Raw genomic sequence first — 144,179 nt, 5'->3', positions numbered from 1 at the left:
AAAAAGAAAAAGCCTAGAAAACCAATAAAATCAATTATTTTAGGAAATTGAAATAATGGGTTAGCACTTAGTTGGATACAAAAAGGATTTAACTTTAATAAGATTTAGAAAATCCTATAAATTCAGATTTAGTAAATGCTACTAAAGTTGAATCCTAAAAATTATTTGGTAAGATAGCTATTAAATCTTGTTAAATCCTGTAAAACTATTTGACAATGTAATCTAAGATTTAAGGTGGTTAGTTCATTAAAAACTCAAGTTTAATTTGTATTTTAAATACAAGTTACATATTAATTCTAATTTTAATTACCTTCAACATAATACAATTACAAATAATATAATTAGAAGTTAGTTTAATTATCAAATAACTAAACACATAATTTAATTACTAATTATAATACTAATTATCTAATTACTTATCTAGATATTATTTTAATAAGTATTTGATTATCAACTATATTGATAATTATCTAATTAATTATTTAATTATTACCTACAATTATTAATTATTTAATTCTTACTTATATTACTAATTAATTATATTAATATTATTTTAATATAAAATTTTTAATTAGTAGTTATACTATTAATTATCTAATTAATCATTTAAGTATTCTATTACTAACACGCTATTCTCTGTTGGATCAAAAGTAACAACGGGAGCTCGCATGTCACTATTCGATTAGGGTTTGCTTTTCCTCTTCTAAATTCTTTGTTGTTGTTCAACTTCACCTGCTTTGCGTCCCTTAGAGTTTAGAATGAATTACAAAAAAGCTTCTTCGCCTCCTTCGAGGACACCCTTCATGTCAGATAGGCAGTCACAACAGTTTGACGACAATCTTCATGTTGGATCAAAAGTGGCGACGGAAGCTCATTCGCTACAAAGGCAACCATCTTTCTCCCTTCCGCTTTCTTCTTTGGACAAATCCCGTAAATCCACTGAACTTCCAGATTTAATAAATTTGGGATTTATGGAAAAAAGATGGAAACGGTGGATTTATCTTGCCATGAGATTTACCTTCTTCTCAAATTCTGTTTGGTAGAATTTACCATAAATCATACTCAACTCTTGCATAAATCCTGTATCCAAATAACCCCTTAATCTGAGGGCGTTTTGGCAGGTGTGGCTACTTAGGATGCCACATGGTACCAGCTTTTCAAACAACATCCACTTGCTTCTCACAAAAGGAAAACCAAAAAGAAAAGCCAAACCCGTGATGCGCCAAACAGTTTTTGTTATGCAGAAAGCCCAGCCATATGAAGCCTAAGGCATTAATAGAAAGCTATGGACTGAAACCAAATATTACCAAGCTAAGAGGTCAATAGAACCTGGCAAGTTATAAATTAAGAACTACTTACTCTAAGACAATTGTTGAAAGTTCCATCCTTCAGCATTTCTGGAATGCAATTCTGCAAAGCTTCACATGCTCTGTAATTTTTAGAAGCAAGAAAATTCCTCGAGTCAGATATTCCATGAAAATATTGTAAAGCATGGTAATAGAAAAATATTGGCATATGCAAACCTTGGATTTTCTGAAAGCCTTAGGTAACAACGAATTATATGCTTGAGCAGCCTAGTAGATGGTTGTTCAGCAAGTAATACAACCATGTTTGCCAGCACTGTTCCAACGGCAAAAAACCTCTCAGCTGTAGCACAGATATACCGCAGCCCAACATCATCCAGAAGAATTTTTTGAACAATAAAAGTTGCAACCTACAATGAAATTAAGCTAACATATAACCATAGGAACTAATTTGATAGTATTAACCCAAAGAAATATGTAATTAAGGAGAGTTTCATGTAATTAACGAAAGTTTCTTGAATATGTGTGGTTAAGCTATACTAAATCTATAAATTATTAAAAGAAGAGAACTATAACTCATCAAAAACCCGAGTAGCACAAAAAGGAAAGGGAAAATAAGACTCGAGATTGCATAGAAATTGGCATTGGATGATCATTCAGATAAAATCTTGCCTTTTTAATGGAAGTTTGTATTTGAAGTTTTTCATCTCAAAGTCTCAAGATAACCAATCATAGTGGCAAATCAGTAAATCTTGCCCCAAAAAATGTTATTAGGCAAATGGTTTGAAATAAGCTCAAGTGATTGGTACAAATTGTTATCCTCCTCATTTGTGGTGATACCATGCATATTGGATAAGTCAAGTCACTTAAATTAATTCATAAAAGGAGCATGGTGGAATTGGCTTCATGAGGAGTCTTCGATATTGCCACTCAAGTGGATTTACCAAAGTTTTCCACCTAATAGACAGATACTCATTACTTCAATGGAAAAAATGAAAAATCATTTCACTTTTTTAGCTGGAACTTCAGGTGGTTCTCGAAAAAAGATAGTGAAAAAATTTATCCCTAAAGTCGAAACTAAGAGGAATGTATAAACCAATGCTTACATAGATTCGATTGTGATTTACAAATATGTAAACCTCAAGCATGGGAAAGATGTGCAAGACTTTTAGGTTCAAAGTTTATGATAAAGAATATCCATAAACATTTAAAATTAAAAAAAAAAAAAAAACGGTTGATGGAATCAATGACATCTAAAACATAAAATGTTGTTCGGGTCAAAAAAAACTTTTTTATCTTCTTTCTACAAGGCATAAATAGAAAGCATTTTCACAATGAAAACCCAAGTACTTCAATGTCAAGGATGAAAACCAAAAAATTATACCATTTAAGAGCATGGTAAAGAGAAAGTGGCTATGCGGGTGCAATGAAGACTCACACTCCATAGCTTAAAATGGCTATTGCTTTGATGACCATTCAAATCTAACTGAGGACATAACTAGAATGTCCACACAAAAACTAATTTTCACAAGTTAACAAGTATTGAAATTTCATCTATAACTTTCTTATAAGCGTTAATTATTTTGCCATCATTTAAGAACATAAATATAAGAGATTCACCTTTAAAACCAATTAAAACATGATTCAAACAATATATATATATATATATTCAACCAATAATATATATATATATTCCAAGACGTCTAGAATGCCGAGCATGAAAACATTCAACCATGGTGTTAGGTTTAATTTTGTCTTAATTGATAAGTTAACTGCTGCAATCGTTCATAAATAATTGTAGTTACCTAGAACGATCTAGAACTACAAAGTGACTAATTTTCAAAATAGTTTTTTACTAGTTTATATCAATGAAATTGGAGCACAACAAACCATGAATTATTTAATGAAGATCTGCAAGTCTACACTTAGTTGAAAATGTCAAGTAAATTAGTAATTTGATGATTCAATGAGTGCTTAATTATTTTATTTGTAGTTCTGTCAATTTTAGTTTTTAGAAAATATGGCACTGAGGATAATGCCACAACACGATGTGCTCTCTATTATTATTTCTTTTCTGATTTGGTTTGCTTCTAATCTGGATTAACCCTATTGTTGGTTCGATGCTGGAATGGTTAATCTGTTGTTGGGTTATTCAAACCCAACCTGTAGCAAAATTTGATCTTCATATGCTAATGGCGGATCTTTCACAAAGCTTTTTCGTTACCATTCCATGCTAACATCATTTTGACTGTTATTTCTACGATAAAAATATATATTACTAACCATTCAACTTGTTATCTATACTAACAATTATTGATTTGATGTTCTACCCATGGATGTTGCACATGTTATTTTGGATAGACCATGGTTGTATGATTTGGACTTGACTAAGGTTGGAAATAAGATAATTATGTGTTTAAGAGTAATTTGAGAAGGGTAATTAAAAAAAATTATCAATTGCATGATCCGAATAAACTAAAACTCTATTGAATTAAATGCATGTGAAAGAGTTAAAAGTAGAGTTTAATTTATGCTTTAGTGGCTATTGAACTTAATGACATCTTCTTAAAAATGTGACGAAGTCTAAGCATTCTAGTCAAGTGTTATTTAATTTTAAACATATATGTTCTAATGAAATTTCTAATAAATTACAACCATTTTAGGGCATATAGCATGCAGTTGATTTAATTTATTGATCATCATTGCATAACTTGCCATATTACATGATGAATCCAACAAAATATGCTAACCATAAATGATAGGTTGATGGACTGCTAAAGGATTTATTAAAAAAAAGAATGAGTCCATATGTTGTTCCTACTTTACAAGCAATTACAATGGCAGTTGGCATACATGTGGATAGTGTTGGCTCAAGAAAAGCGGCACGAATGCATGAATCCCGCTTTGCAGCCGTAGGATTCCATTTCTCTTAAGTCAGATTGAAATTAACCAGATTTTCCATGAGGGTAGTATCAGGATTTAATTAGATCTGGGGTTCTTACTTCCCATGAGCGCAAGCACTCATAGCTAATTACCCCTCTTAACATATAAGAGAGAACTCTCGATTAAGGATGAATAAATTTTAGGTAGTTTAGTCTCAATTGTGGGGAAAATGAAGATAAACCCGATCAAGATCCCATGGTTCCGTCATCCCGGGTATACCGTAGTTCCAATCTACCAATACTAACAATCATTGATTGTAGTGTCCAGTGAATCTGATTAGCAGTCATGGGTTGTCTCCTCTTAGGGATCCCGAGTTGACAAAAGTGGTTGAATGTGTGTTTTAATTTTATTGGGTGTTTTGGGGTTTACATCTATTAGAATACCCAAAAATTAATTTAGTTTAGGATTTATAATTTTGTTTAGAAATAATCCCAGAGTTTGGATTGGAGCGGGTCTTATGACTTCTTTAGGAAGTAGCCCAACTATTTAGATTTAGATTGAGATTTACGGCTTTCGTAGAAAGTAACCGAAGTAGTTAATTTAGGATGGGGCTTATTACTCTATTTATGAGTTGCTCAATAATGGGTCTTACAACCTAACTCTATAGTGAGGCTACCTGAGAATTTTAATTATTTGGGTAGGACTTATGGCTTCTCTTAGAACGTGGCCTGAAAAGCGGGTCTTACAAACTTAATCTTTTAGACAAAGATGCCCATAGGTTAAAATTAAATTGTTTGGGGCTTAGGATCATTATTATTTATTTAACAATTTTCCTAAAACGTGAGACTTACGACTTCACTTAGAAGTAGCTCGCTAGTGGGTCTTACAACCTAACCCTAGAGGCTAGGATGCCCAAAGGCTTTAATTACTTGGGTAGAAAATCCTATGATATAAATTCCACATGCTTTCAACATAGGAATCATAATTATTGTATTTCAAAACATTATTTAAAGATGAAATTCTCTCTTGAGGTTCTTGCCTTGATTTTTCAAGAGTTGTTCATATGATTAGATTTGGGTAGGGACCTACGACCTCTACTAAAGGTAGCCTAAAGATTTCAGTTGGATAGGTCTTATTGCTTCCTTGGAAGTTGCCTAATGATGGGTCTTACAACCTAGCCTTGTAAGCTAAGTGGCCCGAGTGATGGGTCTTACAACCTAGCCCTATAGACTAAGATGCCCAAGTGAGGGGTCTAGGGTTGTATTATCACATAAACATTTCCCTCATATGTCAGACTTACAACTTCTATTAGAAGTGACTGGCGTTTTAATTGGGGGTTAAGGGTTAGGTAAATTTTACCTAAAACTTTATCCTAAGGTCGGACTTATGACTTTTCCCTCGAAAGTTGTCGGATAATAGGTCTTACAACCAAGTTCTTATAAACAAGGTTGCCAATGGGTTTAAATTTGATTGTTTAAATAGAAAGTAGTTGCTTATACAATTTTTGGAGATTTGTTATGTACTTGTTTGAGTTGATTTAAGTTTATGATCGGAGTTTTGACACTGGCGTTAGTATTTTAGTTGTTCTATGCTCGTAGTCTTTTTTCTACTACAGTAGTCCACTACTCTACTCATTTTTTTAGCACTGTTGCTCTACTAACTTTTTCGTACTAAGCTTTTCTTGATTTCCAGTACTCTGTTCTACCCGCAGTAGCTTAAATTTATTCGCATTCATTCAATTTATTTATGATGTAATGACTCTTCATTTGTTTATTTGTAGGTGTTCCTAACCAGTAGTTGCAGTAGCCGGAACTTGAAGTTGCAAAGGAAAGAGCCCACCAGAAACTGTAGGAGCTCGTACATGGGAGCTTTGGAGAGCATGCAGAGGAGTTCAAATTGAGTGTGTTGAGTTGTTTGTATTGTTATTGAAGAGTTTAAGAGTTTGAGAGCAACTTGTATAAAGGATTTGGGGAGTTTGAGAGTTTTGGAGAGTTGGCAATCAATGTTGCATATGCTATTTAATGGAAACTTCTCTTCCCCCCCCCCCTTCTCTTATTTATTGCAATTTTTTATTTTAAGATCTCATTTGATTAATTAAAAAATTAAGCAATAAACAAATTCTAAATTCCACTGCTATCAATTTTTTTTAATAACTCTCGGATTTTAAAAACTTTTTAATTTAAAATTCTCTCAAATTTAAAATGCTCTTATATTTTAAATAGCTCCTGAATTTTATGTAATTAAATTAGTTTTGAAATGATTTAACACAATCTTTGCTACCTCAATAACTAGAGGGAGAGAGGTGATGTTTTCATAGTTAGAGATTTCTAACATTTCAAGAGGAATAGCATTTGAAATATCACAACAATTCAAAATCTTTCACTTAATGTTACTTGCATTAGAATTTCTTAAAAAGATATCTCATTTAGAGACGGTCGAAACAATCTCATTTAAAGATATTCGAGGCTTTTCAAAATAGTCTTCGTAATGAAATGATAACATTCATGTAGCTCTCATTCATGCAGGATGACATTTGAGAGAATAATAAGTAGGGTAAAAGTAATGGAAGAATATGTTTGCCTCCTTATTCTTATAAAAAATTTTAGTAATAGGCTCTTAATGACTATTCAAATAAGCTTAATCCTAATGATGATTGCAAAGATATTTAAAAGAAGGAAATATTTAGATTTAGAGGGACTAGAGAAAAATGAGTGTTTATAGGTTCTCCGCTCCCACATTTGACGATATAAGAGACTTTGAATATCTCAATTAATCAATTATTTTGATTAATCTTAATCAAATTAATTTTTATTAAATCTTAATTAACTAAATTAGTTAATTAATATTTAAAAGTCAATTTTAACATTTTAGTTGAATCAATATTCTAATTGAATTTCCCTCTGGATTTTGAGGAAATTTCGACAACCTCCCGGAGTCACCTCCCCATTGAAGAAGAAACCGGGGTAGCATTTGCCGAAATTTCTTTCTACCCTGACCTATGGTCAACTGCGCAGAGTCTTCGAGTTAAAACCATCCCACCAGGATCTAAAATCGACTGTGTGGGGTCTTCGAATTCTGTTTCATCCCGCCTAGATCTAAGATCAATAGCGTGGAAGCTTCAAATTTAAAACAATCCGTCCGGATCTAATATCACGGCGAGGGTCTTCGAATTTTAAACCATCCCGGCCGGACCTAAGATACAACAGCCCGGGGTCTTCAAATTTTAAAATCATCCGCCTACCCAGATCTAAAATCGATGGTGCGGGTCTTCGACATCTGTATACAAGAATCTTTCTTTTCTCTTTTTTTAGATATGCAACAATATAGTATTATTTTAATATTATATAATATAATATATAACATTATATTATAATATATAATATATGATGTAACAAAGAGAAGGAGAGAAGGGGGCCGTCGGGTCGGAATCGGGCACTTGGGCTCAACGGAGAAGAATCACTCATGTAATTTCTATACCTCCTGTGACGAAACCAGACAGCAACTAAGCGAGCCGAAGGGGCGAAAGCGAACGACAACAGAGGAGCCGACGTCGAACAACCCGAAGGAAGTGACGCATGCAATCTTTTACACCTCCTGCGAAGCAACGATGCCGAACAACTACGACGGGGCAGAAGAAGCGACTCGTGCAATCTCTATTCCTCCCGTGAAGTGACGGGATAGAACGACAATAACGAGTAGGAGGAGCAACTCGTATGATTTCCACTCCCCTGTGAAGGAACGAAGTCAGACGACAATGGAGGGGTTGGAGGGGGTGAAGTCGAACGGCAACAGAGGATTCGAAGAAGCGATCGTGCAATCTCTCCGCCTCCTCTGAAGTAATGAAGCCAAACAACAATGACAAAATGAGAAGATGAAAGGCGAACCCGAGACTCTTGCAAAGCAACGAAGTCGAATAGAAACGACAGAGTAAGAAAAGAGCATAAGTTTTTTCTTCCGCTTCCTTACTCTTTTTATCTGCTTAGATTGTTTCTAAGGAGTTATGGGGAGTGAAGCATCGCATTGTTTGGTGACCAACTGCCAATAGTGGGACCTGATCGAATCCACGAAGAGATATATCTCTCTGATGTATTTTTTATTTCATTTTACTACTCTCTTTTTTATCAGTCAACAGATAGTCAAACAAATAACAAATTATCATCAAATATCAATTTCTTATACCACTCTTAGATTGTATAATAGAAATGATGATTGTTGTGATTAGATTTGAGTGTTTCACTAGTTTTGATTTCCTTTAATCTAGATTGATATTGTTAAATTTCAACCGTCTCTTGACCCTTGATCCCGCGGCCAAATGAGGATTCGTGGGAGCGGGAGTGTTAAATCCCAGTCGTCCCTTGACCTTTGATCCCACAACTAATAATGGGGATCTGTGGGAGGCTAACCTGGATCACGCCAATTTCCTTCCTTATTTGGGTGGCTTATTTAGGAAGAATTATATTAGGGCAATTATGTATTATTCTATGGTTATTTATTTCTTTATCAAAATATCTTGTATAGATCTATAAATAGGGATAGTTTTTATACAATAAAATTAAGTCTTTTTCCTCTCTAATTCTCTGAATTTAACATGATATCAGAGCCTAATGATACATAATCAACTTTCTCTATAGTCCCACCACCGACCTTCATTTCCACTTGAGGGCTTTGCGTCTTCTGCTCCCAGCATGGAATGAAGCGGACTCTATCATCATGTCATGGTTGTGGAAATTCATGACTCCAGAAATTAGTGAAACTTTTATGTTCCTATCTACTGCAAAGAACATATGGGATGCCGCTAGGAAAACATTTTTAAAAGCTCGGGATGCTTCTCAAATCTTCGAAATTAGAGTCAATATATGAAGCATAAAACAGGGAAGCAAGACTGTAACTGAATATGTCACTCTCCTTCAAGGCTTGTGGCAAAAATTTAATTACTACAGATGCATAGAAACCAAAAGTCTAGAAGATGCCGCTATCCTAAAAAGCTTGATTGAGAAGATAGAGTACCACTTTCTTGCATGATTAAATACAAAGTTTAACTAGGTTAGAGTCTAGATCCTTGACAAAGAGGAGACACTTTCACTGAATGAGATAATCTATCTCATTCGTGCTGAGGCCTGTCAATGAGGGGTAATACTGGAACCAAAGGTTATTGATGGTTTAGCAATTGTGACAACCAAAGAGGCGATATGGAAGGAAAGAGGTAAGGATTCCTCAAAACTTAAATACAAATATTCCCTTTGGTGCAGCTATTGCAAGAAATCAAGACACAAAAAAGACCTACTAGAAGTTACATGAAAAACCCTCAAGGAGTGAAATAAAAAAAAGTGGCCAAATAGTGATATCACAAGCTAACACATACTTGTTAACGGCGAATGACACACCATGGCGCAAAGGTCATATTTGAGACATGGTGCATAGCGCACAGCGCGGCACGTGCCATTTTAAACATGGCGCAAATTATAAAAGAATTGTAAAATAATAAGCATGAATATGAAATATCATTAAATTGAAAAACAAACTATCATAACAACAAGCAAACAATGACAATACAAATAAATAACAATCCAACATAATTTCAAGTCCAATAAGTAGTCAATCTTCATACAACTAAAATATATTTAAAAGAAAGCAAATAGCATTAAGAAGATAATAATATGTAATCTAACATTTATCTTAATACCTTTAATATATTTAAAAAATTAGAAAATATATCATCTTAAAAATTAAAAAAAATATATAAAAAATATTTATAAATACATTAAGAAAATTTTAAAACAAATGGCACGCGTTATTTTGCGCCGTGCGCCATGCGCCATGGCGCATATGTGGCGCAAATAGCGCGCACCATTTTAAAAGTTTGTGCCGCGCCGTGCGCCATGGCGCGCGCTATTTTGCACCATTGACATCTATGAGCTAACACTATAGCAAGTCTGCCCAACCTAAAAAAGTAATTCAGCTATAGAGAGCTCAACAAAGAAATATTAATAAGATAAAAACAACTCTTGGTATAAAATTAAAAACCACTTGCACCTTCTCTTGAACTTTCAGGTAAGTTTTACATATCCATCAGATTAAGTATCTCTATAAATCATTGCAAAGGTTTATGTATCATTGACTGATGAGCTACATACCACATGACACGCTCCATTATCCACTTTATCAACAACAATCCTTGCCCAAGTGATAAAAAAATCATCATTGTTAATGATTCTCTAACCATAGTAGCATGCCAAGGAGACATATCCTTATCTCCCTCTCTCACTCTAAAAAATATGGTCAACATACCTTAATTATCCACAAACCTAATATTCATACAAAAACTTACCAGTGACCAAAATTGCTAAGTCCTGTTTAATCTTATATATTGTTTATTTCAAAAATAGGGATCAGGGAAAAAGATTGGTCTAGCTAGGGAGAAAAATGGATTATACTATCTGGAAGAGCTAAGCAAATTCACTATTATCAATAATGACTATTCTGTGTTATCCCTATCTAATAAAAAATCTACTATTCGGCTTCATCATATTAGATTAAAACACCAATCTTTTGATGTCTTAAAAAATATACATCCAACAACTTTTTTATGAGCTGAAAAATGAATCTTTTCATTATGAAACCTAAGAGTTAGCCAAAAATAAATGAATTTCTTTTTCAAATACAAATGAGAGATGTCATACTCCCTTCTACCTTATTCATAATGATATATAAGTACCCTAAAAAATTCCTAATATTTCACGGGTCCGATGGTTTGTATTCTTCATTAAGTCTCTTTGATCTTTCTCATAAAAAATAAATCAGCTAACACTATCCTACATAGTTGTCACACCATGATCAAGAACCAATTCAGGGTGAAAATAAGGAAAATCTTGTTTCGACATTGCCAAAGTCTAGTTTAATCAAACCCTATCCTCTTATTTTCAAAAAGAAAGTATCATTCATGAGTCTTCTTGCATTCACACCCCACAACAAAATTGAGTAGTAGAAAGAAGAAATTATCACCTTCTTGCCTCCACCCAAACACTTATGTTTCACCATAATGTACCCAAATCCTTTCTAACTGCCACATATCTCATAAATTGACTACCTTAAAAAATCTTAAGACTAAAAACACAATAGATATTCTATCATCTTTTTACCCTAATTTCCAAACTCATAACAACCTCACACCGAAAATTTTTGGGAGTGCTGCCAATGTTCACATTTATAACTGTTGCGGGCTAGAATATACGCGGCGATAGAGTTGTAATTTTGCATCTTAGCGTTGCACAGATATCCAGCTCACATACAGAGAACACAAGATTTTTTATGTGGAAAACCTAGAAAGGGGAAAAACCACGGGGCCTAGCCCAGTTGAAAAGATTTCACTAGAATTTGAGTTGAGTACAGTGGGTTGACTCGTCCCAGATGGCAATCAGATTATAAATGTCAACCGTATGGTTGAATTCTAGTATTAAATCTGGCGTCACTTGGAAGTTAGGGCGTCAGTTAGTAGTCCGACAGTGACTTGGAAGAATTCTAGCACCAGTTGATGGTTTGTCAGAGTTTAGGGCCTCAAGTGGTGTTCCAGCGAAGGTGAGGGCCTCACGTGGTGGTCTGACGAAGGCAATGGCCTCAAGTGGTGGCCCGGCTAAGGTGAGGGCTTCAAGTAGTGATTCGACAAAGGCGAGGGCCTCAGGTGGTGGTCCAGCGAGGGACTTAGGTGGTGGTCCAGCGAAGGCGAGGGCTTCAAGTAGTGGTTCGGCAAAGACGAGGGCCTCAGGTGGTGGTCCGGCGAACTCAGGCGATGGTCGAGGAGCTTCTTCCTTCTCTTCTTTCTTCTTCTCTTCTTGCTTCGGTCCCCTTTCAAGAGAAATGAGGGGTCTATTTATAGATTTCTAGAGTGTCATGGCCCATAAATAGGTGAGAGATCAAGGGTAAATGGGGAGTGGTTGGATGGATGGCCGATGTTGAATCCCTTGATCATGGACCGTTTGATGGACATTTGAATGTCTTAGTGATGTCAGAATTCGTTGATCTTGGGCTCATTGGATTCATCTCGTCGAGACGCTCGATTCGACTATAATCGCGTTATGTTTGGAAAACGTTTGGTAATCTAAATTGTGGTTCGAACCTTCTAACAGTGTTTCTAACCCTTGATCTGGATCCATTTGGGCTCGATTTGGGTTGGATTTGGTGTCGTTGGGTTTATATTTTCAAGACGATCAGTTCGACTATAAGTTTGCTGAAATTGGAGTTCGGATGGTCCCAATTTTAATTTCGGGAGCTTCCAACTTGATTTTGCATCGAGATTCGAGCTCAATCAAGATAATTTTTTGATGATGTATCAATAACCAAAATAGAGAAAAATTATATCCAAGAGCACTCAATGTATCTTTGTTAGATATTCATCCACCCACTGAGATTATAAGTATTATCATCCCACCACCAAGAAAACACTTGTATACATTGATGTCACTTTTAACGAATATAAATCCTATTTCTCCAACCTTAGCTTCAAGGGAGACTGAAATTGAGGAAGATGAGGAAAGTGAGCTTGCCTTCCCTTGACCTTCCAGCTCCACCTCAAACAGATCCACTTAAACCTGAAACCAAAGCCAACGAAATTGCGGACAAAGCTATTATGGATAACATGAGATTTGGAAATGTATATTCCAGACGTACAAATCCTAATTATAATCCAGAGCAGATCCAAGATTTTGAACTGTCTCCTGAAATTGAGGTAAATATAAGTTCACCTAAAAACCTCATGTGTGCCCCGTATAAAACTTTGTATCCATTCATAATTTCTCACCTTTACACAAGAATTTCCTAGTTATATTAAATGATATTCATATCCCTAATAATATTTCTGAGGCCTCATCTGATAAGAATTGAAAAAATGTCATGAATGATGAAATGCAGGTCCTATAGAAAAATAATATCTAGGAGATCATCGACCTATCAATAGGCAAAAGACCAATCGATTGCAAATTGGTGTTATCTGTAAAATACAAAGCCCACGGCCCCGCATTGAAATGTACAAGGAAAAACTGGTAGCGAAAGGGTACAATCAGACGTACAATACTGCTACTAGAAAACTTTTGCACATGTGACCAAGATGAACATTGTGATGATCCTGCTCTCAATAGCAGCTAATTATAACTGGCAGCTGGAACAGTTTGATGTCAAAAATGCATTCTTACACGTAGACTTAGAGTAAGAAAAATATTTATGAAGATTCCACCAGGATTCAAGGAAAAGTCTGGGGGTGATAAATTGTGAAAGTTAAAAAAGGCTCTAAATGGGCTTAAGCAGTTACCAATAGCTTGGTTTGGAAGATTGTCAAAAGTTATACTACTCAATGGATATCGATAGAGCCAAGGGGACCATACACTATTCTTCAAAACAACCATTAAAAAAGCGGACGAGGCGTCCGCATTGAGTCGCGCCTCAAGTCGAGGCGGAAGTCATGCGTATCAGGGCTTACGCCTCGAACCATCCAGCGAAACCTACGATTTTTTCGCACAAGGCGTACGCATTAGAGCGTAACGCCTCGAGGCAGTATGAGGCACCGCCTCGAAATTTTTTCTTCGGTATATATGTAAATAGAACGCAGCTGATTCGTGTGTGTATTCGCGTATAGGATTAGGGCTTCCTGTGAGAATTGAAAGGCGAACTAGAGGCGAAGCCGTGAGGGAAAGAGACGACGCCGTGAGTGCAGGAGATGAAGTCAGAAGGAGGCGACGCAGAAAACGAATCCAAAAGCAATAACGATTTTGAAAGTAGGAAACGAAGCCGAAGTTGTGAGTGCAGGAAACGTTCAGGCCTCAATTAGGTCAGAAGAGCAGGTGAGCGGTGTTGTGGCCTTGACTTTGAGGTGCATTAACGAAAGCTTGAATAACTCCTTCGGCTTTCTTTCATTCGTCCGCTTAGTACATGCTCGGTACCGAGCAGGTACAAGCTCGGTACCGCTCAGTACATGCTCGGTACTGCTAGGTACATACTCGGTACCGAGCCAGCACCGCTCGGTACCGAGCAAGTATATGCTCGGTATTGAGTGGTACATGCTCAGTACCACTAGGTACGTGCTCGGTACCACTAGGTCGAACCCCGCCAGAGGGCAGCGCCCCCTTGGACCCCCGGCAGACTAGTACATTTCTGTGAGAAACACATAACTGGTGGCGTTAAGAGGTTGAAGGATCATCTAGCATGTACTCATGTCAATGTGGGATCATGTGCAAAAGTACCTGATGAGGTGAAAAAGGAATGTACATATTATTTAAAGAAGTTTGCCACCACAAAAGAGATTACACAAAGAAATATGGAAGAGATTATAGGAAACTCTTCTTATTATGGATCACAGCATGAAGGTTCTAGTAGTGGAAGCCATCTAGTTTCTTTTAACCCAGGCACTCGAGGTCCTATGGATAGATTTATGATAAATATTGATGACGAGGATAACATAAACACTCAGGATCTTCAGCCTCCTACTGCTACAAAAGAACTCAGGAATAGGGTTTGTTTGGATATCGCCAGATTCATCTATAAAAATGGGATTCCATTTAATGTTGTTAGGAGTCCTTCATGGATTAATATGTTACGATTAATTTGGAAGCTATGGAAGAGGACTACAACTTCCCAGCATGTATGAACTGAGGACTGGGATGCTGAATGAGGAGGTCAAGACAATTTCAAAAATGGTGGATGATGTTAAGAAGACTTGGATTGAAACAGGAATCACAATAATGTCAGATGGTTGGTCAGATATTCGACATAGAAGTATTATTAATTTCTTGGTCAACAATCCATATGGAACAGTTTTTCTAAAATCAATGGATGCTTCAAGTTTTGTAAATGATGCACAATTATTGTTTGAAATGTTAGATGAAGTTGTTGAGGAAGTGGGTGATGCTTTAGTAGTACAAGTTGTTACTGATAATGCAAGTGCATATAAAGCTGCAGAGAGAATGTTAATGGAGAAGAGACCTCACCTTTATTGGACTTCTTGTGCTGCACATTGCATTAATTTAATGCTTGAGAGGTTAGAACAGTTGCCTCAGCATAAATCAGCCTTATTGAAGGCCAAATTCGTTAGTAAGTTCATATACAATCATTCTTGGGTACTCAATTTGATGAGAAAATTCACTGACAAGGAAATTATTAGATCTGCTGTTACGAGATTTGCTACTGCATATTTAACATTGTAGAGATTCAAGTAGTTAAGGCAACCTTTGGAAGCTATGTTTGCTTCTGAAGAATGGGATAAAAGTTCATGGGCAAAAAAACAAAAAGAAAAACAGGTAAAAAAATTGTTATTAAAGATTTCATTTTTGCGCAGTACAAATTATGCTTTGAAGACAACAACACCATTAGTTAAGGTGCTTAGAATGGTTGATGGTGAGAGGGCCCCGGCTATGGGATTTATTTATGACGCAATGAATAAGGCTAAAGAAGATATTGCAAAAGATTTGGGAGGTCAAGAAAGTGCCTAAAAAGAAATATGGGATATTATAGATGAAAAGTGGGATCGTCAATTACACCAACATTTACATGCTGCTGCATACTATTTAAACACTCAATTTCATTATGATAAAAACTTTCATGTTGATAAAGAGGTGAAAACTGGTTTGTATGCATGTATGGACACTCATTTTTGAAGAAGAATACCTCAAAGTGAATGATCAACTTGAGGAATTTCATTTGAAGAAGGGAATGTTTAGATTTAGAGCAGCACAAGCATGCTACAAAACAAGATCTCCTGGTATGTTTATAATTTGTATATTTATAATTTTAATTTTAATATTTATGTTCAAGTCTTATACTTCAATCAATATTCTTAAAATATTTTTCATTTTCATGTAGAACGTTGGTGGAGTTAGTTTGGAGATGATGTTCCTGAATTGAAAGCTTTTGCAGTTAAAGTTCTTAGCCCAACATGTTCGGCTTCTGCATGTGAGCGTAATTGGAGCATCTTCAATCAAATTCACACTAAGAGAATAAATCGATGAAAGTGATGATGAGCCTGCATTGGGTCTTGATCCTAAAGAGATGTTTTATTTTTAAGTGAGTTTATTTTAAATCTTCTTTTTCAGTAATATACTAAAGTTATCTTAGAACAAATCATCAAATTTACAATTGACGTAATATTTTGTTATTTTTTGACATTTTTGTCATTATCATGGTTTAAAATTGCGCAATATGAGGCTCGCCTTGAGGCCCGCCTTTGCATAATTCCAGTAAAAAACGCCTCGATGCTTACGCCTTGAGTTTTTTTTATGAGGCTTGCGCCTCAACTTGGTTGAGGCCCGCCTCGCCTCACGCTATATATATTAAAACTTACATAAATCTTGAAGTAAATGCCCGACATTGGACTCTATAGGAGAGGAGGAAGGGGAGAGAGCAGTTCATCAAAATGATGATTCAAATGAAAAACCCCTTAGTGATGATAGTGTTGATGACTTATGAATTCTTATGTGATATGTCATTGTTATTTGTTTTTTAAAATTGGAATTCTATGTTAATGAAAAGAATACTGGGATTTGGGAAAGATAGAATTTTGAGTTGAACTATATTTCATGTTGTCTTATTATTGGGATATTTTTATTTCACTTCATATTTTATGTTTTTTTATGTTTTATATTATTCACTCATTAGTATATAAAAAATTAATCATTTTATGTTTACGCAATCTTTTGATTTTAAGGCTTACGCCACAAAACGCCTTGAGGCTTACGCCTCGCCTCACGAATGAAAAATGCCTCAATACCCGAATACGCAATTTTAAACATTGGTCATTATTCATAATTTTAAATTGCTTTATTTTTATAATTTTTTGAGGCTTACGCCTCGATCTGCCTCGAGGCTTACGCCTCGCCTCGCTTAGCCACAATGCCTCGATTCCTGATTTCGCCTTTTAAAACGTTGCTTCAAACACTCAAACTCAAGGGGAGTCATAATTTTGTTAGTTTATGTAGATGATATCATATTAACTGGGAATGATGAAAATGAGAAAGTGATTCTAAGGAAATATCTTGCTAAGAAATTTGAAATCAAAGAACTTGGTAGGTTGAAATATTTCCTTGGAATTGAAATGACACACTATAGCGGAGGAATATTCATTTCACAATAAAAATACATTACTAATGTTCTTTAATAAACAATTAAACTAGCTTGTAAACCAACACCAATACCAAAGGAACCAAATTCAAATTGGGAGAAGCTAAAGAGGATACAAATGTAAATAAAGGGGAGCTTACCAGAGACTTGTGGGAAAATTGATCTACCTTTCCCACATCAGACCAAAAATAACCTTTGTTGTAAGCATGGTCAGCAAGCTCATGAAAAATCCAAAGCAATAGACAGAATACTGCACTCCTTAAAAGGAATCCAGAAAAAGAGATTCTCTTTAAAAAAGAATGTGGAATAACCCCAAAAGTATATACTGATGTAGATTACGCAGGACCACCAGTAGATAGATGATCTACCTCAAGATACTGCGCATTCCTTAGAGGAAACCTTATTATATGGAGGAGCAAGAAACATAATGTGGTGGCAATCTATAGTGTAAAAGCAGAGTTCAAAGCTATAGCCTTAGGAATATGCGAATAATTATGGATCAAGATGATTCTAGAAGACCTAAAAATCAAATGGGAAGGACCCATAAAGCTACACTGTGACAACAAATCAATAATTAGCATAACTCACAATCCAATTTAACAATACAGAACCAATTATATAGTGGATAGACATTTCATAAAGGAGAAATTGGATAGTAGTCTTATATGTATCTATCGTGTCTCATCAAAAGACCAGCTTGTAAACATTCTTACCAAGGGACTTGATAATTCTACATTTCCATGATTGATTACTAAGTTGAAAATGACTGATCAGTATTCTCCAGCTTGAGTGAACATGAGGATAGTTGACCCCAACATGAGGATATGTGGTAGGGGGAGTGTCATATCTCAGTCGTCCCTGTTTGTTGGTTAGTTGACCCTTAATCTCACAGCCGGCATGGGGATCTATGGGAAGATCACCTGGTTCACACCGATCTCTTTCCATATTTGGGTGGCTAATTTAGGAAGGATTATATTAAGTCAATTATGCATGATTATGTAGTTGTTTATTTTTTTATTAAGATATCTTATATAAATCTATACATAGGTATAGTTTTGTGCAATAAAATTAAGTATTTTCCCTCTCTAATTCTCTGAATTTAATATAGATCATTGTTAGTTTGGTTTAATTGATGGGATCAGGTTAGTTGTTGTGTCTATGTTTCTATGGATAAAAATCAATTCAATTTAATTAGGTTTATATTATTCAATTCATGTAATGTAGCAAAGTTTTATTTTTGGCAGTCAACAATGGCATTTTTAACATTGTTTATCCTTTATCATCCACGTAGGCATCATTCCTTCTATTATTTATTTTGATGTTGGGGTATCATGCCACACATTAGTCGCTGCATACGATTGATTCCCTGAGATTTTTAGTCATTTCAAGTGTGCATATCCGTGAGGAATCCTTATCATTGATATTGCTTTTATTTGGTTATGCTTATCCGTTGATTTTGAATCATGCTAAGTGTTCATTCTTTTTATATTTTTATTTATTTCAAAAGAAGACGAGTTCTTATAATGGCCTTTAAAACTATGAATTCTAAATTAGCAAATTTCATCCATTACATTATTTAATTGTATTGAAAACCCCAGTTCCTAAGATGTCTTACATTATAATATCTTAAATATAAAATTTCAAAAGACAATAACTAAACAATTGAAAATCAACTGAAATGTTGGAATTCATTAATTTGGACATTTAGAGATCTTTGTTGGTAATGCAAGTTCAAGTGATTCTAAAACTTGGATTTATGCACAAGCATAAAATGATGCCAATGCAATTAGGCTATAAATTAGCATAAGAAAATGCATGATGCCTTGGCAATAATGGTAGATGATGGCCAGTTGGCCACAATTTTGGAACATAGAAATCATATTAGTTAATACACACTGTTTTTGAAAGTTCGCTACCCATCTCCATAGTCCGCAAGCACAGAGGGATTATTTCTGTTTGAAGAAGAAAGCTGATAACCTCAGGATCATCAACCTGAAAAAAGCATAAAAAAAGCTTAAATTATTTATTTTAAAAAAACAACTACTAAAAGCTGCCCCCACAATGGAATGAGATGGAATGAGATAATAATCAAGTTAACCATATAATACTGATCTTATAATTAATGTTTTTTGCAGTTTTGCCACAAACTTGCAATAACAAGATTACAAACTGATAATTCAACAGATAATAATCTGATCATAGGGATGTGAAGGACACTGGTTACACAAAAAGGTAGATGTCCTAATATTGTTCATGCTAAGCCAATGTGATCATAAAACAACAATTAAAAAATGGTTCTTAACCTCAATGAGGAAAAGTCTAGGCAGACAATGAAACCCAAAACAAATATAATAACCAAGATTTGTATTCAAGAAAACCGGAGATCATAGCTACAAATATCAATTGGTCAACACATTTCTTCAACAAAGTAAATGAATTTGATGCATGAAATTAATTACCTTTACAAGGGCACCGATTACTCCCAAGCTAGTAAGCCTTAGATACTCAAATGGCCTGGTTTTGCTGGTTGTATTTAAGAAAGGATACAAATACAAAGGTATATGAGCTGCAAAAGAATTTAAATTTTTAGTCTTATGTTGTTAATTCTACATACTATCATTACATCAATAACAAAAAGTACTTTATAGACATTCTATCAATGAAAATGATTATTTAAAAAAATATTCGTCTTTTCAAAGCATAGAAATCAATTATCAATTCTAAAGTCTGTCCAAAATGACAAAAAAAGAGATGCTAACCTAACTCCAAATGTTTAAACTAGAATAACTCCAGTGCAGTTAACCAATACCTTTTTCCCTTAAATTCACAATTTTGTTCAAACGGATTGCTCAATTCTGATTTCGACTCCTATTGTGCTTGTTTGCATGTAATCATACAAGCTTTTATGGACTGTTGAAGGCTTCTACCATTCCGGATTGAAAACTTCCTCTACATTTCTAAGATGTGGATTTTTTTGCTAGTGCTTTGGAGGATTACAATGATATATCTTGGGCAAAAGATTACCTCCTTTTGTAATTTCTTGTCTGATGTCTCTTTACTTTTTCCATCTAACTTGTAAGCAGAATCTATAGTTGACTAAATTAGCTCGAGTTTAATCCACTCAAAGGCAGAATATGCACGCAGCATATTATAGTTTAAAAGATTGTATTTTTTTTTATATATTATAGATATAAGGTGCTCAAGTCTTTTTATATCTTAAAAAAAAAACTTTAAGAACTTTCTTCATACTAACATCAGAAACATTAGAAAACTATAGCACGGAAATGAAGTTCTTGCATAACAAATTTAGCTCCGTGAATATCAAACTTAACAAACAGTTCATCAATACAAATAATTGTCTCCAAGGAGTTCTCAATAAAGGCCTGAAAAATCTATGTTACTCGACAAAAAAAAAGAAGAAGACAGAAATAGTTACATGCATGGAAAAGTTGGTGACAATTTAAGCAACCACCTCTTTTTGCACATATAGACATAAGGTGCAAATTTTAATCTGGTCTAGTATGTAGATAAAATCCAGCTATTGAAAACCTGTAATTCTATTCAAGATCTTATTGGAATTTTTTTTTTTTGTTCTCTGATAGCATACAGCCTCAAGCATAAATTTATGGTGATTAAAATATATTTAAATTATGATTTACTGACGTTATAGTTTATTTAAAAGTTAGCAATTTTGTTTGGCCTGGAAATTTGCAAACGCATTTTTGTTACTACAATTATAAACCTGTAATAAGCTTGTAATTTTATCATAGTGCCATTTCTCTTTTATCAAGTTAGAAGTTCTAAAGCTTATGCAAAATAATAAGAGAAACAAAGACTATTAATTTAAACAAGTATAATAATAAAAAAAAAATATAAACCTAATTAATAGTTCAGTGATTTCATCTAAGTCATTCAAAAATTGACAAGCTAAAAACCCCACATGCAAGGAATTAGAAGAAAAAATCTGAATAGATAACAAATTTTGGGGTTGGATTGGCAGAGTTAAAATAACCAGGTTTGTGTTCTCTGGAAATCATTTAGCAAAACTTCAACTGGCACCAAATGCAGCCTTTGACTATAAGATGAGAAGCTAATTAAAATTAGCTAAACCAACATCAAATAGATGAAGTGAGCCTCATAATGATCATCAGCTAAACTCTACTAATTATGACTTCCTTAGATATTATGTGCTTGTCCTCAGAAAATTTGGTTGGCATTTGATAATGGAAACCCAGAATCACAATCAACAACCTTAGTTGTAACAGCCACTGACAAGTTAAGAAAAAAAAAACCTGAAAAATCAATTGAATACTTTATATACAAAGAAATTGTTTAAACACAGGACCAAGAGGAATACCATTAAGGAAAAGAATCCTTGTTTCTGAATGTGAAGCCACACACTGTATTAAAAGATCAAAGCAGAATAAGTACCATTAGATGCTTGATGATCTTATTCCTATAAAAGAAATACATTCACTCATCAAGGGCCGCAGTTATATATGAGAAATTCCAGAGAGTTCATGCATCATATATAGTAGACTAATCGGTTATACTGCAATTATAGCACAATAGTTGTTAAGGAAAAAATTTGTGATACAAGTAAAACAATGCATTAGTCCACCAAGGCCAACGATACTGACCAAAAGTATGATAAAACTAATAAACAAGTAAAACATATTATTAGAAAGCCTAGGTGGGCAACCCAACAAAAATTTAGTGCAATTTTTAAAACTATTATGTATTCTCATGTTATTAAACTATTATGTATTTTCATGTTAAAAATATACAACCCCACATAGCATGATAAAGGCTTGTTGTTGTTGTTGTAAACTATGTTAAAATATAACCATTAACCCAGTTTTCCAAATTTATGATTTGGAGAGAGAAATTTCTGTATGGAGAATGTATTAGCTATCAGACACACCACAGCACTGTAAAGAAGCAAAACAAATGAAATAATTAATATGGCGTCTACACTACTAAAAAAAAAAAGCATAGGCATCACGTCCATATCATTAGAATGCACTTCACTGGTAAAAGCATATCACATCCACAAAAAGTTCAAAGCAATTCACTGCAACCACATGCAAATAAAAAAAATCGGCATTGCATTTGTTCAAACATTTAAAGTTAGAAATCAAAATACACAAAAATATGCAAGTGAGAATAAGGCACATTCAGAAAAAAATAGTTCTTAATTACCGCTTAGAATTGACAAAAGGAAATCACTATTTCATGACTTTGCGACAACTATCTTATAGAAAGAAACATAAACAGGTCCAGGCAATATGCTTAATCAAACAGCTAACCTGAAGAAGAGCAAGTGCGTTACAAACCCTATTTGATGCTCCAGGAGTCAATGTTGGTGGTGAAAGCGCTGGATATATTGATACAATTTCCTGAAGATAAAAATGATGTTATTAATTGGATTAACAAATTTGGAGATGAATCTATGTAGTCAACTAATTGAAGTACTTTATTAGAGGCAACATGAAAGATGCCTGTTCAGGCATTCTATCACTCAACATGCCCAATAACTGTTGAAACATTCTCCAATAGCATTTGACTTAATTAAGTTACAATGTAATTATGCATAGAGCTGTAATGTTTAGCTAAGCAAAAAAGAATGTGGTACCAAAAAAAAAAAAAAAAAAACCAAAACGGAAGACAGCTTTGCCACTTGATGTCCCTGCAAAGCACAGCGACGTCGGAGCTACTTAACCCTGTTCACTTCATGACAAATTAAATTTGTATGGTAGTTAGTATGGCTATATAAGTGTAATATTTTCTTGTGTTGGGTTCATCCTAGCAAGTTGCTACATTTGTCTATAAATATATAGCTAATACTTGTAATAAGGGGGAGCATAATGATAAGTATTTCTTTTGCCCCGTTTCTTTCGAGTTATGTATCCTGAAATGTTTCAGGTGGTGGTCTCATACCCAAGAAATGTGTTACCCAAGAAATTTGTTCTTGGGTTTATTCGGCTAGTTATGTTCAACACCTTGCATCTCCTATGCCTCTCCATCCATGTCGTGATCCCTATTTCCCTTCCTTGTCTAATGTCCCACAGTGAACTTCCTATGGGAAAACTGTGGTGGAGTCGCCACATATCGAACTCGCAATGTGAAACTGCGAAGCACGCTTCATTTTCATCCATCCTAGCACTCTCCAACATGATTCAATTAAATGTTGTGTGGGCTCTGAAAAATTCCATTTTTGTAATGTTTGATCCCGGCCTCTCTACATCATCTGTCTATTTTTCTTTTAAGTGTTTGTGTGACGACGACGATAGAGAGTTTTAACGAGATTAGGTTCCGGGGGAATTTTCAGAAGGCAGATTGGGTTTTAGATAAGACACTACCCAGAGATTTCGCCCTAATTTAGTGAGAACTTTTTTATCTGAGTTCTGGTTTCCTATAGACGCAAGCCCCTATAGTTAATTACCCCTCCCGATAATAGGAGAGAACTTTCGATTAAGGCTAGTCATTAAAGTAGTTATATAGGTTAAAAAACCTATCATATAATAGCAACAATTTTAGGGTTTAAATTTTGAATTTGGATAATGAGGAGACCTCGCACGGAGGGGCTCGGATCGGTCGGAGCAGGCGGAGGCCGGGGTCGGCTTCGTTGGCGGCGACGGTTCAGGCGGGAGGTTGGTGACGTCGGCTCAGGCGGTTGACGGCAGGAGCAGGTATTGGCCGGCGGTGAGAATATTAGAGGCTGGTTAGGGCACGAGCAAAGAAACAGTCGCGGCAGTTGGAGTCGGCCGGAGCAGGAGGTCGGCGGAGGCAGAGGCGGCGTCGGCTTGGCCGGAGCAGGCTTTGTCGGCGGTTATGTGCGAGCGAGAGAGAGATCGGAGGTCGTATACGAGATCGACGTCGAAGGAAGAGGTAAGTCGCAAATCCTTTCTCTCTTGCGATTTCTTTCTGTTCTGAGAGCGTTTCTGTGAGCGTGAGAGTGAATGAGAGGAGGCCAATGTTTTGTGTCGTGAAGAGCGGTTTCTGCCGAGAGAAGTGCGATCGTGGGCGACGTGGGTTGTTCGTGGCTGAGGTGGAATGAGCGGTTGAGTGTCGTGGGTAGTTTTAGTCTAAGCCGTTGAATGGGCGACAGTTTTAGGTTAACATGTTGCTTTGCACTTTATAAGAAGTATTGCATTGAGAATTTTTCATGATCCTCGACATCCTTTTTTCGCTTTCAACATCCCTAGCCTCTCTCAATGGTTAGCTCCCTTGCTCTCCCAGGTATTCTATCAGATGCTTCCCTTCCTTAATGCTAGTAATCGCTTGGGATTAAGAGCTCGTGCATTTAAAAATATTTCCAAAAATTATATCCCTGCGTTGATTTATCTTTCTCAAATGATTTTCCCTCTCTATGCACAAATTCACAATTTCCTTCACCCGCATTTGGAGAAATGAGATCCAATGTTGGCCTTATTTTAAAATCATTCCTCGAGCTGCTATTGGTGTGGTTTCTCCTTCTTTCTTTATTTTATATTTGTAAGGATACCTTTCACTCAGCTGCAAATAATTTACTTGATAGATTCGGAGTTGCTGTCATGTCACATGGGTTGCTTCTTATGTTGTGACATAGCAATGTTAGCTCTATGTGGCATGTAGTGTTTTTTTTTTTTTTTTGTTCTTCAACTAAAAAAATTTGCTTGCCCCCTATTCCCAAGTGTGTAAGCTCTGAAAATCCTAATAATTATTCACACTAGTTATTATTCAAAAGGCATATTAGATATTAAATAAAACAATATCCAGAAATTTCAGCCTCTAACGTGGATGTTATAATATAGTTAGAGATTTCACATAGAAACAAACCGTTATGCAAAATTATCCCTATCAATTGCGAGGGAAAGCAATCGATTAAGGATAGTAAAAAGGCTCTATGATGCTTTATTATAGTAGCAACAATTTGAATTGAAGGAAAGAAAGATATCTTGTTACTGGCTGTTGATAGAGAGAATGATGATAAATCCGATCAAAACCCTAAATCCTAAATCAAGTATTAAGCATAATTGAAAAATTCATAATTTATTATACTGTACAATCATTGATTGTATTGTATCATTATGTGATTATGTTCTTTTTCAAATTTAATAAATCAAGTATAATTATTAATATTAAGAGATACAACAATTAATAAAAAAAATGATCCCAATATCTTACTGTATGATCTTTCTTACATAAATATATTAACAAGATCAATTTAAATTAACTAAGATTAATCAAATTTTGAATTAATTGCATTGTACAATGATCATCTTACCCTATGGTATACTTTATCATTTTAATCAAATCTACAAAATCAATTTAAATTAATTGAGATTATTCAAATTTTAAACTAAGCATACTGAATGATTTATGTAGTTTAAAACTAATTAATCACATTATTATATCAATGATAAGTATGATCAAAATTGACTAATTATATTGTATAATTTTGATCATATTGTAGGATCTCCAATAACGAATTATGTCTTTTTTAGCAATATATGGGATTGATAAATATGACAAAGGCCATTCTTATAAAACATATTTGAAACCCTAAACGTTAAATATCACTTGTAAAACCTTAGAAAATTTCTAGTGAGAAAAATAAATCTCACACAAAAAGGTAATCTTCTTCCTTCAAAATCTTATGAACCTCACATTTATACACTTGGTTTTGAAAGGCTTATTTGATTGTTCTTAAAATAAAGACCATGGATCTCCAAAGCAACCATGCAAAAGCTAGATTATCTAGCGAGTTGTGCTAGGAGTAGATTTCTCATTTTTTAGCATAAATGGTGTAGGGTTTCTTCATTACCTATGAAAGAAAGAGGCTAGGCTTTTCCACCTTGTTGTAGTGAAGGAGAGGATATTTGAAAAATCCTAAAAGCACTCGAAGCACTATAATTCAATATGCGCTCTCTTTTCTTTTCCAAACTTATACTTTTCAATTTTTTACTTGCTATATTCTCCTACAAGAGTGACTTCCTATACTCTGAATGATTGATTGCACGTGATGAATGCTTTGAGAAATTCTTGAAATAGAATGAGGTATTTTTCATAAAATTTCTATTATTAGGTAGCACTTGAGTATTTAATCCACTATTATTTGCGTGTCACTTTATATTTAAAATATCATTCTTTAATGCAGTTTTGAGAAGAAATTTTTTCATAAGTTATTTTTTTTAAGAAAACCAATTCACCGCCTCTAATGAAATGAAGCAACCTCGTATTATATTACTTGTTCATGATTATGAATAATTTTGCCAAAGACCATGTGAAATGATTTATGACATCTACAGTATATTCACCAAAATAGTCACCGTCATACATTCACTAGAAAAAAATATTCAATACTGAAAAATATTAATAAATTTCTTAGATGCTTGCCGGAGTTCTGAATGTCAAAGTTATAATTATATTTGAATCTAAATATTTATCTAATTATTCAATTGATCTATGACTTAGATCATTGATCTCATTAACAAAAGATAGAGCAAAGACTTGAGAATAGCATGGAAAAGAAGAAATAAAAGCAGCCTGAAAACACAAGCATCTGACAACAGTAAAAGTGACACATCAACTGTAAAAGATGTGTTAATCATCCAAAAATTTAATTGCATTTCACTAAAGCAAAAAAGAAATTTACTGACAAAATGAAAGGTAAAGATAAAAGTAAAATGGTAAACAAAGCTAACACTAATGATATCTATTTTGAATGTAAAAAAGTAGGTTATATCAGATTGGATCACCCCCACAAAAAAAGGACAGCCAAAAGGTATAAAATCAGGGCTAAGAGGAAGACAAAGAAAATTTAAAAAGCCTTCTTGTTAAATTCTAACATTGATTTCTAGTCCAATGAACCAGTAGAGGACAAAAGATGAGAGGTAGGGAGTACTAAGATTCTGAGAAATTTAGAAAAGACTCTGGTCTATCCTATATTGGGCTTTAATGTTTTAGAATAAATATTTATTTATTTGATATCTTGATTAGACATATGGTAAAAGAAACGCAAGATGGCCTCTATTTACTTAAAATTAATAAGCTCATTTAAAAAAGAATCATGCTAGTTTAGAAAAAGATCATATTGCTCTGTTACTTGATCTAGATCACATTAAGATACAGTTGGAAGACAAAAGTTATGTATAGAACTTGAACAAGAATATAACTTATTGCAATAAGAAATATTTTATTTTAAATGCAAAAAGCATGAATTACTCTGTTGAGATTGGCATAAAAAGAGGTAAAAATATTGATTTGAAAAATGACGTAAAGAAACTTGCACGTGTTAACCTTTTATGCATATGCCACATAATTAAAGTCATATGCTACATCTTATTTCAAAAGAAAAACACTTTTAAAACTAGTTCTTTTAAACATGTTTTTCCTACTATCACTTGTCAATTTTGTGGTTCGCATAAACATCTCTCACATGTGTACACATAGACAAAAATCATATTTGAATGCCAAAAACTAGATTTCTGCATCACAACATTACTATACATACATCAATTAGTAGACCCAATATGATTTGACTTTTAAAAATCAAACATGATCTGCTTAAGTAGATACCACCTTCACAGTAGGACCAATGAAAACATGTGAAGACTAAATTGTTGGAGTTCAAAACATCTGAATAGTGATAAAACTAAATTTGCAACACTAGAGAATCCATGAATGGTGGCAAAGTCTTAAAATTATAAGTTATGCTTCAATTATTTCATTATGAAAAATGTCCTTTTAATAGATGGTTTAATATATAATTTACTTAGTATTAGCCAAGTCCATGACAAAATATTTGTTATAGAAATTTTATCTTCATCTTATATGTTAAAACAAAATGAAAAAAAAATAAAAAAATTAGAAGGCAAGCTTCAACAATGTTTACATACTTCATATTGGTAATATTTGTAAGTTTACTCACTTCTTAAAAATCGCATTAGATGAGCTCTGATTATGGCCAAGGAGACTCTAAATTCTATAATGCCAATATGCACACACTTAGAAAGATCACTCATATAAACTTGGTTATGAGGATATTTAAACTTGACTTCATTAATGATCAACTATGTGATGCGTGTTCATTAAGAAAAAACACGCCAAATAAACATTTCATTTTACTAAGTCAATTGCTACACATAAAAACCCAGTGATCATGCATGTGGATTATTTGGGTAACTTTAAGAGGTGAGTCATACGGATTTATTATTGTTGATGATTTCATCATATTTATTTGAGTTAGATTTCTAACACAAAGCGATTCCGTCAATGAATTCAAAACTTTTGCTACACAGATTCAAAGGAATATAAATTTGTATTATATCTACATAACATAGTGACTATTGTGACAAAATTTGAAAATGAGAGATTTGAAAGATTTTGTGAAGAGTCTAGAATTACAAAATTTTTCCTGCATCAATAACACTCAACAAGTTGGAGGAATTGAAAGAAAAAATAGAACATCGGTTGAAGTTGTCCGACCTATGCTTCATGAGTAGAAATTTCCAAAATATTTTTGGGTATAAGTTGTGAATATGACAAGCTATGTATTGAATAGAGTAAATATTCGCCCTAAATTGAACAAGAAATCTTGAGCTGATCAAGAGTAAGACACCAATTTTATCACATTTACATATGTTTGGATGAGAATGTTTTGTTTTGTACAAGAAAAAATCAAATTTAAGAAAGTTTGATGCCAAATTTTAGGATAGTCATCAACTAAAAAATCATTCAAATTTTTTTAATAAGAACAAATTAGCAGTTGAAGAGTCTACTCATGATATAATTGATGAATCTAATATTCAACAACAAACTAGGAAAGATGACACAGATGAAGAGATCACTGGAGCTACTAAAAAATCTTAAGTTAAAAGAAAATGAAATTAAAGACCCTCTTAAGGAATGGTGGTATGTGGTTTAAAATTTTTGGAGAAAATGTATTGGCTCTTTGGCTCTTTGTAAAATTTTGAAAGATATTTTATTGAATTGTTTTAGTTGTTGATTGAAATAAAATTTAACTACCGTTCAACTAGTTAATATCGTGATATTTGTTGTGATATAAGATTCCAATGCAACAATGAATATTGTAGGATTGTGGTAATATAGCAATGAAGAATGTGTAATATGAACACAAGAAAAAGAAAAATCCTCAAGCTCTAATACCATAATAGGAATTGGTTAAGCATTTTATTACAATATTTGCATAGAATTTATACAGTCGTAGAAGAGCTTCTAATACAAAACATAGAAAATAAGAATATAATTACAAAATAACTATAATAGTTTGTGAATTGATGAGTTGATAATAGGAATCCCATAGATAAAAAAAGTGGCAGTGAAAGAGGAAGGAAAGAGGGTCGAAGTCTTCATGATTATGGATCAAAACTAGCGGAAATTTTGCAGGCATTTCATAGATAGATACTCTTGTTGTGAAGGACTTTTATGCAAACACCTTCCTTATCTTTGAGTTTAAAATAAAAATTACCAATTGATAAGATAAAACCAATGCAATCCTCAGCTCCCTTCCAAAAAAAAAGTCAAAGACAAATAGTATAAAGGGATAACACCAAATTTTTGAAAATAATTCTAGCATCTTTAGATAAGAAGTTTCCTAACCATGAAAAAAGCATCATCTGAATCTTTTCAATAAGAAGATTCCAAACAACAGAATGAAAAGATTTAAAGCCTAAAGAAATACCTAAACATTTGACTGAAAGAGTTTCAAGAGAGCCCGTGATATTAGCCAGAAGAGTGCCCAAACCAGATTGTCTGCCGAGATAGGTGATTTGGACTAGACCAAACCAAAATAATGAGAATAGCATAATCTGTATATGAATATAAACCTAATAAAAAATGATAGGGCTTTTCCTTTTCCAAATTTGTTCACCATACAAGTTTAAATCCAAGTGCAGGGCATGTGAGGCATGTTATGCATTGGAATTAGAGATGTATAAAATAGTTTTCTGATCTACCCTTCAAAGGTGGAATTCCGGAAATAACAACCACTTGAATAACGCCCCTCATGTATCAATAAATATGCAGCTTATAGTTAATTAATTTACTCTCTAAATGGAAATTACATAAAGCGCCCAACATTTTTATTATAGGCAGCATGCAAGATAACAATAACATAAAGGAACTTACACATAAAACCTCTAAAATTTAAGTTTTTATAGCCTACAAAATTTGATGTATGAAATTATATGTAAATATGTAATAAGTTTTTTCCATGGCAGTTTGATTAAAACACAATTTGAAGTTTTTAACTTAAATTCTATAGTTTTCACCTAGACCGAAGCACAGACGCACACTAAATAAAATAGCACGAGAAAGATTAACCAACAAGAAATTCAGAAATAAGATCAAAAGTATGAGCAAGAAATAGAAGATTGATAAAAGAAGGAAAGAGAACAGGGAAGATACAGGCAAAAAAGCCATCATATAATTTTTTTTTTTTTCCTTTCTTTCATTTATCTCCTCAGTCAAGGTGTTTCTTCCTAAACAAAATTGCTGCTTTTCATAACAATGTAGCAGTAAATGGCCAAAGAAGAAATCAAACAAATAAGTAGAATAAAAAGTGAACACTTTGAAATAGCTGAACATGGCTGTAACTAAAATGGGGGTTACAGAATGTGGATGGTAAACTTCAATGTAAATGCCCCAGCAACCAATAGACTTGCCCGATAAAACTTATTAGCATAAACAATACAACAATAGAGAAGACGTACCTGGAGGAGGGCTGCAATAGTACCAAAAGAGTTCCATAATAAAGGAGCTAAATCCTGAAATATCTCCCTTTTCTGCGAAGAAAATCAGTAAAGTTTGATCAATGAAAACTATCAATATCGCCAACTATAAACCAACTAAATTGACTGCTATATGGTGATTTTAACTACAACTTGCACAAATCATTTTGCACAACTATTCATGTTACCATTAACCTGCTAATTTTCTCTCCTAATCATTCCACATTAATTAAATATACCTGCATTATTGATAGATCTTCCAACATTTTTTTACGTTCTCAAACAATAAATATACTTTAAAGTACCTTATCATTAAAGGTGGTACCTCTAACACCTCTCTGATATAATCGTTATGCTATCTTTGGTTTTATTTCACTTTCATCTTAACATTTTCATTTCAGCCCACCCATCTTAGTTGTCATTGACTTTTTTTGCGCAACCCTAAAGTTATAAAATATATCTAGTTTAATTGCAATTAGGAAAGATTCAACTTTGAAATCTCAAAGATATTTTGCATCACATATTACTTCTAATACATATCTCAATTTTAAACACTCAACCTTAATTTAGAAGTGCTATCGTCATCCATTATATCAATCTAAGTGCCAGAAATTTTAATATTTACAATGCATGACTTTGATTTTTTTAATTTCAAACTTGATTGAATGCTAAAGTTTTGCAAGATTTGAGATTTCAATGATTTTTCATAAAACCTAGTTTCTACTGATCAACTATAAGAAAAAGTATATTTTGTAAGGTTTTATGAAGCTTAGCATCAATTTCTTCTGATCTTTTGAAATTTAACTGTGTTAATCCTAGTATTGTGGCATTATTGGGGAGTTTTTGGATTTAATTTTATTTTTAAAGACTTAGGCTTCTTTTAGGACAGCTTTCTTATTGCTTCTCAAAGCAACTTTTTGGTACAAAATTTTTCTTTTTGCACTAAAAAGCTGCTTTAAGAAGCAACAAAAAAGCTGTCCCAAACAAAGCCTTAAAAAAAGGCTTTTTGGGGATGAACATTTCGATCCTAGATATATCAAGGAGATGATAGTGGGTTACAGCAAATCACAATAATCAAGTTGCCGGAAGTGGTCTCCCAGAACATCATGAGTGCTGATTCCAAGCAGGCTCAAACGCCAATGAGATCACTTCCCTCCACCTCTTGTTTTCCTTTTATCTCTCTTTTCATTTTCAACCTCTTGTTCCTCGTTGTTGTCCTCCAACATCCAACCTTCTCATTCCTCTCCTATTTACTTATTTCCCATTTCCTTCTCCTGCCCCTCGGGTTTATGAGTGCAAGGGAAAGAGATCTCCAGGTTATTTTGCCAAGATTTTCAGGAAGAAGATGGATGAAGCACTTACAGTAAAAACAGAAGAGATGACTGTAAAGGACGAGAAAGGCCAACAATGCATATCTAGATATTCTCAATGAGCGGAATGAATACACTAGTTGAGCAGGAAAAGAATTAAGCAACAAAAGGGATCAGGGGTTTCAATGGATGGAAGAAAGGTCCAAATTTGCTGATTTAGCAGTTTGCAATGCATATAAAAATGCAGTACATAGACAAATTTCGCAGCACACGATAGCATAAAACCCGTCAATTGCTTAACCAGCAGTTTCGGAACATACAGTTTTCCCAAACCATATTCACTCTGAGAACCCCCAAGTCTGAACATTTGTAACCGCTCTCCTCCCAAAATAGCAACTCTCACATTACAAACCACTTAAAATAGATAAAGAGAACTTCTGCAAAACCCTCCAAATCCACTGCTTCTAGCGATAAAAAAGAGTAAATCATACTGAAACAAGAAAAAAGTGAACTGCTTAGTTCATCGAATCAAACCCATCAATATCGTAAAAAAAAAAACAAGGGCTGAGAAGATGACCTTGGAGAGATCCAGGAGGGCGCTCTCCCTGAGCTCCGGGTCGCAAAGATCGAGCACGAGTTGCTCCGCCGAGGCCATCTTCTGATCCTTGGTGGACTGCGCGGCTACTGCCGCAGCCGGAGACGTAGGGGATGGTCCGACGAACGGCGGCGCGTTGATGGAAAGAGTGGGCAGCAGATTCGACATCTCGCCGCAAGAGCAGAGAGGTCAAAACCAATAAAGGTCGAGCTCCGTGATTTCCGACCACTCGTTACAGTTAAAGTAAGGCGTCTTCAAAAATTACATGACTACTTTTAAAATTAGAAATTTTTAAGTACATAACACTTAAAATATATCTATTTATTTATATAACATTAAAATTTTAGTATTTATCCTTCTATCACCTAAAAGTCCTCTACCTCATCAAATATACCACTCCGTTTCTCTCCCGTCAAAACTAAACCCCAAAAATTATTTTTCGCGCGAGAATAGTCTTCTCCAACTTGTGCGAATACATCCGAATAGAGCATCTCCCTTTCTTGCGTTTAAATCCCCTCATCTTTTCCATTTTGTGCAAAGCTCCAGCTCAATCGACATTTCGTTGATTCCAGCCATCAAATTGAAATAGTGGCAGAATCTTCCAAAATCCATCCCAGCAGAAGGCCAAACGTATGAAGCAACCACAAGCAGACAAGAGGGTAATTGACTGAGTGATCAAACAAATTGCAAAAGAACTTGCTTGTGCCAGATTTGTTTTCCTTTATACCTTTTTTCATTTCAAAACTTGAAGAGAAAATGCTTAGAGATAGAAATAGAGATTTGTTTCAGATGAAGCGTAATTTAATTCAGAATCTAGTACACTAATTTCAGGAAAAGTAACTTTTGAGCGGTGTGGAGAAGAAGATCGGAGATGGGAGTTGCTTGATCGGTCGTCGGATGGAGAAACAATTGTCTTGGGCGGCGTGGAGAAGACGGTCAGCGTCGACAGCGTGGTGCACATGGAGAAGAACATCAAAGATTGAAGAAGAGCCGGCTAAGCGAGGATGAGGCGTTAGCGAAGCAAACGTGCGTGAAATACAACTTTCGGGGTTTGGTTTTGACGGGAGAGAAATAGAGTGGTATATTTGATGAGGGATAAGGCTTTTAGGTAGTAGAAGAGTAAATACTAAAGTTTAGATGTTAGATAAGTAAATAGAGATGTTTTAAGTGTTAGATATATAAAAACCCCTTAAAATTAACCTATATATGTGCATTTAACGCTTAAATTTTATATTTATGCATATAATACATTATTTTTAAATAAATTAAAACATTCTTACTTTTCTACTATCTTTGGGTCACTCACATGATTTATTATTTTATGCGGAGTGCGGAGGTCGTTCGTAGACTAATAAAAATGCATCACGTCACCTTATTGATGGGTACCCAGCTAGGTATCTGCACTCAATACCACTGGGTACCGCGAGGTACCGCTGGGTATCCAGTGCTTATTCAGGCGGTTCTCGCGTCAGATATCCGTACATAATAAAAGCCCCACTCACACAAAGCTCTTCCCCTTCACATTAATAGGTTCATCTATGTTTTTTAGCAAGTTCTTATCAAAATTTCATCACATTTGTAATGATCATTTAAAAAATAATTTTTAAGGTGTTATTAACTTTGATATGTGTGACACCAAACAACCAAGCTTAGACTCTTTATTAAAGAGAGCAAGAGCCAATAAGAGGTTTATGAAATCAAAGAAAGTGAACCACACAGAGAGGGTGGAGGCGAGAGTTAACGAGAAGAAAGTGATGTAGGATTCACGATAACATTTGAATTGCTACGACAAAGGGAGAACAATTATGTGAGTGATAAATCAAATTATATTGTACGATCCTAAGAGGTTGGACGAGCAATCACTCCTCTCAAGGGAAATAGAGAAATTGGTAATGAGAATTATTTGAACCGCACCTTCCTACTACTCCACTAATGACCCATAACTCCCACATACCCAATACTTCACTAATAGGCCATGAATCCCACCTGCCAACTACTCCACTAATGGGCTAAAACTCAACCCAACCCACTACTCCACTATTGACCCACATTCATAAACATGGGCGGACCAAAGAGCATGGCATGGGCGGGCCACAGGCATGGCCAAGACAGGTGTAATAATCGGACCATGCATACGATGGGTAAGCTAGCAGACCATGTGGGCCAATTTTGCGTTAGGGTCCGATTTTTGGCTTGGAAGGTCCAATTCAAACATTTTTGGAGTATATGGGACCGTTTTTCGACATTTTAGACTCAATTTTGACACTTTTAAGTCCAATTAGGACATCTACACCCAAGAACATATTATTTTGAACATTTAAGTTGCATAAAAAATTCTTCAAAAGCTGTAATATATATTTTCATACTCTATAGACATCGACGTACGAAAATATGGGGCAACTAATACATCATAAAAAAATCATCTTGATCAGGCACGAAGCTTGAGGTAGAATCAAATAAGAAACTGTTGAAATTAAAATTGGGACCATCTGAACTCTAATTTCAACAAACTTACAAGCAAACTGAGCGTCTTGGAATTACGAACCCAACGACACCAAAATCGACTCAATTCGAGCCCAAATGAGTTCAAATCAAGGAATCAAAGCATTATTGGAAGGTTCAACCCACAATTTGGATTACTTAAAGGTTTCCAAACTGGACATGCTTATAGTCGAATCGAGTGATTCGACGAGACGAATGCAACGAACCTAAGATCACTGAATTCTGAAATCACCAAGACATTCAAATGTCCAGTAAACGATTTATGATCATCGGCTGTCTATCCAAACCACTCCAACTTACCCCTGATCTTCCAACTATTTACAGGTCATATCACTCTAAAAAATCTATAAATATAGCCCACTTTTCTCAGAAAAAAGGAGACCCCCAAGCAAGGAATCAAGAGAGGGATCGGAGATCACTCTTACCTCCTCGCTCCTCCTTGACCACTGCCTGGACTTCTGCCAGACCACCATGTAACGCCAGATTTCTGTCGAACCAACACCCGACGCCGGAGTTTTACCGGGACACTGCTCGACGCTGAAGTTCTGCCATACCACCACCTGGTGCAGGAGTTCTTCCATATCACCGCTTGACACTGGATTTTCGTTAAGACCACCGCCTCACGCCAGAATTTTGTCAGGACCACCACCTCACGCTGTACTTCCACTGAACCACCACTTGATATCAGACTTCCGTCAGGACTACTGCATGAAGCCGAATTTCTACCGGACCACCGCCCAACGCCGGAGTTCCACCAAACCACTGCCGGACCACCGATTGAGGCTCAAACTTTTGCCGGACCATTTACAGAAGTTGGAGTTCCCCCAAACCACCGAATAATGTTTGGACTTCGTCCGGACCACCGCTTTACAACTACAATCTTTTTTGACTCATATCTCATATCGACTTTAGTCCTTCTGACCTCCGTTGCCAACTACGATCCTTCTGACCTCCATCATCATACAATAGTCTTTATGACCCCTGTCTCATACCAACTATGGTCCTTCCAAACTCCATATCCAGATCTGCTCAGTAGTGGTTGGAAGTGAGAAATTTTGAGCCATTTTGGGGAGATGGGAAGGCCCAAGTAAATGAAAGAATCATTAACTTGGTGAATCCCTAACACCTCACAGATTTGAGCAACCTCAGTTACAGCATTGGAGAAGATGATGGAGCTTTTAGAGGCATTAATGAAGAGTCCAGATTTGGATCCAAACAGATGCAGCCGAGAGGAAAGACTCTCAGCATTGTCAGAAGTAGCATCTCCAAAAACAAGAAGATCGTCGGCGTACATGAGGTGATTGATGTTTAAATTATTGCATTGGACCCCCTTAAAACAAGAGTTGTTGATAGGGATGCTAAGCATTTGGGATAAGCTATCCATCACGATACAAAAGAGCAGAGGGGAGAGGGGGCATCCTTGTCTAAGCCCAACTGCAGAGTTGAAATACCCCTCGAGGGATCCATTAAGGCAAACAGAGAAAGGAACATCCATAATACAACCTTTGATCCAAGTAACAAAATGATTAGGGAAACCCTTTTGAATAAGTCTATCAATCAAGAACTCCCGAGAAACACAATCAAAGGCCTTTCTTATGTCAAGCTTAGCACAAAATTTTTTGTTTGAACCTTTGAATTCCCTTAGGATTTCAGAAGCAAGAATGATGTAATCCGTAGAACACCTCTTAGCAATAAAACCGGATTGACTATCATGAATAATCAAAGGGAGATCCCACTTCAATCTGTTAGCTAAAACCTCTGCAACAATTTTATAAAAAACATTACAAAGGGAAATAGGACGATAATCATTAATGTGAGAAGCATGTGAATTTTTGGGAATCAAAGTGATGGCGGTAGCCTTCATCCCCTTAGGAAAGGAACCAGAAGAGAAGAAATTGTTTACAGCTCTAAAAATTTGGTAACCAATCAAGTGCCAACTTTTCCTGTAAAAAGCAAATGAGAAACCATCTGGGCCTGGGGTGGAAGATTCATTGCCTTCAAAAACAGCTTTTTGCACCTCTTTATAGGAAACCAAAGCAACCAACTGATCATGTAAATGGGGTGGAACGGTCTTCCCAGAGGGGATAGAAGAGGATATTGCAGGAGTAAAAGTGGGATTGTATAGATTCTTGAAGTGATTAACAATTGCCATGGATATCTCAACATGGGTAGAAAAATGGCCCTCAATTGTGATAATTTCTTTGATATAGTTCTTATTCCTTCTTTGCCTAAGCTTAGCATAAAGGAAGCCTAAGTCATCTTCACCTTGAGATAGCCAAGAAGCTTTGGCTCTTTGAGATATCCAATCAGACCAGTTAGCTTGCAAAGAGGCAAGGTTTTCATTGATACTTTTTAAATTGCCATTCAAAAGGGGATCCAAAGGTTGCTGTTGAAGATCTGACAAACAAGAGTGTTGCTTTGCTTTAAGTTCCAAAATGGAAGTGGACAAGAAATTAGAGGAAGCCCAGTTCCTATTTTTAAGGGATCTTTTAAGGCGTTGCAAGCTATGAGAGAAGGAAGCAAGGGGACTTCTAGCGGATTCAACAGAGAATGCATCATGAACATCATCCCAAAAACCAATCATACCCGTCCAATAATTTATATATGTGTATTTAACGCTTAAATTTTATATTTATCCATATAATAAATTATTTTTAAATAAATTAAAACATTCTTACTTTTCTACTATCTTTGGGTCACTCACATTATTCTGTGCGGAGTGCGGAGGGCATCCAGAGACCAATAAAAATGTGTCACGTCACGTCATTGGCGTGTACCCAACTCGATACCTGCACTCGGTACCGTTGGATACAACGGGATACTACTGGGTACCCAGTGCTTAACCGGACGGTTCTCTCGTCCGATGTCCGTACAAAATAAAAGCCCCACTCACTCAAACCTCTTCCCTTCACATTAATAGGTCAATCTATGCTTTTTTTAGCAAGTTCTTATCAAAATTTCATCACATTTGTGATGATCATTTAAAAAATAATTTAATGTGTTATTAACTTTGATATGTGTGACACCAAACAACCAAGCTTATACTCTCAATTAAATATAGCAATAGACAATAAGAGGTTTATGAAAACAAAGAAAGTGAACCACACAGAGAGGGTGGAGGCGAGAGTTAACGAGAAGAAAGTGATGTAGGATTCACAAGAACATTTGAATTGCTACGGAAAAGGGAGACAATTATGTGAGTGATAAATCAAATTATATTGTACGATCCAAAGAGGTTGGACGAGCAATCACTCCTATCAAGGGAAATAGAGAAATTGATCATGAGAATTATTTGAACCGCACCTTCCTACTACACTAATGACCCATAACTCCCACATACCCAATACTTCACTAATAGGCCATGAATCCCACCTGCCCACTACTCCACTAATGGGCCAAGACTCAACCCAACCCACTACTCCACTATTGACCCACATTCATAAACTTGGGCGGGCAGCAGGCATGGCCAAGACAGGTGTCATAATCGGACCATGGATACGATGGGTAAGCTAGCATACCATGTGGGCCAATTTTGCGTTAGGGTCCGATTTTTGGCTTGAAAAGTCCAATTCAAATATTTTTGGAGTTCATGTGACCGTTTTTCGACAATTTAGACTCAATTTTGACATTTTTAAGGCCAATTAGGACATCTACACCCAATAACATATTAATTTGAAAAATTAAGTTGCATAAAAAATTCTCCAAAGGCTGCAATATAAATTTTCAGACTCTGCAGACCTCGACGTCCGAAAATAAGGGGCAACTGATACATCATAAAAAAAATAATCTTGATCGGGCATGAAGCTCAAGGCAGAATCAAATAAGAAACTATCAAAATTAAAATTGGGACCATATGAACTCTGATTTCAGCAAACTGAGCATCTCGGAATTACGAACCCAACGACACCAAAATCGACTCAATTCGAGCCCAAATGAGTTCAAATCAAGGACTCAAAGCATTATTGGAAGGTTCAAACCACAATTTTGATTACCGAAAGGTTTCCAAACTTTACATGCTTATAGCCGAATCGAGTGATTCGACGAGACGAATGCAACGAGCCCAAGATCACTGAATTCTGAAATCACTAAGACATTCAAATGTCCAGTAAACAGTTTATGGTCATCGACTGTATATCCAAACCACTCCAACTTACCCCTGATCTTTCATATATTTACAAGTCATATCACTCTAAAAAATATATAAATATAGCCCCCTTTTTCTCATGAAAGGAGACTCCCAAGCAAGGAATCAAGAGAGAGATCGGAGATTGCTCTTGCCTCCTCGCTCCTCCTTGACCACTGCCTGGACTTCCGCCAGACCACCACCTAACGCCAGATTTCTTCCGAACCACCACCCGACGCCGGAGTTTTACCGGGCCACTGCTCGACGCTGAAGTTCTGCCATACCACCACCTGACGCAGGAGTTATGCCAGATCACCGCATGACACTGGATTTTCGTCAAGACCACCGCCTCATGACGGAATTTCGTTAGGACCACCGCCTCACACGGACTTCCACCGAACCACCACCTGACATCAGACTTCCGTCAGGACCACCGCATGAAGCCGGATTTTTACCGGACCACCGCCCAACGCCGGAGTTCCACCAAACCACTATCAGACCACCGATTGAGGATCAAACTTTTGTCGGACCACTTACAGAAGTCAGAGTTCCGCCAGACCACCGAATAATGTTTGGACTTCCTCCAGACCACCGCTTTATAAGTACAGTCTTTTTTGACCCATATCTCCTATTGACTTTGGTCCTTCTAACCTCGTCGCCAACTACGATCCTTCTGACCTTCATCGTCATACAATAGTCTTTCTGACCCCTGTCTCATACCAACTATGGTACTTCCAAACTCCATCTCCAGATAACGGTCTTTCTGACCCATATCTCGTGTCGACTATGGGTGTCAATATTGAACCCGACCTGAAAATTCGACACAAAAGTTTTTTGTTTGGGTTAAACCGAACCTGAAGAGGTCAGTTCACCAGACAATGATCTTTCTAACTTCTGTCTCTTATCAACTATGACCCTTCCGACCTCCATCACATAATACTATCCTTCCGACCTCCATCGCCAGACAATGATCTTTCTGACCACTATCTCCCACTGACTAAAGTCCTTCAGACCTCCCTCACAAGACAATAGTTTTTTTGACCACTGTCTCCCGCCGATTACGGTCCTTCCGACCTCCCTCACCAGACAATGGTCATTCCAACCACCGTCACTAGACTATGATCTTTTCGACATCCATTACCTGCTGACTATGGTTATGCCGACTAAACGAACATTTCAATATTAATTATTCCAATTCCCATCATGTAATATGATGTATATTTACTACATCAACCCAAAGTCTTCCCCCTGAAGAATGACATCATTTGTAATCGACAACAAATAATAGTGGATTCATTCAAACTGGGTCAGGCATCGTGGGTTTTCCCCATTTTCAGGGGTTTTCAAGTAAAAAATATGGTGTCATTTATGAATGTTACACCATCTCTTTTATCTGTTTGTGTGGTGAATCTTCGTACAAAGCTAAGACATTAAATTTTATATTTCTCTACCACCGTGAGTATTCCAGGATACAACAAGAATAAGAGAGATCAATTGAGCAGGTAGGCCAAGAAGGTAATAGCGAGGTTATTGCATGAAAATTGAGTCGAGCATAAATAGGTGTACTAGACCTCATGAAATTAGTTTGGGCTTAAATAAATCTAGAATTTTCTTCTTATAATGAAATCTAATTAATTGAGATTTCTTTAGTGGTTTTTAATAAGAAAACCCTAAAAATATTCTCAAATAGATTTTGGTCTGGATAACTAAGACCAGCAAAACTAGTTCTGTTTTCTCAAGAAACTGACAATATTTTATTTGAGAAAATCAGTCATTTTAAATTAATTTTAACTAAGGAATATTGATTTTTAATGAGACATGATTAATATTAAGAGAGAGAGAGAGAGAGAGAGAGAGAGAGAGAGAGAGAGAGAGAGAGAGAGAGAAATTTGATATATGAATCTAAAAAAATAATGTCTAGCATAAATTGTTAATTTTATGATTAAATTTAATTTGAGGAGGAAAAAAAAAAGAAAACTTTGTTTTAATTAACTAAATTTTAATTGAATTAGAGAAGAACTATTTATTAGTTAATTAATAAGAGAAAAAAAGAATAATTACCACTAATCTGGATAAGAGAAAAAAAGAAATATTAATGCTATTATTAATTTGGAAGTAACTTAATAAGAGAAAAAAAGAAATATTAATGCTATTATTAATTTGGATAATTAAGTTAAGATTAACTAGTGAAATTATTATAGACAATAAATAATAAAGTTGTGACTTAAGTAATTAGATTTAGATTAAGAGGAAATAATACTAAGTTAGTTAATTTAAAAAGATAGGGAATACTGAAGTAATTTAATGTAATTAAATTGGAAGTAACTTAATTATTTAAATGTATAATGTATTGAGATTAGATTAATTTTTTAAAAAATAAATTTAAAAAAGTCATGAAACATTAAAGCAAGCAAATTACTTAAATTTTTTATTATTATTAGATTCCATTAAAAAAAGTAGTAATAATAATAATAAATAAAGTTATAGATATTAATAATTTTCATTATATATGATTATATTATAGGCATTATGTGTAGTGAAGTAACACCCATAGAAAAAGCAGCAAGTGAAATCTTCTAAGAAGAGCTGGTAATTGTATTTATTTACTATGGTAATTATTTTCAAAACACTGATTTTAATTGTACATTTTTTTACACAAGGATGTGCAAGGCATATAATAAGTTAATTCATGAAAAATAAAATACTTTTTTTATTCATGCATAAAGATCTTCACATTGCCTTGATTATAAATTAGAGATCATATCATCATTTATGAATATTTTTATTGTCTTATAAAATATAAAGAGCATAATAATTTAAAATGTTAAATGATAGAGTTTAGGGGTACAACTGAATCAAGCTGACTCGCGAGCCAGCTCGAACTCCACTCCTTAACGAACTTGTGCGTCGAGCTCAAGCAGAATTTCAAGCTCGTTGTATAATCGAGCTCGAGTTCGATCCAACCAAAGCTCAGCTCGATTGCTCACGAGCTGGCTCAGATGCCTAGCGAGAACCTAAAATATCGGGCAGTATTCGAGAGGGAGGAAGGCGGGAACATGAATGTTGGGCGGGAACACAAATGCATGGCAGGAACTCAAGTTTGGATGCGAGACGGAGTTCGAATGCGGGCATGCGTGGAGAGAGTTCGGACTTCAGACGCGGGAGTTGGCTGGATAAAGGTTGGACGTGGTCACGCGGCATAGCGGTTGGACAGGAAATGTGTGACACGGGACCAAACTCGTATATGGCCGTGTTGGGATGCAGAAGCATACGCGATGGAGCTTGAACGAGTTGCTCGACGAGCTCATTTCAATGGCAGGAGCCGAGCTCGAGCTCAGATTGCTCACGAGCTGGCTTAGATACCTAGCGAGAACCTAAGAGCTTGAATATCGGGAAGTATTCGAGAGGGCGGAAGGCGAGAACGTGAAATGTTGGGCGGGAACACAAATGCCTGACAGGAACTCGAGTTTGGATGAGAGACAGAGTTCGAATGCGGGCATGCGTGGAGAGAGTTCGGACTTCAGACGCGGGAGTCGACGGGATCGAGGTTGGATGTGGTCACGCAGCATAGAGGTTGGACGGGAGATGCGTGACACGGGACCAAGCTTGGATATGAGCGTGTTGGGATGCAGAAGCAGACACGATGAAGCTTGAACGAGTTGCTCGACGAGCTCATTTCAATGGCAGGAGCCGAGCTCGAGCTCATCTTCTAACATTGACTTGAGTTCGAGCTTTATATTTGGCTTGAGAGTTCGAGCTTAAGATTTGGCTCGCAAGTTAAGCTCAAGTGAGGCCTGACTCGAACTCGACTCGACTCATTTGCACCTTCTTATGACACTGACTGTTGATGCATACTATCCACACAAAAAATAATTAACTACTCTCAAGATTTAATTTTAGAAAAAGTTATTAAAATGAATGTGCGTTTAATGATACAAAATTAGATGGTGCGTCTGTAAATTTCATTAAACTAGAACGTAAGATATTAAAACTAAATGAAAAGAGAGCTAATATATGATAGTACCACAATTGAGACAATTATAAAAACAATTGAGACAATTATAAAAACATTTTTTTCACTGCTCATTATAGAATATAGAGTAATATGTTATGATTTATATACAATAGTCGGCATGCATATTATCTTCTAAATGTTAAATTAATATAATTAAAAAAATAATTAGCCACTAAGTTATTTTAATCACTCCTATAATTGATAATTATTTTCAAGAAAATCTCTCATAACTTCAATGGCTGAGAATAACAATTGGACTATTGAAGATAGCCATTGTACTACAATTATATATCAGTTTGCATTTTTAAAATATACATTTTGGAAAATATTTAAATTTTTTCAGAAAGATGAACGATGTAAATTTAAGGCTTAGGCTTCATTTGTGACGGTTTTTTCATTGTTTTCTAAAACGTAATTTTAGTACAAAATTTTTTATTTTTGTACTAAAACTCTATTTTAAAAAGCAATAAAAAAACTGTTGTAAATTTAAGGCTTAGTTTGGAACAGCTTTTTTAAAGCTGGTAAAATAACTTTTTAGTATAAAAATTTTTAGTTCACAAGATTTTTGTACTAAAAAACTGTTTTATAAAGCAGCAAAAACCAGTTCCAAACGAAGCCTAAATTTCACTTCGACAATCAATTCCCGCCTTGATATTTCATTGTTATGAACCTGAATTTACTGTACTTTTGAGATATGCATCACATTTGAATCCCAATGCGAAAGAAGTGCTAAGAGATTGATCCATCATATATTACAAAGCTGAATTTACTACACTTTCAAGGTGCATCATAGTTGATTACCAATGCATAAGAAAATTGCCATTGATTGTTATTATGATTAATGGATGTGATCCTATGAACTAATGATCATTCAATTTTATTGAAAAGAGCTAGGAGATTAGATATAGATTTTCAAGTTGCCCAGAGACATTGAGATTTCCAGAAATAAAAGAGTACTAAAAGGGTCTTTTTATTTGGTCCGGTGAACGTACATAGAGCTACGTTCAGCTGGCACTAAGATTGCAGGCACAAAACGAGAAATACCGAGCAATACCAACAATAACGAGAAATACCATTATGTGAAGACAAAATACCGAGTAATACCGAGTAATCCCAAAAAATACCGAGTTTTTTCTAGAAAAACTCGGTATTGCTCGGTATTAGTCGGTATTGGTCTTCACAGAGCGATATTCCTCGTTATTACCAAACAATACCTAGCAATACCGATCAAATACCGAGCAAAAATTGAGTAACAATCCTCTGACCGAACGTAGAGCTACGTCCAGTCAGAGGACGTAATAAAAGTTCCACAGACAGTGCAAGCTTCTTAGGTTTCGTTTGTGACAGTTTTCTTACAACTTCAATTTTTTATACTAAAAAACTGTTTTAAGTAAGAAAGCCGTCTCAAATGAAGCCTACTTAAAGCAGTTTTCTAGTATAAAAATTTTTGAACTAAAAAAACTGTTTTAAAAAGCAATAGAAAAGCACTGTCAATAAATCTGAACTCCAATAGTAATGAGAGCAACATCACTGTCAAGAAACTGAAAACTATGGAGCACACAACGGCCTGCACTCAGATATATAACACAAAGCATTATCTCACACTAAAAAAAAGGCCTTCCAGAAGTGTTGCACCACCTTAAATAAGTTTTGGCAAATAGAGAGTAGCTGAGTGAACATCATCATCTCTGAACTATAATCAGACTCATTAGAATATTCAGCTTTAGATGTATGATTTATCACAATAAGAGACCAATGAATCCCTTGACGTTATTATAGGAATAATGTTCATTCAAAAAGAACCTATCAAAAGTTTATTTGACACTGGAGTGTTATATATTTTTGTCATCAATAGTACAATTTCCATTTAAGATAAGTCTGCTATAATTTTATTTGAAAATGGAGCATTGCATTCTTTCATTTCTCAAGAGTTTTATTAAAATAAAAATCTTGGCTTAGATGTTTTAATCACCCATCCAATATTATCAATTATGATGCAAAAACAATATCATTTATCTAGAATTGATGACATGTTTAATCAATTGAAAAGAGCTTCATTGTTCTCTAAAATGAATTTACGATCGAGATATCACCAACTATAAATTGAAGAAAAAGATGTAATACAGACAATATTATGTTAAATTCAGATAATTGGAGAGAGAAAATGTTTATTTTATTATACAAAACTATCCCTATTTATAGATCTATATAAGATGTCTTAATAAAGAAACAAGTAATTACAGAATCATGCATAATTGCCTTAATATAATCATTTCTAAATTAGCCACCCAAATATAGAAGGAGATTGACGTGATCTAGGTGAGTCTCCCACGGATTCCCATCCTAGCCACGAGATCAAGTGTCAGGGGGCGGCTGGGATTTAACAGAGATCGACACGATCTAGGTGAGCGTCTCACGGATTCTCATCCACGCAATGGGATCAAGGGACGACTGGGATTTTAACACTCCCCCTCAAACTGAGAAATATAAATATGTCATTCCCAGCTTGGCAATTAGTCGCAAAAAAGTAGAGTTATCAAGTCCCTTTGTACACCATAGAGTCATCCATTTGATTAAGACTTAGGGAGGAATTAGCTTTAGACATTGCAACATTGACAAATGATAGTGATGAAAGCTATATCAATCAAGCCTGCAAGGTGCGGGGCAGCGATGAAGGCTATGGTGTACAATAACACTCAAGATACCAGAAATGGCAATAAAGGCTGGTGGTGCGACAACAAGGAAAGTGGATTAATTTCCGTTGAATCCATCTCCCTCTTGGTTCTTAATGGAAGGCCAACAATGAAGGCACAACAGTACAACAACAACAACAACAACATCAAGCCTTTATCCCACTACGTGGGGTCGGCTACGTGAATCATTTTTCTCTATTATGTCCCATTAAAAGTCAAAATTTTCATTTAAATCTAATAAAGAAAGATCATTTCTAATATTTTATAACCAAGTCTTTTTAAGTCTGCCTCTACCTTTCTTAACATAAGTCAAATCTAATACCTCTACTTGCCTAACCAGGTCATCGGAAGGCTGTCATTTTATGTGACCAAACTAATATTTAACACTGCACCTGGACAAACAGTGAAAAAGGAAAAAAAAAAACTAATGTTGAGAGTTGTGGCAAGCTTCAAGGACAGAAGCAAACACACACATCTCAAGCGACTCAGCACTCAACACGCGGATCTCCTCCTTCCTAGGCCATCCAACTCCACCTAAATAGATTCCTGCACGATAGGCCAATAGAGGTGCACGTAAAGCCACTGATCCCTTTGGTCTGATCATAAAAGGGAGTGTAGGTTTTGCACTCTTGCTTGTTTAGCCCCCGCATGAGAGGGAACTCTCAGCACTTTCCAAACACACACAGGAGCCAGGAGGTCTTGCACTCGCTTATGCTAGGTTGACTCTAGACATCGCATGCAAGAGGAGCCTCCCGCTCGATCTTTTCTCGGTCTTGGATGCACAAAGGTCCTCAAAATTTCGACAATGAAGGTCGGTGATGGGAAACTATCCTCAAAATTCTGGCAAAGAAGACCGATAGTGGGAACTTGTATTCCTCAAAATTCAGGCAATGAAGGTTAGTGGAAAGAACAATATTCCTCAAAATTCCAACAATAAAGGTCGGTGGTGGAAATCTGGATTCCTCAAAATTTCAGCAATAAAGGCCACTGGTGAGAACCAGTATTTCTCATATTTCCAGTAATGAAGGCCGGTGGTGGGAACTTGGAGAACCAGCAAGCGCTAGCTCCTTCAGGGTAGGATAAAATATTTCTAATCTCTTTATAGCTTGACCCTGATATCCATGATCGACTCCCTACTCAGGGAAGTAGCATACTTCACCATCTGCGTGCTCACCAACTCTTTGGTCACTGTAAGCATGCAGTGGACTATAGCAGTGAACTGCCTTACCACCAAGAAAGCCATCTTCTTCCCCACTGTGTGCATCGCCTGGGCAACTCCACATATCATGATCATTCCATCAGCAAGCTTCAAATCTAGCAAATAGACTTTAGTCCAAATCCGACCGGCAAGGTTCTCAATAACAATTGCGTCAAACAATGAAGAAGGCGAGAATGTGGGTTACAAAGTGGTGTTCGTCCAATTTGAGGGATTGATCCCAGTGGTGGAGAACTTGAGAGAGGTTATGATGTAGGACTACATGCTAAATTGGAAACTTGCACAATATAGTTTAAGAGCAATTTCAGATTTTAGTTATTCGTGATTAAAACAACAAGGTAAAACTCTTAATGGTTCAACTCAGTTAGGCTAAGCCACACAAGAGACTAAGCTAAATCAAAACACATAGGAAAACTAAAACATTGCATGCGACGTAGTTTCCAACTTAACCAAGACTTAACAATGAAATCTAATAGCAAAGAAGTAACAAACCTACGATTACTAATGGATGGCGATTAGTAGGCACAATTTCTTGTTTGGACAAATCTCAATAAGGTAAGTAGAATTTGAAAAGTAAATGAATCAAGGAAGAAGATCACCTTCTCGGAGAAATGACGTGAATCACTACAAACCTTCCGTTAGTTTTTCTTCCCTAACCTTTAGTGGTAATTGGTAGGTGGCCTTCTCTTTGAATTCAACAATGTTTGGAGTCAACTTGAGGAAGGCAAGTTGAGGGGATCCACGCAATCTTAGCCTTCGCACACCCAAAACCGGATTCAAACTCCGAATCGATCTTCCATCTCAAATCAATGAAGGAGATACACCTTGAGAGGAAGCAAAGAAAGAGAGAGAGAGGGTGGACGGGTGAGAGGGAGTAAGGGGCTAGGGTTATGAGAGAATTAATTGGGATGAAGAAAATATGTTATAATCTTCATATCAAAATTATTCTCAGATTTTAAGTAAAAGTGGAGGGAAATTTTCTGAAATTTGAATTTCAAATACATGTAATTAAGAGCCTTAATGTAGCATTCAAATGAGGGGGGGACCACCAAGGGGCCGGCGGCATAGTAAGGAGGAAGGGGGTTTGGGGGAAGTGTGATGAGTTTCCTAATTCGCTCCAACGATTTAATGACAAAAATTTCAAATCCGTTTCAATTCAATTTTGAAATTGAAACCTCATTGAAACTTTCCTAATTTGTCACCGAGCAAATTTGGAAATTTTCACTCATCAAAATTTTCAAATTTCGAAATTTGAAAATACATGAGGTGGCGGTAAGGGAGTCGGCAATTACCGGGAGTGGGGTGGTGGATGAAGAGGAAGCCGGCGGTTGAGGAGATGGCCGACAGGATGAATGGGAGGGGGTGGGTTCTGGGGAAGAAGGAATTTCGGTGGTGAGGTGAGGAGGTGTTGATTGGAGGTGTGGAAAGACCGACGGCGGACGTCGGGTAGGAGAAAACAAGGGAGGAGGATAAACCAAGAGCCACCGGTGGTGACTGTTGGGTACGACGGGTGGCCTCTCCTAGGCTCCACCAAACTCTCAACTCTTAAGCTCCACACGAAAGCTTCAAGAAGACAAAATGCAGGAATTTCTTTTCAATATCATTCATTAACCATAAAAAAATACAAGATGAAGGCTATAAATAGCCTAATACAAAGACATAAAATAAAGACTAAAATACCCTCGAGGGGCTACAAAACTCAAACCCTCAAGCAAGGGTAAAAAAAGGAAAAATGCAGAAATAAAATACATCAAAATAAAATGACCATACTAAAATCAGAAATACATCGGGCCGATCGTGGCCGTAGATCTACGGCCACGTCGACGGTAGACTTTCCAACTGATGTCCCCATCAGGTTAACTTCTTTAGCTATTCAAAATGAAGCTTCAGGATTCTTGTACATCTCCCAGATATGAGGGTAGCAAATCGGGAACATGCAAAAGTGGTCGGGATTTGGGGCAAGGAGGGGCTCTTCGAGTGAAGGATTTAATGGAATGTATAACTGCTCTTTAACCGCTTGTTCCTTGCTTGATTCGACTCAAGCATACGCACGAGGGTCGGTCATCCCTGCTTAGGCATACATGTATGAAGTTCCTGCTCGCTCCCTCACTTGATCCTCTTTTTTACTCAGTTTGGCCCCTAGGTAGGCACACACGAGAGGAGTCTCATGTGCTTTCTCTAGCTGCTCACTTGCTCGGCTGCTCTAGACGTACGCGAGTAGGAAGAAGAACACAAGAACCGACTTGCCCTTGATCACACGCAGCATTGTGTAATCCCGCTCAATCAGCTCCCAGCACATGTGCAGAATCTTCTGGCTTCACGCCTCTCTCGTCACGTTCAATCACACGCATTCGAGAGGAGTTTACAAGACGTTTGTCTCTCTCGACCGAAAACAGAGACTGTGGGGTTCTCACTCGACTCCTCCAGACGAGACGCACTAGGCATTTGTCTCTCTCAATCAAACGAAGAGACCGCAGGATGAGACACTCTCCCCCTCTCGGTTGGATGTATGCAGGAACAAACAAGTAGGAATACACTCCCTTTTGTTTCTAAAGGAAAGAAAGTCTGGTAGTTAAAAAACACGGAATTCTGGCCAAGGCAAGGAAGGCTATGATACCATGTTAAATTCAGAGAATTGGAGAAGGAAAAGCCTTATTTTATTATACAAAACTATCCCTATTTATAGATCTATACAAGCTGTCTTAATAAGGAAATAAATAACTACATAATCATTCATAATTGCTTTAATATAATCCTTCCTAAATCAGCCACTCAAATATAGAATGAGATTGGCATGATCCAAGTGAGCCTTTCACGAATTCCATCCTAGCCGTGGGATCAAGTGTCAGGGTACGACTGAACAGAGATCGGCATGATCTGGATGAGTCTCTCACAAATTCCCATCCTGGCTGTGGGATCAAGTGTCAAGGGACAGTTGGGAGACTGTAGAATCTATGTGATATAACATTTTATCTACTTGAGTTCAAAGAGAGATCTTCTAGAAATTACAGCTGTTAAGATACCATTCTACAAAGACTATATATATTCATAAATTCATAAGTAGATTGTAGTTTGAAAGAATGTATAATAAAATTAGTTTTTTAAGAAATGAAAATGATATATAATTATGCTTGTCAATACATTTAGTTTTATAAATGATACACGTGGAGTTCTATTCATGAATATATGATGATTTAGGGTATAAGATCCTGTAAATATTTGCAAATAGATTTCACCCTGCTTTAGCCTGCACTTGAAAATCAACTATTTATGTTATAGCTATTTGTAATTATATTTAAATTTTGTTTGGGACAGCTTTCTTTATGTTTTCTAAAGCAGTTTTTTAATACAAAAATTTCTTAAACTAAAAATTAGCACTAGAAAATTGATTTAGAAAACAATAAAAAAGATACACCAAATAAAGTATTAGGCTTCGTTTGGGACAACTTTCTTATGGCTTCTTAAAACAGTTTTTTAGTTAAAAAATTAAAATTTTTGTACTAAAAAGTTGTTTTAAGAAATAGGGAGAAAGCTGACCCAAACTAAGTCTTATGTTTCGTTTGGGACAGTTTTCTTACTGCTTCTTAAAACAACTTTTTAGCATAAAAATTAGAATTTTTGTATTAAAAATTTGCTTTAAGAAGAAGTAAGAAAGTCATCCCAAATAAAACCTTGGTCTATTTAAGTCCTACTTATGAATACATGTAGTCATATTATAACCTATTATATGTGATATTCTAACCGTAGCAGACAATTGTAGATGTGTGATAGATGTAGATGCTAGCAGCAGATTATACCTATTGTGATTGCAAGTCATTGTGAATGCATTCTAAAGAGATCTGTTATACTTAGCCGCATGTCAAAATAAAACATTCACACAATCTATCCACAATTTAACTTTATTATATAACATATAGATATAATTACTTCGATGAGTGAGATTGTTGGTGCTAATAGCATCAAAGGGTTCGAGTAGGAACGACTCTAAGATCTTGAGGTTAACCATTATTTATTTTTTATAACTTATTTATATTACTTTTTAGTCCTACTAAATTTTAATTTTTAAATTTATAAAATAACTAATTTCAATACCTCATTGTAATCATCCACCTAACATGTTTCATGAGTTAAATAGCTATCCAACCACTATCTTCCTCTTTAAAGGTCATTTGTGACATCCTTCTCTTTGTTTTGCTTTTCAGACAACAACGATAATTTTATTTGACCGCTAATTTCTTATTGCTTTATCACAGCTTTTCAAAAATTTATGTAATGAAAAGCACTTTTTTTAATCAGAATAGTTAAATTATATTTCCCACAACAATTTCACAATTATATTTATAAAATGTTACAATCCTCTCAAACATATTCTAAATTTGAATGCCCTTATGTTTGATAAATTCAAGCAATTCTTAGAATGTCTTCATGAGAATTGGCTAGGTGGCATTAATAATAATGTTTCAATAAAATTTTAAACCCACCCTGTTATGCAAAAATGAACATGAAACTTGATGTAATCAAATGGTTATGGCAATACATTGTTCTCTCTCCAACTATGTTAATGGTCTCTCCAAATCAGGTCTCTGGTCCAATATTTTAATTGTTGAAGCATCTGGAAATGCATCAGGATAAATTGCCTTCAGCCTCGACTTCATGCTTCTGTTATTAAAAAAGTATGGAGGCATGAATAGCTACATTTACAGATAGAGTGAGATTACATAGATTATAACCTTCTTGATTAGATTAGACACTTCTCAACAAGTTACAATTTCTTCTAATTAAGCGTTTTAGCTTTAAAATGAGAGAATTACTAACTTTACTCCCAAGAAAAACCAACAATTATGCCAAGGTTATATCAGCTTTTGATTAGGTGAATCAAATGGAGTTAGCAGCACTACCGAGGTTTCATTTGGGATGAATTTTTTGTTGCTTCTTAAAGCAACTTTTTAATATAAAAATTTTAATTTTTATATTGAAAAGCTGCTTTAAGAAGCAACAAAAAAGCCATCTCAAACGAAGCCTGAAATAGATGGCATTCCTAGTAATAAACTATCATCTAATATGAGCGGCTTTAGAGCAAATAAACCATGGTTGATTGATGCAACATACCTAAGTTTCATGAATATGTAGTCAAGGTCCGACTTTATGGACTTCAAGAGACGTGTATTCCTTGAGAAATCACCAGAAAGTTCAGTGAAACATCGCTCAGAGTACTCGTTGAAATGAGATAGAACTGCATTACTGTCTTGCAGCCTTCCTAATCTGCATTTAGAACCCAGATATAAGGAAATAAACTAAAGTATATACATTTAATCGGTAGATGACATATATTATATAGCTCGGATGGGCTAATTGTTGACAGATAGAAGCATTTATGAATCTGAAATTAATTGGACGTAAAATAAAAGGTTGCACTTTTCTGAAATTAACTGCAAAATAAATGTAAGGAAACTAACATGACAAATGAAGAACAAAATTCTATTTAGGACTATTATTTTTTTCACAAAAATTAACTTTGCTGTGTTTTGAAATAGTCCCTAAATGCAAATTATGAAAAAAAAAATGTCACGCCTAGAGACTAAACAGCATAGCAATTTTTAGAAAAGAAAGATGATAGGAAATACTTGAGTTTCGCAAGCAACCCTAATGATAAACTGGTAAAAACAGCGAGAAAGAACACAAGAATGCCAACAAAATGAACCCAAGACAGTATATTGTATTAGGAAAATCAAAGCAAAGAAAACATAAAGCAAAGATACAATTGATCCTCAATTCGAGAGGAGGATCGTTCTCTCCCAATCTATAGACAAAATGTCTAGAGCCCAAACCACCAACGAGAATTCCAAGAGAAACAATAATCAACATAAACCCTAACCCTAACCTCTCATGCCTATTTAAAGCTTAATTTACTTGAATTCAAATTTTATTTCCCTCCTAACCTAGCCGCCTCCCTTAATTAGCCTTGTGGGGCCCACGGTTTGGGCGGCAATCATATAGGAGGGGGTTTGACCCGCCTCCTGTAGATTAGGGCCGGCCATGTGGAGCCAGCTGGGAGAGCATCCTGCTTTTTTCACTAAGGAACACCCTGTGAGGCAGCCTGACAACGTTGCTAAATTAGCAGAGTTAAAAAAAAATACTAGAGAAGGTACTTACAATCAACAGTTAAATAATTCTCAGTCAAGGATCTCCTCAACTAACGAGTAAAGCTTTACTCCCGATCCCCGAAATAAATTCACACCTTTTACTTTGGGTGTTCCATGCTGAGGTTAATATAAAGCTCACTTTTTTTAATTGGTCGGCTTAAGTTATGGACAAGAGAAACCAAAAAAAAAAGTGTGAATTTATTCGGGAAGTGCAGGATCACTGATTAATGAACATCTTTACAAGCACTAAAACAATGGAAAGATAAAAGATCAGGCAAGCTTAATAACAACTTATGGCTCAAGGAAAGGAATCCAAAGGCTTCATTGAATATCATAAGTGCATAGGGATTTAGGATGGACAATCTATAGAATGGCATTAAAGCTCCACTATACCATTGTATAAAAACCGCTAATTTACATAAGGTCACAACCTTGTTTCAATCTAATTCTGATATCACTATGAAATACAAATACATGCCAATAAACATTCCTTTTGTGGAACATGAATAAGAAAACTAAACTGAATATAACAAATGCTCAATGATTATTGATTCCCACTTTTGGAATACAATAGATTGAACCATTCAATGTAAGTGAGATTAACCTATATTGATGTTGAATTGCATAGTAGTTGGGAATGTGTTTCCCTTATTATGAGAAAATTACAGATGGAATAAGTGAATCAGAATGTTTGTGTGTACATACTAATGGCACATTACGCAGGTAATTATATTAGAGAACTTATGTATTAATATTAGAAGTTACATTTTAGTAGGGATATTATTCTCCTTTATACTAAGCCTATTTATATGCACAAATTTCTTCAAAAAAGATGCATAAAATTTTTCTCGAATGTGAGGTTTTCATGCTCTCTATCCTATCCCCCGTCTACATCCAAGACACCCTACCGACATCTTCCTCACCGATAGTCCGATTTCCTTGCTCATGGCTTGCTTCTCCTTTGCCGCAATCCAGTCCGCAACTTGCTCCCATCCTTTGTCACCGTCCTACTTGCAACCTACACCCGCCCTTTGCCATTATCCCACCCAAAACCTAAAACCATACTTTGTTGCTATCCCACCCACGACATGCATCTATATCCCTAGCTATATCATCTTGCAAGTCTACCATTCCCAACACATCTCGATCGATTAGCCCCTTTTCCCTTATTCATAACATGGCTTTGATTCGTTGACAGTTATGCTCCTGCTCAGACCACCAAAGTTGCACGTTGGCTTTCACGCTTCACTTGCTCACATGCAGCTCCAAACCTTGACCCCTCATTTCAGTGCATGTGTTGGCTCACCTCCATTGTATGCCCTTCCATGTCATATCCTATGCCACCTCTTCCAAACAACACAGAGTGCAACAGAGAAAATCATATAATTCCTAAACATTTTTAACTAAATCATTTCAACTCTCTTCATGTTACTTAAAATAGAAACATTTAATTTTCTTCATGCACTTCATATGCATATAATTACAGAGCAACTACTCACTTAAAAATATTTTAATAAAAACAGTTCATATACCGCTGCTCAGGACACATCTCATATAATTCCTCCAATTACTATTGCCCGACCATGATCCTCCGACTACAATCTCCTAAACATTGTCACCCCATTATACTCTCCTAATCACAATCCCCTACAGCGTCTATGTCTTTCATCGGCAATGGCGTCAACGTATGCCATCGCCTACAAGGATGACGTGCAAAGTCACTACAAAGGCCAATGTCCGTCAACTTCATCGTCATCAACATTAATACATGGTATTGCTTATAAAACTAATGCATGTTTTTGACCAAATTTATGATTGAGTCTTTGGTCTCCCCTCCTCAAAGAAGAATGAACGAACATATAACAAATGACCTCTTGAACAAATTTTCTCTCGATGTCAACACTTAGATTTATGCTGCAGTATTTGGTCTCTCCTCCACAAAAGAGATTGACCAACATTGACCAACATATAATAAATGATCCCTTGAACACAACTCTTAGGCTGCAAGGTTCTTCCAGCTTTCATCATGGAATCCATTTTATATATTTTATGTCACTATTTTGTAGCAACAACTTTCCTAATAATAGAGAAGTGCATCATTTATAATCAATTACATAAACTAATGTAATCATTTTAATTAGGCTAAGCTCCATAATTTTGTACTTATTGGATGTTCCAAATAAAACTTTGGTGTCCTTGCAATCATCTTTTATATGTATATGTATTGGATCTTTCTAAAAAATAAGATGTAAAAAATTATTTTCTACCACCACGAAATTCTAACAACCGCCACGAAAATTCTAACACACAACAAAGACATTCTCAACAACTTATAATATAGAGTTACCACACAAACTTATGAGTTTCTGATCTCACTTCAAACCACCGCAACACAGCAACACCGCAACACCACACAATCCGGGAACCAAAATGGGCTTAAATCAGTATTTCTGCTAAGCTTCACCATGCAACTAGGACATTCCAATGAGGACCAGAATTTACAAAACAAAGATTATGGAATACAATAAGAAGAATTACACGATCCTTAACTCCAGACTAACTTTTCAATCTACCAAAACGCCGGTATGTTTAAGTACAAAAGTTGCTTTTTGCTCTGAACAATTAGATGCTACATTCGAACAAGAGTTTTGGAGGTTAAACCCTATTTCTTTGTTTCCTTCTCCACAGACTATTGAAGATATACCAATCCACACATATCCTCGAACACAGCAGAAAAGTCAAATGATTCATGAAACGCTGCGCAGGTTACTGTAGACAGAGAGAGACCGAACGCATCTCTCTGTCAGGTGACCTGATGCAATAATTTGCCCCAAATCCTAACCCTAACAATCGAACAAGTACCAACACCAAAAATTGAATGATTGAGAAAAGGCACGAATTAAATATACGAAACACTAAATTGAAACGAACAAATCTAGGAGCTGGCGAGAAGAAAAGAGCGATTTACATTAGATGCTGAATGTGTCTGATGGATTCAACCTCCTGGGTGTTGATTAGGGTTTGGAATTGACAGGCCAGCTCCTCCGAAGCAGCTCTGATCGCCTCCTCCTCCGCCATCGTCCAGCCACCGACCGCAACTGTAGCAAGACACCAAGCCGTTCTTGATGGAACTGGCCCAATCCCCCCTTAATGGGCCCAAGTGTTAGACTCTCGGCAACAACTTAAAAACGTGAAATCATCATTCGTAGACCTTACTAAAGCTTTATTTGGAATGTTTTCTTATGCTTTTTAAAATAAATTTTTAGTTAAAAATTTTAATTTTTATACTAAAAATATATTTTAAAAACGTCTCGAATGAGAGAAATTATTTTGTGCAGACACTGAATCATCCAGAGATAAATCAGAATGTGTCACACCACCCGGTGCATAATGATAAACAGTCATGAAACAGGGCAAACGAGTGTGTGACACATTCTGATTCACATCTAGACGGCGTCCGTATCCACACAGAATAAATTTACCTCAAATGAAGTGTAAGATCACCAAACTCTAATAATTAGACGAAAGAATATGATAAATGTGCCAATTTCATCATCATGATTAGTTTTATCCATAATTTATAGTTAGTTTTATAAATATAAATTTCTCATTTATTTAGACTGAGAATTTCTAGAAATGTGTCTAAATATTTTATTGTTATTATCATTTTATTTTTGTTAGCCTTGTTTTTGTTTATATTAGATAATATCATAATAATATTATTTATTTGTTTCGAATAAGCTCAAATATAAATATGATCTTGTGTAAGTTTATATTATAAATAGAGATCTAAGGTTTCGTTTGAGATGATTTTATTAATATTTTCTAACACAGCTTTTTAGTATAAAATTTTTTTGAGTTAGAAACTTTTGTACTATAAAGCTATTTTAGAAAGCAGTAGTAAGTTGTCTCAAATGAAGCCTACGTTATATAATCATAGCTAAGATTATTAAAATGAAACAATATTTGTATGTTTCTAACCCTATTGTATGATTCTTTTTTTTCCTCTTCCTCTTATTGCTCTACTACTTTTTGCTTCACTATTCCTTGGCTTTTTTAAAGCTTTCATAAATCTCTTATGACATTTCCCTATAAATTGATATCATAGTTCAACATTGTGATGAGAATCAATGTTTGCAGCATAGCAAAATGATGGCTGTTTTTTTTTTTTTGTGATGAAGATCCCTTCCTCTCTTAAAGTTGTCAATAATAAATCTTATTCAAAAAGTTTGAAAAGATTTAATGCCAAAAATTCCATGAAGAATAGCCCTTTTATGGAAATGTGTGATAGAGATTTAGGGGAAATAATAAGATAAAAGTGATGAAGTAAAATAACTATATGTTTTGATCAAAATAAACTTTTAGTTGAGGCAATTTTTTTAGAACTTTTCTTTCCAAAAAGCTACCATAATCCTCCTTGGTTATAAAAGTTTTTTGTTTTCCCCATTTTTTTAGGGTAGGAAGCATTTTTAATAACTAGACTTACAAGAATGAGATAGCTATAAAAAAATTGTTGTCTAACTTTTCAAAAGTCTCTAATACTCAAAACAATTTTTTTAATATTTACTTTCTCCATAATAGTTATATAATAACTTTTAGGCCTGAATTAAGTTGCTGAGCAGTTTTAAATTAAGAAGAAGAGAAAGCAATGAATAAGCTTAATTGGATAATTTCTAACTTAAATGCTAAGCTTTTTTGGGAACCAAACTAGACTTAAGTAAATCAAAGCAAGGAGCCTTTTGGATTGGTTAAGATCACATAACATGGGTTTAGTTGGGGTCTTTAGCATGTGAAAAGGATGGTCAATTGGGTCAAGCTAATTTAGATTGAATTAGGTTTAAGCTTGCTTAGGTTTATACTAGATCAAATATAAGATATGTTAAGTCCATATGATCCCTAGTACATATATGTGCACTTTGGGTCAAAATGGGGACTAAGTTCAAGAGGGCCTAACATCCCTAACGAACTTTCACCTAGTACATATATGTGCACTTTGGGTCAAAATGGTGGTTATCGTAAGTATTAACCAATGTTGATAGGTCAACTTAGCTCTAATCGAATCATTGGATTATATCAAGTTAAATATGAACCAAGTAAGATAAATATATAACTAATCAAGGCTAAGATGAATCTAATTAAGTCTTATGCTAGTTAAGGGCTCAAGGGGACTAAGGCCATGTCCAATTGAGTATGCACATAGGTCAATCAAAAGCTAATTAGGCCAAGTTACACTTAAATAAGTTCATGTTTGATGCCACATAATCTAGGCAATCACTGAATATCATCTATGTTAAAATCAAATGAAGTTAAAGAAATCCAAATCTAAGTTTTTTAGATGTGGGTAAACCAGGTTGGGATTAGGTTAAGTTAAGTTAGCTTAAACGTCTAGGTATGGGTTTCAATAGGGCTCAATTTTGTTAACTTGGTCCAATGGACGTTTTATATGTATTTATGTTTAACCATATTAGATTAATTTGACTTGGGTCAATTGTTTCTAGTTAGGGGTCTATGTTAATTAGATGATTTTAACCATTAAAACTAGATGTCTTGAGGTCACCAAGGTTTTGTTTAAGTGAATGGGGCTTAGTGTTAGCTAAAGGTCACAAGTTGATAAGATTTGGTCCTAGTGCCAATTAAGAGCCATATGACATAAAGGAGGCCATATAATATTTTGTTTGTCCTATGAGGTTTAATGGTAGTTTAGAAGCTATCTTACTCCCAAAAGAGGTCTATACCCTTTAACATTTTTTATTCTAAAATAGAATGTTAGCGTTATTAAATCATTTGAACATTTGCTTACTATTATAAAATTTTCTTACAAGATTTTAACTTTTTAAGTGTTCATGAAAAATATAGGCTTTCATTTCATGAAATCATTATGAAAATCGTTTACATTTGATATATCATCAAAGAATTTTCTTGATCATGCACAAATCTTGAAGCAAAATCAAGTTGGAAACTTTTAAAATTAAATTGGAAATCATCTAAACTTCGATTTTAGCAAACTTACAGTCAAACTGAAGGTCTTAAAAAAATACAAATCCAACGACACCAAATTCAAACCAATCTAAGCTCAAATAGGTCCAAATCAAAGACCTGAAGTGCATTTGGAAGGTTCAATAAATAATTTGGATTACTAAATAGTTTCTAAACATGGTATGCTTATAGTCAAATTGACTAACTAGACAAGATGAATCCAACGAGCCCAAGATCGCCAAATTTTGATATCATTAAGATATTCAAATGCTTAGAACGGTCCACAATCAAGGAATTCAACATCGGCCATCCATCCAAATCACTCGCAATTTACCCTTTATTTTCCTCCTATTTACTTGCAAAGTCACTCTTAGAAAACTATGAATAAGCCCCTCATTTCTCATTAGAAGGAGACCCCATAAAGAAGAGAAGAAAAGGAAGTAAGGAAGTAAGAAGAGAATGAAGAAAAGGAAGAGAACACTCTTACCACCAGACTCCTCCTCAACCACCGCTGGACTTCCACCCGGTAGCCAACCGATATCGGAGTTCTACCCGACCGCCAAATGACGTCGGAGTTCTGCCCGACCGCTGGCTGACGCTGAAGTTCTTCCCGACAATCGATAGATGCTGGAGTTCTGCCCGATTGCCAATTGACATCAGAGTTCTGCCCAGCTGCCGATTGATGTATGAGTTCTGCCCGACACCCGATTGACACTGGATTTCTGGCTGACCATCAATTGAAGCTGAATTTCCACCCGAGCACCAAATGTTGTCGGATTTTTTATCTCCATTTATAATTGGATTTCAACCCAATAATTGATTATTGTAATTTGTTCGTCCTCAATTTTATGGTACGACGGAGTTCAGGCCCTCAGGTGGTGGTCCGATGGAGCAACGATGTTTGGTGGTGGTCCGGCGGAACTCAAGCGGTGGTCAAGGAGGCAAGAGTGATCTCCGATCTCTCTCTTGAATTCTTTAGCTTGGGGTCCATTTTCAAGAGAAAGGATGAGTCTATTTATAGATTTCTTGAGTGGCATGACCCATAAATAGGTGAGAGATCAAGGGTAAATGGGGAGTGGTTGGATGGATGACAGATGTTGAATCCCTTGATCATGGACTATTTGATGGACATTTGAATGTTTTAGTGATGTCAGAACTCGATGATCTTTGGCTCGTTGGATTCGTCTCATCGAGCCGCTTGATTCGACTATAAGCAAGTTATGTTTGGAAACTGTTTGGTAATCCAAATTGTGGTTCGAACCTTCCAACGGTGCTTCTAACCCTTTATTTGGACCCATTTTGGCTCGGATTGGGTTGGATTTGGTGTCGTTTGGATTATACTCTCGAGATGCTCAGTTCGACTATAAGTTTGCTAAAATCGGAGTTCGTATGGTCTCAATTTTAATTTTGAAAGTTTCCATCTTTATTTTGCATCAAGATTCGTGCCCGATCAAGATAAATTTTTGATGATGTATCAATACTAAAATACTCTATAAAAATAAAGAGTCAAAATTATTTAAAAATAAAACCATTTTTTAAAATCCTTAGCATCTGTTCATTACATAACCTGACCATTCAGAAAAATAGTAGGATCCGACTATTTTTCAGCCAACCCGGTAAGCTCCATCTGGACTTCTGGACCCGACAATCAATACATAGCTCATCTTGACTTGTTGGTTGAGAGCTTAGGCTTCCAGCTAAGAGGCCTTGAGTTCGAGTCTTTGTGTATGCGTTGTGTGTATGAGTTTGCCTGGCCTAAATGTCCCAAAAAAAAAAGTATTCCAAAGCTTTCGAACAACTGTTTTCATTTCTATATTTTTTTCACTATCCACTATATGGGATTTGCTATATAATTTTTTTTCTCTATTATGTTGTATTAAGAGTAAACTTTTCATGTAAATCAAATACTATCATTTATAATACTTTATAATAAAACTTTTTAAAATCTACCATTACCTTTCTTAATATAGAATAAATTTAATACATCTACTATGCTAATCAGATCATTTGAAGGCTTATATTTATGCAACCAAGTTATTTAAGACATTTTTATGGCATGATTTATATATATATATTGAATATATATTGGAAGTAAAATCCCATAACAGCCTACTCAAATCCTCTAAGAGCATCTCCCACCGAAAAATCCATTTTTCACTACAAAATACAGTAAAACTCCAAAATGCAGTAATTTATCTCCAATCGAACTCCAATTTTTTCTCCTCTTTCGCGCTCCTCTTCATCTAGCTGTGAAGGTAACTATCTTTCTCCTCTTTCGCGCGCTTCTTCGGCAAATCCCATAATGCAAAAATTGGCGTAGGTGAATGGCGTCGAACTGTTCACCTACCAAATTTTGGGGTGCGAATTAGCATTCGAATAAAGCGAATGACAAACATCATAACACAAAAATATTTTCCAAGGAGCTTTTATTCATAATGCAAATAATAAATCTGATTTGTTTTATTTTGATATATGTAATTGTGTTTTAAATCTCCAATGATTTATATATTTTAAAGTTTAACTTACAATCTATTTATCATTATAAGGTGATCATTATAAGCTTTTCCCTCTAGACTCTCTCTCTCTCTCTAGCTTATGTCATGTGACTATTGTCACATAATTAATAACATATGACTCTATTTTTGTGTTAGTTTTGAGCAGAATATGATTGTGTTGATCAATCGAGTTGTACTATTTAATCAATCCTCAATTGTGTTAATTTATAGCACTCCCCCTGCTTGGCGTTTAGAGGCCTTAGTCTGAAATTTTTTTTCCCTGTATAGCCATATAGCGCTACCGTGTTATAGACTCTGGTTGGAGACAGATAACAAAGTGATGTGGCGTTGCAAGGCAAATTTAAAGATAGAGAGGGGAGTGTTATGGAGCTGTGAGTTGGAGTATTAGACAGTTTTCTTATTTGTTTTTCATGTTTAACGTGAAAGTGTGTGTCCCTTGGTAATGTAGAAGTGTATATATTTGTTTGTTTTTAGTGTAGAACTTTGTGAAGAATGAAGTGGGATAAGGAGAGAGTGAGAGAGTGAGAGAGTAAGAGATTTATACAATTTCTCTCAATTCTTATAGTGAATTTATTAGTGTGGTGTGACGCCATAATTTTTTTCCTGATTTCAGGCTTTTCCACGTTAAATTAATCTTAGTGTTCATTTCCTCTGTTTTCTTTTCTTATTAGTTTCGCCACAGTACTTAACCAACTTATTGGATTTCAACCATCCGCATATGTACATTTGACTTATATAATATCTATAATGAGAATTGGGTAAACTTTTTCAATTGCATAACACTGCTGATACAACTATAAAAAAATCCACATGACGAGCACCAATCTCGAAGTAATATTTGAATATGAAACTCTTGAAACTAAATTTAGGATCATCTGAATTCTGATTTCAGCAAAATTATAGTTGAATTGAACGTATCAACGAGGTTAACTTTTAGACGCTACAATTAATATGATCTAACTCGAAAGGAGCTCAAATCAAGCATTTGAATTATGTTAAATAACTTTATAATATAAATTGATGGATCAAACGATACCCAATTATAGAATGCTTATAAGAGTAGATTCTTATATCTATGATTATATAGTGAACTATTGCGACAGAGCCACCCCCCATGATTATTTCTCTTTTTGAGTTTTACAAGAAAAAAAAAATATAATTTCTCTCAAAACTACTAAATATTTATGTTGAATCTTTATAAAAATTTAAATTATTAAACATCTATTCTATCATCATAATTTTTCTACCGTGTAATAAAAAATATCTAAGTTTAATAAATTTCTACAATGCATCTTCCAAGCAAATACAATAAATAATGTTTTATAAAAAAAACATTTGAATATACAAATTTCTGTTATTGTCACGTGTTGATTGATGAATAAATACATTAGAGTGCCCTGACATAAAACTATTTCCACTATTCAAATTAGGAAACTACAGATAGGGCATCAGAAGTCCTGTTGATGGAATATAAAAAGAAAATTCAATAATACAAATATTTAACATGAAATAAAATTTAATAATTTGAAATAACAGATCGTAATTTATTATGACAAAATTTTGCAAAATGACTCATAAAAATCAATATTCATCTTAGACTTTGTTTGAGACCACATTCTTACTGTTTTCTAAAGCATTTTTTTTAGTATAAAAATTTTTAGTTCAAAAAAATTTGATACTAAAAAACTGCTTTATAAAGTAATAAGAAAGTTACCATAAATGAACTTTTAATCTTGTGATTGAAAGTTGTGGCTCACATTGATTGTTTATATGTTCAAGCTTTCAATATATATATATATATATATATATAGGCAGGGGGCGGGCAGCCTAGGGTCGGTCCACGGGAAACTAGGCAGCATTTTAAACAGGTTTCCGGGTTGACCCGGCAACCCTTCGAGTCAACCCGGACCCGACCCGTTTTCAAACTGGTCGGGTCCAATCCGAATTTTTCGGGTCTTGTTTTCATGTCGTGTCAAATATCGATAGCCCTATATGAATATATGCATATATTTATAATTAATTTATTTCAAAGTATCTTTTTGTTTTTCAAGAAATTTAAGAATGACCTTTGCGTGTTATTTTTATGCCCAAATATATAGAAAATATATTAGGATAGGATATCCTAATCCAAATTTTACTATAACATATTTTAAAATTTGATATATGATAATTTTATTATATTTAAATGATATGATGTTACGTGATTTCAATTTGTAGATAAAATTAAAAACACTTTTGTGATGAATTATATGCTCGAATAATAAAATATTAATATATTCATATTTCATTAATAAAATAAATATCATAAAACAAATAGTAGGTATCAATTTTTTAAATTTGTTTTGATAAAAATTATATTCAAATATATTTATTCAATATCTATTTTTCTACATATGGTTCTAAAATTTTCATAATTTATAAGGAAATAAGCAATCATCATTGACTGTTGAATCAAATATTTGAAGCTGGTTAATAGATTTTCTCTCTTAAAAAACTTTGAGGATTAGATTTGGATCACAAAAACTCATCAATATCAATCAGTTTACTTATGTAGTGCCTCTTATGGTGAGAAACCTTACCCGCCGCCCTTAAGCTGCACATTAACATCATTTCTTCGGGGTCTATATATAACAAGATATGTTCCGTAGATTGCTGTTTTTTAGTACAAAAGTTTTAATGTTTGTACTTAAAAACTGCTTTAAGTAATAAGAAAACTGTCCCAAATTAAGCCTAAGAAGATTAATAACCTTTTGATGATCTTTTGATCAATTTCATCTAAATTTAACTTTAACTCAATTTTAAAGATCCCGTTATAGAATTTCCTTTGTAAAAGTTTGTCGCTTACTTAGATATGATAATTCACTCTCTAACTTGTAATTTGACTAAACTGGACGCATTGTTTATTTCACTTAGATAATGAATTTAGCTTTAATTTTAGCCTATTAAGGTTTCAAATTTAGTTTATTTTTTGGTAATCACTATAATTAAACTACTCTCCTCCTCTTAATTTCAACAGATGTTAAGTTGATCAGTTAAACTGTTAAACCATTAGGAATCATCTGTAAGTTGATAACTGCAACCTTTTGTAAAAATGATCATAAAGTTGTTGGAACTTTTTTTAGCTCGATTTTGACGAACACCGCAACGGATCGAGCATTGTGCTTTTTGGTGGTTTTAAGCAAAGAATCACTGATGCTGGAGCTAGATTTGAAGGCCCTGGATACCACGCAGATGAGGTTCTTGGTTGGAAGCTCGTTTCGTCACAGCCAATCCGCTAGGGCTTTGCCCTAGTTGTTCTCCGGCGTGTTTTTCTCTGTTGTTGCTGGGATTTCGCCGGCGCTGTTCGTTCTCCTCTACTTTGTTGTATATGTCATTTTTTCTCTGGGTCGTAGGCCCTTCTGGCCGATATGGCGGTTAAACCTTGGGTTGATCCTAGTTTTTTGGGGGAATCGACTAAATCTAGCTTGTTTGCTGATGCTTTGTGCGATATTTCTTCTGAGGCTTGTTTTCTTGATCTCAGGCCATCGGTTTTTCATGGTTTGCCGTCTCTTTGGATTTCGGATGATGAGGTGCTCACCTTTGAGGCTCCTTTGAAGTTTGCTTTGGTTGGTTTCTTTCCCTCGAGGTATCCGAGTCTCGACACTATTCGAAAGTTTTTCTTTGCTCATAAGCTCAATGGTGAATATTCTGTAACATTGTTGGCCCAAAGTCATGTGTTGATTAAGTTGGTGAATGACCTCGATTATAATAGAGTTTTCTCTCATAGATCCTATTTTGTTAGCAATTGTTACATGAAGGTGACCAAATTGTCTCATCTTCTTGATATTGGTGTGTCTTGTCATACCGATCTGGATGTCATTCCCCAACTTGTGGCCACATTTTTTTTCGACCCGTATTCTTCATGGATTGGGTTCTTTATTTGGCCGTCCCCTTAAGGTGGATCATGCTGCCTCTTATGGCTCCCATCTCTCTGTGGCGCATGTGTTAGTTGAGGTTGACATTACTAACAAATATTTTGATAAAATTTGGATTGGTCCTAAAAATCTTGGTTTGGTTCAGCATGTTGTCATGGAGGAATTTCCCCATTTTTGTGTGCAATGTAAATAATTTGGTCACTTACCCGATGATTGTTGTTCTTCAAATCTGGTGATTGATTTGGTTGTTAATTGTAATTCTGGTGAGAAGGTTAATACAGTGGTTGAAAATGTGGTTGTTGGTGGTTATGTGGAAAATTTTAGTCCCATAGCAGCTATTATTAGTCATATTGAGGTTGTGGTTAATGGGGTGATTGGTATGGATGCTACTTTAGCTATGGAAATGAGCAATGTCAACACTGAGGATGTTGCTCTTAGTAAAGGAATACCGATTACTCTTCTTATGGTATTAACGAGGGTGTGGATGAGGTTTCTGAGCCTAACAATTGCTTAGTAATTTGGTAGCATGTCATATTGTCAATCCTGTTTCTGATGTTGATGCCTATGATGGTGTAGCTGGGGTGGTTTTTGATGAGATTGTCCCTCTTGGTGCTCTGGCTATTGACCCTTCTTCAAATGACTTTAATGTGGCTCAAGGTGCTTTTGGTAATAAGTTGATGAATGTGGGTGGTAATGAACTTTGTGATGTTAATATGGGGGGTGGTGAGCATTGATTCAAGTGAGTTGGATCCTTTTGTTGTTTCTCCTGTAACGCCTGTTAGTCTAGTTGGGTTGGTCTCCTCTGTAGGATTGGGAGTGACTGAACAACTTGTTGATGTTCCCGTTGCTTTGCTTTCTACTAACGCCTTGAATGCCCATGTGGGCGTCAGATCGGAGAAATTATTAGGGCGCAAATTGATTAGCTTGAAGGCTATTCATCTTCTCCTTTTGAGGTTGATGAAGAGGAAGTATTTGGACAGGAAGGTGGTATGCGAGGTACTATCGTTCGAGTGTGTAAAAGAAGAAAGAGGAAATCAAAATATAGCTATTTTTTGTTGCTTTGGTGCCTTGGGGTGTTGGGTTGTGTGAGTCTTTTGTTTTGTGCAGGTTACAGTTGTGTTGCCTATTTTTTGATTCTATGGACTTTGGATTTGGATGATAATTTTGCTCTGGATGTGACGATTGACCAATATGCAGTTTTCCTCTGTCTCCTTCACGATGTGGAGTCTTTTAGGTCGTGTGATCTCTATCTTTTTAAAACTGTAGGCCCCTCCGTGGGGTTTTATCCAAAAAAAAAATCATAAAGTTGTTGGGATAAAATTAACTTTTTTGAAAGATGCCACAAAAAATAACTTTATAACACAATTTAAAAAAAAAAACAGTAGCTAAATAGAATTGCAATTCAGATGTGAAAAACAAAGAAATGAGAAAGTTGATCCAAACTGACCTTAAGAGTCTGTTTGGGATGACATCAATGTTTTATAAAGTTGGTTGTAAAGTTTTGTGAAGAAATGAATTTCATTACTCTGATTGTAGAAAGCAACATTCCACTAAAAACAGCAACATTTCACTACTTAAATATTTTAAAAGCAGTGAGAAAGCAATACAAAAGCAGTAGTTAAAAAAAACTTTTGGTCGCTATCTGAAAAGCAAATATGCTAAAAAATTATAAAAAAAAAAAACCAATGTAATTTTTTTTTTTGTTGATGCAAAGAGAGTGTAAATTATTTCAAACGTAGGGGTTTTAAAAATATTGACATTAGGTTTGAAGTAAAACAAATGTTGTGTAAATTTTTGGTGCATTTGGAATACACCTTTAGATCATTTTTGTGTATTTGAATTCATCCAGTTTGGGTAAGTTTCAAATAAATTGAAAATTCATTTCAATTGCCACCATCCGTCACAGCCACGTACCGGTTGCCAACCCTCACCGACAGCCACCGCCACCACCCACCCACAGCTGCTAACCACCACTGCCACTGATCCGTGGCTACCCATTGTCTCACGCCCACCAATGGCCACTACTGCTAATATCGAGCACCTACCACTATCTTTTTTCATTTTACATTGCCTTCTTTTTATTTAAAATCAAATAAAAAATAATCTTAATTTTTTTATAATTATCCAAATAACTCAAAAGCATTTTTTTATAATGCACTCTTTTTTCACACAACAAAGGAGCCCTTTTTTTTAACGCAACTAAGGAGCCCCTAAATCTCCATAAATCTACTAACTTTTCACAATAAATTTATTATTTTAATATTTTTAAAATTTCCCAATAAAAAAATATTTTACATTCAAATCATATTTCATAAAATAATAAAAAATACTTTAATTATAAATTTATTTGAGGGGAAATATTTAAATTATGTTTTATTAAAATTTTAATAACATAATTAAAGTCGCCCAGTTGATCGTTTGGTGGATGACTTTGATTATTTTTAAATTTAATTTTTTTATACTTAATTACATGATAAATTTTTTAATAATAACTAATTAAAAATTTTGTCCTTTATTTGAGGAGCCAGCATTGCTATTTATGTCTGGTCCTGCTTTTCAACCAAAGTGAAAAATAGAAAAGTTTCAACGGGGTGTAATCGTAAACTGTAAACATAAAAGAGATGAGCAAATGCGACAGAAGCGACAGAAGCGACAGAAGCGACAGAATGGAGATTTATGAAGATAACATAAATGTGGGATCTTTACACGCCATCCAATACTGTCGTCTCGGACAGCGAGAAGGGACCAGAAAATATAACCAAGCCGATATGGTGGGACCGCAAGTCTCCCGTGGGTATTACAGGTATGATGCGACTTTTGAAGCTTCGTAGTCTGATCAAAGGGCTGAGAATAGACCGTACTAATTGATTCCCGCCCTCCGGGCCAGGGGAGAGAGAGGATGCGAGCACAGATACCAACTGCCGGTTATCCAAGCCCTCCATCAACTGAGGCACTAATCTTAATACTCCTGTAGCGCCGGTATCGAAGAGATTGACTGATGGATAAAGTGACAAGCAAAAACCAACGGCTATCACGTCAAGCTCTGTAGGTAGTAGGCCTCCACCTGTAATCAGAACCATCAATCCATGTCAGGCGACCTGATGCGATTCACCCATTTGTTTAGCTTTCTTGTGCGCTTGTGAAGCTCTGTATCGAATTAATTATTCTATGAGCATAGTCAAAAGCGTTCGGAGGTGAATCAGAGTGCATCATATTATTACTATATACTGGGTGATATGATGCATTCTTGTTCATCTCTGAAAAATTCGATGTCCACAGAATAATTTCTCCTGTCTTTGATAATAATTAAAATAATAATAATTTTTTTATTCGAAAAATATAACGAACATAATTCGATAATAGGGCAACATTCATTATTAGAATAAGTCGTAAATATTATTTATAACTTCTATTTTATTTTATAAAGCTATTTTTTAATAAAAAATATATATTGAAAACAGGAAAAATTTTGTGATCGAAATCTGTCCTAAACGAAACCTTAAACCTACAAAAACAATCTAATTAATAAGCTAATGAGTGTGCTTGAACTATAAATATAACTATGTAAGACTTTTATAATGTACTAGTTTATTTGATTGATCTTGTTAACACTAAAACACAAGTGTTCTCAAAATAGTTATGTTGATACAAGTGAATGTATGCAAGAGTATAAGTGTATAAATATTGAGCATAGTAAAATTAATTAATTTTGATATATCATAAAAACATTATCTTGATCGGGCACGAATCTTGAAGCAAAATCAAGTTGGAAAGTTCAAAAATTAAATTTGGGGCCATCTGAACTCCGATTTTAGCAAACTTAAGTTGAACTGGACGTCTCGAAAATACGAACCCAACGACACCAAATCCAACTCAATCCGAGCATAAATGGGTTTGAATCGAAGACCCAAAGAGTTGTAGGAAGGTTCAAGACACAATTTGGATTACCAAATGGTTTGCAAATGTGACATGCTTATAGTCGAATCGAGCGGCTCGACGAGACGAATCCAACGAGTTTAAGATCGCTGAATTCTGATAACACTAGAACTTTCAAACGCTTGATAAACGGTCCATAATCAAGGGATTCAACATCGGCCGTCCATTCAAATCACTCCCAATTTACCCCTGATCTTTCTCCTATTTACTGGTCATGCCATCCTAAAAAAACTTATAAATAGCCCCTCATTTCTCTTAAGAGGGGACCCGAGAAAGAAGGAAGAAGAGGAGAAGAGAAGAAGAGAATGAGAGAAGAAACTCCTCCCCGACCACTGCCGGAGTTCTACCCGACTTTCAAGTGACGTCGGAGTTCCGCCCAGCTTTTAAGTTACGCCGAAACTCCTCTCGATCTGTAAGTGACGTTGAAACTCCACCAGATCTCCAAGTGACGCCGAAATTCTGCCTGATCTCCAAGTAACTCTAGAGTTTTGTCTTAATATCATCTAACGCCGGAGTTCTCCCCGGCTGTCGACTGACGTCGGACTTCTACCCGACGTTGGAACGCTCATAGCTTGATTTCTACCCGACGCTGGAATGCTCATAGCTAGATTTCTACCCGGCGCTAGACTTCTGCTTGTTGTCGGACTTTCATCGGACATCTATCTGATGTTGTATTTATGTCCATTGATGGACTTCTACCTGACGTCGTTCTTCTGACCTCTGTCGTCAGACAACGGTCCTTCGGATCTCCATCGCCTTCCGACTACGGTCCTTCCAACTTACGTCGCCCATCGACTGCGGTCCTTCTGACCAAACGAATACATCAATAGTGACTTTGTATTCTGATCATGTACTTCATATAATGTACATCAAGTCAAGACTTTCCCCCTAAGGAAGGGCCTCATTTGTAAGCGACTGCAAATAATAATGGATTCATTCAAATTGGGATAGGCTCTGTAATTTTTCCCACTTTTCAGGGGTTTTTCACATAAAAATCTTGGTGCCTCATAAATGTTATACCCTCTCTCTTACCCTATTGCATGCCGGATCTTCATACAACATTAAGACGCTAAATTTTATATTTCTCAGCTGCCACAAACACTCCAGGACACAACAAATTTAGATAAAAAATATATGTTGTTTTTACCACTTTATACTCAACATACAATATTTCATAAATGTGTAATGAATATAAATCTAATCTATAGAGCAAAACTGAAACAATTGACATTTACATGATTCAGCCTACCCAACTGCCTATGTCTAAATCTAAGTCTTCTCATACTTTGGATTACATTCTACTCCAATAATGACTCATTTACTCTTTGCAGATAATACATAATAAAATAGAAGTTTATTTAGACATCCAAAAGCAAGAGGGAAGTTTCAAATTGATTTCAAAAGCTTTGGAATGTGACTAATATTTAGTATCGCTAACATTCATCTCCCATCTATCACACATACAGATAGAAGGTAAGCCTTCTTATAACTCCACATTCATCATGGAGGGGAATAATTTCACGTGGCCATATTATCGTATATACCTTGCCTTTGATTCTAAGGGTGTCAATTTTTGACACTACCCGAAACACGACCCGAACCTGACCCAAAAAAATCCGGCCGAAACGGGTCGGGTTCAACAAATCAAATCGTTTTAAAAATCGGGTCAGATTCAGGTTGACCCAGCAACCCGAAATTGACATGAAAACTCCTATTTGACCCAGAAAGTCGAGATTGATCTAGTTTTTACCCGATTTTGACTTGAAAATTGAATATTGGCCCGATTTTTTACCCGAAAACTAGCAATTTTAGGTCAACTTCAGGTCGTTCGTGTCGGATCAGGTTCAGGTTAACCCGAATTCTACCTAGTCAATTCCGAATTCAACCCGAACCCGACCTGTTGATCCGAATTGACACCACTATTTGATTCCCCTCCAACCTCCATTTCACCATGTTATTGACAAGCAATAATATGAACATGCATGAATGATTTAAATGTATAGCAAGAAGTAGCAATACTTTGCAACTTTACATGTTAAGCACTTAACAATATTTGCTATGTTATTAAGACACTAGCCATTTCCACATTATTATAATGAAAATAACTTGCATAAACTTTCATGTTCCAAATCTACGAACTTATTTAACGTTATAATTGGCATAAACAATCAAAATTTATAAAATCACAAAAAATTATAACTTCCAATAGCATTGTAAAGCATGATTTTTATGCAAGCATTCACCAAATTATCAAGCATGCACAAATTTTTCTTCTTAAATTTCAAGTGCTCGATAAAATTATACAAAAACATTCTCAATAGAATCAAATTCAAATACTTTATGAAATACTAAAATTTATATAGTGAAAAGTTACTCAAAACCCCTCAAAAAAATCACTTTTCCTAAATTCTACGGCCAACAAAAATCTAAAATTAAAAACTAACATAGATTTTTAGTAATATGCCTCAAGACGAACAATTTATATAATAGACATGCGATGTTTTGCCATTGTACCGTGTCTGTATTGCTCTGGCAAGAGAGGAATCAACAAAGTTGCAGGTCCTGCTCAGTTTTTAAAGGCCATGAACTTAAATGCACGTCTCTTAACATTTCAATTTCACAGAATTCTCCAACTAAATAGAGAACTTAGTTCCTTCATGTTAATCAAGTTGAAGAAAACCAAAATACAAAACAAGTGCCAATCTTAGTTTATATTCAGCTCATTACTACAATCACCACACAACGCCAAAAGAGCTGAAAAAGGCACCCACCTAAGTCCATGAGGATCGAAATAGATAGAAGCAACAAACGCTCTGAGGTTCTATGTTCTTACAGCAACTACATATAACTTATAAAATAGATAGGTGGCAGTGAAATGACCTTCAAACAAATGACCAGTTAACAAACATGAAAGCCAGACAATGGGGAGAGTCCTCTTCGTTTAGGACCTTCCAAGCGATGGCCTGCTCGTAGGACACCGGCCGCCCCATGCTTGACATGCAAATGCCAGCAGGCAGATAGGCAAAGCCCTGCAACAAGAATAAGGAAAGGATGCAGTTTAAAATACGAATCAAATCATAATGACTTTGTTTGAGACGGATTTCTTTCTGCTTCTTAAAATTTTAATTTTTTAACTAAAAAGCTATTTTAAAAAGTAGAAAGAAAGCCGTCCCAAACAAAACCTAAGTTGCTAGAAGATGACCTGCTGCATTATCTTAGGGAACTCGGAACAAAGAACTTTACGGCCGGTGTCATCGAGTATCTTCTCGAGCGAAATGTCTTGGAGGGCAACCAGAGTGGTTTCAAGCAGGTCAAGTCCAGCTTGGTTGGCGAAGGTGAACAATGGAGAAGCCTGCTTGCAGTTAATATGGTTACCTTGGTTAGAAAGATGAGCTCAAGAACAGGAAAAAAAAAATATCAAACAAGAAAGCTTACCTTGAGAGAACAGCACATGATTGCATCAGAATAGTGCCACAGGAGCTTCAGAGTTTCACTAGCTTGAGAGTCGGTTCTAATGAGTTCAACTCCAGTATGGAACCTGTACGAAAATATCATTCATGGAATAAAAATAATTAAGAAATCAATAAGAGAAGTAGACAGTAGAATGCTATTTTGAGTAAATCTATTTCACTATGAGGAGCTCATGATAGATACCTGTAACTTCGAGAAATCCACAGCGACAGGGTGTGAGCCTCAGGTGAACCAGCAGTATGCTTCATTCCTAATTGGTTGCAAAGTCGAGAGGGAGAAATTGCCATGGCGACCCGTTGCACCGAGGCCACAACACTTCGAACATATTGCCGAGCCATTGCGGTGACATTTTCACGGAGATGGTTCTCAAATGTAAATTGGAATGCAATGGTCAGAACTGATCTTGAATTGCTTGGATATGATACTGGATCATTAGGAGCTCTTCCAGTGCCACCTCCTCCAACTTCTAAAGCAGAAGCAAGGTCAAGTGTTCTTGTAGCAGATGGCGGGTCCTGCAGAACATCCATTATTACAGTCTGGAATTATAGGGAAAAAAAAACCAAGTTACTTACTGTTTTCACGTCGAGGGGTATCACTCGAAACCCCGAAGGAAGCAGGAAAGCATCATCTGCAAAAGATTCATCTATGGGAGCAAATACAAGCTGTGCGCAGGCACCAACTGCGTTCTCATCAATACCACTACATAGCTGCAAACATAGAGAAAATAGTTTACATAACAATAGGTTTAGTAGAAGAAAGAAAGCAATTAGAAGCCTACAAGTTGTTTGGGACGACTTTCTTGTTACTTTCTAAAACAGCTTTTTAGTACAAAAATTTATTGAATTTGAAATTTTTGTACTAGAAAAGTCATTTTAAAAATCAGTATGAAAGCTATCTCAAACGAAGCCTTGCATTTAAGAATATCCAACCTGCAACAGATACATGTCCCTGGATAGAACATCCTCCTGGTTGAATCCAGGACATTCCAACCTAACAACTTCCAGGACCTACAGATAGACATGATTACAAAAGTTATGGATGGGTACTATAGGCTAAAGAAAATTCTTGGCAAAAGGAATTAAGCATTGGAAAAACAAACTTTACCTCTTCATTTTCCACAGTATGAGCAAGGGGAATAATAACATGGCTGCCCAAAAAACCATTACTGACCCTCAAACCAGGAACAGCATAAGGACTGGCTCTCAGTGAAGAAGCTGAATAAGCATCAACACCTGAATCAGCCCACTCTGACCGATGCTCCCTCAGAAACTGAACTAGTAAAGCAGGTGGCACATTCTGTAGCACAAAAGCAAAAAGCTCAGAGACCCAGGCTTTGTTTGGGACGGCTTTCTTTCTGATTCTTAAAGCAGTTTCATAACACAAAATTTTTAATTTTTGTACTAAAAAGTTGCTTTAAGAAGCAATAAAAAAGCGGTCCCAAACAAAGCCTCAAAGCCTCAACTTACAAAAAGAAAAAAAACCAACAATCATTTTCTGGAAGATGAAAAACCTGAAGAAGCATGGATGCTTTAGCACATAAGATGCCACCTCCCAGTGAAGAAAACAAAGAAGAGCTTGAATGACCACCAAGAAGCTTGTTAGGGAAAGTGTTGATAGCAATTGTCACATCCTCCACACCATCACTTCCCATTAAAGACCAGCCATCATCAGGAAACCCATTTACAGCATCATTGAAGCCCCTGCAATTCATTACATTTGAGCTAAACACACAAAAGCAAAAACGAGTATTGATAAAATGGCTGGAATGCAAACCTGCTCATCCTCTGGCTGAAAGTCCTTAGTACAGTGGGTTGACGACCCCCAGCATAGGATATTTCACTATTACTTTCTTGGGAAATCTGTCTAATATGACGCAGAGCCTGAAACAAAAGAAAGGGATAAAATGCTGGTGCAAACAATGAATTGAAGAGAAACTGATGGGCATAAAACTTACAGAAATGGTCAATTTTTGAGCTAAAATTTTTGGGGACTCATACAAGGGCCTCAGAACCTCTGGCACACTCCAAGCCTAAGCCAAAAACAGTTTTCAGATGAAAATTTCTTAATAAGCACAAACATATAAAATGTTCATGAAGAACCTTACATCCAAATCAACATGATCAACAATGTAAATCATTGAACCACCACCCTCACAGGGTCGTATCAGATAACCACTTGGAAGGATCTCAGCTCTGACAAAATTAGCAGCCGGGGGCCCAGCTGGACCGCCAGTTGAAGGAGTTAAGGACCTCTCACAGATCTACAAAAATAATCTTACCTTAGAGCAAAATAATGTCCTGTTCAGAATGAAGTGTAACATCGTTTGTATGTTTTAACAGGAAGAAGAGATATCAAGAGGTGATTGTACTGTATTAACCATTTAGAATAGATTTTTAGAGAATTGGGTGATAAAACAGTCAAATGTGAGAAACAACTTTCTCCACCAACTAGGCCACAGATTCCTCTACCATTTAAAACCAAATGTTAATAAGTAAAATTGCTTTAAATGACCATCATTACACATTCACCCGGTACGATCGCATATATACTTTAGTATTAGAAGGTTGAAACAATTTGCGCAATTCACTAAACGAAAGTAATTACAAGGGGAAAAGAAAAAAGAACTAAAAAGGAAAGTTGCTACAGCAAGACAACCTGCAGCAAAACAATACTAGCAACACAACCAAATCTCTATACCACATAAATTACCAAACATTCAAATAAAAAGCATCACTTCATAAAGAAATAGAACTTGTATTCGAATGATTAAAAACTTACCACCAGGCTGCCATCTTCTAAACCTGCAGTATACCTAAGAGTCCAAAAATCTCGTGCAGATGCCAGAGTAGTAGGAGAATATGTCTGTAAATAAAAAATAGAGGAATTTAGAATTAAGGAAAAATATGTGAAGAGTGCTCGTTCGAGAACCCAAATCATCTAAACGAGTTCATACCTGCATATAAATAAGTTCAATATTACCACCATTTCCAGCAGGGATAACCGTTAACACATCATGGGATCGACAATCGCGATACCAATTTAGACGATCTTTGAGTAACTCCGCGACCTAAGGAAGCATAGCAGAATGTGACTTCCGGAACTAAGAAGATAGAGGAAGCACAAATAATTCTAGAAACGAAATCATACCTTCGTGGGTTCTAAACTCACAAGGCCACAAGCTCGGGCTGCTACACCACTGCAATTGTGGGAAACAGCAATGATTCCAATAGAATCCGGACCAGGCTATTTACATGAGAAGAGGTAAACAATTACAAATAAACACAATGCATTCAAAAAGTGAAATAAATATGATTGTAAATCCACAAGATCATACCTTCATACCAACCATCTGAACCCATTCAACAGCAGTTCCTGTGGCTTTAGACAGGAACTCTGCTAAGGTCTCCTCAGCAATTGCGAGTAGACTGAAAGAGTAAAGGGATGAAATAAAATCCTCAGTTCACAAGTCCAAAATGTTATAATTATACTTAGACAAAGTAATATAGCTAATTTCCATTACCTAGCTGGGTTGTTAGCATCCCTTGGTGGATGCTGAGGCGTTGGGTTTTGCTGCTGATGGTGCTGACCACTTGTCACCACAGACTCACAGCTTGTGTCTGTGGTAGCCACAGATGTCTATCAAAAAAGCACATATATTCAGAAATTGAAACAAAACAGCATACCACAGATGAAAAAGATGTTAATTTTGTTTAGAAATTTAGGCCAATTATGGCTTCATATGAGACGGCTTTCTTAATGCTTCTTAAAGCAGCTTTCTAGCACAAAAATTAAAATTTAAGCTGCTTTAAGAAGCAGTAAGAAAGCCGTCCCAAACGAAGCCTAAGACAAAATTACACACATCATATATACAAGACTCGAACTCAAAATCTCTTAGTTAGTAGTCAAAACTCTCAACCAACAGACCAAGTTGAATTGAGTAGATGTTAACTAAAATGTTTATCTTGCTAGAACTATGCCAGCAAAAATGTTTCACAAACTAATACCATACACAGACGGCCAAATACTAATTCATACCCTGTACCAATTAATGTAAGAAGTAAATTCCTAAGAACGTTGGAAGAAAATTTTAAATAAGAATGATAATGAAAGAAGGCATTGTGTAACATAAACTGAAGAATCAACAAAACGATCCACTTACAGTATTAACCTGCTGACGCATATAGCCATTCTCATAAACAAGCTGAGAAACCTGCTTCTGCAACCGGTCATTTTCCTCCATTAGCAGCTTGTTCATGGCGGTCAATTTTCTATTAACAGTCTGAAGACGAGAGGATTCTTTTCTCTGCTTCTCTCGACATCTTAAAACCAGTAAACCAACATTAATCTTACAAGAAAAAGAGCAACAAAACAGTTCTATTTTTAAACAAATGATTTGAACGAATGCAAACTGCCCATTTAAAACCCTCAATAAGGAATTAGTCAACTTTTAAGACCGATCTACAACACCAATCTTCATCTAAGCACCAAAAGGAAACCTTCAATATAAATACTGATCATAAGCCATTTGTTTGTTCCAAAAACAGAACTTCTAACAAATTAGAAACTGGAGAGATGTGTGAAAATAAAGATCAAAAAAGCCTTAAACGAAGAAGAAGGTAGAGTTCGCAAATTTTATAAAAAAATCAGATGCAAACCTATGCAGTAAAATACAAATTACGCTAACCAGATACAGAAAACAAACAATACGTGCGGTAGAAAGGGAACATAAAAGACCCTCCTTGTGCGACGTGGACAAGACGATCGTAATCGTCCGACAAGTAAAAATGTATAAAGATCGAAAGAACCCATCCTCCAAAAGTAACAGGAATTAAAGCAGCGGTTCCAAAGCCTAAACCATCATCGACCACTCTAGCGCAAGAACTGAACGAATAAAGTTGTACCAAAAGTAACTTAACCAATAAATGCAACAAAAGCCAAATACCAGCAGATATCTATTTCTCAGTATTCAGTCAAAAAAAGGCCGATTCTCCAGTGGAAAACTGAGGGCGATTTAGAAACCATTGAAAAGAACAAAAGCAAGAAAACATTTGAACTCCGGAGCGATCATAAAGCGCGACAAACAAGAATAAGAAAATACAGACAACGAGAAGAAATTCCATTTAACTTTGACCGTAAATGCAACAAAGATTCCCTCTTTAACTCTTTATCCACGAAGATTAAAGGAAATAATTGATTCGGAGAAAGCATGAACGAAGAACTCGCTCCATAGGAACTAAGAAACAGAATCCAAAGAATCAACCCATGAAAAAGGAAATAAAACAAAAACAAGATCTGATCTCCTTCAAGACATTGCCTCTCACCTGCGGTTTTGAAACCAGACCTTGATCTGCTTGGGCTCGATGTTAGCGAGTATTGGGCACTCCCTTATAAGCTGCTGCCTCCTCATCGAGCTAGGTTTTGGACACTCGCTGTAAACCCGTTCCAACGCCTCCACCTGCTCCGGCGTGTACCTAACGTACTTCCCAGCGTCCATCTGCTGCTTCCCCGCCTCCTTCGCGCTAACCACCATAGCCATCTCAAAAAACCCTAATAAAAAAGCAAACCACCAAAAAATATGTAGCTTTAGCAGAACCGACGCCTCTCTCTCCTTTCCTCCGACTCCTCGGCCTCCTCAGCAGAGTCTTCTACACTCCTCCCTCCGGCATTACCAGCTTCCACAAGCCACCAACTCAGGTGCCGGAGAGAACAAGGCGAGGTACTCTAATCCTCCATTAATCCCACTTCGCATTCCACGAAAGTCGAAATCTTTCTCAATGACAGGTAAAGATCGAAGGGAGTTGAACTGGAGACTGAAGAAAATTAAGAAGAGAAGAGTGATTCTGAAATGGTTACGTTGTTTATTTATATAGCTGCATTCATTTTAAACCGCTTTGGTTAAATTCAGCCTTTTTTTTTTCTTTGAAATTTTTAAATGCTTGGTGGCATTTCTTTTGATCTGTCTGATTTTGGGCGCTTTAAAGATGTCGCGCGGCGTTGCACGGGGACAGAGATGCACACTCCGTCCTTCACAGTTTAATAAACATAAAATTATGATTAAAAAAGGAAATTGAAATTTATTTATATTTCGGATGATTATGATGTGATGTAGCCATGTGGGTTATGTTATGCATGTATGGTATGGTATGATGGTATGGCGATATGGTACTCGTCACCGCTGCGGTATCTCATACCGGAGGTTCTGGGAAGATATAGGGAAGGACGGTCTACTATTCTAGGAAGTGCTAGATCGGATTAATGGGTGGGCGGCCAGGGCGCAGGCGCGCAGCTGGTCTGAGGAGAATTTGAACGGTTTTTTATTTTTGAAACATCTTTCTGTGTAAAATGCAACATGCATTAACTGAACATCGGTACGTCCCTTAGAGTTATAGGGTTTTTTTTTTAAAAGTATATTATATTTTCAACTTTTAGTTATTTTATATATTTTTTATTAAAAATATAAAAATTAGTTAGAAAGTCTTTTTTTAGTTTTTTATATAATGTTTTTTAGATTTGTTTTTAAAAAACAATATATCTATCCGCTACTCTCAAAAGAATTAATCTTCGGCTGATCTAGAAGAAGCAGCCACTTCAAAATCTCTTGGTTCGTACTTGATTGAGCCCTATGACTGAAGAGGCGCTGCCGCTTGAGAGGAATCAAACACAGGTTGGAAGTTCTCAATCATACTCGCCCACCAATCAAACTAAGCAACAATGGGAGTTGTTTAAAATTTTCATTATAATTTATACATATCTCACCCCCGACACCCATTGGGTTCCGCCTCTGCTCCGTTGCATACGACTTCTCCATGGATATATTGTTTCACCATGGTCGCAAGCTTAAATTTTGCGCTTACAAACTCAGACACTGTGGATGCACTGCCTCTCCTTATCTTCTCTTCCTACTTCCTTCTAAATGGTAATAGTAGATTTCACTAGGATTAAGTTGTATGGCAATATATGTGTTAGCAACCAGGGACGGAACCACCTAGCCCCCAGGGGACTCAATTGCCCCCCCTAAAAAAATTAAAAAATTATTTATTACATGGATATTTAGGTAATTTATTCCCCTCCATTCTTTTTTACTCTTTATTATAGGAGTTTTTAGGCAATTGTCCCTCTTAAAAAAATTAAAATACTATTATCTTTAGGTGGTTGCCCCTAGTAGAATTAAACACATTGTGTAGATGTATTATTTATAAATTTGACACCCCCCTAAGAATCAAGGCTGATTCTGCCCCTGTTAGCAACTGTATGGCCTCCCTAGTTTCACCCACATTGGCTAATTGCATGTCGCACCCCTAAGCAACCTTTCCAATCTCCAGGCTCTCTCCTTTTGCTTCAATGTTCTCTCAAAAACTAAAGATTGGTTCAAAATTAGATTCAAAATTATCTTCAAACCAAGGTTCAAACCTTGATTAAAATTAGATTCGAAGTTTGGTTTGATTTTGATTCAAACTAGTTTAATTGGCTTGAATCTAAATCAATTTTGAAAAGCTCTGACTTCCATACACAATCAATGACTACAAGTGACTATCCTTAATGAGGATAATTTGGTCTAAAATAAACTTTTGGACATATTTCTCCAATAAGTCATATAACATAGATAATTGGCCAATTGCGTATATTACGAACATATAAAGTTAAATTTCCCATTTTACTGACAAAAAACTTTAAAAATATAAAATTTCTATAAAACTAAAGTTATATCAAATGAATAATATTAGATGAGGCTTAAAATATATTAAATTATTGATTTTTTTTTAAGGAATATTATTGTTTATATTTAATTAAACTTTTTTTTTATCTAGCAACTTTTTTTTCATTATTGTACTCAACTATTATATTAAGATCATTTAAGATGAACTATGATGGAATCACTCATACATGATTAATATCATTAATGTTAATCTATGATGGGATCACAACTTTTTCATGTGGTTAACATGAATTTTGATTAAATATCTTATTTCGCAACTTTAAAATTCAATTGAAAACTTTTTGAAAATTATTTTACATGATGATCTTGACATGGGAATTCAAATGATAAATCTAAGAAATTCATACCCATTTGAATCCTAAATTGATCAAATTTCACAATTAAAATTTCTTGGAGTAGATATATACTTCCCATAATTATTAAAACCTTTCTAAGAATTTGATTCAAAAGTTGCTTGATGCAATAGATTGGTCTCTTAGAGAAAAATATTTCAACATAAAAATTATTATTTATCTCCATCATTCTCTTGTAGCCCTACATTTAATTATAACATCTTCAAAAAAATATTCTAGATTCTACAAGTGATATTTACAAGTGTTGAAATTTGTGAATCGGACTGATTGTTTTGATAATTTTAAATATTAATAGTTAGATCACTTATTATTATTTGCTATATATATATGTATTTTTGTACGCTACTAATATTTTAGATAAAACATATAAGGAGTCAAGTCAAAGAAGAAAGCTTAAAAATTACAACATTGAGTGCAATCAAAACTTGTAATAAAAGTCTGTATTTTCTTTTTCTTTCATTCATTATGTATTTAGGAGTATGTTGGAAAGACAAATGAGGACAAACACATGAATGGGGATGAAAATTAAGCACTTGAATACTTTGTTAAATTGAATTGTGCAATCTCAATCGTATTATACGATCATTTATTCTACAAATTAAATCAAGTATTAAAAAAATTAATAAACTAAATTCTAGCATAACTAATCACAATGTATGATATTGATCGTACAAGATGATCAGATATTTTGATAATCACCTACTCTTGAATCTAAGTTTCCAAATTTAAATATTAAATTTTAACCTAATCATATTATATAAACCAAGTAATATTGTACGATTATTAATGAATGTTCCCCAATTTAGACTGTTGATCAAAGAATCAAATCAAGATCAAATCTTAATTAGCATTCGTATTGTACAATTCAAATCAGCCATTACGATCTTAAAAAACATTTTGTAATAGCCAAAATCTTATTTATAAAATTTTCTTTAGGGTGCTGGGGCATCGGGGTTTGGTGACGCCTCGATGCTGAGCTCTCGAGTTTTTGGGTCAAAATGGGTTTTGACTGCGCGTTGCACTGTCAGGTCTAAGGTGGAGAGTGTAAAAATCCAAAATATGAAAAAGTATTTCAAAAATAAAAACTTTTATTTATGTTTGAACTGGAGTACTTAGGCATTGTGCTTGGTAGCGCTGTGCCCCAAGGTCTATAATGAAAATTTTTATTTTTATTTTTCTTTTACTTTTAAATCTTTCTTATCTTGTTAATTCATTCTATTTACTAATCAACCCTTAAACCAAGTCAATATCAACATCTAGAGCTGATTAATTATATTATAGAGAACAAAAAAACAATAAAAAATATAATTCACATTTCTATAATCAAGAATTACAACATAATGGTAATGTCCAAAATAATATATATACAATAGCCACAATGACTACTAAAGAATACATAAACCAAAGATCTGAAATAAAAGTTAAACTAGCATCACTGCATGCATGTATAAACTCAAGCTACAAGCTTCTTATTTGTTATGCAGCGTTATGGCATTGATCAGAGCACTATGGTGCTAGGCACTAACAATATTTCTATATATTTTTTAATCAAATCTAAAGCACTAAAAGCCTCCAAAGTCACCACCTCTCCCCCATTTCTGTTCACTTGTGATGGAAGAAGAGAGTGCAAGGGAGAAGAAGAGGAGAGGGAAGAGAGAGATTTTAGTCATTTTCATCATTTGCTTCAATTTGAAAAAGTCTTATGATCGTTGTAAGTAACTCGAATCATACTTTAATTTTCAATTATTTTGAATTTAAAGAAATTAATCTCTCCTAAATTGATACATGATATGTCATAAAATTACTTTGATAGTGCACGAATCTCGAGGCATATTCAACTTGAAAACTTTCAAAATTAAATTTGAGATTATCTGAATTTCAATTTTAGCAAACATATAGTCAAACTAATTATCTCAAAAATACAAACCCAACAACACCAAATTTGACTCAATCCGAGCCCAAATGGTTCCAAATCAAGGGCCTGAAGCACTGTTGGAAGATTTAAACCATAATTTAGATTATCAAACGGTTTCCAAACATAACATGCTTATAGTCAAATCAAGTGGCTCAATGATACAAATTCAACAAGCCCAAGATCACTAAATTTTGATATCACTAAGACATTCAAATCTCCAACAAATGGTCCACGATCAAGAGATTCAACATCGGTCGTCCATCCAAACCACTCATTTAACCTTGATATTCCTCCTATTTACTAGCCATGCCACTCTAAAAAATCTATAAATAAATTCATCCTTCCTCTTAAAAAATGGACCCAAGGAAGAGAGCAAGAGAGATCGGATATCGCTCTTTCCTCCTCGGTCCTCGACCACCGCCCGGAGTTCTGCCAAATCACCACCAGACCCCAAAGTTCCACTAGACCACCACGTGATGCTGGTGTTCCGTCGACCACCACATAATGCCTGGAGTTCCACTAGGCCACCACCTAACACCCAAAGTTCCACTGGACCACCACCTGATGCCGGAGTTCTATCGGACCACCACATGACGCCCAGAGTTCCACCGGGCCACCACCTGATGCTAGGAGTTCCACTTGACGCCCGAAGTTCTACCAAACCACCACCTTATGACAGAGTTTCACCAGACCACCACCTAAAGCCCGGAGTTCCATCGGATCACCACCTGATGCTCGAAGTTATACTGGACCACCACTACCTGACACCCAGAGTTCCATCAGACCACCACTTGATGTCCAGGCTCTTAATGGACCACCGCCATAAGACAATGATCTTTCTGACCTTTATTTCCTGACGACTATGATCCTTCCAACCTCCTTCACCTACTACGGTATGTTGATTCTAGATAGGTTGTTAAAACTAAGCTATTATCCCAAGACTAATCAAGATAGGGGTGAATTGGTAATTTAAAAAATTTCTTGGATTTTTAAATAGAAGACTGATTTCAAAAATATGTAGCAAGTTAATTAAGTTTCAATATAAAATTTTTCAACCACAGTAAATAACTTGTAGTAAATAAAATACTGAAATTAAAAGACACAAGAGTTTATAGTGGTTCGGTCAAACATGACCTACATCCACTCCCTGAAGACTCTCTCTTCAGGTATTGCACTATTATCAAAGTGTCTCTCCTTTTGCCCCCACAGCAAAGCAGAGAATCCTTTACAAAACCTCTCTTCCACCAATCTCCGGTGCGACAGAGAACAGTCATCCTTTCATATTCTCCAAGTGTCGACAGAGAACCGTCGTATATTTACACCTTCCAAGTGTCAATAGAGAACCGTCATCTATTCATACTCTCCAAGTGTCGGCAGAGAACTGCATCTTCTTCAAAGATTTTTTCACGTGTAATCTAGAAAGACAAGAGGAAGAGTGATAGCCAAAATTACAAAGATATTCTTACCTTTCATGAGTCACCTTATGAACCCTTCACACTGCACTTGCAAGAAATCTCTCTCAAACACTCTCTCACACTCTTTCTTTCAAATGCCTTTAAAAAATCACGAAGACAATACTTCTTCACGTCAGTTTTAGTGGAACTTTTATACTAAAGACACGAAAAACCATAAAAAAAAAACTAAAATTTTCAATTTTGAACGTACACGATCATACAGTACGATCGGAGTTCGTACGTACGAATAATTTAAAAACTATTACGTACAAACCTATTATGAATTGGTATAAATCAATTCATATATGATCATCATCCGGTACGAACAGTTAGAAAATTTTCACATTCGTCGAGACGAGAAGGGACCTCGTAATTTTGTACTCTTGAAGGCATGTACGAATGGTGATCGTATAGGACAATTCATACTTAGAAAAACTATTTTTAAGAGAAAGGGGACCCGTCCATTTTGTACTCTAGAAGGCATGTATGAATTGGGTTCGTACAGTACGATCCGTACTTAGAAAAAAATATTTTTTGTGCGAACAGGGACCTGTCCATTTCGTACTTTGGAAGGCATGTACGAACCGGGTTTGTACAGTACATTTCATATTTAGAAAAAATATTTTTGAGCGAAAGAGGACACATCTATTTCTTACTTCTAGAAGGCATGTACGAACTAAGTTCATACAGTACGATTCATACTTAGAAAAAAAATCATTTCTGTTCGTTTGACTGCTCGTCGGGAAAATAACTAAACAAATCGTCTCGTACGAAGTGAATTTGTGCAATATGATTAGTTTAAAAATTGTGAATTTTAAACTCTACCTGGGTGTGTGTGTGTGCTGAGGAACTCAACTACAATCACACTCTCTCAGACTCAAGAAAATGAAAAATACAGACTTCAATTACAATAAACTCTAAACTGATCTTGATTTAAAGTCTTCAACAATCCGGATGATGGTTTTCCTAAAATGTTAGTACACATAAGAGCAATACAATTCTACTAAAATATATTAGGAGAAATAATAATCAAAGTAATAATATTTGGAATCGTAAAAAACAAGATTATGAAAATCGAACCGTACAACTAATCGGAAGAAGAAGAGGTTCATGATTTGACCAGTTCGACTGGATGAACCGGGGTAGAACCGGATGATTAATAAATAATAATATTATTAAAAGTAATAAAATTAACATAATAATAATGACAATTTATTCTTAAAAATTTTATAATTCTAAGAATTTTGAGACTAAAAAATAAATAAAATTCATACATATATAATATATTACATAATTTTAAAATTAAATATAAATAATTATTGAACCATCCCAATTATGTATGATACCAATAGTGCAATTTACATATCCAAAAATCCAATTCAACACTCATGCACAAAGCATATAGACATTAGGAATCACTTTATAAGAGATTATGTGGCCAGGGGAGATATAGAGTTTCATCATATAGCTATAGAAGATCAATTGGAAGACATATCAACAAAACCATTAGCCTATGACACATTTAGCACCTTGAGGACAAAACTGGGTGTTATAAATAAACAAAAAATATTTAAGAAAAATAAAAATAAAATATAATTTTAAATTTAATTTAATTTAATATTTAATTAAACATTTTATATAAAATGAAAATATTTAAATATATTATTAGTTGAACATGTCGGTTCTTAAGAAACGGATCTGTTCAACGGTCGGCCGGTTGAACCGACAGTTCAAACTGATTTTAATCGGTTCTTTGCTACACCGGTTCTTCAGGAGGACCAAATTGGTCGTAAGACCGGTTCACGGTTGAATCTATCAAACTGGCCGGCCCAGTCTGGTTTTCAAAACACTTGTTAAAAACATACAAGTTACATTAATATGAACAAACAAGAATTAAATAGCAACTATCTCAACACAGTCATTCCGACCTCCGCCACCAGACAACGATCTTTTTGACCCATATTTCTTACCGACTATGGTTCTTCTGACCTCTATCGCCTACTATGATCCTTCCAACATCCACTACCAGACAACGGTCTTTTTGACCCCTATCTCCATCGCCTACTACAGTCATTATGACCTCTACCACTAAACAATGGTCTTTCAAATTCTTGTCTCCTGTCGACTACGGTCGTTCTGAACTTCGTCTCTTACTATGGTCCTTCCGACCTATATCGCCAGATAATGGTATTTCTGACCCTTGTCTCCTAACGACTATGGTCCTTTTGACCCTGTCGCCTACTATGGTCCTTATGACCTCCACCGCTAGACAACGATCTTTTTGACCCCTCTCATGTTGACTACGATGGTTCTGACCTCCGTCGCCTACTATAATGCTTCTGACCTCCATCGCCATACAATGGTCTTTCCAACCCTTGTTTCATGCCGACTACAATCCTTCTAACCATGTCGCCTACTACAGTCCTTCCGACCTCCACTGCTAGACAACAGTCTTTTTGACCCTTGTCTCCTACAGACTGCGGTCCTTCAAATCTCTATTGCCTTCCAACTATGGTCCTGCCGACTAAATGAACATATCAATACTAATTCTTCTAATTTCTACCATGTAACGCATTCTATGTGACGTATATATGTTATATCAAGCCAGGGCCTTCCCTCCAATGAAGGGCCTCACTTGTAATCGAATGCAAATAATAATTGATTCATTCAAACTGTGGTTGTTCCCCCTTTTTAAGGGTTTCCACATAAAATCTATGATGTCTCTTATGAATGCTACATCCTCTCTTTGATCTGCTTGTGTGCTTCATACAAAGCTAAGATATTAAACTATATATTTCTCCATTGTTATGAATATTCCAAGATGTAACAATACAAATGTATTTTTATCATGATTTATTGTAGTTTTATTGTGTAACTTTTTGTATAAGATTGATACGTACTTTATGGATATTTTGACAGTATTATAATTAGATTTTAATGTTTAAAATGACAATTATAATTTTTTGAAGCTATTGATTATCATAAAAAAATTTAGATTTATAGATTTTAATTCTTTATATTGTATTTTATACATGAAAGAGAGATTGATACAACTGATATAAAATAAATGTAGTACATGCATGTAAGCGTAGAAGGGTGGGTGTTAACATATAATTAATTTAGATTGGCTATTAAAATATAATACTCTATGTATGAGGGTGGGTTGACAGACTTTTCTTTCAAGATAATTTATGATGTTATCCTAATTATAGCCTTTAATTGATGACTAATTATGCTGACGAGTATAGGGTGATGACTCTTAATAATTAATTGAAAGTCACCTGTAATGATAAGATAATAGGATGATAATGAAAATAATGAAGACATATGAAGAAATGAAAATATTATATTAAAGTTGAATATTCTGCATTGACGAATTATATACTGATGAAATTTGTACATTAATAATAATGATAGAATTGATAGTATTATAGCATTAAATATATATAATATTGATAGTATTGATAGATAAATCAAGAAGTGTGTGTATTATATGTACTGATTTAATATAATAGATAATTATAAGATGGGAAAGACTAATAATATTGACACTTGTATATTCATGCTCCAATAGTGATTTATTGACTGCACATTTTTACATATGTTATCGATTTATGAATTTAAGTGTGTTAATTCTTATTTTAGTTATTGATCATATTGAATCATACAAATGATGATTGAGTATTGAGGACATTGAATACTATTAATTATATTGATTGAGATGAGCATGCTATTGATTTCTTAGATCTAGTATTGAAAATTTTAGCTACTTTTAATTTTTTACTAGATTGTATAAGTTCATTATGTGATTTTATTGATTTCAGGTCAGGGAATAGGTCAGAACTGTGTGGTGTGAGAAGGATTGATTTCTTCAAATTCTCCTTTTGATTTTGTTTCATCTCTTTTATTATTTTTGTAGTTAGAAGCTATTGATAGTTAATCTCCTGGCTATTATAAATGTAATTTTAATACAAACGATGATTAAGCATTGAGAATATTAAATACTACTAATTCTATTGATTGAGATGAGCATGTATATTGATTTCTTATATCTTGTATTGAAAACTTTAGCGACTTTTAGATTTTTTTCTGGATTGTATAAGACCATTTTGTGATTTTATTGATTTTATGTCAGGAAATGAGTCAGAACTGTGTGGAGTGAGACTGATTGAGATCTTCAAATTCACCTTTTGATTTTGTTTCATCTATTTTATTCTTTTGTAGTTATGAGTTATTGATAGTTCATTTATTGTTAGTGATCTCCTAGCTATTATAAATATAATTTCAGTAAATGAATATAGTGAAAGATTTTAACATGCGCGATATTTAATTACTTTCACTAGATACTGATTTTCAGAAGCTCCAGTTGATTGCTAAAAAGATAAAATAGATAATTCTTTCAATTTTGATTCTAGGGCATGATAGATAGATCTTGGAAGAATCTAGAAGATTTCTTGGAGTATAATGACATTTGGAAAGTGATCACGATGGTGATGGGAAAGTTAGTGCTATGGTGCTAGGTCAAAATAATATTTTTTTTTAATAATAAAATTTCTAAATCTATTTCATTAAAAACCTCACCCAGCCATCCCTCCTTCATTGTTTTGCCTTGGTAGGGAGAGAAAGGGAAGAAAAGAGGGGAGAGAAGGTTAGAGAGAAGGGAGAAAGTTCATTTTTATCTATCGCTCCAATTAAAAAAATATTCGGATCATGGTAGGTAACTTGAATCATATTTCTGACTTCAGTGATTTTGATTTCTCAAATTCATCTCTCCTAAATTTGTTTAAAATATAATATCCCTTGTTCTCGTGATTTTTTATAATGTAACTTTTAATGAAAGATATTGCAATCCTAAATATTTTAACTAGTTAAAATTGAAATTTCACCATGTTATTTTGATTGGTTTTACTTAATATCATTTTAATTGAAATGTGTAATATAATATTAATTATAAACTGATTAAACGTAAATGCACTATATTTAGACAGAATAGACGACATGCACATAGTTACTATTCTTTTAGTTTAACTTTCATTTTGGCATACTAATGACATGCTGATGAGTACAAAGATAGTTGCATTGAATGTATATGATATTCACTACTATACTTTGTATAATATGAAATGTGTGCAGAAGTAAGAAAATTTGGCTGAAAATATTAACTGATTTAGGTTGATATGATATATGTCACATTATAAATGAGGGTAAGCCGACGGGCTTTCACTTAAATAAGGTTTATGATCATGATTTTCCAAAGTTTTAGTGTTTACTTTATTTCAAAGTTTTCACTTATACCCTTGAAGAAACTTTTGCAGAGAGTTCAGATGCTTCATACAATATTTGCTATTAGAGATTCAATTGCATTTGTCTTTGACATTTCATTAGTGTTTATCCAAAATTTAAAAAATTATTTTAAAATTCAATTCATAAAATTGCTTGTACTTAATTTATTAAAATATTAACATATGCAATGCAATGATTATAATGCATATGTCATGATGTTTGCTTATAACTCTACTTCCATTTATGCCTCTATTTAATCTCCCACACCTACATATAGCAAGTGGTGCTAGAATCAAAACAATATAATCTCTCACACTCACTTTCAACAAGGCCAAAATCCCTCCCACATCCACATTAGAAATATGGGGCCATAAAGGAATATACAGGGCTCTTATAAAATTTAAAGAGTATAATTTTTCACATATCATAATATCTACAATGACATGCTATAAATAGTGCATATATAATATAGTAATAACTAAATTATAATTTCAATATAGTATTCAAATAATCCATTAATTTTGAGTAAAAGACACATTGCTTGTATGACATTATACTCACTAAATTTTTTCCATTCAAATTCTAACTTTAGAGGTGCATCATGTGTAGCTTCAGCAAGCATTACAATCTTTCTCTCCTTAGAAAAATGTCAACCTCGATATTTCAAAACTCAAGTTAGAGAAACAGATCAAGACATAACTTTCTGATGTTAAACTCCTTTACTCAAGTGGCTTCTCTTTTAGCTCTGTGCTTCTACTGCACCTTAATCATTAGAACCTATTTTTTTCTTCAATATTCTGATATCATATCCCAAAATCGTTTATGGTTCCTCTCTATACTCAAATTTAGACATACTTAAGCTTTGTCCATAGATATTTGATTCACATAATTAGATACATATTTCCTCAGAGATGATACATGGAATATATTATGAATATCAGTTTTCATATGTTCTAAAAACTGTAACTTGTAGGCAGATTTTCAATCCTTTTAATTATTTCAAATGGTCTTATATAACTTGGAGTCATCTTTTCCTATTTTCTAAACCTATTTATGTCCATCATCTTAGAAGACTTCCTGCTTAGAGTATCCTCCACTACATTCTCCTATTAGACTGATACTGAATTATCAAGTCATAATATTTGATTATCTCAAGCCACCTTCTTTATAAAAAATTTAAATCCTTCTATACAAATATGAACTTCAAATTCTGATGATTAGAAAATATCTCACACCATACTCCATATAAGTAGTACCTCCATATATTAAATGCAAATACTATTATAATAAGCTTTAAATTATGTGCAGGGTGATTCCTCTCATATAGATTAAACTAATTGGAAGCTTACATAATGACTTTCTTATGCTGCATCAGACCACATCTTATCCTTTTAATAACGCCTCATCGAATACCTGAGATCCTTATATATCAGATGGGATGGTCAATAATTGACCAGATGTCAAATAGTCTTTTAGCTTACGAAAGCTCTCCTCACAATCAGATGTTCGGACGAATGCTTTTGACTTTTGAGTCAGCCTTAACAAAGGTGAAAAAATTTAATGAAATTATTTTACAAACTTTATATAATAACCGGCCATGCCTAGAAAGCTGCATATCCAGATATTGTAGTAGGTCTCGACCAATCAGCAATAGTTAGAACCTTTCAGGGTTCTACAAAAATACATATGCTGCTCACCATGTGCCCTAAATTTGTGTGTGTGTGTGGGGAGGGGGTGAAGAATGGCGGGGTGAGGGTTTTATTATAAATAATTTTTTTATCTAGCACTTTAGCACTCAAACCCCCAATATCCCAGTGCTCTCTCAAACCTCTGTAAACCTTAGATATTAGCGCCACAACGCTTTACAAGAACAACACAACAATGCTCTTAGCAAAAATTTCAGTGAAATTAAATTTAATTTGAGATTATTACACTAATCAAGCACAATATGTGTGCCCTTGGTGTGCGTGGAACCCACTATTATTAACAGAAGCTATCGACAACCAATTTCCTATGTGTGTTTAGGCCTGATTTTTTACTAGAATAACCCATTTTAGTTATTTCAAGGATCCTTAAGATCATCTGATGATGTTCTAAACTCAATTTTATTATTTTTCAAATTCTAATGAAGTCTCTAAAATTTATTTTAAGAAATTTTTATCAGTTTGGAATATAATTTTTATTCACTATAGAAAAAATTGTAATTTCCGGCATAATTTCTGACAGAGATATGTCAGCCAAAAAAAATTGTGGCCAAACTAGTAGTTTTTTTGCCAGAAATAATCCAGCGATTTTTTGAACGGATATACAACCAATAATTTTCTGACAGCTAATCCGTCGGTTTGGTTGACGAAAAGTTCTTGCCGACAACATTTATCGACGGGTTTTCCGACGAAAAGTTTTCGACAAAATTTTTGTCGGGTTACTTAAACATGACAAATAGTTTCAGACAGATCATCCATTGGAAAATTTTCTGTTGGAAAAATCATTGAAATTCTATCGGAGGAAGCCCTATTTTGAGTCCTTCGCGGTCGTCTGCTTGTATTTTCTTGATTTCCTCTATTTCTTACTCTCTTTCTCCTGGTCCCCGCTTTGTCGCCTATAGTTCGCAGCCGTCGTTCGCGCTCGTTCATCTCCTTTTGTGGTGCTATAGCCATGCGCTGCCTCATTCTAGTGTGTCCGTACGTCATATCGTCTATGATTTCATTGTATCTCGATAAGTTTTTTATTGCAAAAGCATTAGTAGTAAAGGCAGTTAAATGCTTGAAATTTGACATAATTATGAAGTTGACAATCTTGTTGAAAGCATGAGTTCAGTAGGAAGTTGGAGTGGATGTATAAGATATGAGAAAGACCATTTTTCAATTTTGTAAATGGATGCATGTTATGGATATAATATTATAAATATTTTGTATAATTATCATCATTTGGTAACTAATTTTGTGAGATTCATTACTTGAAATTTATAAACATATAACTTAAAATTTTATGGTCAAATCAAAACTCATTTAAGTTATTTTTTATCATCAAAGAAAAAGTGTTAAAAATCTTAATTAATTTACATAAGAGTTTGTCAATCATTCCATTTCATCTGTTAAAATAACATTCAAGGAAGAAGTTTAATTAATTTTTAGATAGAAAAATGATATCCTATCTCTTGAAGGGTGAAATGTCTAAGAAAATTATCTTCATATACGTACTAAAATAAAATCCTAATTTTTTAACCAACCATTATTCCTCTTACTCTATATTCTATTTTATTATGCATTCATCTTTTAGCCAACCAAAAGGTTCCTAAAAGGTGAAAAAATCATAGATCCAATGTGAAGCAATTAAAGAAACTTCAATACAAAATGACAGTATTGAAGCTCAGCTCTACATGACATGTTATTACACTATATTATAGCATGAACTATGTTGAATTTCAACTAAAGCACAAGTCTTAGTTGATTTTGTTGTTGAATTATCTTCATTATTAATAGTGCATGTTTAAAATCTTTTCTCATGTCAAAGAGATAATTCAAATCATTCTAAATTATATCTATGTGCACTCTAGGTCAATTTGCAAATCATTATGAATTATATGCATGTGTAAAAAAAATGTAACCCTCTAATAACTTTGTATTATGCATGTGTAAGATAAATTCTTCATATTATGGATATTAGGAATCAAAGAAGTTGAATGTATAACCGTTTGACGTAAGGACGAAATACATTAACATATGAGTTCGTTAATATAATGAATGTTTTCATCCATATAGCATGTCAATTGTCTAGCTTTCTCTCGGATGGAAGGTTTTACTGTCCTTATTCTAAACATAAAATTCAAGTCCACCTCACACCATATGAGGTAATTGTTGATCTATATCACAGAGGATTCATACCATAATTTTGGTATTAGACTTCTCATGGTGATTACAAGCCACATTTTGATTCTCAAAACGACATGTCCATAAGTTCTAATATAATTGTGGAAAAATATATTCAAACACTAGAGGACTTATTTTATGATGCAACTGGGACCTCTAGTATTTTAGGAGGTTATTTTTTTGCCGAAAATACCAACTTAAAAATCCGACAAAAATAACGGAAGAATCGTCTTTTTTTTAAGGAATCGTCTTTTTTTTAAGGTAACTTTTTTGTTGGAGAACCACCGGTGAATCCGTTGGAAATATTTTCGGCGGTCCTTTTTTCATTAGAAACATTTTTCCAATGCGCAAATTACCATCATAACATTTTCAGTCGGAAATCCACGAAAAGTCCATATTTTCGATGGAAAAAGTTCATTTCCTACTGCTTTTATATGCTAGAAATACTCGTTTGTCTTGTAGTTATTGTTTTATATTTTAAACAACTTATTGATTTTAGATAAGACCAAAATTATGATTATGGAGACTTTACTTTATTCACAACCTTGAGTGAAGGCCTATGTTGATGTTGAGAGAGTGACATTACCTTGTAATTCTTTTAAATTGTAATTTTGTGCTTTAAATATTTTAAAGGTCTTTTTGTATATTTTTATATGATGCACACTTCGATGTCCAAAAATAGCATGCAACTAATAGACCTACAAAAAAAATCACTTGATTAATAATGAATCTCGATGTATTATTCAAATGAGAATATTCTAAAATTGTATTTGAGATTGTCCAAATTTTGATTTAAACAAATTTATAATTGAACTAAACATGCCAATGAGAAAAACCCGTTAACGTAAAAGTGATCTAATTTAACTCCAATTGAGCCCAAATCAAGCACTTAAACAAAAGTAAAAAGTTTGGGATATTAATTAGGGGATCAAATGATTACGAGATCTTGCATAATTACACTCAAATCGAGTGGCTCAACGTGATATCTCCAATGATCCCAACATCAGTTAATTTTGATATCATTAAGACACATAAATATTAAAATAAGTACATTATCAAAGTAATTAACATGGTTCATCTAAAGGAGTGTTTCAAATTTCAAGTATATTTATCAAGGGTGATACTCTTAAAAATTATAATTAGACTCTCATTCTTTAATAGAAAGGAAGTAGTGGTGCAAAAAATAATGCTTAGGTTTGGACCTTGACTTGGAAATAGAGAGAGATTTTTCAATAGTCAAACCACCATCATCTTGTAACAACCCAAACTCTAAAATATCGAGATATGATCCACTTTGGCTTAAGGGCCTCACAGTTTTGTCATGTTGGTGTAACTTCTCAGGAGGTCACCATCCTAAGATTTCTCCGGGAAGAGCACGTTTAACTATGAAGTTTCTTAATAAAATTCTAACCATTATACCAAAAGGCACTTCGATGTTTAAGAGTTTAGTTTCTTTTATTTAAGGGATTTCACAATCTCTCACTTAAATAACTAACATCCTCATCAGCATCTTTATCCCACAATCATCCACCAAGCAGAGAAGATTATAGAGGTGGCCCCTATAAGTTCAAGTGGGGGCTCCCATCACGTAGCACTTTGTTACATATAAGGTTTAAGAGGTGGCTCACATGACATAGCACTTTATCTTGTATGATACTTAGTTCTCATATTCTAGCTGGTGTATTATAATGATGTCATTTTTAACAACCTAAACTCTTAACTATCGAGATATTGTCCACTTTGACCTAAAAGTCTCACAATTTTGTCATGTTAATGTAACTTCCCTTTGGATTACCCATCCCAAGTTTTCTTTGGGAAGAGCGCGCTTAACTGCAGAGTTGTTTAATAAAATTCTAATCGTTAAACCAAAAGATGCCTCGATGTTTAAGGTTTAGCTTCTTTTATTTAAGGGGTTTCAGACATCTAACTCCCATCATTGGACCATAATAAAGGACATCGTCATCATACTGCCATTTTTTTACCATTACCACCATACCACCTTTATCCAACCATCATTATCAAACCATGATCATACCTCCAATGTTAGCCACCACCATATGACTACATTGTTTGACCACCAATATCGAACATTCACTCTTCGACCACTATTATCCGATTATAGCTAGCCCTCCAAGCATCGCTCGACTATGATCCTTTGAACATCATCATCCAATTACAATCCCCCAACAAGTGTCTCCTGATTATAATGCTCCTACCATCATAACTTAACTATAATTTCTTGACAATCTCTCAATCATCATCACTCAACTATGGTCCTCTAATCACATCATCACTTGACTATGATCATGCAACCATCGTTGCTTAGTTATGTCCATCCAACCATCATCATTCGAATATGATCTTCTAACTACCATTACCCGACAATGGTCTTATAACCACCATCGCTCAATTATCATTTTCTGACCACCATTGCTAGACTAATTCTCTGGCCAATATTATAGGATCATAGTCGACCCTCATTGTCGAATTACAACAATTTGATCATTATCACCCAATTATGATCACCTGCCCACCATCACTAGACTAGAATCACTCGACCACTATCCCATGATTATGGCCTCTCTACCAACATGGTTTGACTACGATCCTCCAGCAATACTTTCCATATTATGGTCCTCTTACCACAATCGACTAATTATGATCTATAATCATCTTCGCCTAACTACGGTCTCCAACCAACATCGCCAAAAATGATCATACGACTATTGTGGTTGATTATAGTCCTCTAACCACCATCATTTGTCTATGGCTCTATGACAAAACCCTCTAACTTTATCACCCTCCATCACCACCAATTTTGACGTCTAGCTATCAGCTATAAGCCTGATGTCCATCTTGATGTCAACATTGACTCCCAACATTAGCATCCAGATTTCATATTAGACTTTTTAATTTATGGACTCCTCTTCTCAAAGAAGAATAACCAACATACAATAAATAATTTCTTAAAGAAAACTCCAATTTCGTAAGACTATTCCCAACTTCATGGAAGTCATTCTCTATAACTTATGTCAACTATATTATATCAATATCTCACACAATTATAGGGAAAAGTGCAAGTTGTAAACAACGACATACTTAGTAGAATAATTTCAAGGGAGATTTACATACATACCACTTTATACTATTCTATTTACATATTTAACACCTAAAACTTTAATATTACATACATGCCACCCATAGTTCATTTTTATATGAAATATGAGTGGTAGAAATGAAATATATGAGTGTTAGGAAGAAAATATGAGTGGTATATTTGATATTAAAATAGTATAGGGTGGTATTTATTTAATATTAAAATTTTAGGTGTTAGATATGTAAATAGAATGTTATAAAGTCGTATGTATGTAATTTTCCCTAATTTCAAATGGGCAAAAGCCTCATAATTTTTACTTTTCTAGGTTTTCACATAAAAATTTTAATTTCTCTTGCAAACTCTTATGTTATCTGTATATGTTGAATATTCATACACTGCTAAAATATTAAACTTTTTTTCTATCCTCATAAATTTATTGATAGCTAAAATTTTAAAAAAAAAATTAATTAAAAGAAAACAATTAAAGCAACCTTTCGAATGCAAAAAATTGCAAAAGCAGGCAAATTCAAAATGTTTAAATAATTACTTGTGGTAATCAGCCTCATCTTCAACAGAAAAAGGAAGCAGACAATATGAAGTAAAAACCTTTTTTTTATCTGCATCCATTAAATAGAAAGTTTAAAACTGCTATTCCTTTCACTGCATGGTTTCATAAAAGGTTCAGCTGTAGTTGGCTTCTTTTGTTTTTTCTCCATAAGTTTTATGTCCATACGCTAAACCGTATTGTTTACCCAATGCTGGACCTGCAAGGTTATAAAAGGCTTTGGAGGCTTTCTTATTTTGTCTTCTTCTTTTCTACTTGTCACATTTTAACTAAAACTTCATTTGAAACAAATTTATTACTATTCTTTAAATTAGCTTTCAAGTATATATTGTTTTAATTATATTAAAAAACTATTTCATAAAGCAGCGTAAAAGCTGTCCCAAACAATCACCGCTTATCAAAAATTGATTGCAGGATTAGGGGAGCAATTAAACGAGTCGGGTGTCTAATCAATCAAGCTCAACTTATTTAATTCTTATTGAGGCCGTATTTCAGTTCGAGCTCAACCCGAGCTCATTTACTGAATTGGAACTGGGCTCGCTAAAACATTTGAAGGCTTGAGCTCCTTTGGAAAGCACAATCTTGACTCGATTGTGGAGTTCAATTTTTTAATTTTAAATTAAAATTTTCATTACATTTTAAGTTTTACTTTTAATATTGAAAGAATTTTAAAAAGTTAAATATATTATATAATAATAGTTCAAAATTATTTTTAAAATATATTTTAAGTTAGAGTATAGGCTCGAGTGCAAACTCATGGCACAATAAGCTTGCCATGATTCTGCCAGGTGTTGTTAGTCATCGATCATTCGATCATATGATCTGTGTGATATTATCGCACGAATCTTAAGGTATGTTCTCTTTCTTTTATTTAATAATACATCATAAATTAACATGAGATAATCATCGATGACAATATTTCACGCTCAGCATGATAAAATATCTATTTGATCTAAGATAAATTAGCCCAAATATTCTAGAAGATAGTATCATGGTGAAGATATAAAGAAAGAAAACTCAATGGTGAACACCTGAGGCACATTTTTTTTTTAATGAACACCTTAGGCACATCATAAAAGAGTTATGCTTCATTTGGGACGGTTTTCTTCCTGCTTTTTAAAGCAGTTTTTTAGTACAAAAATTAAAAAATTTATATTAGAAAACTGCTTTAAGAAATAGTAAGAAAGCCGTCCCAAACGAAACGTTAGTCATAATTAAATCTAGGGGTGTCAATTTCGGGTCACGGGTCGGGTTCGGGTCGAACCCGGAACTGACACGGGTTGGCGGGTTGACCCGGCAACCCGCCGGGTCAACCCGAACCCGACCCGTTTTTTAAACGGGTCGATTTCTGGAACCCGAACCCGACCCGTTTTGAAATCGGGTCGGGTTCAACCCGGATTTTCCGGGTCGGGTTTTCGTTTCGTGTCAAATATTGACTTTCAAATCCTCATTCAGATGGGTCATATTTGAAAATTTTCTTAGCAGATGATCATGAATATATCAAAATACTTTAACAACCTAAGAGATCAACATTATGCAATAGAAAATTTGATAATTATTAGATTGGGGTTGAAAGATGAGCAATCATTTCACCTAAAACCTTAGATGTATATCCTATTATTGAAGGCTTAGGTTGTATATTAAAATAATTAGATTGGGGTTGCCCACCAAATATGTAATCCAACAAATTTTCAATAGATTTTAATTTTTTTTTAATTAAACAAAAATAGTCTTCATGAATTAATCATTTACCTTTATATGTCACAACCATTTTTTTTTTTCTATAATATTGCAAGTTTAATTTGATATCATGAATATTTTTTGTTAGACACCTGTAAATTAATATATTTTCCATATTTCCTTTACTCATCTGCGTTTATCTTCATCTTTAAGCTTCATATAGGCTCCACATTTACAATTGATTGTTCATCAAAAAAAAAAAAAAAAAGATCATTAATGTTGATGGTTTATGACATTGATTGCTTGTCTTGCTTTTAGTGAGTTATTAGGAAATATATGCTCCCACCTAATTATACTTTAAGCTGAAATCCTGCGATTATATAAGCTTATATGGACACTAAAGATTTTAAACATAAATAGGAAATTTTGATAACTAAATTTTTTTTTAAGAAAAACTATTAATTATTTTGAAGTATTTTAAATATAGAGGTTTTGAAAATATCAAAATATTGATATTTGATTTGAGTAAAATAAACTTAGAGAAATTTTGAATATTTAGAATTCATCTGCTAGTTTAATTTAGTGACCAATTTTTAAATACACCGCCATGATCTGTTGCCACCACAGGCCATCGGTCACCGCCATTGCTGGGCTTTGCATTTTTTTCATTTTATTTCAAGACAAACAAACAAAATTTTGCATGCATTTATTTTATACTTTTCTAAACAACTCAAAAAATATTTTAAATACATTGTATTTTTTTTACACTACATTCCTTTTTAAGCAAACCGAACGACCCTTTAATCATTTTAAATTTTGAAAAGCACACCATCCTTCAACATGGAGAAATTATTCTACGCGGACACCAGATGGTCTGGTGACTAATCAGAACATGTCATGTCACCCGGTACACAGCAGTACCAAGCATCAGTACTGAGCAAAAAAATGTTGTGGCGCATTCTGGTTGGTCTCCAGACGCCGTCCAAGATCCGCATAGAATATTTTTTCTTCAACATGATATATATATAAGACACATGATGTAGTCTTTTAACTATTAGAAAAAATTCAATGATGTTGCTTTTACTTAGCTCATTGTTATGTTTTTCTTTTTTTACTTTTGTATCTTTATATAGATAATAAATAATGTAATGCTCATAAGTAGCATTATGCACATGACCAACATATGATTTTACATATGATTTCCAAATCCTCATGAAGAGCTGTTTTTATCCAAAATACTAGTATTTCATTGCGACTACTCAAATCAAATTGATCGAATTAAGCTTCATTTGAGACAGTTCTGAAGAAAATTTTGTATTAAAAAACTAATTTGAAAAACAGTAAAAAAAAATTATCTCAAATGAAGTCTTAATACAACTCAACCGGTTTGAATTGGTGTCTATTTGCCTATCACTTAGCAGTTTATTTATTGATCTTTAATGAACTGATGACAATGAGGCACGCATAAGCAAACTATATTCATGCATTGACCAATATTCCTCCATTTACAATCTAATAAAAATACTAAGCACTTGCTTAGCACTACCTAATCTGTGGGTCCTTAGATATGCTAATTAAACATGAAGACAGTGATATCAAGTTAGTGGAAAGGTTGGATGGTAGGTTAGGCTTTATCTCCCATTAAAAAATTAAAAACATTATGATAAAATCCTCATTTAATTTTGAAAAGGTTGAAGTTGCTCCAATGGCTAATAAGATTAAAGAGAGTCGTCTTAGATGGTTTGGTCGCATAAAACGTTAGTCTTTTGATGACGCGGTTCAGAAAGTAGATTTGGCCTATTTTAAAAAAGGTAAAGATAAACCAAAAAAGACTTGGTTATGAAGTATTAGAAATAAAAATTTTATTAGATTTAAATGAGAATTTGAATCTTAACGGGACATAATGGAGAAAAAAGATTCATGTAGCTGATCCCACGTAGTGGATAAAGGCATTATGATGATGATGTTGTTGTTGTAAAAGATATTTTTATTGAATTTTAAGATATTTTTCTATTTATAAGATATATAATAATTAAAGCAATTATAATTGTTATTTTCATAGATAAAAAAATAGTATTTTGTGAACAATGTTTTAATTTGAAAAAAAAAAACTAAAATTTTAAGCAAATTTGATCAAAATTATTGTGATTTATTTTAATTTTGTTCATCTCCCAATTGCCTCCTTTCTTTGAGGTTTAGTATTTGTGTTGGCCTAAAGAACAGTCAAAATTTTCCTTTTATCACATTGTTACTAAAATATTGGGAATATGATCAGAGAGCATGTGGAAATGTGTTTTCTTTTGTTTTTTTTGTTTTTTTTTTTTCTTAAACAAAGAAAGTGGTTTCCATTGTAATCCACTTAATGCTTGTTTATTAAAGAAATCATGTTTGTGGATTAAAGGGCATAAAAGTTAGTTGTCACTAATTACTTTTTTATTGGCTCGAGACAGTGACATATGTCTCCGATGGAATACTACTTTGTAATTTTATAATCATGATTAGGATTAGGATCATGCCTCGTAACAACTTTGGAACTTTACATGCTAATCTTAATTCACTACGGGAAAATCACTCATTATCGGTGGTTTGTTACGGCGTTTACTAGTAGTTTTCTGGCGGTTTTGTAAAACACCGGCGGCTTGTCGGCGGTTTGTGGGATTTAGCATCCCTTCTCAGTTGCTTTAGTTAATGTTGATATAATATGATTGCCTCATTTGTTAGAAGATAAAGATATTTATAACAGTTTATAATTCATATCCCTATTGTTGTTATGGTGGTTTCTTTCCTGTTATTTTATTATGGATTGGGTTGAGACTTTTGAAATGATTTCCTTTCCGTAGATCCTTTGGATGTTGAGTCTCAGGTGGTTTGGGTTATTCAAAATGTGACTACTGTTCTTCCACTTATGATCTTCCTATATATTATCTAAGTATTTCGTTGGTTTGGAGATGCAATGATAGTTGTGATGATTGGAATTTGGTCTCTTGAGCTTAGTTATTGGGCTGCTGAATTTTATAAACTCTTAGTTGTATGTTTCATGTCGATGGTTAAAATTCCGCTTGTTATGATCTTGCTCTCATTATTTTCGAGTTGATTTAAACATCTTATTCGGTGGTTGGAAAGGATGTTTGTTGGTTTTGCTAATTATTAGGGTTTCTGTGTCGTTGGAATTGCTACATGTTTCCGACGGTTTTGTCGTCAGAAACTTCGATACAGGACAGAGGCAATTTTGCCGCAGGTTTTTTTATTTTTCGTCTGTAAAAACTGGCGACTAGCCGGCGATTTGGCCGCCGGAAATACCGGCGGTCTCTGGCAGTACTTGCATCAAAATCTTTCGGCGGTTTACCTGCGGTTTTAGGTCCATTAATTTCCAGCTATTGTAGCCAGTGGAAAACCGCCGGAAAATATTACCGCCAAAAATATGCCATTGGTTTCCATTCCCTACACGGTTTATTCCAACGGTTTTTAAACCGCCGAAAAATTGAAAAATCATCGGAAATTGTCATCGGTAATGGACGATTTTCCTATAGTGTGATATGGTTCACTTTGTTAAATGATTTGATTTCAGCAAAATGCACGATTTAATATCATTTTCCATACGGGCGTTGGAGATCTTTGACTAATTAATATTTCTAGTTTATCACTAGCTAAGTTTTTCTTTTATTATCATTCAATTATGCTAATAACTTCAGTTTCAATTTTGCTGCATGAGGCTCTTCATCTACTGGATGAAACAATATCTTTTTCTATTGCTGGAAGAGGCAGATAACTCTTACTTGTATTAGCACGACTGAGATCTGTTTATTGATCTTCTTGGGGTGATATGCGATATTGCTATTGCTAAAGTACTGGATTCTGGTTGTTAGGAGCTTTTTCTATCTGTTTGATTGCTTTATAGTCTTGATATGTTTTATATATAGCTATATTCTTTCAATTGCTGGTTCATTGGACTTATAATCTTTCAGCTGCTGAACGATAGTGAGCTGAATTTTTCAAGACTTCGGGTCTATGAACACCCTTCAGACTACTAAACTTCACAATAAAACATATATTACCCATAATAAACGCCATTATTACAGTTCTATGAGCACCCTTCGTCATGAACAAAAGAGTAAATAAAAGTAATTAGTATTGCAGTACAAAAAAACCTTGAACTTAAGCCTTAGAAAACTTAAAGTGACTTTTATGGCTGAAGGTCCACATGCAGCACCCACCATCGCTTTGCAATAGATTCATATGCTTTCTTTTCCTTCCTTTGTGACAGTAGATCAGGATTAATGGTGGTCACTAGCTAGCTTGCCCTCCCTTCAGTAACACTCCCAAGCTTGTCACCACCTTTATTCAAAACAAAAATGAAAGAAAGAGAGTACGTACGTACTAAAAAGGCTTTAGTTTTTCAAAAAAATGACTTGCACTTCTCCATTGAGATCCATATAGAGCATCCAAGGCATAGAACATGAATATTCAGAGAGAGAAATGGTTCAAATTTTATTTAAATTTTGACATAATAATCACTCCCCCCATCTAAAATTCTAAGATATTATATATATTTTTCAAGCACAAATATAATTTTTTAAAAAAGATTTAATTTATTCCCCCTATAAAATTTTAGGATTTCAGATATTTATTGAAAAATACAAATGATATTTTAAAATAATTAATTTATAATACTCCACCGAAAAATATTTATGGCTCTGCCAATGGAAAATAGTCAAACCATTAAATATAAGAAGTGTTACACAATAAAATGAAGAGAATTAATGGGCAAATTTACACTATCGCTGTATCTCAGATGCAAAAATTATATCATTATTGTAATATACTTTCTGTATACAACAAAATAGAGAAAAAAGGGAAATATAAAAGAGTATGATGGAGATATCCACTCACTGTTTCTCAATAATTCTCTCTGTGTTTGATTTTACTATATTTCTATTAAGAAAACTTCACTTACAAACAAATTAAAAAAGAAAAAAAGGATTGGACTTAACTTTTTCAGCTGTACCAATCAACAAAATTCTCCTAAATAAAAGTCAATGTAATTTTCTTTGCAGTCGATCTGATTGATTATTCTAAGCAAAGTAGAGTCAAATCTTCTTCTTTTTTAATGAATTTGTTAAGAAAATGTAATTAACATACCTTATTTTTGAAAATTTTGATTTAAGAACATAAATTTGATAAAGGTTTCGTTTGTGACAGCTTTCTTCTTGCTTCTCAAAGCAGTTTTTTAATACAAAATTAAAATTTTACTAAAAAGCTGTTTTAGAAAGCAGCAAAAAATTAATTAAACTGTTCTTCCTCTTAAGACTATGCATCCTCTTCTCATATTTTCCTTCAAGAGAGCCAAACTACAGCTATATGTACCAATTAATGGTTAATGATATAGTGTAGTGAAGTCAATGGAGATGGAAAGAATAGAGAGAGAGGAGGGCCTCACAGAAAATGTCTTCTTCTTCCCTTTCGTTAACTGTACAGGCTTTTTCTTCTTTATTCATACCTTCCACCAGCCATGTCTGCCTACTTTCCTCTCACGCACTGTCGGTTAGTTTTCATATTTGAATATATTTATATTGCTTTTAGCTGCAACATCAATATTCACACTTAAGAAATCTGATTAAATTTTTTTAAAATATGTATCAATATAGCTTTTGGTTTATTTTTCATAAAGAGCATTTTTAGAATATGATATATATAATTATTATGCATTATAATATTTATGATGATAGAAAGAGTTTAAAATCTCCGAGAATAAGCTTATGTGACTCTCATCATATGCATTATATTATTCATGATTGAGAGATTAGTTGTTGGTCATTGAAGAAGTATATATATATAAAAGTTTACCATGAAAATCTGAAACCAAGAAACATAGACACTAATCTCATAAATATTTAATAATTATTTGTCTAAAGATTCGTCGGTCTATGGATCCGTCGGTCCGACAAACCAATCTCAAAATTGGCTTTGTCGATATTACATGCATCATACTCAAACATATCTTTTAAATTTTATATTATGATAATAGTTCTCAATATAAAGATTATAAAATGGCTCATTGTTGCTTAGCTTGGTTGGTGAGCGAGTGCAGTTGGCAATCCCCAACCCTTGCTCGATTCCCCTCAAGCGGCAACGCCTCTTAAGTGGGACCCAATCAAGTGCGGTCCAGGAGATTTCTGTGGTGGGTGTCTCTTCTAGGTCAGCCAAGGATTAGTCACACCGCCAAGTTCCCTTTCGGGGATGACAGCGGGTGGATACCCTATTCCAAATATATATATAATGATTTAACTTCCTCCAACTTATGGTGCTCCATATCTTGAGTCCAAAAGAATCTCAGTCACACATATCTTCAATATCTTTGCACAACAATTATTAAAATAATCAATATAGGCATATTCCTATTAAAAATTTTTATATTATTAGTTAGTCTCTTGCCATTTTAGATATTCCGTTACTCTAAGCATATCCCATCATAAGGTAACCCTTCATGATAATGCCTTTGCTTATCATAAATCATAATCTTCCTACACTTATACAAATCACATTTTTTGATAATATTAACCCGTGCAGAAAAGGTTAAATCAAATCTTCCTAAAATCAATTGTACCATGATTTAGAGATGGTGAGTGTCACATTTATCCTAAATCAAAATGTGAATATTAGTCTATCTTTTGACAGTTTCGAAGCCCCGACTACGACCTTGCCCAAGGAGTTTTAAACTTTCTTAAAAAAGTTCTCATATTTTCTAGAAGCTTCAAGAAAGATAGTTGTTTAATACTTTCTTAATCTTGATTTTTTTTTTATTGATAAAATGATATATGACAAAGGGTTTGCCTTGATATAACCATGCATGAGAAGTTGACATGAATAACCTTTCAACATTGTAGAAAGGGTTGTCCCCAACCAAGACTGACTCCTACAAATAGCATCAAATTTTTATATGCTAGAGCATTCACTGTAGTAAAGAGATAGAGAGTTTATAAGACAATCAAGCACACATATATAGAGATAAGAGATGAGTGCAACAATTATAAAAGACACCAAAATTTTTACATTAAAACTCTTGAAAGGAAAAAAAAATCATAAGGCATGAGCCAATTAAAATGATTCATCTATTATTTATCATTGGTTATAAATAATGTCCTTTTTCGGGAGAAGGCATTGATTCAATGGAGTAAATATAATATATAGAAGGCATTACATGTTTGAACTTGGAAGATCCCTAGTATAAGATATCTTTAATAAAACATTTATTTGTTTTTTTTTTTTTTTTTTTTGTCGTACTCCTTTGAGAAGAGGAGATCGTAGACCAAGAAATCCAGTATAAATCCTAGTGTTGATAATGGGAGTTGTAGTTGATGTCAATAACATACATCAGTCTTATAAATAATTGCACATGTTGGCATAATCAGTGATGGTAAGTGATGAAATCAACGAGCATCAATGTAACTAGTAACAATAATTAGAAGACTGTAGGGTAAAGGACCATCCTTTAGCAATAGTGGTTGAAGGGCCATCATTAGGCGATGGTGGTAGAATGATGTAATTGGATTGGGGAGATCATAGGATCGTTGTCAAGCAATGGTGGTTAAAGGATCATAATTGGGTAATAGAGATAGATCGGAGTATTATAGTCGAGGGTTAGTGGATTGTCAAAGGACTATAGTCATGAAACGAGGTCAGATGACCTTAGTTGGGAGACTGTGATTGGAGGATCATAGTAGAGCCTTGCTGGTTGAGAACTATAGATGAACAAAGGAAGTCTAGTACCGTTGGTCGGGTGGTGGTACAATGAAGTGTTTCGAGTGGTGTTCTGACATCAACAATCAAGCAGTAGCCCAATGATAGTGTTCTGATAATGATGGTCAGATAGTGGTTCGGTGGTGGTGCTCAAGTATAGCCTCGGGATTCTCAAAGCTTCTAAGCTTTCTTAAATCTCAAACACGATTTAGCTCCAACTCCCTCTTCATGTTGAGAGCAGAAGTCTATTTATGGATTTTTAGAATGTCATATCTCATATATATGAAGAAAATTCTAAATGCTCTTTCGAACAGCCTTCCTTTGATCATTTAAAATTCTTTAAACATTCAAATGTCTTAATATGGATGAAATTAAGTGATCTTAAACTCGTTAGATTTGTCTTACTGATACCCTAAATTTGACTATAAGCATGAAAGATTTGGAATCGTTTGATCATCTAATTAATGTTAAGTTTTTAATTACCCTTCAAACACTTTATCTAGGCTCATTTGGATTCTGATTGGACCACTTTTGATATTGTTAGGTTCGTATTGTTGAGACGTTCAGTTTGACTATAAGTTTATACTTCAATTTTTAATTCTGAAAATCCTTAATTTAAATTTGCATCAAAATTTGTATCTATGCAAGAAGATTTTTTTTATGGCCTATGAGGGGTAATTAAACCTTTTATATTTATATAATTTCATCTGCATATTTTATTTTTTTTATGATCAGGGATTCATTATTTATTTAAGCTATTATAATTTTGTTAGTTTGAGTCCAAATAAATTTGCATAGATATAAAGACAGAAACCGAATCCAATGTTTAATAGATATATTTACATATAAATACCTTTATTTTCTGTGTGTTTCTCGGTGGGGTCAGTGGGGACCATATCCGTAAACCAGTTGCTCACGCGTGAGCGCCCGCGACTCTCCCGCTGCACGCGCGTCTGCTGCCTTTGCGTGCCGACCGCACCTCATTTTACCAACCTTTTTTAGAAAAAATTATTCTGTGCAGACGCTGAATTCCGTCCCGATGTCTAAGCCCGCGGCTCGGTACTGTGGTATAGAGCATGGGTACAGTATCGAGCCGCGGGTACCGCTCGGTATCACTGCTCAATAAAACTTGCGTGACTTATTCTAATTTGTATAGATATGTAGAACTATATTCAACGTCTGCACAGAATAATCTCTCTCGGGCCCGAACCCTTTACGCTCTATATCCATTAGCCCACATATTATAAATTAACTTGAAATTTGTATCTCCCAAAAAAATTATAAAAAAAAACATTGAACTTTGAAATTGCTTTTACAGCTAAAGAAATTTATGTAGAAAAATAGAGGAAATGGAAAGAAAAATAACTGCAAAGGAATTGAATTAATCAAATTTAATTTATATTCATGCATGCATACCTTCATGGGTATTCATTATCTTATAAGGGAATGCACATACATAGCATTCAAAAGTCATTGGTCATGTTGTTATTGATGAAGATGAGTGTGCGCACGCATAGCTATGTGTTAGGGTGCATGGGGTTTCATGCTGTAATGTGGCTTTGTTGGGCTGTGTATGGATGCAATTTGGACCATTCACATGCCAAGGCGAGCAGGTTGAAGGATGGGCACACTGAAGTGTGAATTCGTGCATCAAGCTGACTCGTGAGCCGATTCAGACTCAACTCATTAGAATGCTTGATGAACCGAGCTTATCGAGCTCGCGGGTCAAGCTCGAACTTGACAGCTTATCGAGCTCGAGCTCGAACAGACCTCCGCTCGACTCGTGAGCTTGTCAAGCCGCTTGCGGATGTGACCTTCAGATGCCGGAGGGAAAACAAATCGAAGGTTTGGCAGGAAAACAAATCGAAGGTCGGGCGTGCTGCTCGGAACTTTGATGGAGCTCAGGATGATGATAGAGCTCGGGTTGATGATGGAGCTTGGGACTATGACGACACTCGGGACGACGACAGAGCTCGGGTTGATGATCGAGCTTGGGACGATGATGACACTCGGGACGACGACAGAGCTCGGGTTGATGATCGAGCTCAAGATGATGACGACACTCGGGACGACGACAGAGCTCAGGTCAACGACGGAGCTCGAGATGACAACGATGCTCAAGATGACAAAAGAGATCGGGTTAATGACGGAGCTCAAGAGGACAGTGGATGCGACAACGGAGTTCGGGACGACGGAGCTCACATGTTGCTTGGGATGTAGCTCGGCAACAGAGCTCAAAATGGATCTCGACGAGCCGCTCGACGTGAGACAGGTAAAGCTCGAGCTCGGCATTTGGCAGACAAGCTCAACTCGACTCGTTTGCACCCCTAATCCTAATTAGTGCCTTAGATTTCATTGAGACATACTTCTCTAACCTCTCCAACGAAATCCATCTTCTTTAATTAACAATGTCATATCATGCAAATAGTAAAGTTTAGATACTATATATGTAAATTAGATCATTCTGAGTGCTATGTATGTAAATCCTCTCATCTTATATTAATTATATACCCAAACCTTAATGATTTGTTCATAAAGAATGATTTAACAAAGCTTACCTTAATCTCTGTGTGAATCACTTTCTTCTTAATCTTGCTTTCTGCATGCTTAAGCTTATAATTACGTACTTGCTAAGCAAGAATGATTCAAGAATTAATTTGTTTTTCAACGTACTGCATGCATGGGATTGCATGGATTGTAGGAGGGAGGATTAGGTGAGTGGGATAAAATTAGTTGGAGGGGATTAAAGAACACTGGCTTAATTAATTTTATAATTAAGCGTTTTCATGCAGTGTTAATGATGAAGAGTCATGGTCCTAATTAAGGTTTTTTGCATGGCATCATGCTAATTATGACTAGTTTTTGAGATGATTATGCTTCATCATACGAGCTCCTAAAAAAATTAGGACAAAATCTTTTTATGTATTCTTGTGCATACGCTTTGTTTGGGACGGCTTTTTTATTGCTTTATACATTAGCATTTTAGTAAAAATTTTGTTAAACTAATAAATTTTGTACTAAAAAGTTGTTTCATAAAGCAGTAAGAAAGCCGCCCCAAACAATGCCTACGGCCTCGTTTGTTTCAGCATTTTTTTTCCTTTACTATTTAATTAGAAACGGAGAAATTTTGTTTTGTCGCTATTTGGATGGGACTCTTCTATAGAAATATTTTTTTAGGGAACTTCAATTTTTATACTGTTTTGAGCGAAGCTTTTTGATATTTGCTTCGCCGTTAAAAAACTTCATTCCCTTAGCCATTATTTCTAAAACTATTTTTTACAAAAGAAGAGAAAAAAACCTAAGATCGGATCGATTGAGTATGAAGCAAATGATCAAAATAGAATGGAACTATTGAAAAATTATCGTGATAGAAAGTATATTTGCTTATGTCTGGATTGACAAGAGAAGCCAAAGGTAGCAGCAGCAGCAGCAGCAGTAGCAGGTGATGAGTTGAATTGCACAAAGCATGACCCACTGAAGCACTCTCATAATAATACTTGCTGGGCAGGCAGTGGGGTTCACTTTCACTTCCCTTTCAGTTGCTTTGCTTTCGTATTTTCCATTTATATATGCATAAAAGTAGTAAAAGCTGTATTAGTTTTTGTAGTGAGAATTTCCTGTGTTCACAATAATAGCCAAGAATTATGGCCCCCAAAGATGGGAACATGACAAGAGAAAGCTATGATCTACCCACCGCCGCTTGTCCAAGTGGTGAAGAGCCGGCTGGGCAAAGCCCAGGTATCTGGTTCAAATCCTTTGACAAACAGTGAAATCCTTAAGTGTATGTTGACCCGTGTAAATTGGTGTGGGTAGCATGCTAGGTCGACTGGGATTTTCACCGGCCCAAAAGCAGTGCTTACTTGTCACAAAAAAAAAAAAAAAAAACTATGATCTTGATGCATTTCTGATGAGTTTACCAGGTAAGTTTTTTTTTTTTTAACTAAGTATTCAAGTGATGAGAATGCTTGCTTCTCTTTGAAGATTTGGAAAAAGTAGAGTGTTATATTTTTAAATTTGGAATCATGAAAATAGTGATATTTATGATTTATTTGGGGTGACTATAACTTTTTATAAAGATGTTTATGAAGATTTTTATGTGGAGAAAGTGCTTTTATAAAAGCTGTTGTGGATATTACTCTTTTTTTGAAGCTCCCATACATGAGTAGATATAGTTATAAAAAAACATGCAACCTTCTCACTACAAAAAATTCTGTAATGCAATGAGAAACCAACAAGCGATTGTTAAGTTGAAGTGTAGTTGCGATATGAAAAATACAACAGTCAGAATTCAGAAAGCTAATCTTAAGGTTTCATTTGAGACAGCTTTCTTATTGCTTCTTAAAACAACTTTTTAGTACACAAATTAAAATTATTATACTAAAAAACTATTTTAAGAAACAGTAAGAAAGTCATCCCAAACGAAACGGTAGAGTCATTTGATTGCTTAAAGAATGCAAATGCTTAGATTTCATCAATTGATAATTAGATATAATTTTTTTTCTTTTAATAAACATAAAGTGAAAAAGAAATCTACATTTTCTGATAATATCTTTTTTTTTATTCAGTAGAAAATAAATGAGATCTTGGTGATAATACAGAACAGATCAGAGCTGTTTGACATGTTAAAATTCATCGGATAATTATTGTCTCACCATTTATAAAATAAAGGACGGTCGTTTAGACCAACGTACGTTGAAAATGTTTTGCTTAAAAGCTAAGTGATTGGGAACAAAAGTAGGCAATTTTTTCCTTTCTTTTACCGGACAAAAGCAAGTATGAGGCCATGAGGGGTTGTTTTTTTTACAAAAATTTAAAATTTAGGTGTCTTAATTTAAATATTTTATAATATTTACTTGTTTGAAAAAGAAAATTAAATGCAACTATTATTATTACTATTTGTTAGGCCATGTTACGAGAATGACATGTATGAATGGCACAGACACTGGCATCGACAATCAAGATGGTCACAGGTGTGTATTGCGGCTCGGTACTGTTCAGTACCGCTGATGTGGATGCGCCTGATTCGCTTCCAGACATAGAGCTGCATCCGAACTCCGCACAGAATAATTTATCCTTTTAAGTGCAACAAGAAACTCACATTTAATTTCAGGCAACTTATCATAGGCTCATGTAAATAGTCTGTGGGTGTCTCATAGAAATGTTTGTTTTCAACCATTCAAAAAATGGCAAATATGATAATATTTAGTCTATTTGAATGAGCTCATAGAACACTGTGATTTGAATATGATAACCTTCAAATTCTCAATAAAAATTAAATTAATTAATTAATTAATTAATTAATTAAATACAAAGTCATCTGCCTCTGACATTTCACATTGGTAAGTGTTTCTTCTGCATTATGCTCTCTCTACTGTTAACAAGCATCTGTCTCATTCAGTACTGTTTTTTTTCTTTATTTTGTGTTTTATCTCATTCTTCTTGTCCCCCAATAGTTAAAAGTGAGTTCATGCATAAAAGATAAAAGCCAGTGACTATTCATAGATTAGAGAAAAATTCCCTCAATGAATAAAAATTAAGGCTTTGCTTGTGATAGCTTTGTTACTATTTTTTAAAAGTGTTTTTAGTACAAATTTTGTACTAAAAGTTGTTGTAAGTAGTAAAAAAGATGATCCAAACGAAGCCTAAGAAAGATTTTGAAAGCTCTTAATATGCATGGCTATCTCTGTTTGGGTGATTGTGCCGTGTTGGTGGCTTCAAAACTTCAGATGTTCTGCACAAACGGAATATAACGGTTGATTTGAAATACCCCATGTGTTTCTCGGAATATGAAAGCACTCACCTCTTTTTCAAATGCAATTTCTCATTTTCCATTATTTTTTATCTTATTCTTGATTCTGGATGCTTGCTTCTAAGACCCACCCAATACAATTCATCTCTTAGACTGGATTAATGATCTTTCGAACACTTCAGCTGCTGCTAAAAGCCTCTATTATCTATTAACTTGTTGCGATATATTTCATCTAGAGGGAACGAAATTATCGTCGTTTTGGTGCAAAAGCTAATAGCATTTTTACCATTACTTTTAAGATTAATAGAGCTGTTTTTTCTAAAGTTTGCAAGTGGAGGAATGGAGTTAACTTATTGGATTGCTCTAGTCAATGTGTTTTTACTGTTGTTTGTTCGCCGTTTTTTGTGGCTTGGGGGATTTTTTAGTGAAGCCATGGACAGTGATATGTACCTGATCTCAAGCTATACCTTTTGGATGGTCTTCGGACAACCAGGGTATTCTCGGGACTCTATAGCTTCTTCTATCCCTCTATTGGGGGTTTTCTTGTGTTGCTTCTCTATTTGGGCTGTTTTAGATTCCTTTTTTTATTGTTTTGGGCTCTTTTTGAGCTTTCTCCCACTTTTTTGTGGATATTTTATTTTTTACTTGTAATTCTTTTTCGATCAATATACAGGCTTGTCCCAAATTTTTTCAAATATATAAACATGTCATAAATTGTTGCAGCAGTAGACTGAAAACTTGAGCTAAACATGTTACTTCATAGAAATATAATAAACAAGGAGAAAGTAGGCGAGTTGAATCTCATCAATGTACCAACATACTGCAATTTCTTGGGAAAATCAGTCAGGTAAACAGCATCATTCTTGCTTCCTCTGTATTTAAATCCAAAGCTAAGCTTTGAAGCTTAAAAGATTCAACAAAACAGATTTCAAGATATTCCAGGCTTAACATATCTAGATACTCCCCTTAGCTCTTACTTTAATCATTATATCTGCACGAAATCCCATCAAGCCAAAAACTAGTGCGGTGAATTTGACTGAAGGTTTAAGCTAGCTGTTTGATAAGTTAAATTTAGCTTGAACTGACCTCCTAGTTGAATTCTTTATGAATGCTTACATGTTTTTAGGATTAAACAAATTGTCTAATGAGATCAGAATTGATCGAAAATTAAATTTATTTTTATTGATATCGAATTCATATTGAATTTGATGATAAATATGGTTGAATAAAATAACTTTTTAATACAAAAATTTTAATTTTAATTTTTAAAAACTACTTTAACAAACAATAAGAAAATCATCCCAAACAAAACCTTAAAAATTAAATTGAGACAAATTTTGTACTGTTGAAATTGCTGTCAGCCATTATTTTTTTATCAATTTTTGAAAATTATTGTGATGAAATTTTATTTTTATGACAATAGTGCTTATAAAATATATATTTTTGAATTTTGAACCAAAAAAAAATTATTTATGATACACAATGATTTCAAAAAAAAAAAAAAGGCTTTACCTTATTTATGATACACAATGATTTCAAAAAAAAAAAAAAAGGCTTTACCCACTATCTTATAAAAATCACAACCACCACACAGGACCTTAAGCCAACCTATTATTGACATGAGAATCAAACAAAATGATTTTCTCATAGATATTGGGGCCAAGGCTATATTAGGGCATTGTTTGAGGCAATTCAAACTTTCTATTTTTGCTTTCAAAAACTCTTTTCTTAGTCACAATTTTAAAAATATTTCTTAAAAAATATAAAAATTTTAAAGATAAAAATTTGAAATAATAATGAAAAACTGTCTTTCAAAAACACAATATTTTTATTAACGACTTTTCTTATAACAAAAGCAGTCCAAAATCTGCTCCAAACAAAACCTAATTTGATGATATCAAATAATAGAAAAATTATTAGGAGCGGAGTGCGCACCGTCCGCACAAGCACTGAGTACCCAGCGGTACCCAGTGCTGGTACCTAACGCCAAACAATGCTTGTGCAGACGGTTCTCCCCGTCCACACTCCGCACATAATAATCTCTCCAAATAATAAGAGCCAATGAGGCAAATGCAGCAAAATTAAGATGGGCTCATTTGATTGCTTACCGAATTCAAAGGATTACATTGTGACCTGGGCCCTTATATTAACCTCTTCGTTAGTTCGTTGGATAATGAAGAGACTAAGACTTCGTTTGGGACGGCTTTCTTTACTGTTTTTTAAAACATCTTTCTAGTAAAAAAAATTAATTTTATACTAAAAAACTGCTTTAAAAAATAGTAAAAACGCCATCCCAAACAAATCCTAACAAACTGTTAGCTGCTTCAGGAAACCATGCCGGATATTTACCATCAAGGCATAAATTTAACTCTGAAATACTTTACAATCCACATTTGATCCATCGAAATGACCAATGCATGACATGAAAATAACATATTTATGAATTTAAAGTTGCCATTTGCTCGTTCAGCCTTCCAATTTTGGGTGAAAGATATTACAAATTCATAGAAGGAATTAAACAAAACTTGCTATAAACGCACAAATTTATGAGTAAACTTTGCTTTATCAACATGAAAATTGTAGTATTTTAGCAGCTAGCATCGAATGACACTTCAGATTAAGTAAACCATACTTGCCAAAGCAATTCAGATGGCATCAATATTAAAAAAATAAAAAACAAAAAAAATAAAATAAAAAATACCTTTCATTATGTACTCTGCAGTTTGTACTTATTAAACACCATTTGAGGATGTAATCCTTAGTAATTAAGATATGCATTAATATCCATAAAAGACTGTTGAAATGTTCAGAGATTTCAGCTTCTAGAAGTAGGGGTGTCAATATTTGACATGACGCGAAAACCCGACTCGAACCTGACCCAAAAATTATAGGTTATGGTCAACCAGTTTGTAAAACGAGTCTGGTTGGGTTGAAAAACCGACCCGTTTCAAAAATTGGGTCGGATTCAGGTTGACCTGGAAATCCGGGAATGACCCGGATTGACCCACGCTGACTGTCATTGACCACTGCCCGCGTGACAAAGCCATATGATCATTGTCCGCTGCTCGCATGATCGCGCTGAAGCCGTGTATGCCCGCTGTCCTGTTGCCCCGTTGTGCAGCACTGGCCTCACTGCCGTCGTCCACACGCCATCCGGCACTTCTGAGACTAAGGCATCAGGTTTACAAAATAGTGTCGTGTCGGGTCGGTTCAACCAGGTAACCCGACAGGTCGGGTCCAAGTTCATATTTTCGACCCATTTGCAAAATTGTGTCAGGTTCGGGTGAACCCGTTTGAACCCGGAACAAACCCGGAACAATTCCGGATTCGACCAGAAACCGACCCAAAATCCGAAATTGAACCCCCTAGCTACAAGTTTCATGAATGCCTTTTTAAATAAAATAGCATCAAGCATCAAATAGCCCACATTCTATCCTGATCTTAAGACGAGTAGCTATTTATTGAAAACAAGTATTTTTCTCCTCGAAAAAAAAAATAGAATTAAGTTAATGTTAAGCTATACCTAGGATGATACAACTCTGCTATCAAAACAACAAATGTGGTAGTAGAGGAAAATAAATTTTAGTATGGATTAACAAAGAATAAAACATCAGATACATATCCAAAATTGTACCTGGAACAGATCAACTACATAAGCCTACCAAAATTGAGTACCATGCCTGCTCTAGTACAGTGCAGAATGCTCCTCAGAGAGCCGGATGGAATGAACTGCAACTCCATTTCGAGCATTATGAACTCGGCCCCATCTTCCCAGGCGAGGTTCCTGATGCAAGTAGGCCACAAACAAAAGATTTTTTTTTGGCAAAATGTTTAGAAGTATCCTCAAGATTTAAATAAACGAAAATATATGCTTTATATCCCACAACATGTTTAAGTAAGATAAGAAAAATTTTCATTTCCAACTGATTTATCAAAAGGTGAAAATTCTCACTGTAGTTCCAATTGCCTATACAATTAGTAATAGATGAAGGTGAATATTCAGAAGGAAGATTAACAAGAACAGCATATTTTTTTAACTTATTTTCTGAGCTTGGTGGATAAAATACACAGGGCGGGAGCATTAAAAATGAAGATCCATTATAAACAAAACAAAAGTTTTGATGTTAAGTACTAAATTATATTTATGGAAGTTCAAAGGTCGCATAAAATGGATATTAAAATTATTAAAAAAATTATCATCAAAACATGCTCAATATAGAACATTAGAAGACTAAGGTGGCTCTGAGTAAAATATTGTAGAATGCGCAATTTCAAATGAGAAAGCAATGCCCTCCAAAAATACTGGCATGGATGTCGAGATTATTTATCCAGTTAACTGAGGTGAGTAGGTGAAAAGAGTATTTCAGTAGGGATTAGGGGTTTATTGTGTCTGTTATAAATCAAATTAATTGCAGGAAAAGGATTCAATGGACGGGAGATTACCTGCCCAACCCCAGCCAGAATAAAGCGGCCAGATTTTGAGAATGCAAGTGAATTGGCAAATCCAACCTGCATTAATCAGAGGTCAGAATCTAATAGAAAAAATGTAAATCAAAGATTATACAATATTAAATCATGTATCCTAACAAGAATAACAAAATGTTCATTGGGAATGTGTGTATGTAGGGTGGAGCAGTATGTGAGCATGTATATCCTTAAAAAGGTCCATACAAAGCAAGAAAAATGGAATGCTAACATAAAACAAATAAAACAAAAGCTGCCGAGTAAAAACATTTACATCTAACATGAACTGATAATAAGCAAGCCACAAGCGAGTAAAGGTTTGGAGAACAGAGTTTGAAATCATGGATTAACAGTAATTTTGTTAAACTGGCTAAAATCAAAATATGAGTATGCTCAGTCTCCTAGATTGGTAACTGAAAGTAGCAGGTAACTTGAGAAAAAATAAAACAACCAAGGTTAGTTTGAACAAAATATTACATCATCACCATCTTAAACAAAAAAATAGGCTGTTCAAAAGACCACCTATTTCCATTGGCTTAGCTGTGTTAAACAAATATCAAAACAACATAAACATTTCAGTATAAACATAAATTTACCCAATCAACAGCAAAAGTGCACCTGATGTCAACTCCACATCTAGTATTGTTACAACAACAGGCGAGAATGCTCCAAGCCTCCAAACAACCAAGGTTGCGGGTATCTTATATCATTACTAAAAAGTATGCATCTGGTTCAAATACTAGTGGTCCAGCTATCGATCTACAGCCCACGAAATCCAACTGTGGTCCTGACCCCCAACAAATTATCAATGAGGTGTACTTGGTTTGGGATGACAAAGCAATGTCAACAATAACAATAATATCAAGTTTTTATCCCACTACATGGGTTCCGCTACATGAATCATTTTCTCCATTGTGTCTGGTAAGAGTTAGACTCCCATTTACATCTAATAAAAAGGGTCATTCTAATACTTTCTAACCAAGTCTTCTTAAGTCTACCTCTAGCATTCTTAACATAGGCGTTCTTAACATAGGTCAAATCTAATATATCTACTCTCCAAACCGGATCATCGGAAGGCCGACGTTTTATGTGACCAAACATCTAAGGCAACTCTCTCTAATCCTATCTGCCACTAGTGCTACACATACATTTTCATGTATATACTCATTTCAAATTCTATTTCTAAGAATGAAGCCCACTCATCTACCTGAGAATCCTCAACTCAGCAACACTTAACCAAATATATTTCTTAAAAACTTGCATTTTAAAAGCATCCAAGCAAGCCACGTCTTAACATACTCTATTATAATGACATGCAGATCATGTAGATAGTGTATCACAATTAAGACACAAGTTATATGTCCCACAGGGTCAAAAAAAAAATAATTTTTTTTTCTTCTTGCAAGACTAGAGAGGAAGTTGAAGGTAAACTTGAATTATGGAGGTCAACCTTAGAGTCTAAAGGCTTTCATTTGAGTAGATCTAAAACTGAATATGGAGTGTAATTTTAGTAAAAATAGATCTAGTGGCGATTATGACTTTGGGCGATTAAGTCATTAATAAGAGCACACATTTTAGATATCTTGGGTCTATTGTTCAGAGTGATGGTGAAATAGATGGGGATATTATTAGTAGAATTCAAGTTAAATGGTTGAAGTAGAGAAATGCATCGGGCTTGTTATGTGATAGAAAAGTGTAACAGTCCAAACTCTTAACTATCGAGATATTATCCACTTTAGCCTAAGAGCATCACAATTTTGTAATGTTGGCATAACTTCTCAATAGGTCACCCAACAAGAATTGCTCCGGGAAGAGCACGCTTAACTGCAAAGTTTCTTACGAAAATTTCAGTCATTACATCAAAAGGAGCCTCGATGTTTAAGAGTTTAGCTTTCTTTTACTTAAAGAGTTTCACAATGTCTCTCACTTAAGTAGCTCCAGTGGAAAGTAAGATTAGAGAGAGTCGCCTTAGATGGTATGGTCACATAAAATGGCGGCCTTTCGATGACCTAGTTAGAAAAATAGATATATTAGTGTTAGGAAACACTTGTGTTCGCAAGTATTCCTAACCTAAACCAGTAAAATTACAGCAGCCAATTGCTGTCCATAGCAGGAAAACAGCATATTTCTGCTGTTTACAGCAGGAAAACAGCACTTGTCCGGGAAAATACGAGAGAAAACTCAAGAAAAGACTTGTATTCCACTTAGACGATGAATAAAAGAGCAAGATACAATTGATCCTCAATTCGAGAGGAGGATCGATCTCTCCCAAATCTCTAGACGCCGCTAGAGCCCAAAGAAATCCTAAATCTACGAGATCTCAAATTTCAGTCAAATTCAAGGCTGGACCGGTCCAGTGGACCGGTCTAACAATTAGATTTTACTTATATTAAGAAAGGAAGAGGTAGACCTAAAAAGACTTGGTTAGAAAATATTAGAAATGATCTTTCTTTATTAAAATTTAGAATAGAATTTGACCTTAACAAGACACAATGGAGAAAAAGGATTCATGTGGCCTACCCCACGTAGTGGGATAAAAGCTTGCTGCTGTTGTATTTAAAATTGAAACTCATCATATGCCCATGTTTTTAAAATATGTGATTTGCTTTTCTAAATTCAAGATACTTTCCAGAGATACAACAGCTATGTTTCCATAAGAAAAACTACTGTAACAAGATCAATTAAACTTGGTGAAACTTAAAAAGGCTTCTTTAAGAACTAAAATATGAATCATCATTAATGCATTATATTATGGATAAAAAACTGTACAGATATTGCGTTACGATATTCAAGTGTAGAGGTGAAAACCAACCAACAACGTTATTATAGAATAATAAGATATTCAACTCATTTTGATACATGAGTACCATGGGACTAGCATTCCTGTTTCTCTCTAATCGTATTCTTGGTATATGTTTCACATGTGTCATTTGTCTAGTCTATGTTCAAATATAATTTTATCTTTGTCAATATCGTAGATAAGATACATGTTCATTCTTTGATTCACTGTCAAGGTCTATACCAGCTACATTTCACAATAGAATGTGATGAAATATTTTGCTCCGTTTGATTTGGAAGAATTGAAAGAAAAAAAATGACAAGGAAATTATAAGGGAAATAATAAAGAAAATGAATTGAAGCTAGATTTCACCACTTATTTGGTTGCGGAGAAATTAAGTAATATTTTTTTAAATCTTATTTGGTTGATGAGACATTGAGAGTTTTTTGTGAGGGGAGATTCAAGCCACATCATCGATCCAATAATTTTTTCTGCCTCTTCTTCAACAATGTAAAGTAGGATATTGCAGTAGAAATGCATTTACTCGAATTTCCCAGTAATCCCAATCATTTATAAACTACATTGAAATCAAACACCTATAATGAAATTGTGAAACAAAATGAACTTGCACACCCATCATTTCCTTCAAACCAAACATACCCTTTAGGTTACAGCCCAACATTAATTACAGACTGAGAAGCAGTCTAATAATGAATAAAAGCAATTCAGTTAATATGCAAATGTTCATTTAAAGTTATGTTTAAAAGAGGAACAAAAACAAGGTGCACATTATACCAAGGGATAAGCTAGTAGCGGCTGGATGTTTTTGTCATCACTTGCAATGTTCCATAGACGAATCACACCATTAGCAGCTCCAGATGCAACAAGATCACTTCCTCTGCACACTGCAACTGAACTTACCCAAGATTGAACTGAGGTGGAGCAGCCGCCTTTGTAAGACCAATATAACATACAAATAATAGGAATAAAAATCCGTCAACTTCAAAGGAAATGCGAAAGGAAATACCAAGCTAATATGACAAGTGCAGAAAAAGAAGCAGGAATGTTCTTTTTTTCTTTTTTTTACTTCTGAGATATGAACCAAAGCATGGCATAAATAAGACTTCAATTAAAAAAATGACAAAGAAGCTCAAGTTCTCTTCTTTAGGCAACTTGCGTTATAAACATGAGTGGAATTACCTGCATGATTGCCGTTAGGTAAGCCTTCCTTGCTATTTGTAGGCAAGTGCTCGTCATGAGATGATAACAGAGCATGTGCATTTTTAATGATATGAATAGGCTTCTTTCGTAATATGCTCCAAAGCTCTATACTACCATCATCAGAGCCAGACAAGAATTCACTATCATTAATAAAGCAACAACACTCGAGCGAAGATGCAGGAGCTCGGAAAACTAATTGTGATTCCTCAGGAACCTGTAGGAAAAAAAGTAGATGCATAACTTCAACTCGCGCGGAGATTAATTTCTCTTAACTATGAAGTATGAACATGATCAACAGCCATGACCTTTACAAAGCTCAAAGCTAACACAATAAAATAATTGGAAGCATATTATTTAGCATAAGATCACAACATTCTCCATTGCAAATGTCCTCTCTTTTGTATACCCTTTGGCTTTTTCATTAAAAATGGCAAATTCTGCACATATCTTGTACTATTTTATGTAGTTTTATCTCAAATCGCATATTAACATGTTTATGCATTAAAAGTGTCAAATTAGCTCAATTTGTGCACGGTTATTCAGTCTTCAAAATCCACGGAGAAAAGACATTCCCTAAACAGGACTTGCAATCAGCTTAAGAGGTGTCTGATGTAGTACAAACATGTGAATATGAGTTGCTTAAGGAAATTTGCACGCTTAATATTTCGAGAATAATATTAAATAAAACTTATGCGTATTTAAACGCTAAGATAAAATAATAAGGCGATAAAACAAGCTTAGGCTAAATCACATGCATAGGAGTTAAGATCATAAAACAGTCAATTTATTCTAACATTGCATACATGATTGGTTTTCAATAATAAATCCCAATGTTAACAATAAGATTAGTCATTACAAGAAGATCCTTCACACAACTCGTCCAATTACTAGGTTTTAGGGGAGAAGATTAGCATGATTTCCATGAATCAAAGATATAACCACAATTGAGAAGTAAACTAAGAAGATAAGAGAATGGGAGGAAGAGTTTACCCAAAGAAAGAGGTTATACGAAGTTCCGGTGGTGGTTTGAGGGCTTGAGAGGAAGTAGACAGCCAGTGGTGGCTCCTTGGACGTCTGGATAGCAACACATTCCTTCTCGAACCCTTGGACAACAAGTAGAATATCTGGGACAACAATTCCAGAAAGTTTTGGACGAAAACGGTAGCTTCTGAGGACATTGGACAGCAAGAGGGCGGCTCTGGTTTTGCAGGACAGCAGTTTCCTAGCGTTAGGAGGGCTGGAACAGCAAAGGTCCTGGGTGGAAATTTCTGGACAGCAAGAACCTTGGCTGGAATTTTCTGGATAGCAAAATCTGGACGGGAATTTCCTGGACAGCAGGAAAATTCTTCCAATGGAGGCTCTGGACAGCAGTGTGGGGGTTCAAACAACAGGCCAGCCCCTTTTCCTAACCAAAATTCCCTTGATAGCAAGTAGGAGCTTCAGGAAAATAGAGGGAAATTGAGGGTGACGACTAGGGTGGATGGGGTTAGAGTGGGGCTGAGTTGGAAACTTAGTGGAGTATCTTATTTAGGTATGGGAGGGAGAGAGGGCACAGCAGCTGTAGGAAGAGCTGGCTTGGTGGTTTAATTAGGGAAGGTTAATTTGAATTTGAACCCATCCAATTGTTAGAGAGGGAAAGTGGGCCGGTCCTTGATGGGGATTTGATTGGGTGCTTTAAAAGGGGTTACCAAAATTGTATATTTAAATTAAGAAAAGAGATTTAGAAGATCTCTGTTTCAAATTTAAAATGAATTTGAATAGTGGGACATTTCCTAAATTAACTAATCTCAATTAGGAAATCAATTTCAGATTTTAAGAAGTTAAAACCAGATTTGCATGACTTTCCTAATTTAGCTTTCTTAATTTAGGAAAGTATTTGAAATTTGAATTTCAAATTACTTAAATCTTTTCCCAAATCACTTAGGCTATTTTAGGTAGGTGTTAATGATGATTGATTTCATCATCCAAGGGGAAATAGGAAGGGGGTGGCCGGCGGTGGGGCTAGGGCTAGCTAGGCCGGCGGTTTGGGGTGAAGGTGGGGTGGCCGTCGGCATGTGAAGGGGGTGAGGGGTGGCTGATGGCTTAGAGGGAGATTGGAGAAAAAGGTCGGCCGGTGGAGGTGGGTTGGATTGGCCGGCGATGGTGGGAGGGAAGATAAGGTGGCCGGTGATAGGGAAAGGAAAACAAAAAAAATACTATGAATACTAACCGCGAGTCCTGGAATCCACCGGCAGCTGACGGGTGATGCAAGACCCTCTCCTAGGGTTTATCCTCTCAAGAACTCACAAAGCGATCAACAAGAAAAAAAATCTAAAGTTTCATTCATAATTCATCATCCTAAAATAAAATAGAGCTAGCCTATAAATAGTGGCCTCATGAAAAGAAAATAAACAAAGACTAAAACGCCCTTCGGGCTACAACACCACATGACCATCCCTAGGGGTAAAATAGGAAAAACAGAAATATAAAATAAACTAGTACATTAGACACATCAAAAATAAAATAAACTCCAGATCGTAGCCATTGATCTTCCGATGTCCTCATCAGTGTCACTCATTGACACAGTTATAGTAGGAAAACTGTTTGAAACATGCAATCATTTTTTAGTTACACTAGGAAAATTACCAGCATAAAATGCAGTACATGGGGGCAATATCCTACATTACTTCTCCCATTGTAAACATGCTAAGCATTTTTTAAAGATTCTTGGTTGAACCAGTAAAATTAACAGTAAATAATGAAAATTGTTGCTTAGGCTTGATTGACAAATAACAGAAGCTCCAGTTTAACTAGAAATGTGCAGAGAAAATTGTTGTTCCAATGTTAACTTCTATTTGTCGATGCCTGGCCTACCACTTATTTTTACTTCTTTCGAAATTTCAATTTCTTACGGTCTTAAAAGTGAAAGTGTTTATTTAGTTCGCTTAAACTTCCATTTTCATTGAGTTATCATGATTACAAAGTAAACTGAAAATTAGCCTATGGGTAACTGGAAAAAAAAAAAAAGAGGATTTGATATGTTATTTCTTATTCAATAAAAGGTGAACTAAAAGAAAATGCCCAAATTGTTCATAAAGGGACATTTTTCCCCTTGTTACTGAACTTATACAAACCTTTAAGAAATTAAATATGAGAAAGCAGTGTCAGTTAAAATCTTCAATACAAATTTCAGAAACTTGTGGTATTAATATAATTTGTTTGATTTGTACTTATGCACTTATTTCATAAATCTAACTAATTCATTGGATTCTTCTCTCTTTCTATCAACTCCTTTTGAATCTGTACTTATACACATATTTGTGTCACTAATTCATTATTAAGAAATTTTCTTATTCTAGAATTACATGTTGTAAGCACTGCTACAAATTTCGGTTGAGATAAGACCTAAAACATTTGTTAGAATAAAAAACAAATATCTCCATTCCTAAAATAGAGTTTTTGTCCCTAAAAATGTAATGTAAATTAAGGTGATTGGTTTTGATCATATAAAAGAGAAGTATGCATCCACTTGTAATAATTTTAGTTAGATCTACCAAGACTTATATGAATTATCTTTGTTTAACAAAGACTATATGACTAAAGATGATTATTTATTTAAGAGTACTCGCCCTGTATTTCTAATTATAAATAAAGATAATTGTCATAAAAGAGATGTAACATGTATAGTCATAATGCGGGACTAGTCAATCTACTACAGATAAAAACTAAATACAAGATTTAGTTTTAGTACGCCTCTACCAATTACATATAATCCTGAGAAGATGGTAGTATGGACTTTATATTAGGTTTACCAATGACATGAAAAAAGCATGATTATATTTGTGCTAGCAGATTGTTATTTTTTCAAAAATGGCATATTTCATATCATGTCATACAATACTAATGCATCACATATAATTAAAAAATATATTAATAAAGTTATTAAATTGCATAACTTACCTAAAATAATTATTTCAGATCAATATATAAAATCCAGAAGTTATTAATGAAAAAACTCTATAGAAAAAAGCATATCAACGTAAATTTTCAACCACTTATCATCCACAAACTGATGACCCAGCAGTAGTGATTAATGGGAAATTCAAAGATTTGCAATATTTTTGATAAAAGACCTGCATCTTAGTGAGATTTGATATTGCCTAAGATTGAATTTGCATATAATTCATCAATATATAGGTCTACTCATCACCAGCATAAGTCTATTTGAGACTACCTTAGTGCATCAACCTTAAATCCTATAAATTTTGTTGACCTTATTGTCAAAGGCATCAACCTGGGAAACCAACTTAAATTATAGACAATTTATCATCTACAAACTGATGACCAAATTGAAGAGGTTAATAAAAAACTTGGAAGATATTATGCTGTCTGATAAAAGACTATGCATATGGGTGGGATTGGATATTGCCTATGTCTGAATTTTCATACAATTCATCTATTAGTAGATTTATTGGCATGAGTCCATTCAAGATTATCATAAGATATAAACCTAGAATGCCAATAAATTGAGTTGACCTTATAAAAAATATGGCCAACACCTTTGCACAATCATTCAGAAAATATATGAATGACATGTTAAGGATATCCATAAAAAATTAATAAATAATTATGTTAATTACATGTTTTTGCTTATGCGAACAGTATTGAATCCCAAGGGACAACAATTCAAACTCATATGCATTGAACTAATGCTTATCTATCAAAAAATTCAAAAAGAAAATAAATTTTTATCTGTCTGATTTAACTTTATTTCATGAGCCTACAACCAATTACTTGAATTCAACTCTCTTTCCACCTCTTTCTAGTGAGTTCGCATATAATGCTCTTCAAGAAACTTACATGAAAGTTGTTCCTACTGCTATTTTAGAAGATTTGATTGTTTTCACTGCTGATTGTGGATTCCAAATTATCTTGTTCACTGGCAAGACATACTTAATTGTGATGATTTGTAGATTAACTTGCAACAAGCACAATTTTTAAGATGTTTTTCTTGATAAATATCAAATGCTAAATTTTGCCCTCAGAATTATTTTTACTATTCAAATTATTCAAGCGGTGGGCAATGGAAGTTTGAACTTAGTCCTTGCCTTTAGTGGTGGAAGCTTAGACTTTTGTGTCAAATGGAAGTTGTTGTTGTAAACAGGAGTGCTTGTTTGACTGCTAAATTTATACTAAAATTGCAGCACTAGAGATGTGGGGTAGTCAATATGCTAACTTTGAGTCCAGCATTTTGATTTCTGTAGCATTGGTTAAAGTGATATTATGAATATTGAGATTTCCCTAATTCCTATTTGGGCCTATTGTTCTATTACGAAGAGCATACATTCAAGAATTATGTGAGGCGCTTTTTGGGTTTTGTGATGGGACTGGTAAGAGATTAATGACATAAAAATTTTTAATGTTTTAATTTAACTATGGATTAAGCTTAATTCTATGCTTACCATATCGATAAGCCTAAATGGATGAGAATTCTATAAATAACTAGTTTTATTGCACGTGCATTAAATGCACGTGAAAAAGAAATGCATGTGAAAAAGAAATTAAAAATAAAAATTTATATTTAAATTATTTTAATTATATTATCAATGGAAAGTCAGTTTATCCAAAAGTTATCACAAGGAACATCATTTATGCAAGTCTAAGAGAAGATTTTCATATTCCCTTGCTTAAGAGTGATGCAAGCTATAACAAAGGTTCCAATGTGTTTAACGACTTCTCAAAATGCAAATTGTGTATTACCATGCTTCCAAATTAAAATATAAGTCAAATATAACAATATTTTAGCAATGAGGTCCCATACATAGAGTTCAATAAACTTTCAATCTTGCAAGTAAGGTTAAGGTGAGTAGTAGAAAAATAATCCAACCTCTTGTACTAAATGCTTTAATTACATTACTTCTAATGCTTTCCGAAATACAAAAACAATGCAAATTGTGTTGTAAGAAGAAATTGCATGTTATTCTATAACGATGAATTCATTAAATGAACAAAAGACATGTCAATTGAAGAATGATATAACATAATAAAAATTTCATAAAGATTTGTATACATTCGCTATATTGAGTAGAAGCATAATTATTTGGCTATTGCTCGGTATTTAATTGAAGAATGCAAGCCAAATAGTTCCGATCAGGCAAGAACCATTTTCTTTACTGACTTACAATAGAAAAGATGTGAAGAAGCTTTGAATATTTAAATCACATTTAGACATTGCATTGTTGTAAGTGAATTTTTTTTAAAATAAATTTTTTATAGTTTTTTTATCCAATATGAACATTCGCCAAAAACTGACTCAAAATATTCTAAGTTTTCTTTTTGTAAGGGATTAACTGCGGATGGGTTTACATAATTATATAAAATAAAAATGACAAAAAATAGCAAATGAAAACCCTTGTATTAATCTCATTATATTAATGATTTATTTAAAGCCGTATAAGCACTAATAGTGTTAGGCACCTAAATAACTTTGTTAAATAAATAAGACAAATGATTAAAATTAACACTTTTAAATAAGCGATAAAAAACAGTACCATTGAGCATTTATTTCTTCCCATGAAATATGTATATCGTCTAGTTTTAAACATTCATCTTTTAATAAAAATCCACCAACGGGCCTATGCGTTAATTCATAAAAAATTAGTCTTTAAAGGGATCAAATGTTCGCTAATGCAGTAATGCTCAAAGAACTATAATTATAAAAAAAAAACTCTAAAGAGCTAATGATCCCAACTATAATACATGAAAAAGAGGAAAGAGATTATCATAATGGAGATTATAAAAATAAAGATTATATAATATTTTATGATAAATTCTTTCGCCCATGATAAACTTTTATAACCTCCAACTAATTAATTAATAAAAAGTGCAAATTACTTACCTTTATCCAAAAGTAGATGCAAACAAACAATATTGAAATTCACTATTAATAAATAATGTGTTCGAAAGTGATTAAAATAAAATAATAGAATTACAATTGCAATATATATTAATGATAATAAAAAAATCAATATTCTAAATTAATAACACATATTTCATAAGGTTGACGATTTAATATAATTACATCAATATGAAAAAATATCATGCGAAATTCAATAAATTCTATCTACATAATTAACTACAAAATATACATGCAGTCAAATAACTTTATGTATACTTGTCCATAAGATAATGATAGGTTTTTTGGCCAACTGAAATAATAGATAATAAAAATAAATTAGATTCTTTGATATTAACTGGAAAAAATACATTAACAAATATGAACAATGATTTTCAAATATGAATTATTTAAACATATAAATAAATTATGTGTTAGAAAGAAAACAAAATAGCATGATATAATTACAAATTAAATATACTAAAAATAAATTTTCTTAATTTAAGTAATATCAAGAATATCTATAAAATTTTAAGAAATAATTAAGTATTGTTCCATAAGAATATCTATAGAAAATCACAAAATTATCAAAAGAGAATCGATATGATCCAATCAACATTAATGCATGCATATAATTATAATTAAATGCCCTTTGTATCAATTTTTCTTTGAATTTAATAGTTATATGTTAAAAAGAAAAATTTTGAAAAATGAATTTTAGTTTGTTTTCTGTAAAAATAATTGTGTTGTTTCACCAAATAATTTGAATCGTTTTAAGAAATTTGTAATGAAGATGAATACATAGTTTGTAATTAAAAAATTTTGAGTAATAAGAAAAGTTTTTAAGTAATAAAAAATGTTGATGAAAATATCTTATTTTTTATTATATAGAATGTATTATTTCAACTTAAATTCTTCTTAAAGTATTTTTTTTAATTGATTTAGAGAAGATGAAGAATTCTGACATAATATAACATCATGCATATAATTTTGCATTCAAATAACATTTGTTTTCTTCTTTTCCATGATTTTGTAAGATAAAAAATGCTAAATTTGGTTACGAAATCTTTTCTATTTGAAGCGTTTGTATAATAATAAAGACAATTACTATTGTTTGTTTAGAATGAACATAAGTTGTATTACTTCATAACATATGAGTTAAACTCATATGCATACCTGAAAAATGGAAAGAGCAATGGAAGTTGTTAACTACTTAACTCGTCTCTAATGCCAAAGATAAACTCTGATCACCACGCTAGGGAAGCTTTTTCTTTCTCCACTGCTACAGACAAGTTCCAATGATCCCTTCTCCGGTTTCAACTTTATGAAGGAGTTCCGCAATGTATTTCATATTTTTAATGTGAGAAGTTTCACAATTTAAAGTATAATAATGATTGAGAATACAAAGGGTTTCCTCGAGATTTTAATTTCTAAAATGGAATACGAAGCATTCATATAATAATGCTAGATGGATGGTCATATTTGATATGAGTTTTAATTACTCTTAATCAATTAATGTGAGTTTTATCAATTTTAATTTCAGATAGTTAATGTGAGGAGTTTCACAATTTCATGTATAATAATAACTAATAATATAAAGGGTTACACTTATTTATTAATTATTTATAATACAATGAAGGGACAAGATAATTTTAGAAGAAATAAAATAGATGATCAAGATTTGATTTGAAAGGAAATTCAAGTGGCTTTTATAATAGAAGTATTATGTATTATGTTAATTTCAAATTCTATTGGCCATCCGTTTTATACTATAATACTAATAAAATACGCGTGTAGCTTAGGAGGTCTATTTTATAAAATAAATTTAGATTTATACTTTATATTTTTTTAAATTATTCATTATTAAATTATAAATTTTAACAGTTATTAAAGAATGAATATTAATTAATGAATTATGTTCTTAATTGATCAGATTGACATAAATTAAAAATATAATGCAAATAAATATATTAGTTATTTATATTTGAATATAGGAATAAATGCAATTAAAATCTTTGGCATTTCAACAATTAGCTCTCATTTAAATGCAATTAAAATTTTAAAAGTCATGTATTTAATTAAATAAGTTTTAAAATAATTTAAATGTACAAATAAAATGAGAATAAATGCAATGCAATTAAAATTTAAAATGTCATGCATTTAATTAAATATGTTTTAAAATAAATTAAATGTACAAATAAAATGAGAATAAATGCAATTAAAATATTTGGCATTCCAACAATTAGTTCTTACTTAAATGTAATTAAAACGTCATGCAGTTATTAATTAAATGAAACGGATGAAAACTCAAGCATTTAGAAGAATTAAAATCAATTTTGATGAGGTGTATTTAAGGGGTATTAAATTACATAAGTATTATTTTTAAATTTATTAATGATTTATAATACAATGAAAGGACAAGATAATTTAAAAAAATAAAATGAATGGTCAAGATTTGATATGGATGGAAACTCAAGTCCCCTTTATAATAGTAGTATAGATGTGTATAAGTCATGTAATTGAACATATTTTTTGCCCTAATATAATTTTCTTTTCAATTTTCAATCTTGTAAGAGCAAGTTGGATATGTGATTGCTTTGAATACGGCACAAATGTGACTACTTCATTCCAGGGCAATCAAATCCTCATACTCACATAAGATCAAAATTTCTTACTTCGGTATTATCATTCATTATTTTATTTAATCTATAAAATCAAATACTGATTTGTTTAATGCTCTTGATTTTGATCAAAATTGATTTTATTAAAATTAAATTCAATTACGCGTTGATTTTATACTTCTAATTCCTTGTTAAATTTCTTGAAATATTTTGACCATTTCTTTATCACCTAGGTTTTATTTGTATAATTGTTTGTTTATATTTAAAAAAGGCTAGCTGTTGAATTAATTGGTGATATGTGAACTGCAAATCCTAAATTTCCTTTGCAAGAAATCATAAATGCATCATATTAGTTGCATTTAGATACTGTAACCCTAATTTATCCTAAATCACCACCACCAGCATAGAAACAACATCTAACATAACCAATAAGAATAATGATAGGAATAATATAGCAAGGCAGTCATTCCACGATAACCATAGAAATAGGAATAGAAATCAAGAGCTAGTACATCAAATATCTTCAGATTGAAAAATTTTTGCCCTTTGTCGAATGGTTTAGTTGATATTATTCTACAGATTTATGCACAATTGATCAATTCAGCACAAGAATATATCAATGGAACATCACATGTAGATGTTTTTCCATTTTACTAGATATTAATGATACCAGCATCAATAGCCAACACCATCTCAACAATAATCGTAGCTTTGGCATATTTACAAATATGAAGTTGATGCATTTGATGTGAAATCAAAAGAACAAGTTGGAGAGAAAGAAGAATTTAAAGTTAAACTAAATTCAATCAAAACCAACTAAATACAAAAATATTTACAAAATTTTGAATTTGTATTCTTTTGTCCCAATACACTTTACAAATTTATATGATCTATTTCTTTCTTGAAGTTAATTTCTTAAGAGGGAAAACCTTTTTGGATATGCAAAAAACATTGACCTTACCTATTTTTTTGAATTCTACATATGCTTAGCAACAAAAATAGGGCTAAAATTATTATAATTAATATCAAACTTCAGAAAAAAAAAAAAAACATGATAATGAATAATGTGTATTGCAGCAGAATATGATAACGAGAGTGATAAATTTCTTAAATGCTCCATAATGCAAACATTCTAAATAATTCCAGAAAAGATAGTAAAACTTATTCTGAGTATTTATAAGATTCAACAATTTTTTTCTCTAATAACTAGCAAATTACATAAATAAGTTTGATTCAAATAAAACATGTTTGTCTTTTAGACAAACAATCTATTTAAAAGAAACTAATCCAATGTTGTGAAAAAAAATATATAATTGAAATGTAACTATGGATAAATTCAAACAAATGGAATTTTAAATTTCATGTTTTCTTGAAAGCAACTACAACAACAACAAAATCAAGCCTTTGTCCCACTACGTGGGATCGGCTACATGAATCTTTTTTCTCCATTGTCCTGTTAAAAGTCAAATTCTCGTTTAAATCTAATAAAGAAATAACATTTCTAATGTTTTATAACCAAGCCTTTTTAGGTCTACCCCTACCTTTCTTAATATAAGTCAAATATAATACATCTACTTTCCTAACCGGGTCATCGGAAGGCCGTCGTTTTATGTGAACAAACCATTTAAGGCAACTCTCTCTAATCTTATCTTTCACTAGAGCTACTCCAACCTTTTCATGTATATGCTCTTTTCATATCCTATCTCTAAGGGTAAATCCACTCATCCACCTGAGCATCCTCATCTCTGCAACACTTAGTATTATGCTTCTCTTTTAATGGCCAACATTCTGCACCATAAAGCATTGCAGGTCTCACCACCATCTTATAAAATTTTCCCTTAAGTTTGAGGAGGGTTTTTCTATCACACAACAAGCAATATGCATTCCTCCACTTCAACCATCCAACTTGAATTTTACTGATAATATCCCCATCTATTTCACCATCAATCTGAAGAATAGATCCGAGATATCTAAAATATGTACTCTTATTAATGACTTGATCGTCCAAAGTCACAATCAGCTATAAGAAGATAAGACAATAAAGAAACTCGCAAAAAAACACCAACCCATGAATAAACTGTAAGAAGCACTAGTGGCAAAAACAAACCTTTAGAAATAGTCAGAAAGGATGATCCACAAGGAAAATCCACAAATAATGATAGGAATAGAAATATTCGTGGCCTCAATCGAAACAACGGCCACCGTAGAAAAAGGACCACAAGGCAGCAACTCCATAATAGTTATAGAAATAAAGAAAAATGGTAGAATGTGAATAGGAAAATAGAGCGACTAAATTAAAAAGCTTCTTGAAAGTGGAGCATCTAACATAACATTTAATCATTATTGTGTGTTTGAATTGACTGGAGATAATACATATTTATCAAAATCATGATAAAATTATGGGATGTATTTATTTCTCCTATTGTTTGGAATGTGTGATTAAGAGATATTTCACAAATAATTTTAATCCATCAAAATACATCTCTCATATCACAATCCTTTCTTATGGAATATATATCTCACATCACAAATTGAACAATTATTTGTCTACTGCATCAAATATTTAGCAGTGCATAATGATGAATACAGATTGTAGCCTAGTGAGTTGACCCCCACCAGTGGCGAACTCAGCTCAAGCAAGGATGGAATGGAAGGCAGTACACAGCAACATGAGATAATGAAAGATTGAGTAGCTTAGTCTTTTGGAGTTAAGTTTGATAATAAAGCAGATTATGGGAAAGTTAACTCCTATATTCCGTATTTTGGGATCTTCAATTGAGCAATCCTCCCCAAGTTCTGCAAGGATACAAGCATGGTTTAAAATTGCGCAATATGAAGCTCTCCTTGAGGCCCGCCTTTGTGCAATTCCAGTGAAAAGCGTCTTGAGGCTTACGCCTTAAGTGTTTTTTATGAGGCTTGCGCCTCAACTTTTTTGAGGCCCGCCTTAAGGCGCGCCTCGCCTCACTGACATGAGGCTTACGCCTCACCCAAAATATATTAAGACTTACATAAATCCTGAAGTAAAGCCGCAAACAAATCACACTTCGTGTACCCCATAGTCGCAGCAACTTCCTCTCAACTTCCTTAACCTCTAACCCGTCGCCATTTTTTAACATATTATTTGATTATTATATAAAAATTTACTTTTAATATTTATTTGCACTTAACACAATTTTTTTATTTTGAGGCTCACGCCTCAAAATGCCTTGAGGCTTACACCTTGCCTTACAAACAAAAACCGCCTCAATACCTAATTGCGCATTTTTAAACATGGTGATGACAGTGCTGATGACTTATGAGTTCTTATGTGATATGTCATTGCTATTTATTTTTGGAATTATATGTTAATGAAAAGAATACTGTGATTTGGGAAAGATGGAGTTTGAGTTGAACTATATTTCATATTATCTTATTATTGGGATCTTTTGATTTCACTTCATATATTGTGCATTTTTATGTTTTATATATTATTTATTCATTAGTATATACAAAATTTATCATTTTATGTTTACACAATTTTTTGATTTTGAGGCTTACGCCTCAATACGCCTTGAGGCTTACGCGTCGCCTCACGAACGAAAAACGCCTTAATACCCGATTACGCAATTTTAAACATTAGATACAAGAGACATTATTACCAAAGCGCTCTCTATCCTGCTGGTTTTGTTATTTCCATTTCAACAATTAATGTAAGGGGAACATACCACCTTCATTGAAAGGTTTGTGAAATTTTGCTACAAAACCCAACAACAACAGCAACATCCAAGCCTTTATCCCACTACGTGGGGTCAATTAAATGAATATTTTTTCTCCATTATGTCTTGTTAAGAGTCAAATTCTCATTTAAATCTAATAAAAAATTCATTTATAATATTTTCTAACCATATCTTTTTAGATCTACCTCTACCTTTCTTAACATAAGCCAAATCTAATACATGTACTCTCCTAATTGGATCATCAGAAGGCCAACGTTTTATGTGCCCAAACCATCTAAGGCAATTCTCTCCAATCTTATCTTCCACTGGAGGAGCTACTCCAACCTTTCACGTATATACTCCTTTTGCATTCTATCTCTAAGAGTGAAGCCACTCGTCCACTTGAGCATCCTCATCTCTGCAAAATTTAACCTAATTTTATGCTTCCCTTTTAATGGTCAACATTTTGTGCCATACAACATTGCAGATATCACCACCATCTTATAGAATTTTCCCTTAAGTTTGAGCTATACTTTCCTGTCACACAACAGGCCCGATGCATTCAGAAAAATTATTGGCATACCATGCCTAGAACTTAGGCATAATAAAAAAATTAAAATGCAGTCAACAAAATTGAATGAATTATAGAAACATAACAACGTATTAGAACTAATAGATATAAATCCTTTGCAAACACCAAAGTCATACTTAAGTGATTTGCTAAATCCTAACAGAACTAAAACATGGAGAACCTACGAATGCTAACATAAATAAGATCGAAGAAAAATTCACAGATATTTCTCAGTCTGCTGCAAAAGAAATCACAAAAGTTAGCCAATTGATAGAGAAAACACCGGTCTTCCAACTTCCTACCACATTATGATTAGTAAAATCTGGAAATAATATATATTCTACATAAATGCTAGGAAATCAGGAATGCTATTTGAATTCTAAATTATCCAAGGAATTTCTACTATTGCCACTCTTCTTGTGATCAAGACTCAAGCTATTGGATTCCACAATCCATAGACCAGGCTTATAGAAATTAATTCTGAAATCCAGGCTACCAGCTACGTTTCCTCCGTGCAACGTCCATCAATAAAGGTCAACACGATTCCCTACGGCTAACCTCCTGTATACAGCTATCTAATGGGCGATTTATTTAAGTTTTCTACTCTTACAATAGTATCTTCTTCCACAATGCATACACCTTTAAATAATTTATTGTCTATTATAGTCCCATTAATACTTTTATTATAAATGTGCATAAATACCCCATAATTCAGCAATAAATATGATTTTACATTTTGTTCAATTAGAAAACCATGAATTTGGAGACATCTTAAAAAACTATTATTGCAGAAAACTAATGGTGATGATACGCATTGTCTCAATTACAAGAAAATCAGGTAAATAGTCAACTTTCACAAAAAGCTTCTACAATATTATGGCATTTGCCTGAAAATGATTTCAGCATTCTAAAGTTCCATTACCATTGCCTTTCAAGTAGATAGGCTTCTGATTCAAATCTGCACATAACCACTTATAATCTTGGGAAATGGTTCCTTGGGCTACTCAATCCTCGCTTCATAGAAAATGTTACAGGAACAGTATCTCATAAAGATTTGAGAAAGGAACTTTCATTCATATAAACAGCAAACTAAAAAGCAAATCCCAAAAGAAAATCCACCTTGATAGGTTTGTTACCCATGAAACTATGTTCTCCCCAGGGAATTATCTCTTAATCTACCAAATCACATTTGCAAAAACTGCCTATGCATTTGAGCCATTTCAGTTTGTGTGGCCACTAGATTCTACAAGCCTATTAAAATATGAAAAAAAAAATTTCTAGAGCAACTATTGCTGTTCAAAACTTTCTAACCATATTTGCATCTCATGTGGCAATGGGATAAAATAGCATGATTCCCTGAAACTTCAGCATATCGATTTAAATATGATTAAAACCAGAAGTTTGAACAGGAACCATGGGCTTTTTTCCTTCTAGCAAATGTGGGGAAAATCTACAGATGCTAAAAATATGACAAATATTTTAGTTATTATTAGAATTAGGACAAACCGACAAACCTTCCATAACCGCATAGTCCGATCACGGCCAACTGTTAGAAGCCGCTCTTTATGCAAACAATCAATAGTCAACACTTCACTTTGATGACCAAAAAGATTATCCATGTGGGTTCTGTCCTCTACATTCCAAAGCTTGATTGTTCGATCAAAGGAGCCAGAGAAGAGTTGTGGAGTTCCCTGCCTAAAAGTAAGGCAGGTTACAGGGCCTCTATGGCCACGGAATGCCTGTTAAATATAACAAAGATTAGGGACCAGAATAACCAAAAAAATGCATATTAATACAACTAATAAACAAATTTGGCCTTCCATTGCAGGTATACTTATACATGATGATCGTATGTTATACAGAAGACAACAACTCTGAATTGAGAACTATTTCTACATCAATATTAAATTGGTGCAAAATATAGCAATCTATATAAATAAATGTCATCAAAAGAGAAACTTGCCTAAATTGAAATTTGCCTAAATAGACATCTGGTTTACATTTAACATTATAAATTATTAAAGGCTACAGAAATGTTTTATACTCTGGTTTCAAACATAAGGAATAACAAAAGCAATGTGCAAATTAAGGTTTCGTTTGGGACAGCTTTTTTACTGCTTCTTAAAGCAGCTTTCTAGTAAAAAAATTTATTTAGACATGCTCATCCCACGTAGTGGGATAATAGTTTGTTGTTGATGTTGTTGCTATTGTTGATTGTATTTAGACATCATAGAAATATCAAGATTACCTGGATGTGCTCACGTGTGCGAGTATCCCACAGATGCACATCTCTGTCTAAACCTCCAGAAGCTAAATAGCGGCCATCAGAGCTGACAGCCAAACTTAAGACGTTCTTACTCCTCTTTGATGTTGAATTTTGAGGACCATTTGCACGGTGTGAAATCAGTACATCCTCATTAGGCCACAAATACTTCTCATGTTTTCCACTTTCAACATCCCAATGCAAAATGGTTCCATCTTTAGAAGCTGAGAACCCTCTACGATCATCTTCAGCTAGTCCTACTGCAGTTACGGACATCCGGTGCTTCACCAGCACTTTGAACTCATCATCAGGTTCAGGATTCAAAACCCTACATTGTCGCAAGCGAACAGTAATCAATACTTGGCGATAGTTTCTGAAATAGAGGCATTTGAAGCAAAGCAACAATCTAATTCGCTTGTGCGCATTAAACACATTATAACTTTTACAAGATTATCCGGAATCACTGATAAAATAAATAACAAATCCTCAAAACCAACAAACACACATTTGCTACTGTGGCAGAGAAAGACAAATTGTGCAAGTTGAAAATAAATGTGGCACCTTGAAGCTATCAACCGCCTCACACGACCACTTGCCTCGAGCTGGTCCTTCTGCAGTATCTCAGCGACAAGAGAGTCCCTCCTCCCTTCCCTCTCCTCCATATTTATTTCATCACCCTCTCCAACCCCCTCCTCTTCTTCAAGCTTCTTTGCCGCAGCTCTAATCCTTTCAAGATGCTCCTTAGCCATCCGGAACCTTGTTTCTGCTGCGGTCTCCTCAGGCTCCTCCCCTTGATCCTCTCCACCCACCACCTCGGCCTCAGATTCGTCGCTAGGCAAGCTCTCGACTTCCTCTTTGTCGTTGAATGCCGTAACTCCCTTGCGCCGTCGCTTCGCGTCAGCTTCGAAGAACGGATCGTCCCCATTGGAGATGGATTTGGGCTTCTTCTTGCCTCCTCTGGTTCGAGAAAAATTCTTCACCCTCTGCCTCTTCATCTCGATGGGGCTGTTTGGATACAGGATTTATGCTAAATCCTGCCAAACAGGATTTATTAGGGAACCGTTAAATCTCACAGCGACTCCGTTTCGCTCTTTTTTGCCGTAAATCCTGATTTGCTAAATCCGGGAGTTCGGTGAATTTACAAGATTTGGCCGAAGAAGCGCGCGAACGGAAAAAAGATTGCTACTTTCTCAATGAACAAGCTATCGACGTTCTCTTTACTTCCGATCGAACAGACGAACGGCGAGGAGGCGTGATACACACTGTGTACTGTATATGCATATAGTGTGTAAACTCACCGGGACACCGCGCAGAATAATTTCTGCGCGCCTTGGCGGCGAAGTCGAAGAGCAACGGACAGTGGAGAGGGAAAAAGGAAACCTAGCAAATCCGCCGCTATATAGGAATAATTTAATTTAGTTTAATTAATTCAATTAAAGTTATTATTTGATTTTTTTTAAATGCCATAATAAATTATAGAATAAAGCTTTGAAAATGTAACATTTTATAGAAGATCTAATAAAATTAAAATTAAAGAATAATCATACTTTCATAACCATAATTTAATAAAACTCTAAATTTTAATTAATTATGATTGTTGCAGACTAGAATATATGCGATGATATAGTTAAAAAAATTTCAGCTTAGCATTGTACGGATATCTAACACACAAACAAAAGATGAAAGAACATCAAGATTTTTATTTGAAAAATCCTGGAAAGGAAAAATCATAAGGACACGCTTAGTTGAAAAAATTCCAATGTGTTTACTTAGGTTGCAAGAGGCTGACTCGTCCCTAAAACTTAGGACGATCATATTACAATAACAACTCTCGGGTTCAATTCAGTTACAAACGAATATCGAAATGTTGGTCTCAGTTGGCGATCAGGTAGAAAACTGGCATCAGTCGGTTGTTGGATAGAGTTCTTGCGTCACTTGGAGTCGGGCAAAACTTCGGCATCACTTTGAGATCAGGCGGAACTCCGACATCACTTGATGGTCGGGCGGAACTCCAGTGTCACTTGGAGTTCGGGTGGAACTCCAGCGGTGGTCGAGGTGGAGTCTCTTCCTTCTCTTTTTCCTTCTCTTTTTGCTTCCTTGGTTAATTCCGGCGTCGGTCGGTTGCCGGGTGAAAGTTCGACGATATACAAGGAGGAGCTTCTTCATTCTCTTCATTTTCTTTATTTTCTTCTCTTCTTATCTTCTTGTTTGGGTCATCTTTCAAGCAAAATAAAGAGGTATATTTATAGTTTTATAAGAGTGGCATGACCAGTAAATAGGAGAAAGAACATGGGTGAATTGGGAGTGGTTCGAATAGACGACCGATGTATAATCCCTTGATCTTGGACAGTTTATCAAGCATTTGAAGGCTCAAATGATATCAGAATTCGACGATCTTGGGCTTGTTGGATTTGTTTCGTCGAGCCGCTTGATTAGATTATAAGCACACCATATTTGAAAATTGTTTGATAATCTAAATTATAGTTTGAACACTCCAAAATGTGCTTCGAGTCATTGATTTGGACTCATTTGGGCTCGGATTGAGTCGAATTTGGTGTCGTTGGGTTCATATTTCCAAGACGTTCATTTCGACTATAAGTTTACTGAAATCATAGTTCACATGATCATGAATTTAATTTTTGAAGTTTCCAACTTGATTTTTGCCTCCATATTCGTGCCCGATCACGATAATTTTTTGATGATACATCAATGATACTTGAAAAATCAAAATAATGAACTCAAAAGATTAAGTTATGACATAAAATTTGAGAAATAAGCGTGGTATAAATAACGAAAATTTTTGTCGGAAGACTCATCTTCTCATTGAAAACGCAACATTGAAAAAAATAAAAAAAGATCACATGTTAGAGTATGGATAATTATTTTAAAATTGCTAGAAAGTGAGCCTTGGACCTTAAAGAGGACATGTCAACATAATGATGGATATTAATGCATGTGATTTAAGTTGTCTTTAACACCTTCTCAAAATATCTTTAAGCATTTTTTATGTATGCTTACGTGCATGAAATACTCCTTTTGCGTTTCTCCCTTATTTTATTAAAGGTGAGAACTTTTAAAAGTATATTGGAATGTTTTTCTAGACGGCGCAAAATTGTTGTGTTAGGAAAATTGAGATGATGAAGTGCTTGTTTAACATATTAGCAATGCAAAAAGATTTAGCACGAACAAATAAAAAAAGCAAGATGGACTAGAGCATTTTTTATGTGAAAAACCCAAAAAGAGAAAAACTATGAGGCATAGCTCAATTATAAAATCCACAATGTAACAAGTGATACAGAGATCCTTATTTCTTATTTGTTGAATAGGAAGGGAAGTATAAAAATCAAATATGACAATTAATACCTAACAACAGGATTTGATTTTTCGAATAGAGATTATGGATGTTCACAGGTGGACTTTTATACCCAACAATAAGGTTAAATCGTGTTATTACTCTGGAAATGGTAGAGATTTATGATATGGATCCTCAATGATAATGATGGTTGTCGACGGCGGCAAAGATAGTTGAAAAATGCTAGAGAACTATCCCTTTTTCTCTCTTATTTAGAGTTTTTTTTTTTGGGAGTTACATGCTCGATAAATATGAAGAATATCCAAGGTAAATTTGAAGTGCTAAATCAAACAACTTAAAGTGATTCTTTCGATTATAGAGCATTCATCGAGCATTTAAGTGCCTTAATGATTTGCAAAATTAAGTGATCTTAGGCTTATTGGATTCATTTCGTCGAGCCGCTCGATTTGACTATAAGCATGTCATATTTGGAGGTTATATGATTACCCACACATAATGCTTTGAAGCTTTCAAATAAGCTTTAGTCCTTTGATTCAAGCTTATTTGGACTCGGATTAGAATGATTTGGTATCATTGGGTTCATCTTGTAAAGATGTTTAATTTGACTATAAGCTATGATCAGAGTTTGGATGGTCCCAAATTTAATATTGAAAGTTTCTAATTCAAATATGCATAAAGATTTGTGTCGGATCAAGATGATTTTTTTGTTATGTATCAAGAAATATATAATGAAAAATGTTAGTTATGTATACATACTATATAACTTAAGTTAGTAAAATAAAAAGTTAGTTATATAAGTTTTGATTTAACTTCTTTAATAACAAACTCTCTATCAAATTCTGTAAAAAAATTCATTATGAGAGTAACTTTTCTGCACTCTAAAACACTATTCGACATTCAGTTGGATATACAAGTGTTTTCCACATTCTATTGAATGTGGAAAACTAATTTCCACATTCTACTTGAATGCGCTATATTGTTTTACATTTTCTAAAATTTTGGAAAAATGTTTAACGTATTTTTTGAATACAGAATTTTGTTTTACTTATATGTTCCTCTTAAATTAACTTTTAAACATGCTCCTTCGACTAAATCGTAATTGAAATATGCTCCTTTTTATAATTTGGCCTAAAACGGAGGGGAAACAAGATTTTGTATTTCAATATTTTTTTAATAATGTTAGTTAATTTAGTCTTCAGCATACTTGACAATAAATAGGATTTAATTTTAGTAGGATTTACAAAATTATGTAAATTTGAATTTAATAAATCTTGAAGACAATTTAGCAACATAGTTGTTAAATTATATTAATTATTTATACTATTAATTATATTATTAATTAATTTTATTTTAAATTATATTAATTAATTAATTTGCATTGGATAATTATTTAATTAATTTATATTTAAGTGAATTATTTAATTAATTTACATTGGATAATTAATTTATACACTAAATATACTATTAATATTTTAAATATTATTAATTAAATTAAAAACTATTAATTTCTTCCCAATAAATAGGCAATAATAGCTTAGAGGTGTCGAGGGTTTGCATTTTCGTCTTCTCTATTTCGTCGTTGCTGCGCGTGAGATACAGTTTTGCACGAGTCGCCTCTTCGGCTCCTGCTGTTCGACTTCGCTCATTCGACTACGTTCCCTTCCTGTTGGATCGGAAGCAACTACGGGAGCTCGTTCGCTGTGAAGGTAACTTTCTCCCTTTCGCGCGCTTCTTCGGCCAATTCCCGTAAATCCGCCGAATTTCAGGTTTGCTAAATTCAGGATTTACGTTCCAAAGGGGAGACGGTGGTTCTATTCCTCCGTGAGATTAAGCGGGCGCTCAAGTACCGTTTGGCAGGATTTGGCTTAAATCCTGCATAAATCTTGTTGCCAAACAGCCCCTTCGATGTGATAGATCTTTACTGCAATATCTTTCTTATTTTTCCTTGTGTCTAACAAGAGAACAATAATTGATTTTGACCATGGAATGTTTGTTATAGGTATCACCATCAATTTTTCTGATGTCGTTGCAAGAGAGCCTTAACAAGTTTAAACAGCAACAGGAGAAGTGCCAATCTACGCTCACTAGTATAGCTAATCGAAGTTCAAGGCCCACCCATTCTCAAAAACAGGCACCTCCAAGCACTTCTTCAGCTCCATCACGAGTTGCTGCCCCTGTGAAATTTTCAAATGATACAGAAAGGCTTCAGCACATCAATGCTATTAGGAAGTCCCCAGTTGGCGCTCAGATAAAGCGTGTGATTGATTTACTTCTGGAGGCATGGGCTTAAAACCCTTTTATTTATAATTGCAATCATGAATGATGCGACCTGAACAGCATTTTTTCTCTGAATTGCTAGTTATTAGCAGGGTTGTCAAGGTAATCAGTAATATCGGTCTACCTTGTTGAAATTTTAAATAAGGTATTTCCTTGGAGAACCTAACAGCCTGATTAAGCTAATTCCTACTCAAAACATAAAATCAGCGAGAAAAAGGACTGGTACTTACCACCATTATTTGCCTTTGCCATTTTGTTTTTGTTCCCTTAAAATAAGTTCTTTTTTTTTAAATTTTTTTTTTTATATAAATTTTAAGCTAATCCTAATATAAACACAATCTATTACTTGCATGTTATCCACAATTATACTTGTTGAAAAGATAGGATAGGAGCCTGAAACATGTGCATTAAAACTTTTAACATCTTCAATGTTTTTTCTTTATTAGATTTAAACGAGAATTTGACTTTTAATAGGACATAATGGAGAAAAAGGATTCATGTAGCCAACCCCACGTAGTGGGATAAAAGCTTGATGTTGTTGTTGTTGTTGTTGTTGTTGTAGTGTTTTTTCTTAAGAATATGTGCTCATTTTGTGATATGAGAACCTATGCATGCATAGATGCATGTGTCTTTTAACATTCAAGTGGATAGTGACATAGGAATTTTGAACACCTTTGTGCAGACAAGGCAAGCTTTCACACCAGAGCAAATTAATGAAGCATGCTATGTTGATATCATGGGCAACAAGGCTGTCTTTGACAGTTTGAGGAATAATCATAAAGTACATTACGATGGAAGGTGTTTCTCCTACAAGGTAATTTCCTGCACTATTTTTTGATGAAATGTAATGCTGACAGTGATAAGGAGATATCTTTTCACTTATAAAAAAAACTACAAAATTAATTATGATTTTATTGCATTTTTTTTGTTCTTTATAAAAAATCTTATTTTTTTTGTGCTTGTGAGATGTGGAGAACTATAAATTTGTTGTAGTTGGAAATGCTCCTTGGCTAAATAAGCAAATTGATATGAATCATGGAGCCAAAGTTGAGAAAGTGTGTTTGAATATATGAAATTACTTTTTATATTGCACTTATGTTCTTCAATATGTTGTCCTATTGACACAAAAATAGCCTACCAAGAGAGAGGAGGGGGGGGGGGGGAGGGGTTAGGGGGGGGGGGGTAGTGGTTAGGGAGGGTGATTGACTTGGTGCTTTCAAAAATATTTGCAAGTAAAAAATATAACAACAA

General features: G+C 34.4%; 6 protein-coding genes across 9 annotated transcripts in view; 2 read left to right on the top strand and 4 right to left on the bottom strand.

Annotated features, from left to right (window-relative positions):
* LOC110109974 (CCR4-NOT transcription complex subunit 9) overlaps window positions 1-33,172 on the bottom strand; it is a 40,041-nt gene extending 6,869 nt beyond the window's left edge. The window contains exons 1-8 of the mRNA XM_020841232.2: window positions 32,909-33,172; window positions 31,004-31,075; window positions 22,595-22,684; window positions 21,643-21,685; window positions 19,745-19,851; window positions 19,182-19,277; window positions 1,524-1,714; window positions 1,360-1,429 (exon numbers count right to left, since the gene is read on the bottom strand). Coding sequence (XP_020696891.1) covers window positions 1,360-1,429; window positions 1,524-1,714; window positions 19,182-19,277; window positions 19,745-19,851; window positions 21,643-21,685; window positions 22,595-22,684; window positions 31,004-31,075; window positions 32,909-33,094 — 855 coding nt within the window. The 5' untranslated portion in view covers window positions 33,095-33,172. The remainder of the gene's footprint in view (window positions 1-1,359; window positions 1,430-1,523; window positions 1,715-19,181; window positions 19,278-19,744; window positions 19,852-21,642; window positions 21,686-22,594; window positions 22,685-31,003; window positions 31,076-32,908) is intronic.
* An 11,871-nt stretch (window positions 33,173-45,043) lies between these two features.
* Window positions 45,044-56,805, bottom strand: LOC110110125 (kxDL motif-containing protein 1). Of its 2 annotated transcripts, none has more exons than XM_020841474.2 (3): window positions 56,587-56,805; window positions 52,585-52,737; window positions 45,044-45,254 (listed from the first exon to the last, which is right to left on the bottom strand). In XM_020841474.2, exons 1-3 carry the CDS (start codon window positions 56,694-56,696, stop codon window positions 45,206-45,208), a joined length of 312 nt encoding a protein of 103 aa, XP_020697133.1. In that variant the 5' UTR covers window positions 56,697-56,805; the 3' UTR covers window positions 45,044-45,205. The 2 variants fall into 2 exon arrangements, with proteins under 2 accessions (XP_020697133.1, XP_020697116.1); XM_020841457.2 differs by lacking the exon at window positions 45,044-45,254 and adding an exon at window positions 51,782-52,134 and having other exon boundaries at window positions 56,587-56,802.
* Window positions 56,806-72,553: 15,748 nt separating this feature from the next.
* Window positions 72,554-79,286, bottom strand: LOC110109981 (homeobox-leucine zipper protein HOX32). Its single transcript, XM_020841243.2, has 18 exons — window positions 78,753-79,286; window positions 77,591-77,750; window positions 76,952-77,067; window positions 76,766-76,856; window positions 76,579-76,674; window positions 76,385-76,498; window positions 76,210-76,293; window positions 75,536-75,691; window positions 75,386-75,460; window positions 75,205-75,311; window positions 74,942-75,131; window positions 74,536-74,727; window positions 74,361-74,438; window positions 74,004-74,138; window positions 73,615-73,943; window positions 73,396-73,498; window positions 73,163-73,312; window positions 72,554-72,989 (listed from the first exon to the last, which is right to left on the bottom strand). The coding sequence occupies exons 1-18, from the start codon at window positions 78,965-78,967 to the stop codon at window positions 72,843-72,845; spliced, it is 2,538 nt and encodes an 845-aa protein (XP_020696902.1). The 5' UTR covers window positions 78,968-79,286; the 3' UTR covers window positions 72,554-72,842.
* Window positions 79,287-108,799: 29,513 nt separating this feature from the next.
* On the top strand, window positions 108,800-109,321 carry LOC110110006 (prostatic spermine-binding protein-like). The gene has a single exon (XM_020841277.1). It carries the CDS (start codon window positions 108,800-108,802, stop codon window positions 109,319-109,321), a length of 522 nt encoding a protein of 173 aa, XP_020696936.1.
* Window positions 109,322-116,392: 7,071 nt separating this feature from the next.
* On the bottom strand, window positions 116,393-138,719 carry LOC110110009 (U3 snoRNP-associated protein-like YAOH). Its single transcript, XM_020841290.2, has 7 exons — window positions 137,900-138,719; window positions 137,324-137,666; window positions 136,590-136,814; window positions 121,294-121,528; window positions 120,889-121,043; window positions 117,294-117,359; window positions 116,393-116,634 (listed from the first exon to the last, which is right to left on the bottom strand). Exons 1-7 carry the CDS (start codon window positions 138,331-138,333, stop codon window positions 116,536-116,538), a joined length of 1,557 nt encoding a protein of 518 aa, XP_020696949.1. The 5' UTR covers window positions 138,334-138,719; the 3' UTR covers window positions 116,393-116,535.
* Window positions 138,720-142,195: 3,476 nt separating this feature from the next.
* Window positions 142,196-144,179, top strand: part of LOC110110018 (transcription initiation factor IIE subunit beta-like) — a 15,881-nt gene continuing 13,897 nt past the window's right edge. The window contains exons 1-4 of one of the 3 annotated variants that reach the window (XM_028699104.1): window positions 142,196-142,357; window positions 142,433-142,504; window positions 142,651-142,929; window positions 143,611-143,742. In XM_028699104.1, coding sequence (XP_028554937.1) covers window positions 142,672-142,929; window positions 143,611-143,742 — 390 coding nt within the window. In that variant the 5' untranslated portion in view covers window positions 142,196-142,357; window positions 142,433-142,504; window positions 142,651-142,671. Of the gene's footprint in view, window positions 142,358-142,432; window positions 142,559-142,650; window positions 142,930-143,610; window positions 143,743-144,179 lie in introns of all 3 variants that reach the window. The other 2 variants (XM_028699105.1, XM_020841302.2) reach the window with 2 other exon arrangements.

Source organism: Dendrobium catenatum, unplaced genomic scaffold (assembly GCF_001605985.2).
Source record: "Dendrobium catenatum unplaced genomic scaffold, ASM160598v2 fragScaff_scaffold_1220, whole genome shotgun sequence".
Lineage (NCBI taxonomy): Eukaryota > Viridiplantae > Streptophyta > Magnoliopsida > Asparagales > Orchidaceae > Dendrobium > Dendrobium catenatum.
This window is presented reverse-complemented; position numbering and strand designations above follow the sequence as displayed.

Excerpts from the sequence above, each read along its gene's own strand:
- LOC110109981 (XM_020841243.2), bottom strand. The coding sequence starts at position 78,967 with ATGGCTATGGTGGTTAGCGCGAAGGAGGCGGGGAAGCAGCAGATGGAC. Across the intron at positions 77,751-78,752 it reads GTCTGGTTTCAAAACCGCAG|ATGTCGAGAGAAGCAGAGAA; the intron begins GTGAGAGGCAAT and ends ACTGGTTTTAAG. Across the intron at positions 73,944-74,003 it reads TACCCCTCGACGTGAAAACA|GACCCGCCATCTGCTACAAG; the intron begins GTAAGTAACTTG and ends GATGTTCTGCAG.
- LOC110110125 (XM_020841457.2), bottom strand. The coding sequence starts at position 56,696 with ATGGCGGAGGAGGAGGCGATCAGAGCTGCTTCGGAGGAGCTGGCCTGT. Across the intron at positions 52,738-56,586 it reads AGACACATTCAGCATCTAAT|ATTAGGAAGGCTGCAAGACA; the intron begins GTAAATCGCTCT and ends TTCTAAATGCAG. Across the intron at positions 52,135-52,584 it reads TACATATTCATGAAACTTAG|AAGCATGAAGTCGAGGCTGA; the intron begins GTATGTTGCATC and ends TTTTAATAACAG.
- LOC110110009 (XM_020841290.2), bottom strand. The coding sequence starts at position 138,333 with ATGAAGAGGCAGAGGGTGAAGAATTTTTCTCGAACCAGAGGAGGCAAG. Across the intron at positions 121,529-136,589 it reads GGACTATGCGGTTATGGAAG|GTTCCTGAGGAATCACAATT; the intron begins GTTTGTCGGTTT and ends TTTTTCCTACAG. Across the intron at positions 117,360-120,888 it reads CGCTACTAGCTTATCCCTTG|GTTGGATTTGCCAATTCACT; the intron begins GTATAATGTGCA and ends TGATTAATGCAG.
- LOC110110006 (XM_020841277.1), top strand. The coding sequence starts at position 108,800 with ATGAACCGAGCTTATCGAGCTCGCGGGTCAAGCTCGAACTTGACAGCT.